This window comes from Canis lupus, chromosome 14 (assembly GCF_011100685.1).
Source record: "Canis lupus familiaris isolate Mischka breed German Shepherd chromosome 14, alternate assembly UU_Cfam_GSD_1.0, whole genome shotgun sequence".
Taxonomy (NCBI): domain Eukaryota; kingdom Metazoa; phylum Chordata; class Mammalia; order Carnivora; family Canidae; genus Canis; species Canis lupus.
The window spans coordinates 18,026,572-18,136,271 of NC_049235.1; the positions used below are offsets into that span (position 1 = coordinate 18,026,572).

Below are 109,700 nucleotides of genomic sequence, written 5' to 3' on the forward strand. Positions count from 1 at the left end.
GGTATTGGCCGGGTGAACACAGTCTTGTTGCTACACAGTGAAGGATGAGAGAAGTATGGATGGGACCTGGTGATAATACTGAGTATAGTAAGAGTTAATAGAAGATCTCTGTGATAATTGGAAGCCAGTGGCTCAGATGGGAAGGAAGGGTTAGATCATCCCTCCTTGAACAGGACTCCAATCCACTGCGGTGCTGGCTGAACTCAAACACAGCCTAACTAACAGGAGAGAGAAGTCAAAAATACCAGCCGCAGCCTCAGGATTAGCTGCAGAAAGGTTACTAGTTGCCGCCTGTACATTTTTCTTTGCTGTTTCATGAATTTATATACTTCACCTAAACTTTCTCCCTTTTCCTTGCCCCTTATTGCACTACTCCACTTGGTTTGTGTTGATGGTGGCTGACTTTACACTTAGTTCACAGACTAGAGAACATTAGATAACATTATGATGGAGCAGGGGAGGAATGGACATCATTCAAGATCCTGGCATTGGAGATGGATATAGAATATTAGAGGGATATGATCCTATTTCTGGTTGAGGCAATAATTACATTTATTTGAATTGTGTGTGAAGTCTACATGTTCTGCTAGAAGAATAGATCTTTCTAAATGGTCAAAGTTGCTAAACACAATATTTGTCAAATGCAAGGAGGATGCTGAATATGTGAGCTCTAAGAAATGTATTTTCTTCAGATGAGAAAAAAAATTAGTTACATCATTTGGTCAATATTATTTCACTAAGGATTTAATTTAGATTTATAGGAAATAAGATACAGAATCTGTTATAAATATCCCAATTCTACCATATGAATTTCAAGTAATCCTGATTATTACATAACCAGAGGTTTACCAATCTGTGATTTTCTTTTTAACAAATTAAGTTAATCTATAAATTTATAGACACCATTTTTACTGTTATATCATGGGAACAAGCCAGAAAAAAACAAAATCACAAGCCTATTTTATGCTAGAGTTACTTTCTGTCCAGGTCGAAACATTGTTCCACTTTGATTTTTTCTCTTCTTTGGATTTTGAAAGTTTTCATACCTTAAAAAAATGACAGATACTATTTAATACATGTAGGTGCTAAAATTACAAAAGACAGAATTGTTTGTAAATAATATATTTTAACTAGGAAAAAACTGTAACAGAAATTAGAGTTCTTTATTTTTGAGAGTTGAGCATTCCAATTCATAAGAGCAAAGGGGATAAAGCGACAAGTTAGAAAAGAGAAAATCCACATGGCAGTGATATTTTAAAAAATCTTTTTAAACAAGATTTTTTCCCAAGCACACTGGCCAAGTTTAGACCAAGTTTAGAGAGGGATGATTATGCCCAGTGTTTTTGAAGGTGGTAGCAAAATGGGCCTTCTCAATATACTGTTGTACAGTATTTCTGGAAGGCAATAAGCCTTGCCAGAATGTGAGTGTCCTGTGATGCCACAATTCCATCTCAGCCTCGGGCAGCTGAGGCTCTGTGCAAACATTCAGCTCCAAGGATGTTCATTAGCACATTGGTATAACACTAAACACCTGGAAGCAACTTAAAATGTCCAAATATTGGAAATTGTGGCATGGTCATACTATAAAATGACATTAAAAACAAAGTAACATTTAAAATGTGAAAATTCAAGATGTATAGGGGCTGTTATACAGCACTAGTGCAGAGTGGCTTATGGAAAAAAAAAGCATACCAATATATGCTTTGGGAAGGGTGAGAATAAGGGAAAATTGTTTTCAGATTTTTCCATAATAAGGACATAAACATATGTACTTATTGGGGAGCAAAATATGCCACGCCAAAATGTGCCACTCTGGCATGCAGACTATTTGGAGCTGAGGGGAATCAAGACCCAGCAGACTTGGGGAAAAGCCTTTTATCTCCCTTAACTACCCGAGACGAATTTAGGTGTCTCTCCTGGTACAGGTTCCCTATTAGCAGAGATGACTTTTTTTTTTCCTTTGGAGCAGGGCAGACATCTGCTCTCTTATCCTCCATGTGAGGCCCCAGGACCCTGTCCCTTTCCACAGCTCAGTATGGCATCGAAACCTTACCGCCTGACCAACTTAGCATTTCCTACTGCAGGGGAACCCCTGTATGCAGGACATTGCTTTTCTCCTGTTACTGTCTCTTGTCAATGAACTATTAGACCAGCCAAACAACACAGGAGGGAAGAAGGGAAAATTCTCCTGCCCTTACACTGTACATACACAGGCCCACCGTAAGTACTGTGAAATTAGACAAGAAAGAGTTGTGACTTCTAAAGCCCAGGAATAAACATTTCTTGCATTGAAGTAAGTTAAATCCTTGACCTAGAATAGTCTCCAATCTATGGGGTCTAGAGACAACTGCAAGAAGGCTCTAAATCCAATGTGGGTGAACCATGGTCCACCAGTGGATAAATCCAAATGTATTTAAAAGAAAGCAAAACAAGTATATTTTTCAGAACGGTTCTGGCAAACTACATTGGAATTATTTCGAGCTTTGAAGAAGCTTTTAAAGTTAAATCAGTTCATTATAAATAATTCAAATACAGTCAAGTGAACTGGCTAATGAAAACTCATTTTTTACTTCAACACTCTTGAAGTTTTGGGGTGTTTCCACGCACACCTATTGTTTTGAAGGGGCCTTTTGTATGTTCAAAATCGATAAATTTAAAAGTTTAAGTGAAGAACTGTTGCCTCTAACACCTATGCTTCTGAATTGGAATCCAGTACTTACAGTTCAGCAAAATTCTTCCAGTCATCTTCGCTAATGGATGGCCTTGTGTGACTCAGAGCAGCCATTAAATGAGACTGGCTAATAGCCAGACTGGCTTTGACTGGGCCTGGCTGGTGAAGGGAGTCCTCCTCCTTAAACAAAAAGGGAAACACAAAGTTAACCTAGGGCTGCCATGAGGAAAAGCAGCAGCCCATGTGTTGTTTCTAGCCATCACTTTTTTTCAGGAGGCCACACATTCCCTATCTCTAAGAGCACTAAAAATTGGTCCGAAGCACAATGCACATGACAATTTGATCCATGTGTTTCAGTCCCTTCTTTATAAACAGAGCTCATTTGCTAACCAAAAGACACCTCAAGAAAGGAGGAAGAAGTTTCACAGTCATTACAATGATCATGGGGGTGGGGAGAGGAAAGCCGTACTCCGCTCTGGCTCTGGTATCGGCCTTTGATGACACTGACGTCGGCCCGCAGCTGCTCTCTCTGTTCCTGGGTCAGTTCTTGGTAACCCTCCTGGGAAGCTGTTCTCAACACTGGAGGCCGGGAAGATGACTGCTCTTTCCCAGCAACTCCGGAAAAGTCCTGCGCTGTGGAGCTTGGTGCAGACAGGCACTGTGGGCTCTGCAGGGTCAAGTGTAGTAAGGAGAGCAGGGAGGAAGAGAGCGGGAGAGAAGTGTATGTTTATCAAGGATTAAAATAAAAATCTGAAGTAGTAAAAACCTTAACATCAACAAGTGTACATTTGAATTCATTGAAATGAAGCTATGTTCATCCTCTGTGTGCCCCAGTATGAAAACTGCCACAAGGTTTTTTCTTAATCCTTTTTATTAAATCTACCACACTAATGCCCTTGGGGTAGGTTCCAAATGTGCCTTATTCTTAGTTTTCTGCATAGTTATACCGTAAGGTTTTGGAACAGTTGCAGAGAAGTTAAGAAACAGACAAAGACTAGAACTAAAACAACAGCTTACTATTCCTGGGAATAAAAACAATTCACTTTTAGATTAAAAACCTGAATAAAGCAAATGTGCAAAAACCAAAAATATAACACACGTAAAAATGTTACACATACCGATAAAGTGAACCACTGTTAATTTTGGGAGGATAGGTGTTAAATGCTGTTCTAATTTAGAAAAGCAAGGATATTGGCCATATGAATCTCAACATATTCCTTGTTGCATTGGTGCAACAAGGTGATGGGGACATTACATCATGGTAATGGGGACATTACATCAACTTTCTCATTATCTTCAACTATCCTCATATCAGAGTTTAATATAAAATGGATCTGCTGCTAATGGTGTTTTAAAACCACTAAGGAAGGGCGAGAAACCCCCAAGATACCAAAGGTCCTCACCAGCCCCGCCTACCCTGGCTCCCTCGGGCTGCCAGCTCTATTCCCATTTCTTACCAAGGGATAAAATGACTAATCAGAGCAAGGAAAACCAAGACTACTTTCTGACGAACCAACCAGCCAGCGCACAGGTGGGGCTGGTTAGGAGAGAGATCACCATCCAGCTCCACACCAACCCACAGCTTTACTATCAGAACCGCACAATGGTGATCGCACAAGATACCAAGTCAGAAGAGGTTCCGTTTCCAAGTTCTGATTCATAAGAGCTTCCAAAGTAGAGCCGGTACATATTGAATTTCGATTCATCTGGAAGCATCTCGGACATCTCTAGAGAAACAAGGGACTGCTCCAAGCCACATTCCCCATCTCCCGCTGAATCGTCAGAGCCACTGCTGTGGTTAAGGAAAACCATTGAAGACAGACTCAGGTCACTATCAGAGCTAGAACTTCCATCCTAAAACACACAAAGGGACAGCAGCTGTAACGATCTAAATAATCTACGGCTCTGAAATGAACACCACAGAGAGCATTCTAACGGACCAGTCCAAGAGGCATTTTTCAAAAAAGCTCTTCTGTCATTTCTGAACAGGGTTCTTGTCCACCCTATGTCCTCTATGATCCCCTCAGATCCCCGCTGTCTGGGGCAGATGGCAAAGGTGTCACAGCTCTCCCACACACAGGAGACCAGCAGTTTTGTGAGCTAGCCACCACCTAAATGCTTTTTGTCCAAATGCTGTATGAGCCGCTGTTAATATGACTCTGTGACAAACTAAGTACGCTGCTATCATGTAACATGTCCAGAGAGAACCCTGGAAAGCCTCTCCAACAACACAGCATGGGAGCAAAGGGCCTGACACCAACCAGCATCCAGGAAACATGCACAGAGCCAAACTTTGGCTCTTGAGGCACATAATAAAATGTTGATTATTATCATCTCCCAAAAACTCTAACAAAGCTAGGATTCAAACCTCTGGATTTTATTTGTATGAATCTATCTTTCAACTATGAAATGATGAATCAGCCATGTGATGCTTTATCATCACACAGTATTTTATAAATAAATGTGTTTTCTGTTAGCGAAGAGGGTGGAGATTCAGTGGTTTGCCAAAAGAAATAGCAAAAACTCGACAGTATCTGATTTAGGAATGGCAGGCCCTGTGAGAATCTCCAACAAAATGGAGGGGAGAGGAGTACACAGGAAAACCTTTCCTAGAACACATAATGTCTTTAATGTAGCGGAAGTCAAATTATCTGCTGCAAAAATTAAAATACCATCTTGAGAGGGAAAGAGGAAAAAGGCTGATGTTAGGTGTGGGGCACAGAAAGTGTGAAATAAACTTAGGATACCCTGTACCTAGTTCTTTCAAGACGAAGCGACCAAAGAATGATGGGGACATATCAGAAGACACAGAAGCCATCCACAAGTGGCTCCTGGGGGCCAGTTCCGGAACAATTTGAGCTTCAAAATAAATACTTTGCTCGATTCCCTGACAGAACTTACTTGCAGCCCACAGGACAGCAGCCGCCCATGTACGGCCTCTAACTGGGCGTTGTAAAGTAAAGCTTTCAGATCAGCTCCCGTGAAGGAGTTGGTTACTGACGCCACATGCTGGAGGTCCACATCATCTGCCAGAGGTAGAGAGTCACTGAGAACGTTTAAAATTTCAAGACGGGACACCTGAAGGGAGAAAAACTAATTGACTTAACAAATAAAACAAAGTTAAATATTATTTCAAATTATATATTTAAATTTTTTTTTTTTTACAAATTAACTCTCTAATAAGCTTTATAACCTGAAAAACGTACCCCCATCTACTAACTACCCTCTGGAGCTTTTTCCCTAACAGAACGAAAATTAGGAAAGTGAATGAAAATTAACATTCCTAACCCTTCGGTGTAAATCCTTTCCTACTCAGACTGTGTTTATTTTCTAGATTTTGGCAAATGCGCCAAGGAAGTGTCTCAAAGAAAAAAAAATTAATAGCTATAAGTGACAAATTTATACCTTTGAGTATTCATTTGTCTATTTGTTCTTTCACTCATTTATTCATTAGTTTCTACATTTGGGGAAAAGAGCTGGGACAACACAGACTAGGAATGGTGAAAATCTTACCTTTAGGTAACCTGCTTAGATGCTCGCTAGTCATAAGCTTGACTCTTAGTCTTGCCACGATAAGGAGGTGTGTGATCTTTGGACACAGGGAATGTGGACATGTGATACTTTAAGTTTCCTTCCCTTTTTTGCAACTGGCCAACAGGGAAAGACTACAAAGTTTTCAGACTTGCAGGGAAATGGCTGGGCTTTACATCTAACCATGCCATGAGCTAACTGTGACGAAGGCCTTGCCTAAAGCTGGTTTTCTAAGGACAACTTTTATTACCAGGAAGAAGTAAAGTTCACAAGGAAAGAGTGTAGCATTTGTGGGGTTTTAAGAGATTCTAAGTATGAAATTATCACCTGATCAGGAGGAGGACAGTATACACATTTATCGAGTCGGCCAGGCCTAAGCAGGGCGGGGTCGATCAAGTCAGGGCGACTAGTAGCAGCCAACACATAAACACCTGTGGGGGGAAAAAATATTCTTTACTAAATTCTGGTGAAACCTGTTACGATAAGAGATTTCTGCATTTACAGTTATTACCCTGTAAGCCTTCCACCCCATCCAACTGAGTCAGCAACTGGTTAACCACACGATCTGTAACTCCTGTATTATCGTGGCCTCTTCGAGGAGCAATAGATTCAAATTCATCAAAGAAAAGAATGCAGGGCTTGGCCGCCTGAGCTCTGGGAAAAAACAAACAATATTTCATATTTGAATAGGGCTTCAGAGTTTGCAAAGAAATTATATGTATCTACATACATATGTATCTGTGCATACACATATATGTGTGTATTTATTTAAGTCTTCACAGCAAACCCTTAAGGAAGGCAAAGCATATGTAATTATCTTTGTTTTCAGTAAACTGGGTCTTAGACAAATCAAGATATTGGCCTAAGATTCATGCATTCCAGACAGGGACTAAAAAAAAACCAGAGTCTTATTCAATCAATGAAATGTTTCTTTGATTCTTATTGTAAGTAAACCTTTTTTATATGCTTATTAGCCACCTTTACTTCTTTTGTGAAATACTTACTCATGTCTGTTATCCATTTAAAATTTGGCAAGCTCATTTTTTTCATATATTATAAGGGATCTCCATAAAATATTTTAGTTCTGTATATTACCTTTCTCTAAACTTTTAATTTTTTTAATAATTGTTTTAATTAAAAACAAATTCCATCTCTGGTAACAGGATGGACCAGATGTCTGAAAAATCACCCTAACAGAAAATACCTGTCATACTGACTGAAAAAAACGCAACACATATCTTATGAAACACACTGCACAGAAGACAAATCCAGGGTCCACAAGGAACTGGAATTACCTGCTCCTTGAAAGTCTGGCAAAAGTCTCAAATAACCAGCTGGGTCTGATTGATTTTTGTGAAGATTTTTAACTAGTGATTCGAATTGTTTTCTAATTCTTTCTCAGATTGTTTCTTCTGTGCTTTATTTTAGTAGGTTATATTTTTGTCTATGTCACCTGTTTCAAGTGTATTCGCATGAAGTTTATATTATTTCATAATATATTCCCTTACCATTTTCTACATTTCTGGTATATCTTTAGTCATGTACCCCTTTTTATCTCTAATATTACTTAGTCATGCTTGCTTTCTCCTTGATCAATCTTGCTGGAGATCTAGTAGTTTTACCAGGCTTTCAAAAATTACTTGGGTTTGTGAACTTCTCTACTGAATTATTTTCTAGTTTATTAAATTTTGCCCTTTATTATTATTTTTTTTTTAGTTTAGAAATCCGTCTCATGAAATGAAGAAATATAATCTTTTTAAGGCTATCAATTTTCCTTGAAATAAATTTTGCAGCATCTCACAATTTTAGTAGCATTTTCTCTTTCTCTTTCTTTCATTCTCTTTCTTTCTTTCTTTTTCTTTCTTTCTTGATTTTATTTATTTATTCATGAGAGACAGAGAGAGAGAGAGAGAGAGGCAGAGACACAGGCAGAGGGAGGAGCAGGCTCCATGCAGGGAGCCCGACGTGGGACTTGACCCCGGGTTTCCAGGATCACGCCCCAGGCCAAAGGCGGCGCTAAACCACTAAGTCACCAGGGCTGCCCAGCATTTTCATTAATATTTAGTACTCAGGATTTTCCATTATGATCTCTTCCTGAACCCATGAATTATTTAGAAGTTTTATTTTTAAATATCTAAACATATGAGAGGGAATTATTTTTCTGTTATTTACTTTAACTTGTCAGGGAATAGTCTGTATAGATATTGTTTCTCTGAAAAAGTTACTGGTTCCTATGTATGGCACCTATGGCCAATTTGCAAAAATATCCAGGTGTGCTTAAAAAAAGACTATTTTCCAGTTGTTGGGTATGTGTTCTACATATGCTTAGATCAGTCTTGATGATGTTTAAATCTTCTACATTTTTACTGTTATTTTTTTTAACCTCAATATAATTACATACTGAGAACTATGTGAAAATCTTCTATGAAGGTAGATTTATCAATTTCTCCTTGCAGTTCTATCAATTTTTGCCTTCAATAAGATAGCTTCAAAATATTTAATACACACAATTTTAGAATTGTAATATCTTTGTGGTAATGTGTCATCATGTGGTGACTGCATTTATCGTAAGAATGCCTTCCTGAGAATGTTCTGTTTCTTAAACTGGGTGGTAGATATTCAAGAGTTCATTTTACTTAAAAAAAAATAAATAAATGCAGTTAAGAGAATGTCCATATATTGGGATTCCTGGGTGGCACAGCGGTTTGGCGCCTGCCTTTGGCCCAGGGCGTGATCCTGGAGACCCGGGATCAAATCCCACGTCGGGCTCCCAGTGCATGGAGCCTGCTTCTCCCTCTGCCTGTGTCTCTGCCCCTCTCTCTTGCTCTGTGTGACTATCATAAATAACTTTAAAAAAAAAAAAAAGATAGAAAAAAAATTTTAAAGAGAATGTCCATATATCTTATAATGAAATTTTAGAATGACACAAAGTAGTTTTTGAATTTAAAGATCTTTCATTCTTAACTATTAGCTTCTGTATTTGGCATATTTTGCATTTCTGTATAAATGCCATAATAAAGGAAAACTATTTCTCTCTTTTATAAATTAATACCGCATGTTGCTGACTTAATTAAACTGGATAATTATGTGTTTCATATTACTTTGAGATTCCTTTGAATAACCACTTAGGATTTACTTTCAGCATTTTGTGAATATTATAAATATTAAATTTTGGAAATATTTGGTGATATAATCCTCACTTATTAAAACATTAGTTCTCCAAAAAAACAACAGACCAAAAACCACTGTTAAATCATAGTGTTTGCCTAAAAAAAAAAAAAAAAAAAAAAAAAAAAAAATCATAGTGTTTGTTACTTAAAAAGAAGTCATAGGGAACCAACCTAATAAAAATATCCCGAACCGCTTGTTCACTTGCTCCAATGTATTTGCTGAGTAACTCTGGCCCCTATCAGGTAAAATAAAATTAAATTAGAATTGAGATAAAATTATTTAAAAACAAAATCCTGAGCCATGCAGTCACCATGAAACAGTTTGGTAGTTCCTCAAAAAGTCACACATAGAGTTATCATATGCCCCAGCAACTATACTGCTAGGTATATATTCAAGAGAAATGAAAACATGTCCAAACAGAAATGGGTACACAAATGTTTACAGCAACATTATGTATCAGAGCCAAAAGGTGGAAATGACCCAAATATCCACCAATGATGAGTGGCTAAAAACCTGACATACCCACACAATGAAATATCATTCAGCTTTACAAATAACTGAAGTACTGGGGCGCTTAGTGGCTTAGTTAGGCGTCCGACCCTTGATTTCAGCTCAGGGTCATGATCTCAAGATTGTGAGATCAAAATCGCCACTGGGTGCTGTGTTCAGTGTGGAGCATGCTTGAGATTTTCTCTCCCTCTGCTCCTCCCCCTTGTGTGCACGTGCATACTCTCTAAAAGAAAATCTTAAAAAAATACAAAAAATAAAAAGAACTTAAGTAGTGACACTTACTACTATCTGGACAAACTCTGAAAACGTATTAAGTAAAAGCAGCCAGTCACAGAGACATGACACACTACATGATTCCTTTTATGTGAAATGTCCAGAACAGGAAAATCCCGAGACAGAAAGCACATTAGTGGCTGTCAGGGGCTAGGGGGACAGGAAATAAGATGAAAACGTTTTATGTTTTGTTTTGTTTTTTAAGATTTTATTTATTCATGAGAGATACAGAGACAGGCAGAGGGAGAGGCAGACTCCCTGTGGGGAGCCCGATGCAGGACTTGATCCCCAGACCCCAGGATCATGACCTGAGCCAAAGGCAGATGCCCAACCCCTGAGCCACCCAGGTGCCCCGAAAAAGTTTTGAAATAAGAGAGAAGTAGTGGCTACATAGCATTGTGAATGCATTATGTGTCACTGATTTGTATACACTTTATGATGTAAATTTACCTCCATAAAAAAAGAGAAAAAAGATAAATGCAAGACATACCTTGACACTAATGAAATTCATTCCACTCTCTCGGGCAATTACTCCAGCTAGTAAGGTCTTCCCTGTTCCAGGAGGACCATACAACAGTACCCCCATTCTCTGTCGTATGGGCAAGTTTGCAAACAGTTCTGGGTACTGAAAAATACAAGTATGACAAAGAGCTCGAATCTAAAAAAATGACTATGCAGCAAAGTCACGGTACAGAAAGAAGAATTCAGACGGTAGAACTGCCACCTTTACTAACAGAGTAATGACAGAAAATAAAATTCCCACTCAATAAATGAGTTCAAAGAAACTATGGTTGACTTTTTACCAAATGAACCATACAATACATTCTTCATAAAGTGTCTATTAACTGCCTCTGAACTTCTGTTTTCCTGTTTTATTATTTTTTATTTTTTCCTGTTTTAAAAAATAATATAAAAATACATTAAGAAAATAAAAACCAATCTTTTAATAAGTATACTGCCTTCCCCTTGAATGCTTCACAGGGCAACATAGGATAGCTATGTATATTCAAATATACTCAAAAAAAGAAAAATAATAGAGAAGCATGTATAATGATAACAGCAAGCTCTCCCCAGAGCCTCTGTGCTGAGCAAGCAACTGACTGCTTCTAATTACTGGAGAGCAAGAGGACTTTGTGAACCAGTGAGCCAAACATCAGGCTAATGTCAGCAATATCCTGGTCTCTTCTGTAAGGTATGCCTACTCAGTTCCCCCTGCTGACAAAATTCTAACCCCATCTCTCTCTCTCCATTCTAATCTGGAGAGGCCCCAAAGTCAGCCATTCTGCAGAGAGCCTCGGTGCATCTGGATTCCAATGCCCAAACCCAGCATTTGGAGTCATGATCCTGCTGGCAAGTGCTTCCAATCCCTACATTCTCTCAGACAGGCTTTAACCTGCAGTCCCAGGCCCACTGGCCACGGTTTCTAGGACTTGCCATTTAGTCACATGTAACTGAGGTCCTTATTCACCCATATCTCAGCTCTTTGCATGGGTAGTTCATCTCATGCAATAATCCTTACCTCTCAGATTTGTGGTTCAAATGCACTACACCACCTAGATTGCACCTTCTGATCTTCTGAACAATCTACTGCTGCCCCCTGTATCCTGCCACCTGCCTGGTCTATGCTGCCTGCTAACTCCGTCTTTCTAGGATTGGGACCCAGAGTCTGGAATCTGACCTAATCCCTCAGTTCTGTGGACCTCGATGACTCCTCCAGCTTATTACTACCCATTTCTGTTCAAATCCCAGCAGTCAGTTCATTCTGCTTTAGTACAATCTGAATGATTCCAGCAAAACACAAGAATTATACAATCCACATCAAAACAGACATACTGTAAATATCACCCCAACTTTCTAAGTTATGTACAGGTAAGGAATCTATTAAATACTTTTAAAAAATCTGTTAGAATACCAAAAATAGTGCTGGTATTTATTTGGTAATTCAGTAGATATTTGAATCAAACTGAGATTAGGCAAGCCAACACACAAAGCTATTTCAGTGGTTCTTCTGGAAGCAGGTGCTTGATTTTTTTTTTTTTTTTTTTTTTTTAAGTACCTTGGCTGGTAACTGGATAGTATCCCAGAGTATCTGCCGAACTTCATGTAATCCACCAATCTTATCCCAGCCCAGGTCCCTTGGTTTATGCAAGTTGACATTTCGCAGAGAGGCAGGAATAAATCCTTGGAGAGCCTTTTGGAAGTCCAACGTTGTTAAAACTAATTCTGTTTAAAAATAAACACAACTTCTTTTGGTAGTCTTATCTATATATGCATCTTCAAAATATTCTATCATCTAAGCTAGAGATGATTTTCTCCTCACTTGCTAATCTGAATACTAAAATAGAACATTTTAAGTCTTACTACATTAACTTTCTCTGCAATGAAAAGATTTCAAACTTTAAATTTAATAAGAACACATACCTTCCCTGGTGGTTATCCTCTGATGAGAGAGATGAGAATGAATGGCTCGATCCACGAGCACTGTAAAATCTCTAGCCACAAACCCTTCAGTTTCTTTAGCTATACGTTTGAGGTCAAGGTTAGTGAACCTATTTATATCACAGTCCAGTTTATTTTTTATTACATTATGCAGAATTTCACATCTTTGCTCCTAAAAAAAAAATTCAATTTCTAATTTTACTCAAATGTAAACTTTATTAGTACATATATTTCCAGAAAAATCAGGTCGATATAATCTACAGTGACAGAAAGTACTGGTGGTTGTCGGCAGGCTGGAGTGGGGGTGGGAAAGATTGCAAAGGAGCACCAGGAAACTGAGGAGTGATGGAAATGTTTGCTACCTTACTTATCATAATGGTTTCATGGTATATATATATATTAAATGGTATATACAGTATATAATATATACATGTTAAAACTGATCAAATTGTATAAATACCAACTCTGTGGTCTTTGATCATGCCTCAAAAAAGCTGTAAAAAAAAATCACTTTGATAACTGATTGCTCTGTCCAGTAAAAGCCTTTTTAGTAACATCTGGTTCCTTTAAGAGTGGTTTTTGTTGTTGCTCTTATAAAACTTATTTCTAAAAAGATAATTGAGGGCACCTGGGTGGCTCAGTCAGTTGGACATTCAACTCTTGATTTCTGCTCAGGTCTTGATCTCAGGGTCATGAGTTCAAGACCTGTGCTGGACTCAGCATGGAACCTACTTGAAAAATAAATAGATAGATGGATATTCAATGACCAATACCACTACCATTCTGTTATACTTACAACCAGGTTTAATACTTTCATTCTTCAATAACAATTAATTTGCACAGGGTCTGAATATTTAGGGTAAGAATTTTAAAGGGGAGCCTGGGTGCTCAGTTAGTTAAGTGTTGCACTCTTGATTTTGGCTCAGGTTATGATCTAACAGTTGTGAGATATAGCCCCACGTCAGGCTCTGTGCTCAGCATGGAGTCGGCTTGAAATTCTCTCTCCCGGTCTTTCTGCCATTCCCCCAGCTTGTGCGTGCTCTTTCTCTCTCTCAAAATAAATAAACAAGATTAAAAAAAAAAAGAATTTTAAAAAAGATATTAAAATGTGTTGCCTATCCTGGAACATACTTCTTTGAGCTCACTGCCTCTAAAACCTTCATGAACATGAATCCCCATAGGGGGCAATAGGCTATCTGTGCTTGCGATATTGTAATTTATGATTAATAAATATATATATATATATGGTTTTCATCCCTGTTTCTGGCCCAGATCTCCTAAAACCATTAGAATTTCTTAAGTTATAAGAGTGATAAAGGTGTCTTGGTATTCACACCCTTTCCAACACAGTAGAGTTTATGTTAATGAGGTGACTAACAGAAAGTACCTAAGGATAGGGGCTGGCAGGGATCCCTGGGTGGCGCAGCGGTTTGGCGCCTGCCTTTGGCCCAGGGCGCGATCCTGGAGACCCGGGATCGAATCCCACATCGGGCTCCCAGTGCATGGAGCCTGCTTCTCCCTCTGCCTGAGTCTCTGCCCCTCTCTCTCTCTCTCTCTGTGTGACTATCATAAATAAATAAAAAAAAAATAAAAAAAGAAAAGGATGGGGGCTGGCTGCCAGGAAACCACCCATGAAGAAAGGGTTGAAACCTGCAGTCCCACACTTTGACTTCTGGGAAGGAGAAAGGGGCTGAAGGTTCAATCAATTGCAAAAGGCCAAAGATTTAATCTATCATGCCTATATAATGAAACCTCCACAAACACCTAAAAGGAGAGGATTCAAAGAGCCTCCAGGTTGGTGAACCAGAAAGCTTCTGTGTGCCATCGTGCTGGGCTGTAAACTTCACAAGCACAGAGGCTGCTTTTTAAGAACAGAACCTCACCTATGTATCTCTTCATCTGGCTGTTGATTTGTATCCTTCAATATCCTCTGTAATAAACTAGTAATCTACTGAGTAAACTAGCTTCCTTAGTTCTGTGAGCTACTCTAACAAATCAGTCAAAGCTAAGCAGGGGGTTGTGGAAACTCTGATTTACAGCTAGTGGATCAGAAGCACAGATAACAAGCTGGACTTGCAACTGGCAATTGACGTAGAAAGCAGTCTATAGGATTGAGCTCTTAACCTGTGGAATCTGATGCTGAGTAGACAGCAGAATTAAGTTGAATTCTAGCACACCCATCTGGTGTCTTGAGAATTGCTTGGCAGTGTGAAGGAAAACCCCACACATTAGAATTGTGTACTAAAATCGTAATGGAGGGATCCCTGGGTGGCGCAGCGGTTTGGCGCCTGCCTTTGGCCCAGGGCGCGATCCTGGAGACCCGGGATCGAATCCCACATCAGGCTCCCGGTGCATGGAGCCTGCTTCTCCCTCTGCCTGTGTCTCTGCCTCTCTCTCTCTCTCTGTGACTATCATAAATAAATAAAAAATAAAAAAAATAAATAAATAAAAAATAAAAATGGCAGTTTTTAAAAAATAAAAAAATAAAAAAAAATAAAATCGTAATGGGTAAAGAATACTGGTGCTGGTAAAGAAACAAATAGTCAAATTTTAAAAAAACATCTATTTGGATAAAAAAGGATAAAGACCATATGAGCATTTCAACAGATGCAGAAAAAGCATTTGACAAAGTACAGCATCCATTCATGATAAAAACTTTCTGCAAAGTACTTCTAAGAGGGAACATACTTCAACATAATAAAGGCCTTATATCAGTATTTGAAAAACCCATGGTGAACATCACACTCAATAGTGAAAGACTGAGAGCTTTTCCCCTAAGGCCAGGAACAAGATATGGATGTTCACCCTCACCACTTTAATTCAACATAGTACTAGAAGTTCCAGCCCAGCAATCAGACAATATCCAACAACATCCAAATTGGTAAAGAAGTAAAACTTTCACTATGTGCAGATGACAATGATACTATAAAGAAAACCCTAAAGACGCCATCAAAATTTACTAGAACTGATGAATGAATTCAATAAAGTCACAGTATACAAAACTAACATATAGAAATTTGCATTTGTATACAGTAATAATAAAGCAACAGAAAGTGAAATTAAGAAAATGATCCCATTCACAATTGCACCAAAACCAATAAAATATCTATGAATAAACCTAACCAAAGAGGTAAAAGACTGAAAACTATAAAATATTGATTAAAAAATTCAAGACAACGCAAAGAAATGGAAAGACATTCCATCCTCATGGGTTGGAATTACAAATATTGTTAAAATGTCTATACTACCCAAAGCAATCTACACATTTAACACAATCCCTATCAAAATATCAGCATTTTTCACAGAACTAGAATGATTCTAAAATTTATATGGAACCACAAAAGACCCTACATGGCCAAAGCAATGTTGAAAAAGAAAAGCAAAGCTGGAGGCATCACAATTCCAGATTTCAAGCAATATTACTAAGTGGTAGTAACTAAAACAGTATGGTCTGGCATAAAAATAGACACACAGATCAATGGAATAGAACAGAAAACCCATAAATAAACCCACAATTATATGGCCAATTAATCTTTGACAAAGGAGGAATGAATATCCAATGGAAAAAAGACAGTCTCCTTCAACAACTGATGTTGGGAAAACTGCACACCCACATGCAAAAGAATTAAACTGGACCACTTTCTTTCATCATATGCAAAAATAAACTCAAAATGGACTGAAAACCTAAATGTGATACCTAAAACCATAAAAATCCTTAAAGAAAAAAAATCCTTAGAGCAAAGGTAGTAATTTTGCTGATGTCGTTCTATGCAATATGCTTCTACGTGTATCTCCCTAGACAAGGGAAATAAAAGCAAAAATAAACTTTTGAGACTACATCAAAATAAAAAGCTTCTGCACAGTGAAGGAAACAATCAACAAAATTAAAAGGCAACCTACTGAATGGGAGAAGATATTTGCAAATAACACATCTGATAAAGAGTTAGTATCCAAAATATATAAAGGATAGAACTCAATACCCCAAAAACAAATAATTCAATTAAAAAATAGGCAGAGGGCAGCCCTGGTGGCACACCAGTTTAGCGCTGCCTGCAGCCCAGGGTGTGATCCTGGAGACCCTGGATCAAGTACTATGTCAGGCTCTCTGTATGATGCCTGCTTCTCCCTCTGCCTGTGTCTCTGTCTCTATGAATAAATAAATAAAATCTTAAAAAAAAAATGGGCAGAAGGGGCGCCTACATGGCCCAGTCCATTAAGCATCTGCTTTCAGCTCAGGTCATGATCCCAGGGTTCTGGGATCAAGCCCCACATTGGACTCCCTGCTCAGTGGGGAGTCTGCTTCTCTCCCTCCCTCTGCTGCTCCCCCTGCTTGTGCTCTTCTCGCTGTCAAATAATTAAAATATTTTTTTAAATGGGCAGAAGACATGAACACACATTTCTAAGACATACATGTGGCAAACAGACACATGAAAAGATGCCCAACATCACTCATCAAGGAAATGCAAATCAAAACTGCAATGAGGTCTCGCCTCACACCTGAGAAAAAGTATTGACAAGGATGTGAAGAAAAGGAACCCTCTTGCACTGTTGGTGGGAATGAAACTTGGTGCAACCACTGTGGAAAACTACCATTTTTTGGAAGTTCTTCAAAAAACTAAAAGTAGAACTACCCTATGATCCAGTGATCACACTACTGGGTATTTACCCCTCAAAAACAAAAACACTAGTTCAAAGGGATACATGCACCCCTATGTTTATGGCAGCATTATTTATAATAGTTGAATTATGGAAGCAGCCGAAGTGCCCATCAACAGATGAATGGATAAAGATGTGGTGTATACACACACACACACACACACACACACACACACAGAAACATAACTCAGCCATAAGAAAGAATGAAATTTTGCCATTTGCAACAATATGGATAGAGGTAGAGAGTATAATGCTAAGCAAAATACATCAGAGAAAGGCAAATATCATATGATTTCATTCATACGTGGAATTTAAGAAACAAAACAAATGAACAAAGGGAAAAAAAGAGACAAACCAAGAAACACTCTTAACTACAGAGAAAAAACTGAGGGTTACAAGAGGGAAGGTGGGGGGGGATGAGTGAAATACGTGACAGGTACACTTATGATGAAAAAATACATATATTCATAAATCTATTTGCATTTCTCACTAAATGCTCTTTCTTATTAAAAAGAAATGTTTAAAAAAGCTAACTATGTAATGGATGTGCTCAATTAACTTGATTGTGGTAAATACTTCACAATGTATATATAAATTATATTGTACACTTTAAATATACACAACTTTGTCAATCACACCGCAATAAACTGAAAAAAATCCTAATGTCCATGATGTATTTACAGATTTCACCAATGGGAAATGAAGCAGTTTAGAATTTGTTTTTGGTTTTTTTTTTCCTTTTGGATGGAATAACAAAATTTTAGTAATTAAAAAAGAAATGTTTTCCAAAAACCCTTGCAAAGAGCATAGTAACATTTCAGATTGTTATAAAGGGAAACTGTGCATCTAAGCACAAAATGCACCAAATGTCACCTTTTAAATATTTGTAAGTATAATTTTAAGGCCATAAATCATTAATAAAATTTAAAAACGAGGGGAGCCTGGGTGGCTCAGTCAGTTGGGTGTCCAACTCTTGATCTCAGCTCAGGTCTTGATCTCAGGGTCATGAGTTCAAGCCCTGCAGTGGCTCCACACCTACTATAAATAAATGTAATTTATTAAATACATAAATAAAATAAAATTGAAAAATTGTTTATATACAGAGGGACACATCTCAACAATCTTCACAAGTAGTATTACCTGATTAGGCGGTTGAATATGTTGGACACACTGAAATATGTGAATTCCTTGAGCGGAGACAAGCCAAGGATGCAGAGAATGTTGAGACTGGCTTGTGGCAATCACTGCAACCAAACTTCCCATGGAAATAAACTCTTTCATCATATCACTCAAAGCTAGAATTAAGCAATACAGCATAAAAGCTTAGTGACTAGAAACATATTTAAAAATTATATAGTCATTAAAAACAATGATAACCTAAAGTTGAGCTTTTAGGTGGAGTACAAAGTCCCACTCACTGCCACTGATTGATTGAGGACCTAATATCAGCCCCACTCTAACCAAGTACTGTCAACTAAGTCTATACACTCAAAACAATGCCTCAGTGGTTAGGGTTAGGACAAACAGGAGTCTCTGAAATAAACACAGGAGGGTGATAAAATTCCGTATCGTGCTCTGATTAGGCAAAACACAGTTCCTATTCCTATGAATTCCTGAACAATCTCCTTCCACCCTAGGTCTTGCCAGGTTTGGTTGTTAGGTCAGAACTGAAACGGGCATTAATAATGTATATCTGAGTCCCGACCTAGAAATTTGCAGCATTCCTTTAAACACTACACAATTTTGCAGATCCTACAGGATTCAAACTGTGAGACAAACATGAGTTTCTAATAATGCAAGGCACGGCAGTTGCATTTCCTATCTGTTCCAGCTCTCGAGAAGCTGCAGGCAGCTACCTGCTGTCATATCCTCCAGCACTCTACCCCAGCTCTCTCTGTGAATTCTAAACTCCAGTTGTGGGGTATTCACTAACATACCACCATTTCTCCTAGCTCTGTGCCTTTGCCTGGGGATCACACTTTCTTTGCTTCTTCATTAACATGAAGCCGCTTCATGCTAACTTCTACTCCTCCATCAAAATTCAGTGAATTTCAGTCATCAACTTCCCACCAAAAGCCTTCTCTGTTACTCCTTACCTGCCCCTCACAGGTCCCTGAGGGTGTGCTCCTATGGTGCCCTGTGTACACTTCTGGCAAAACATATCCCACCACCTCCTAGTTGTGCCACCTTGGTCAAATTACTTAATCTTTGAATTTCCATTTATTCATCCATAAAAACACAATATTTGCACATAGAGTACAAAAACATACCCTAGCCCAGGAAAGGCACTCAGCACATGGTTGCTACCATTATTACTCTCAGTATTGTCCTAAAACTGTCTACTTTTCTTTCCGGTCCTAGACTTTGAGGATACAGGCTGTGCATAAGCATTAGACAAATATTTGTCAAATGAACAAAGCCAGAGTAAATCTGCACAATGAAGCAATTTCTAATAAGCATATGAGAAGGAAAAGACTCCAAAAGACAAATCACGATGTTGCAGAATTTTCACACTGCTCCTATCTACCAATTTTACTAACACGGAAGCCTCAAAAGCAACACGTAACAGCATTTTCTGAAGAAGGTAGATTTATCATGAAGACTAAAATGGTCATCTAACTGAAGAAAAAAAGGTCCACAGCCTCAGGTGGACGTGTCACCATTACCATGTGCAAGCCGCTGGCTTTGCACAGCCTCAGGGCCATGCTCATGCTCTGGAGCAGCAGGCACACCCACAATGAGGTCGAGGTCATCCAGCAGAATCACAGAAGGCTGCCTCCATGTTGCCTCGGAGAAAGCCAGCTCCACAGTTTTCTGTATGTTTTCAAGCCTTTTTCCTTAATATGCAAGAAATAAAATGGGTTTTAATGTTAATTCAAGGTTGGTAAGTTCAGGCTGCCTTTTGAGAGCATTAGAAAAGCTCAATATTGATTTAACTATGAAACTTTGAGTCCTATTCTGTTAATATACCAATCACTAAAATTTATTAATCACTACCCTTGGTTACCATTTTTTAACCAAATAGAGGATAATATAAGCATTAAAGACCTAAAAAGTACCAAAGTGTATATGGTAAATTATACTTCTCTTCGCTGTCCATGGCCACCCTCTCCCTATCCCCCTGACCCCCAAGATTCTGCAGCAGTGCAAGGATCCTTTGTACCCATAGAATATACCTTAGATATGAACTTTCTCAGAATGGTCTAAGTTGGCATTTCCAGGAATAGAGTGTACAGAGTTTTGGCTAGGAAAAAAAAAGGAGGAGGCCTCCATCAAGTATGGAGAGTTTAAAAAGTTTTGCTAAAAATATTAGAAAGCCAAAGATTTATAATTTCAATAACAGAAAAATTAAAGAAAGATTAGGTATGTTAGATTAACAGCATTAAATAACATTTCTGTCTTTAAGCAAAAAAAAGGGGGGGGGTTATGTAGAGTATTATCATATTAATACCTCGTAAAGCTTTACAGCCAACCACCTCCACATGGGCATCCAATGTGTCAGATGCTTCTTTACAGATTGCCTTGGCTAAAGTTGATTTTCCACTGCCCTAAAAAACAATTGCTTCATAAGCAACATATCCAATCAAAGAAATAGCTTCTGTTACTATGGCAATCACCAAGACTCAGCCTCACCAATCAAGTATACACCCCACAGTGTCCTATGTCAGTTATATCTCAATAAAGCCAGGGGTAAAAGAAAACAACAACAAAAAACCACCTCACATCCCTGGAGCTCTAGGATCATTTATGGTGAGTAACATTTGGTATAAAGTAAAGTAATAGGAAGGAGTGAAAATCTGGACTCAGTAAGTTTTAAGAGCACTGCGGGATAAGTGGGAAGGAATTAGTTACTAAATACGTATTCAAGTCTATAAAAACAAAATGAAACAAAAATAAATTAAAAAATAAAATTTAAAAAACCAAAACTCATAATATTCTGCAAAGAAACCAGGAGGCTCCAGCTTCCTAGCCTGAATAGAAGGATTCTAATAGTATAGAAACACTGGCAAGGTTAACAGACAACCCAATCTCAGGAATATTAGCCCCCCAAAAAGGGGCATTTCCCACTCCAATTCCAATCTCAGTTGGCACTGATGCTAAAAATAATAAATTGCTTTGAGAAAGTAAAAAATGTACATACCAGTCTAGCTGCTATGTGAGAAATGCAGGTGTTACTAAAATGGCTTTTCTTTTAAGCTGTTAGAAGCTAGATGTATCTGATGTTTGTTATAGGGCATAGATAGAAAATAAACATCTCATTTATTTTTACAATTTGTTAAAAAAATCATTAATACTTAAATCTTTTACCCTTAAAACAGGCAATGTTCCGTTACTTACTAGAAGGGAATAATGTGAACATTAAATAAATTTTCTAGAGAAGTGAAACCTACTCCTATTTAATTTCAATTATTTTTAATGGAAAACATTTACTACTCACTTCCCTATTATCTTAAATTAGCTGTAATTTTAATTCAGTTTCTTGGTCATTTACAGTGTTACTGTGACCACCAATTAGTGAACCATGTAGCCCTCAGCGGCCCTTAAGGTGGATAGAACTGCTTATTTTTATATTAAGTGGCTCCAGACTATAGGGTTTGATCCAATGTGCATTTTTTTTTCTAGTAAAGCTTTATTTTTTCCTTGGTTTATAAAGTAATATGCAGAAAATACAAAATAAATACTTAGCAGAGAAAGGTAAAACATTTTGTCATGATAATAACCACAGTCAATTGTTTCGATGTATCATCCTTCCAGACACTCGAGGCACATTTTATGTAAACTTATGAAGATGTAATTATTTATGTGAGTTCATGACAAATCACTGTCCTCTTTTATCAACAAATATGGAGCCGCATCAACTGCCCAGCATGCTGCTGCTGTGGGATGTACTAGACTCTAACAGGTTCAATAACCCATCCAGATGTGTATTAGTGCTGTTTCCGATTTTAACTATTATAAGTAAAACTAAAATAAATATCCATATACTTGTTTACTTATTTGTCAGATTATACCTTCATAATAAATTTCTAGGAGCGGAATTACCATATAAATATCCATATACTTGTTTACTTATTTGTCAGATTATACCTTCATAATAAATTTCTAGGAGTGGAATTACCATATCAAAAGGTACACATTTAAAATTCTGCTGAACTTGGGATGCCTGGGTGGCTCAGCGGTTGAGTGCCTGCCTTCGGCCCAGGGCATGATCCTGGAGACCTGGGATCGAGTCCCACGTCGGGCTCTCTGCATGGAGCCTGCTTCTCCCTCTGCCTGTGTCTCTGCCTCTCTCATGATTAAAAAAATAAAAAATAAAATAAAATTCTGCTGAACCTGTTATAATGTCCCCTAGAGAGGTTGAACATAGGTAGGTTTTTAGTTTTAATTTTTAACGATATTTTAAAAATTATTTGCAATAGAGAGAGTGTGTAAGAGAGAAGCATGACCAGGAGAGGAGTAGAAAGAGAAGCAGACTCCCTGCTGATCAGGGAGCTGACGGGACTCGATCCCAGGACCCCAGGATCATGACCTGAGTTGAATGCAGACATTTAGCCGACTGAGCCACCCAGGGGACCTATAGTTCTTTTACTTTAAGTTTTCTCCCTCAGTGTACTATTATTTCTTACTGTTGTTGCTTTGTCTAGCTTTAAGAGCCCTACACCAGTTCCAATATTTTTTTTCAGCACCATGGGCTGGAAAAATAGCCAAGGTTGTTATACAAAGTCTGAAATTTGGCAGGTACTTAACAAATACTACCATCATTATAGCTTACAGAGTGTCATTTACATTTAAAGTCAATGGGCTCCAGGCGTCCCTGGCTGCCTCCGTCAATGGAGCATGCAACTCTTGATCTCAGGGTCATGACTTCAAGCCCCATGTTGGATGTAGAGATTACTTAAAAATAAAAATCTTTAGAAAAAAAAAATTTAAAAAACCCTGAAGTCCATGCACTCCAAAGAATAAAGAAATTAAGGCGCTGAGATAGAGATCCCCTGTCATAGTCATTTTGCCTACTTGAGGGCCTTTTCCTCACATAAAGTAATTCACATTTGCATAATAGCACTTTTCAGTTGACAAAGTGCTTTCACATATATTATTTTCCTTAAGTGAGGTTACTCCTATGGAGGTAGGTAAGACACCAAAAACCTGCCTGAGGTCATGGCCAGTAAGTACATGACAGAGGTGGGACTCAAATCCAGGTCTTCTCTGCTTGTTCTTCCTATTAACCAGGCCACCCGTAGGTGAGATGAGAAGTCTGGTTTCTGAGTCAATACTGCTTTTTCCAAAAAAAATACTCTACCATGATGATACAGTTTGAAATCTGACATAGCAAATCTAGAAACTACATACAATGTATATTAATTGTATATTTCACCAGCCTTCCATGCCTGTGATAAATGCCACTTGATCACTGTATATAATTCTTTATATACACTGGTTGATTTGATTTGCTAATATTCTGAAGATTTCTGCATCTATGTTCATGAGAGGTTGGTCTGTAGTATTCTTGTCTCATAATGCCTTTGTCTGGTTTTGGATTAGGGTGATGCTGGCCTCACAGGATGATTAGGAAGCATTCATTTTGCATCTATCTTCTGAAACAGGTTGTAGAAAACTGGTGTAATTTCTTTCTTATATATTTGATAGAATACACCAATGAACCTATCTGGGCCTAGTGCTTTGTTTTATGAGGCTATTAATTATTGATTCAATTTCTTTACTAGATAAAGATCTTTTTATATCATCTATTTCTTCTTGTGTGAGTTTTGAGAACTTGTGTCTTTCAAGGAATTGGTCCATTCATCTAAGATGGTTATCAAATTTGTGAACATAGAGTTGTCTATGACTATTACTACCTTATTATCCTTTTAATGTTTATGGGATCTATAGTGATGTCCTCTCTTTGATTTCTGATATTACTAATTTGTGTCTTTTTTTTTTTTTTTTCTTAGACTGGCTAGAGGCTTATCAATTTTATTGATCTTTTCAAAGCAGCAGCTTTTGATTTCACTTATTTTCTCATTTCACTGATTTCTGCTCTAATTCTTATTACTTCTTTCCTTCGGGTTACATTGGATTTCATTTGCTCTTCTTTTTCTAGTTTCCTATGGGGAAGCTTAGATTATTGGAGTAGTTGCCATATTTTAAGTAAGAATCAGACAGAAGAAAACAACTGGGCTCATTATTGGAAAAAAGAGTTATTTTCTAGAGTTGAAAGTGAATGGAATTGGAAAAGCCTTAAAGATTTTGAAATGAATACAAGAACAAGGACTCATAAAGACCACACAGTACCCCTGAAAACAATACTGCATTGGCAGAGAATAAAACCGTAAGCCCTTTAAGAGGGCAGGAAAACTCCAGCAAAACTGATGAAGATTAAAAAGAGAGAAGACACAAATCACCAAGATCAGGAAATGACACAACAGATTCCACAGCCATTCCAGGGATAATAAAAAGAATAGTAGGGATCCCTGGGTGGCGCAGCGGTTTGGCGCCTGCCTTTGGCCCAGGGCGCGATCTTGGAGACCCGGGATCGAATCCCACGTCGGGCTCTCAGTGCATAGAGCCTGCTTCTCCCTCTGCCTATGTCTCTGCCTCTCTCTCTCTCTCTGTGACTATCATAAATAAATAAAAATTAAAAAAAAAAAAAAAAGAATAGTATCAACAACTTTAGGCTCATAAATTTGACAACTTAGGAGAGGTAAACTGATTCCTTGAAATTACAAACTACTAAATATCTGCCAAGATGAAATACATAATTAAGGAAATTTAACTTTATAATTAAAAAGTTGAAGGTGAAGAAATCTCCATGCCCAGATAGTTTCACTGGAGATTTTACCAAACATTAAAGGAAGAATGAACATCAATTTTAGATAATCTCTTCCAGAAAACAGAACAGGAAGGAATACTTCTCAACTCATTTTATGAGGCCAGAATTACCCTGATAGCAAAACTAGACAAAGACAATACAAAATCAGAAAACTACAGGCTAATTTCGCTCATGAATTTAGATGTAAAAATCTTCAAAAGAATATTAGCAAACTGAATGAGTGAATGAATATTAGCAAACAATGGACTGCGTGTCTGGCTCAGTCAGAAAAGCCTGGAACTCTTGATCTCGGGATTGTGATTTCAAACACCATGTTGGTTGTACAGATTACATAAATGAATAAATGGATGAATGAATTAATTAATTTTAAAAACTGGGGCGTATGAGTGGCTCAGTGGGTTAAGCGTCTGACTCTTGGTTTTGGCTCAGGTCATGATCTCAGTGTTGTGACACTGATCCCCATGTTGGGCTCCCCACTATGTGGGAAGTCTCCTTCTCTCCTTCTGCCATGTCTCCCATTCATATTTCTCTCCCTCAAATAATCCTTAAAAAACCCCAAGACTTAAAAAAAAAAAGAGTATTAGCAAACAAACTCAGTAATGTATACAAAGAATAATACACCACAACCAAGTGGAATTTATTACAGATATGCAAGGCTGGTTCAACATTTGAAAAATCAATTAACCCTATCAATACCCTAAAACACAAAAATCATACAATTGTTATCAATTGGTACAGAAAAAAAAGGCAGGGAGCATGTCACCTTATTCATCGCCACTTTCTAAATTTCCAAAGCAAATAAAGCCTTCCTATACCTTGTATGAACAACCCTATATGACAGATGATCAAAACCCAAAGAGAGAAAAATAAAAGTGATTAGTGAAATGGGCTCATTTTAACCACATACCTTTCCTCCTGTGAATAAAAGGGCTCCATTTCTAAGTCCTGCCACTAGGGACATCAGCTGTCGAGACAAAGGGCGTCCCAGGAGGCTATGGGTGATGTGTTCCAGGGAGGATACACCTAAGGAATTCACTCCTCTGCAAAATATATACATGGTTGCAAGATAAAACACGAAGCAGGATAAAATCCAGTTGTAAAAAATTCTGAAACTTTCCTTCCCAGGCTAGTTAATGATTTTTAAAAAGAGTAAAATGTGGAAATTTTCCCTTACTTCAAAGTATACTGAATTAATGCCAAATCTGAGTTACAGCTTTTAAAATTAGTTTTACTAATTTCAAACCTGTTCCGTAACTAGAAGTTTTGTGTTAACAGGACATCTTAAGAAATTTGTCTTAACACACAAACATTCCTCTCAAGATGAATTTTGGTTTGTTAATCAACATAATCACAAATGAGTATGTCTGAAGTATTAGAATAATTGAAGACTTATTTCCTCTTAAAACTTTAACCTTTGAAATCCAGTTTCAATTTGTAGATTATACAGCACTAACATCAACCTACTTCCTGACTCTAGCACTTTATTTCTGATAATAAATATAAATTCCTAAAATCGGAGTCTGAAGAGATTTTACTTTCAACATGAATAGTATGCTGTATTTAAACACTGTTACTTTATGGTTTAATCTCTTTACTAGAACATTGATAGATTATATGATTACAGGAAATCCAATCACTATACTACAACTACTAAAAGCTTTGGTGAAGAATTCTAAGATGTAATGTTTATATGTGATTCTCATATTGCGTAAGAGATAAATTAAAAGAAGGTTCTTTTCAGATTTGTTTGGTTTTAAAGTTGCGGAAAACACAAATAATCCCAATTAGTACATTAATAAGATAGTTGAAGGAATAACTTAATTTGAAATATTTTTAAACACTCAAGTGTTTTTGGATTTAACTTTTAAAATAAATGTATTTAAAAAATAAAATAAAATAAATGTATTAACTCTAAGAATTACTGTTTTATTCAAGCACATATCATCCAAGTCCTATCCAGTTCTTCCTTCTCATAAATCAAATCTCAAAGCAAAATTTCTAATAAGCTTCAGACTTTTATGTAGTTATCTAAGAAGACAAGGCAAATTACTAAGTGGGGTGTGAAAATAAAAACAATCTTTGAAACAATATCTACTAATGATTAAGATTAGTCAATGGCATTAACACCTACTTTAATGTTTACACATAAAAATCCTGTCAGAGATCATGTCAAACATGACTGTAAACATACTTGTTTGGCTGTAACTTCTTACCCCAAGCAGTTCAGCTTTAAAAAAGGAAGAATAAAGTCAATTTCCTCACTGTTTTCTTCTTTTACCATAGGATCTAGAAGGACCTACAGTAGCAAGGAAAAATCAGTTTTACATTTCAAAGTTACATCTTTGGCCTGTTTTTCTCAGGTCCCAGGAAACTGAATTATAGATTCTGTTACACAGAGAGAAAAAACACATTGTACATGCAAGATCATTACTTAAAATAGCCTTGACAACAGTAATTTACTCAACCAAGGAACATAAATATTTATAATCAACAAAGAGTAAAGAATGTCATCTTTTCCATACAGTTTACAGATACACCTTTATTTGCAATTTTGATTTGTGTCCTATTTACGCTTCATGATTCTTACATTTCCATCTCCTCTGAATGGCATTCCTTCAATTTTATCTCAAAAGTAGAGAGGCCAAATGTCTAGTTCCCAACCATTCAAATTCTAAAACGACTAGAGTATCTTCAATTCTATAACAAGAAGAGGGAATATCCTAACTAAAACATAATATTCTAAGAAGAGTTATAAAATCCTTCTAGAAGAAAAATGATCTGATATTTGTGAAGAGTTGAGAATTCAAGAACTGCCAAAAAAAAAAAAAAAAAGAACTGCCAAAATAATATGGGTTATTGTTCTAATACTAAAATAATTTGAAATCATGATCCACTTGCCAATTAACACAATCAATTCTATTCTTGAAACTTAATTGTGCATTGATTTTAAGTTTAGGGTAGATCAATTTGTTTAGAGAAGTTAAAGAGACTATATAATAAAATATTTTAAATCAAGTTATTCCTTACTCTTATCAATCATGTTTCTAATACACTTTTAAGGTACAAAGTCTTACAGGTAAGCTCATACTTTATTATCAATTCAATGTGACAAATATTATCTCATTAAATATTCAATAGTATGTGATTACTTGTATTGTGGTCTTCCGCAGCAGATTGGTACTCAACAAAAAAATGTTTTCTTTGTCTTTTTCCCAAGAATGAACTACATTTAGAGAAAACTCCTTTAACCCTATCAAAAAGAAAAGTAATAAATGTAGAGTTAGCACTGAAACCGAGATGAAATAATTTAAGATTTAAATTTATTTAAGTTTAAATAAAGGCATTCTTCTATAGTAAAATCTACTGTTTACTTATCATTATGTTTCCTGTTCACACATATTACAGTTGGAAAAACAATGAAAAATTTTATGACTTCTTCAATAGGAAAAATATCAAGACAAAATTTACCCACCATCTTTCATTCTCAGCTTAATATGTTCTTCCTCTGATATTATCAAAGGAAGTGTGGTAGTAGTACACTGCTGTAGCCATGAAGAGAACGCAGTTTTTACTTCTTCTTCACTTACATCTTTAGGCTGCCAGAGAAAAGGGAAGAACAATAATGAATTATCCTACTACCTAACTGCATGTTAACATCCTTAGCTTAATATCTTATCTTGCTAATAATATATAAACCTGGATACAGCTGATGGACCTTAAACTAGCCTCTTAAACTCTGAGCCTTGCTCACCTCATGTGAGAACTGTAAGATGGTGTCATTAGTAGGAAACTAGTCAATTACGTAAATCACAGTATACCCAATCTGCACCAGTTTGGCACAAGTGATTACATATGCTAGTAGTTCAAGATGCAACCAGCCTAGCACGACCATTTATTATCTGTGTGACTGTGGGCAAATTAATAAAACTCTCTGAACCTCAGTTTTTATAACAAATAAACATTTATCAGAAGTGGTGAAGTTTTAAACCCTCCTTATCTCATGACCAGTGATACACATACAATAATTTGGCTCACTGGGTAACCATTCCAATCCATTCTCCCTTGCCTCCCTGCATTAGAGGTGGGGGAAAAAAAAGCTCAATTCCCAGCCTGGGAGAGGGAGGGAGAGGGGGAGAGAGAAGGGGAGAGGGGGAGGAGCAGGGAGAGGGAGAGAGAGAGAATGAGAATATGAATATGCATGTATGTGTGCCTGCAATCAGCAATCGTTGGGAAGGGCTTCTCTTCCTAATTAAAAGGTAGAGAAACCTTGCAAGAAGGCTTTTGCTTTGTGCCTTCTGCTGCCAAGAATGCATATGTGATGCCTATTAGTACAGCACATGCTTTGCATCTCAGAGGAAGAAAGTTACAGGCTAATGATGGCAGCTAGACCAAAGGAGCCTAGATCCTTGATTAACCACCTATGAGTGCCTCCAAACTTCTCTGTACATGAGAAAAATAAATTCTTTATAAGTTCATTTTCTTTTCTGTTAAGCAGGCCACAGTGCTGAGATACTAAGTACAATGTTAATAAACTGTTCCAAAGGTATGAAGAGATTCTAAGAAAAACACTATTAATTTTTAAAGTTTTTAAAATCAGAATTAAGTTTTTAAAACCCACTTGAAGCTAAAAACGGGATTAACCAAAAATTCATGTAGGGAAGATATTATCTGCCTAGGAAAGTAAAAACCTCTTCATTCCACCATTTCTCAACTGGTCCATTTCTGTTCTCTCTTCATCCAGAGTCAAGCTTAGTTCTGTTGATTTAGTTCAGTTTAGAACCTGATCACTAGAAAAAGCAGGCTAAACTAAGTACAGGCATTGCTCTTACATTCTTAAAGATGGCAAACAGTCTGTTACTTCTTTGGGTATTACTGGGCAATGGGATTAAAGACCTAAAGGAAGGGTGCCTGGCTCGCTCAGTCAGGAGAGCAAGTTACTCTTGGTCTCTGGGTCCTGAGTTGAGCCCCATGTGCAAGGTAGAGTTTACTTAAAAAAAAAAAAAAATCAAAATGTGAAGAATCAAACATTCTTATGTCCTAAGACATATAATCAGCCCAGGGAAACCTGCCAATGTCTTGAAGCTTCCATTAAAATATGCAACTTGGGGGCACCTGGGTGGCTCAGTGGTTGAGCATCTGCCTTTAGCTCGGGTTGTGATCCCAGGGTCCTGGGATCGAGACCCGCATTAGGCTCCTCATGGGAACCTGCTTCTCTCTCCACCTATGTCTCTGCCTCTTTCTCTGTGTCTCTCATGAATAAATAAATAAAAATCTTAAAAAAAAAAAAAAAGGCAATTCTGTAGTAATATCCTATTACTGAGACAAAAAAAATCTAACGACTAGGGGCCACATGTTTTTGTACATGAGACCTATTTTTTTCATGAGACCTAATTTTTGAAAAATACCAAGATTAACTCAAAAGTTGAAAGTAGAAATCACTGTGCACCATTCTGCCATGTGTTAAACGTTCAGTTACATACTGTTATGGAAATGGCATTTATTTGTTTTCCTCTTCTCTAGTACATAATATAAGCTATCTTATCTGGGGGTCTCATTAGCTAGAAAGTTCTGTTAAAATGGTTCTTCCATGATATTATAACCATTATGATCTGAAAGATTCAAAAATACCATCTGAATTATCAGAGAAGGATAAAATCATGTTTGAAACTTTTAAAACCTCTAACACAATAATTTCCTGTGTGGTAGTTCTCAGAGAACTGGTAAACTAAACTGGCACAGGTGACAATACCCTGTTAATGAGCAGTCTGGCATTTTCAGGCTGCAGTATGAAACAATATAGGGGAATTTTTTTAAATTACATAGATGTAGAAAAAAATATCTATCTTTTAAAAACCAAATTATCGGAGTGCCTGGCTGGCTCAGACAGTGGAGCATGAAACTCTTGATCTTGGGGTCATGAATTCAAGCCCCATGTTGGGCATAGAGCTTATTTAATTAAAAAAAAAAAGCCTAGGGATCCCTGGGTGGCGCAGCGGTTTAGCGCCTGCCTTTGGCCCAGGGCGCGATCCTGGAGACCCGGGATCGAGTCCCACGTCGGGCTCCTGGTGCATGGAGCCTGCTTCTCCCTCTGCCTGTGTCTCTGCCTCTCTCTCTCTCTCTGTGACTATCATAAATAAGTAAAGTTAAAAAAAAAAAAAAAGCCTAATTATCCATATTTGCATTGGCACAATATACATAATTTGTGTGTTGCTTACTAAAGACTTTTTGGTTTCTGAAAAAGTTAAATAGAATTACCTTAAGATCCAGCAACTCAGGATGCCTAAGTGGCTCTAGCGTCCAACTTTTGATGTGGGCTCAGGTCATGACCTCAGGGTCATGAGACTGCCTCAAGCTCCATGCTAGGCATGGAACCTGCTTAAGATTCTCTCTCCCTCTCCTCCACCCCCAAATCCCCTCCTTTCTCTTAAAAAAAAAAAAAAAAAAAGGCAACTCAACTCCTAGGTATATACGCAAAAGAACTGAAAGCAGGGATTCGACAGATACTTATACTAATGTCCATAAGAACATTATTCACAATAGCGAAAAAGGTGGAAACAACCTTAAAGGTCCATGAACAGATGAACGGACAAACAAAACATGGTATATGCATACAATGGAATATTATTTAGCCACAAATAGGAATGAATACATTTTACCACTTAGATGAGCCTATAAAAACAAATGAAATATACCAGATGCACAGGACAAAATATTACAGGATTCCACTTATATGAAATATCTAGAATAAACAAATTCAGAGACAGAATATAGATTACAGGTTACCAGGAGCTGGGAAAGAAGGGTATGGGACATTATTACTTAATGAGCAGTTTCTGTTTGGGGGCTGGAAAAGTTTTAGGAATAGTCAGTGGTTACTGCACATTATGAATGTAACTAATGCCGCTGAACTATACACTTAAAAATGGTTAAAACAGCATTTCGTTATATGCTTTTACCACAATAAAATAAAACAAAGACTTCTTTGCCCTCCTAGCCAAAAGGAATACAATATTCTTTATTACTTGGCTGAAGCAACTAGAAATTTTACAAGACATGTAAAATAGCTATGATATAACATAAATTTGAACTCACTAAGTTTTCTCTAGGTTGTAACTTTAGAGATCTTGGAATTTTAGGGGTAATTTCCACTGGAGTTATTCTGACTACTGCATGCATTTCTATATTTAGTCTCTTTCTCAGGTCATCTGGAATCTGAAATTTAAAAATAAATAAAAATATAAATATGTGCAAAACTTGATTTAAAATATCCCACAGCATGTTGTTATTAACTTCTACGAATTCAGGTAAATTAATTGAAGTTATCAGGATTCAGAGTAACCAGACAGATATTCAGGCACTGCCATATCACAAACATTTCAATTTTTTCCCTTCATTTCTTTCTTTTCACACCCTCTTCAGAATGCGATCCCTCGATTTTGATCTCTCAAGTGGAGCCTGCGTGAGTACTGGATGGCACCCGCATCCAGTACTGCCATTCCTCAGTGCCCACGGCTGCCTATCTTTAAAATGGACTGAGAAGTGTGGACCCCTTGCTCTCTTAATATGCTCTCTATGCCTTTACCTGGTACTTCTTCACCCTGTCTTCACCCCATGGTTTCAAGGAAAAAGATGGTATTCCCACCAAATGGCAGAACCATTAATAGAAAAGAGAAGTCCTATCGAGTTCGGGGTTAGACATTTTTATTCTGAAGATGGAGCAGGATCTCCAAAAACTAAGGAGTCTAGAACTAACGGAAAATAATGAGTTGATGGGCCAGAATGTTAGAAAATGACATAAGCCAGAGAGATTAAAAATTTCTAAGCTGCCAGCACAGAGCTCATAGGTGAAACCATCAATAATAGGAATCTACAAAGGAGAACCCCTTCCTTTCCTATTTTTCCTCCCTGTCCTAATAATTTCCTCCGTTTATCACCATGAAGCCTCACTTCACAACGGCTCAAATTAAGTTCAAATAAAACGGACTGGTGACCACATAAAGTGCGCAGGAGTATCTGAGGCCAGGCTGGGGCAGCGGAACACTTGCTGTGTTTCCCCCCCAGGCCCACGGTTACAGAGGCAGTGCAGCAGGCTACGCTGCTTCTGGGTACACTCCAATCCGGGGCCCACCTCACACTGTGGTCTCTCTCTATCCAGGCATTGCCCCCCCTCCCCCCTCCGCAGCGAGACCTTCCTCTGCTTTCAGGAACTGGGAAGCAAACCTCCTGCAGGTACTAAAGACGCCAGGCTTCGTAAGGCACCCACGCTAAGCACCAACTTGAGTAGGCCCGCCCGGCTGTGAATCCCAGCTGTACTTCTTATGAAACCTCAGACAAGTAAAATAACAAAAAAACAAAATAACTCAGGCAAGTAACCGTGAGCACCCTGGGCCTATTCCTAAGTTTATAGCTGTCCAAGTTTACTCAACCAGAAAACATGCAATCTTTACCCACACAAGGACTTTACCTTGCAATCAGGAATGTGTCCCTGCATGGACTTTAGATACTCTTTCTTAATATACTGACTTTCAAATTGTATATAAAATGTTATTCTAATTCATAATTTGGAGAATTTCAAGGATAATGAAATTACTTTCTCCCTAATAATCAATTTTATACTAACCCAGACTTTCCCAAGATGAAGAGCTTCTACAGTTTTGGTGTATTTTATGGCATTCTTCAATTCCTCAAGTCCATTCCAGATGACTTGTAGCACACAGGCCTTAGCTTCTTGACTGTAGCCTGAGGTGCCTGGTTCTTGATCTAGTGGTTCTGGCATTGACTTCTCTTTTTCAGGTGACAGGACATTTTGCTTTGTTTTACTTTGCTGTTGCTTTGGAGAAAGTAGCTTAATTAGCTTTCCATAGGTCACAGTAAAGCTGGGCACCACATCAAAATATTCCTGGTCCCATGGAAATATGTGAACAGCATAGTGTTTGTGAAACTCTGAAGTCGCCGTTACATTATGCACACTGGGAGGCTGCGATTTGCACACTCTGAAAATATTGTCTAGAGGAACAACTTTGGACTGCATGTTTTTGAATGCATTCATTTCAGTTAAACCCCAGGACATCTCCAGTTTCTTCTCAGACCCAAAAGAAAAAATGCTTCCTATCAGAGTCCATAAGCTTGGCATGGATGGTGAGTCAGCTGTAACCTCTGAATCTGTCTCATTAGACCCAGTAACTGTCAATCCTTTTTGGTCTTCTCCAAAATTATTAAATTTCCCATGTGCATCATCTGCTTTGGAAAATGTATTCTCCTTGGCTTGGCGGGTCTTTGGCAGAATAAGGAGTTTAGTGTCAGTTTCCAGCCTTCCATAGGCAGCAGTTGGCATTAGTGCAACTGGGTGGAAAACAAAGTTCATTAGTACATGCTCACCTCTGCTGTGGATTCAAGGCCATGGTGTAAAACACAATGGAAAATATAACAGCACCTACCAATTTGGATAAATATGTAAGTTTGTTGATCAACCCAAACAGGAAAAATGGCTTTTGGAAAAACTATTCGAATTTGATCCAGAAGATGCTGTTCAAGGGAAGCGGCATGCAGCTCCTATAACCAACAAACAAAAAGATCTATTCACTTTACCTTTTGTCATTTCGTGTCTGGTAAGGAAATCACAATTCATTCTTATAACTTGAACCAACTCAGAATATAGAATTTAGCTCAGACAAGAGAAATCTAAAGACACTGATATTTTGGTTCCCAGTTATGGGATGAGGAAGTCACAGGGATAAAAGGTACAGCATAGGAAATGTAGTCAAAGGTATTGTGAGTGTTGTCTGGTGACAGTTGGCAGCTACACTTGTGGTGAGCACAGCATAAGGTATGGAGACAATTGAGTCACTATATTGTACAACCTGAAACTAATGTTACATTGTATATCAGCTATACTTCAACATAAACAACTGCACAGTAATAGTTTAACCTTAAATTGGGCTAGTTCTCATTGTGTTTTCTTTACCAGTATCTCCCAGTCATCTGCTGAGAGGGGTTCCACCTCAACCTGTTGACAGGATACCACATGGGAGCACAGCTTAAGAAACACCTAGAAAAAATAGAAAATATAAAACTACTTTTAAAATACTTTTTTGTATCCCTAGGAAATAAGTTCTCTCTTTAGGTAAGCAGTTAAGTGTGAACAAGAAAGTATGTGTGCCTGCATGCATCGTGTAGATCTTCGTCGGACAAATATTAAGCACTTATTCTTAGCTAGGCCTTGATATACTCAATATTTTAGAAAAAACCGTCTCACAACTAATTATAGAAAGAGGGAAAATATCCTAGCACAACATGTTTTTTAAAAAATAAAGATAAGGGGGATCCCTGGGTGGCTCAGCGGTTTAGCACCGCCTTCAGCACAGGGCATGATCCTGGAGTCCCAGGATCGAGTCCCACGTTGGGCTCCCAGCATGGAGTCTGCCTCTCTCTCTCTGTGTGTGTCTCTCATGAATAAATAAATTAAAAATCTTAAAAAAAAAAAATAAAGATAAGGAGTACCTGGGTGGCTCAGTCAGTTAAGTGCCCAACTCTTGATCTCAGTTCAGGTCTTTTAATTTTTATTTTTTTAAGATTTTATTTATTCATGAGAGATACAGAGAGAGGGGCAGACATAGGTAGAGAGAGAAGTAGGCTCCTTGCAGGGAGCTCAATGCAGGACTCGATCCTGAACCTCAGGATCAAACCCTGATGCTCAACCAGTGAGCCACCCAGGCATCCTGTCAGTTCAGGTCTTGATCTCAGGGTCGTGAGTTTGGCTTGAATGGGGCTCCCTGCTGGGTGTGGAGACTCCTTTAAATAATAAATAAATAAATAAATAAATAAATAAATAAATAAAACCATTAACAAAAGAAATGTAGTTTAAACATGTTAGAAGAAACAAGGTCATCAAATCATGGCTTGGATCTAGTATATACACACTCTACTATTTCTAGAGGTTTTACTACTGTTAGTTTTATAACAAACCTCAAGCCATGGTGCTTCTAGAAAAGAAAAAAAATGCAGAGACAGAGATCAGAGCCAGTTATTTAGGAGTATAAACACTCACAACTGAAAGTAAGGTAAAACAGATGTGCCCTCACTCCAGCCTGTCGATGTATGTGAAATTCTAGTGTGTGTCAGAAGCTGGAATCTACCACCTTACTTTCTTCTGCTTTTCTTTTGGCATTTCTGGGGATTGAGGATTAAAACCCATAGCTACTGAGTATTAAATGCTCCGTGAACTAGCCCTTCCCTCTCTGCTTTTGCGGACTGGAGCAGAATTTCCCCAAATGCCTCACCCTCAGTGAATCTCCCCTCGGCATCTCCCATGTGCCCCACGTGGGGAGCACAAAGCAGCTCCAGCCCACCAAGCAGCTCTAGCCCCAGGTGAGCTGGACCACTCTGTTCCTGGTCTTTGGGAAATAGTACCTTCGTGGTATTACTACAATGTACAGAGGATCTGCAGACACTCAGGTAAAAGTTCTCTCTGAAGCAAACAGGCATTAAAAACACACAAGACTATTCAGAGGCTGATGACGACAGCAAGGTCGGCAACAGGAAGAGGGTGTTTCCCATGAGGAAACAGAGACAACAGAGCTTTAACTAGCTATGCAATCCTGGGCGAAATGTTGTGTGTCCCCAGGTTTGGACAGCAAGGCACAAAAGTTAGTGATGTCCAGGGTCGCTGTGGGACTGAAGTTTTAAGATTCTACCAGAGAGGGATCCCTGGGTGGCTCAGTGGTTGAGCATCTGCCTGCGGCTCAGGGCATGATCCCAGAGTCCCGGGATTGAGTCCCACGTCGGGCTCCCTACGGGGAACCTGCTTCTCCCTCTGCCTGTGTCTCTGCCTCTCTCTCTCTGTGTCTCTCAGGAATAAATAAAATCTTCAAAAAAATAATAAATAAATAAATAATAAAGATTCTACCAGAGATTTAGGGTAAGCAAAGGACTAATACTAGGCGTACGGATGTCTCATTAGTGGCCTATACTCATTATCAAAAACATGCATGAATAAAATTAGTCTGTGTTCAAAACAGTTAAAAAGATGAGGCACTTTTTGCATACTGTTGTGGGAAACTGGTAATAGAACGCATCTATCAAAATTTTAAATGCAGAGTCCCCTAGACTCTGCAATTCAATTTGTATTATTTCATTCCATGTATATGTAGAGATGTTCAATCCGTATTGTTTGTGATACATGGAAATGTGTCTCTGATATATCTTGTGGAGAAAAATGGCAGAAAATGTGTATGATCCCATTCTTTAAATCCTAAAAGTATACTGAGATCCCAACATACAAGACACGCTCGTTCTGAGGCTGGGGTTAGAGAAAGAGAAAAACATCTTTTTACTTTCAATTGTAAAATATTTGTAATAAATATGTATTACTTTTGTAATTAAAAATATTTAGAAGGGAATAAATTGGTAAATATAATAAAATGAAAACATAAATCTAAGTCCTTGGGGACACATGGGTGGCTCAGTTGGTTAAATGTCTGACTTCAGCTCTTGTGATCCCAGGTCCTGGGATCAAGCCCTGCATTGGGCTCTCTGCTCTGCAAGGGGCCTGCTTCTCCCTCTCCCTCTGCCTGCTGCTCCCCCTGCCTGTTCTCTGTCAAATGAATAAATTTTAAAAATATTAAAAAATAATAAAGTATAAGTCTTCTAGCTTTGGGGATTTACAATCTAAGCATATTAAATTGATAGGCAAGACTAAAATAGAAAAATATTAACTCCTTTGTTGGATAGTTTTGTTTTTTTTTTTTAATTTTTATTTATTTATGATAGTCACACAGAGAGAGAGAGAGGCAGAGACATAGGCAGAGGGAGAAGCAGGCTCCATGCACCAGGAGCCCAACGTGGGATTCGATCCCAGGTCTCCAGGATCGCGCCCTGGGCCAAAGGCAGGCGCTAAACCGCTGCGCCACCCAGGGTTCCCTGGATAGTTTTTTAAAAATCAAGTATGACCTTGGAAGACTAGAAGGTTTTGCAGAAACAAATGAAGTTCAATAACAGTAAGTAAAACTCAATAATTCATAAAGCAAAAATAATCGCATACAAACAGAATTAGGGAACCTGGAAAGTAAGTAAAATAGAACACAAAGTCAAATAGGGAGCAGACTACAAGATAATAACTGAACAATAGCATATAGTTAACTTGAATATCCTGGACTGGTTATAGCAGCACAAAGTTAGGTGTCCTTTCATCTCCCTAAAAAAATTAATCTGAACTTTTTCTTTCCATTGCTGTGTTGTGTGACATTAGGAGAAAGTCACAGTCATCACATTTTGTACTCACCTGGTCCCCATTTGAGAGTCCAAGTTTCTGACCAACGTGTCTATTAATTTCAGCCACATTTTCGCCTTGATCACTAAAATGCCTGCCTTCCACCCAGCTCAGGAATGCAGGTTGGTGACCCCAGGCTACTTCTATAGCTTGATTCTATTTATTCAAGAAATAAGAAAGGAGGAGGGGAGAAGAAATTAGAAAGGAGGGATGAGAGTTTTTATCTTTTATGTGAATCCAGTAACGCATATAAACTATTACTGCAACACACACATACAAAGAGAGTTCTATGGACAGGTGATAGCTCTCTGTTGTGCACATTAGAGCATTTAAAAAGCTATAATCATTTTCAATACCCAAAGCTGGTGATGCTGTGGGTGGAATCCGTGTCCTTGTATTCTTATGATGGCATTACAAATTCATTCAACCATTCCAAAATTCAAAATGGCAATAGGTAGCCAAAGAATTTACTTACACTTTGAGCTATATATATGTGTGTATATATACATACATATATATATATATTTGAGTATTCTGAATTAATGATTCAAAGAAGAAAACTGCACCAGAACATACCTCTGCAGTATTTTCTATAACAGTGAAAACAAAGGTCTATTAATGGGGAAATTATTAAATAAGCTACAAATTTACTATTTCAGTAAAGCTATTTATCATTTAGAAATATACCATGATTAAAAATGTAACAGTATTTATTAGAGAATGTACACGGTAAAGCACAAAAATTATAAAAGCATAAAACAATTCCTGTTCCCAGAGTACTTACTGTTAATAGTTTATGTACACTTCCAGAAATTTTATATTAGACAGCTTCTTAAATAATTTTGAAAGTTTTACAACTATGGAATTAGAATACAAAAATCAAAATATAAAATGTATTCTCATTAAGATCAATTATATAAAATATGTTAAGTTTGTGGCTAAGGACTAAAAAAACAAGATTTTCTATGATCAAAGAGTTACTAACTCATTATTGAAACCTTAAAAAATATGTAAACTTGGAAAGAAAAGAGGAATTACTGATATTTCCTCCACAATAAGACAAGTACATGAACAATCTTGTCTATTTCTAGCCAATCCTGTTTTTGAGGCAAATTCTTTACATAGTTGTATTATAGTCATGATTTAATATTTTTCCAATTAATATTGTCTCATAAGCATTCACACACATATATCATTTTTTTCAATAAAAAGTAAGGACACTTCATTAATAGCCATCAAAACTTACCATCTCAGGAAGTTTTTGTATTAAAATCATTTATATCAAAATAAATTTGTCAAATTATTAAATATTAAATTCACTCATTTGCATCAAATTTTACTATCTCAAACTAGTTATAGGCCACTTACTGTTTCTTTAAATAGGAAAAAAAATCTCAAAATATGTTTGAGCAACTTCTGAGGCAATATAATGTACTTTAAATTAGACCTGTTAATTAAAATGTTAAAACTTCGTATTGAAGAAACTCATCATGTATCACTTAGGTGTGTAATTTTTCTCACAATTCACAGGGTAGTCCAACTGCTCAAACTGACAAAACCTTTCCCCCAAGCAAAGTGTGATCAAGTATACAGAGCCCAGGATTTGGAGTCAAATTCCAAATTACTATGTCAGCTGTGTGCGAACTGAGGTTATAAGGGTGAAGGTGACCAACCCACCAGGTGTTTTCCACAGTTTCATCAGAGTCAGTGGCATATAATCCAGATCATCTATTTCATAAGAAGAAACTTTCAAAACTAGAGATGTTAAATAGGGAAATACAAAATGCGTCCTGAAGTATCAAAGAGGAGAACTCTACCAACTCACTGGAAAAAGGAAAATCAACTTTATTAAACAGGAAAAATACCTTAATTTTTCATTTGGTCAAAATGTCGTAACCAGCTCTACAGTCAGTCGTAATATATGTTTAGTTGGAGTTAGTACACTTTGCAGAGTATTGTGAGTCCACATTCATGTAAACTTTTTCCACCTGAACCACAGAACCTCGGGTAAAGAGAAGCAGCCAATAGACTGGAGAGAACGGTGCTCCTTTCCCAGGAGGCCAATCAACAAATGACTGACCACCTGCTTTTGCCCATACCTGCAGTATCTGTATCACCTGGAGGGCACTTTCCAGTGAAATCACAGGCTTTCAGGCCCTTAGACCAGCCAGATCCAAGGCCTGGGTTCTCCCTTGCTAACACAAAAGAAATGCTAAGTTTGTACCCAGCCATTTCTGGATGGAGATTTAGATTTGTCTGCATTCAGTGTGGCTGTGAACCCTCTCCCCATTTCAGCAATCACAGGAAGCACGGAGCCCAGCATACAGACAAAATAACGGAGTTAGAGCAATGGTTCTCAACTGGCGGTGATTTTTGTTCCCAGGAGACATCTGGCAACATGTGGAAACTTTTATTTTTTGGCTGTCACTACTGGAGGAGGTGTACTACTGGCATCTAGTGGAAAGAGGTCAAAGATATTGTTAAATATCTTAAAATACTCACAGTCTCCCACAACAAAAAATTACCCAGCCTCAAGTGCCAAGATTAAAAAATCCTGGGTTAAAGCATCTACTGCGTATCCAGCCCCAAAATAAGTACTTGGATAAGCAAAAGATGATACTTGAAACATAGAGTACAAGAGGGATGTGTCACATAAACAGTGAAGTTTTGAAAAGGAGACAAATGTGATCAACTGAGAATTTGAAAGCCAGATGGAGGAGGTATAAGATTATGTTCAGCTTCTGAAGGCATAAAATGAAGAAAAGCGTTTTGGGGAGAAAGAATAGCATGAGTAAGAGTACAGAAGTAGGGAGGAGCTGGGTTATGAAAGAAACAGTGAGAAGGCCAGTCTGGATGCTGCAGAGTGAGAGACAAGAGGACAAATTAACTAGAAATGGTACCCTCCCTAGGACTGCTAGTTTCCTAACATGTGAAAGTACAGAAATGACCTAGAAACCCCAGGTCCCTATCACCATTAACATTCTATGATTCTATAACAGCGAGTCTCAGTTCCTTTGCATCCACTAGCCCAAAGGTATTTTTATAATTACAGATGCCTGAAGCTCACTCACCAAGATTCTGATTCAACAGGTCTGAGAAAGGACCAGAACATTCCCATTTTTAAAAGCTTCAAGGTAAGCCTGACACAGGCCAGAAAACCACTCTTCTGACCCTCTTCCCCTTTACAGCATTACAGTATTATGTACTCCACACTTCAGCCCAGATAAAATAATTCAACACATTAGCTCCCAATTCATGACTTCCTGCTTTAATAATTCACCTATGCCTTCTAGTCCAATAATTCTAGGGGGGGGGGGAATAATCTAGAAAAAAACAGTTCCAGAGAAGTAAGATGGAAAGGTCGGGTACTTAAAACTATTGGAAACTCTTAAATATCCCCCTCATGATGAGCCAGTTGTGGGTACCATGCATTCAGGATTTCTGAGGATTTCAAAGATCCCATCCCTTTGCCTGCATAAACACAGACTCACAGACTACAGGTCTCTATCTCTAGCTATGAAAATGCGGATGCTGTATTTCTGCCAGTAATTAATAAAAAAAGGACGACTGACGGCAGAGGCTCAAGTAATCCTACCTATGTACCTCCAGGTATGCAGAGTTCTACTGCACATCCCCGGCACACCCCGGACTGGGGGGAGCCTCTGGTTAGTGACCTACTCCGCATGGGGGCCGCGGTGCTCCGCTGTTAATCTACAGGGGCTCTGCAAACCCAACCCGCCCCTCCTTCTGGAGTCCAGGACGGCAGTCGTGCAGGGATCTGGAAATCACTGCCAAGAAAAACATTTTTCAAGATAAAAATAAAAATTAGCGACTTCCCAGGAGCTTTTCCAAACCGGAGTGAGGAATATTTCTGAATGCAGACGTAGACTTAGGATGTTTGTAAGCCCAGTCTCATGGAGTGAAAACACCTGGAACAGGGCAAGTTAAAGGCCCAGGGCTGCACGACCTGCCCCCGGCGGCCGTGCCCTCGAGGGGCCCTCAGTCCGGCCTCTGAACCGCTCGGCGGCGACGGCGGAAAGGCAGCCCTCGCCACGCCGCTCGGGGCGGGGGGCCTGAGGGTCGCCGCGTGCCTCCAAGGCCTCAGCCCCGTCCGCCCCCAGGCTGCTCCCAGGTGTCCCGAGTCTGGGCGGGGAGCCCCGTCCGCGGGCGGCGCGGTACCTGCAGCAGGTGCAGCTGGGCCACGAGGCGCCGCGGCAAGCGGAGGAAGCAGTCGCGAGCGTTGGTGAAGACGACAGTCGCCGCCACCCCACCCCCGTCTGCACCCGCCAGGCGGTCGCCGCCCCACATCGTCCGGCGCCGAAGACGCCCCCGCCGCGGCAGCCCGCTCCAGCCGACGCCCGCCGCGGGGCAGGCCGAGGCCGTCGGAGCCGGAGAAGATCGATCGGCCCCGCCCCCTGCGGCCCCGCCCCCTCGCCGCGCGCCCGTCCGAGGAGGGAGGGGCAAGCAAGCTTCCCCAGCAGTCCCGGGCCTCTCCGCCGCGCCGCCGGAGGGCGGCACCTCGCTCACCCAAGTCTCACTCGCCGGAAACGATGCGGGCCGCCGTCGGCTCTCCAGCCAATCCAGGCACGCCGTGGCCCATTCCCCTCCGTCATTGGGTGGGCGGGAGGGCGGCCCGGCGGATGTTGTCGTTTTGGCCGGAGCCAAGTAGGCAAGATGGCGTCGAGCGGCGGGGAGCTCGGGGGCGTATTCGATCACCACGTCCAGAGGGCCGTGTGCGACACGCGGGCCAAGTATCGGGAGGGGCGGCGGCCTCGCGCTGTCAAGGTAAAGTGACTTGGGTTTTCACTCGCTATCCTCGATAGCGTTATCATGCCCGGCTTGATAGATGAAGGCTTGAGGGGCTGCGGGCCTGCCCACCAGGCATCGGCGGTGGGACGAGAGGCCGGCGCTCAGTTACCAGACGTTCTCACGAACTCCTCGGCTACCTGCTAGAACGTCAGCTCCGCGGGGACGGGGCTCCGCTTTAGTCTTTGTATCTTCCGTGCTTACGTGGTAAGCGCTCAGTGAATCGTTCTCGCTCTCTCTCCAGTTAACTTCTCCTGAGCCAACTTCCGGAAAATATGTCCATTGAAGATACTCTGTGTTTTAATTAGAGGCCCTGACACGGAGGGGTGAATTTATTCTTTATTTTTTCTGCAGACCGGCTGAACAGAATGTTTCTTCTTTTCAGGGCTTTAAGTTTTTTGTTTTTTTTTTTAATTTTAATTCTAGTATAGTTAACCTACAGCGTTATATTAGTTTCAGGTGTACTATATGATAATTCAGCACCTCTGTACGTTATTTAGTGCTCATCATTGTAAATGTACTCTTTAATCCCCAGAGCTTTTTCTTCTTTTTTTTTAAATAGAAGATGTGTCTTAGGCTTATTTGGAAAATACATTTTTTAATTTAAATTCAGTTAGCCAACGTATAGTACACAGTGTCAGATGCAGATGTTCAATAGTTTATCAGTTAGGTACACCACCGAGTGCTCATAACATCATGTGCCCTCCTTAGTACCCATCACGGAATTACCCCATCCCCGCCCACCTCCTCTCCAGCAACCCTCAGTTTGTTTCCTAGAGTTAAGAGTCTCTCTTGGTGTTTCTCCCTCTCTGATGACTTCCCGTTCAGTTTTCCCTCCCTTAACTACGATCCTCTGCGCTCTTTCTTATATTCCATGTATTAGTGAACTGGAGAGTATTATGTTATTTGGTGAAATAAGTCAATCAGAGAAAGGCAGGTATCACATGGGTTCACTAATATGTGGAAAATACATTTTTATGTGTCTGCATTTCTTTTAGGTATATACAATCAATTTGGAATCTCGGTACTTGTTAATTCAAGGAGTTCCTGCGGTGGGAGCAATGAAGGAATTAGTTGAGCGATTTGCTCTATATGGTGCAATTGAACAGTATAACGCTTTAGATGAATACCCAGCAGAAGACTTTACGGAAGTTTATCTTATTAAATTTATGAATTTACAAAGTGCAAGGTAATGTGCAAGTTAAGCTTAAGTTTCATTTCCGCCATTCCCATTGCTAGCACATTGGTCCCAGTTGTCCCTCGTTCATACCTGAATTACTGAGTAACGCTGTATTATTTTAATCTTACTCCAGTCTTTTTTTTTTTTTTCTTTTTAAGATTTTACCCATTTATTCACGAGAGACACAGAGAGAGAGGTAGAGACACAGGCAGAGGGAGAAGCAGGCTCCCTGCAGGGAGCCGGACGTGGGACTTGATCCCAGGTCTCCAGGATCACGCCCTGGGCTGAAGGCAGGTGCTAAACCGCTGAGCCACCCAGGCTGCCCTATCTTAACTCCAGTCTTAAATGTCATTACCTTGCTTAACAATCTTCAGTCATATATTGTGGTAGATTACAAAATGGGTTTGGATAAGTTTTCGAACTTCACAGCTTACTAACATCGTGACTTTGGACAAGTCATTTAACCTCAACAAGCCTGTTTTTTCTAGTCTCTGAAATCTGTACAGTAAAAGGACCTACTTTGAGGGTTGTGTGAGGATGGTATGAAATAATCCATGTAAAGGGCTGAAACATAGTGCCTCCTGTTGAGAATGCAGTAAACATTAGCTATTGAAGTTCTTTTTTTTTTTTTTTTTTCTTTAAACTTGCTGGGATTTTTTTTTTTTTTAAAGATTTTATTTATTTATTCATGAGAGACACACAGAGAGAGAGAGAGGCAGAGACACAGGCAGAGGGAGAAGCAGGCTCCATGCAGGGAGCCCGACATGGGACTCAATCCTGGTCTCCAGCCGCTGAGCCACCTGGGCTGTCCGCTATTGAAGTTCTTAATGTTATGCACCTATGTGAATTGACTCAGTCTTTTCCTGCCTTCTGCATAAATTCTGTGCTTCAATAAGGGTGAAATGCCTCATCTAGTTTTATGTTTACCCCATTCTTGTCACTAATTTGCTCCAATATCCATCCTTTGGCTATTACCATTCATACTTCCTTTTTCTCTTTAAAAAAAAAAAAAAAAAAAAGATTTTAATTACTGTATCCCCAACATGCTCAAACTTACAGCACCAAGATCAAGCATCACATGGTCTACCGACTTAGTCAGTCAGGTGCCCCACCATTCACATTGTCTTTCCGTACTCCAAATAGCACTTGCAGTCTGCCACAAAAGCACTTGATTTTTATAGGGTTATGTATTGTTCTCAGTTTGCTCCCTTATGTGATCTCACTTCCCCTAACCAACTTCCCCTCATAGTTAGCGAAGCATATTTTCTAGAGTTTTTGCATCTCCCACAGCACATAATATGGTAGGTTGTGGAGTTCAGCATCTCAATTTGAATCATAACTCCACAAACTAGTGTGAGCATGGCTAAATTATAAATCTCCTGAGGCCTCCTTAGGTCCTCATAGGGTTTTATGAAATCTTAATTCAGGTGAAGTACTTAGGGCACTGCCTGGTGTGTGATAAAATCTCAATAAGTATTTCTATCATTATCCCTAGACACGCAAGTACTTAAATATTTATTGTAGTATAATGCTTAGCCAGTTACATATGTTTGATAAGTATTTGTTGAATATCATCATGTAACTTTCTCGTTGCTTATATATTCAATATTTACTCAATTATTGAAGATTTTACTATTACAATATTTTTATTTGTGAATCCATTGTGCTGAAAAGGCTAAATTGGGTATGAGCTGACTCTTAAGGGACATTTAACACAGAGAAATCTCTATTTCATGACCACAGATTGTGTACCTCAAGTTAACTATTGGCTCCTAAGTTGGTTAAAGGGAGTCTGGTTATGTGTGGATGACTTAGCTCAAAATCTGTTAGTAGTATAGAGCGAGGGGATGAAAGGCTTGAAGAGTATGCACTAGATCAGTAGAGTTAATACCATACACAAGTAGAACATCTTAACTCCCAAACCATAGGATGTATGTACACCTAGCAAAACCTGGACTTTTGGATCAATGCATTGTATACTATTTCAGCTTTCATCCTAAGTAGGTCAAGATTAATAAAACATGCTATCACATATTTCTGTTTAGGACAGCCAAGAGAAAAATGGATGAACAGAGTTTCTTTGGTGGATTGCTTCATGTATGCTATGCTCCAGAATTTGAAACAGTTGAAGAAACTAGAAAAAAATTACAGGAGAGGAAGGCTTATATAGCAAGAACTACTAAAAATAAAGGTTTGTAAAGCCAGGTACTAAACATCTTTTGTGTGTCAGGCAGTCTGCGAGGTGTATCATCATAGAGCCTCCCAGTCTAGTGGGAAGAGAGATAAATAATCACAATATTCATTAACTATAAACTGCAGGATTCTGTGCAGCACTCTCAAGTAATCTGGGCTGGAAAGGGAAAGATGTTAGTTTGTGACAAGAGTCCTACAGGATGAAAGAGATGGCTGAGTTTTGAAGGACAAGTAGACATTACTCAGAAGGGGAGATGGAAAGGTAAGCCAGGTAGCATGTTTAAAGAGCAGAGGAATAAGTAGACATCATGTGTATGAAGGAACTACAAGTAGTACAGGGCAACCACAACATGGGCTGCTCCTAGAAATAAGATTAGAAAAGAGGACAGGAACTGAATCATGAAGTGCCTCGTGTCTGTCCCATGCTGAGGAATTAAGGCTTGACATAAAGGCAGTGAGAAACAATTATGATTTGCAGACTAGTTACCTACTGCCAATCTAAAACTATTAAATGTGAAAAAGTCCCACTTTTGACCAGTAGCTGGCCAGAGACGCCATATGCCCCACTGAGTTTCACTAGACATAAATTCCAGGTGCCTGGAATAGGGTCTCATGGGATTTGGTACAAGGATTGTAGGAACAGAGCACTCAGAATTGGACTAAAATAATGTGTGTGGTCTGAAATCTGAATAGTCCTGGAGGCTCAGATGACCAGTTTTCCACCCTTTAGTTGAAAGACCAAGTCAGTATCCACACAGTTATTGAATATGAGGAGTTTATGACTGGGGAAGTGGCCTGTGGCAGAGGTGAAGAGAAGTAAGGAGGGAAGACTCTTGGAAGACTTATTTGAAAATTTGGCAAGAGAACTGTTGAGAGCCCATGGTCATTAGTAGACCCTGAACTTTAACCCATGGGATATGTGAATAGTTCTAGGAAAACTTTATGGTTGTGTGGCAAATAAAATTACAAAATATGGGTCCAGCATACTGCCTCTTTTAAAAATTAAACACAAACTAAGCAGCATGATACATTCATACAGTAGACTCCTCTGAAGCTGTGAAGAAAGAAGCATTCTATGTAATGACCAAGAAAAAATCTCTAAGATCTCTAAGATCTACAGTTAGGTGGAAAATGCAAAGGAACAAAGAAATGGATATTATGGAAAAAGAGGAGTTGGTGGGAGAAGGAAAAGTAAGACCTAGCTGGACAGATAAATAAGAAAGAATTGGGATTACTTATGGAGAAGTAGAAACGAGGAAGATGGGGAGCAAAGAAAGAATGACACTTGACACTAATATATTCTTTATCCTTTTTAGCTTTTAAATACAAGGTATTGCCTGCTTAAGAAATAAATTATTCAGGGTACCATTGTTAACATTTAAAGTAATGTTTGTTTTTAAAATTATAGTTTTCTGAATGATGAAAACAATAAAACATTTCTTTTTCCTCTTATCTCACCTTTTAAATTGTAATGTGAAGATCATTACATAACAAAGAAGAAACGGGTTACAGAGCTTAAAGACACAAAAGATTTCAGACAGAACTTCCATTCAGGGACATCTGGATTTCGTGCAGTCACTGTGAATACTTCTGCTGGCAACTCAGACCCTTGTCTTCCTTATTCTTGTGAATTGCCTTTATGTTATTTTTCCTCAAAATGTACATGTTCGTCAGGGGAACATATGGGTAAAGCATCCAACTTCTCTCAGGACAGTAGAAACCATGCTAAAACAATGGAGCATTGTATGCACAATGACTCTTTGCAGAAGATACAAATGAAACCTTTAAAAAATTCATTGGCCTTCCCTGGTGCACAAAAGGCTATTACTTCTTCAGAGGCAGTTGAGAGATTTATGCCTAGGACAACACAACTGCAGGAGCGGAAAAGAAGAAGAGAAGATGATCGTAAAATTGGAACTTTTCTTGAAACAAGCACAAGTAGTAATGAGGTTATGATTGGGCCTCTGTTACCAGACATACCTAAAGTGGACATGCATGACGACTCATTGAATACCACAGCAAATTTAATTCGGAATAAACTTCAAGAGGTAAGATCATTTTTAAAAAACTATTTTAAGAGACCATCTGGTCATAGGACTAACAGCTAAATCGAGATTTGTGGCAGCTAAAGTATTGTCATTAATTTTTTTCATTTTCAGTTTTTTTTTTATGTGTTTTTCTACAGTTCTGTTGAATTAACTGAATTTGACTTAACAGAAATGTATGTGCTTTGATGTCATTAATCCTTGCTTTAAACAATGTATTTCATATCATTCTAGCTCTAAACTATAAAAGCAGTGGTTTCAGTCAGTGAGGTTGGTCTGTGAGAATTGAGCCCAGGCCCTCCCTTTTTAAAGCTCCCTGGTTGGTTCTATTATGAGCCAAAGTACAGAACTGTTGTGTTGAAGGAAAATTACTACAACTTATTTCTTTAAAGTTATTACAAAATTACATTAAATTAAAATGCTTTTTTCTTCTTTGATAAAGATAGCCATAGAAAAAGATGAGATTTCTAAAGACTAGCCACTACGGTCTGCATTTCAAAATGTCAGCTCCTTAAATAGAATACAGCTCGATTGTACTACTTAAGTAGTAATTTCTTTACATATTATTTATGTAATCATTTTACATTTTCCAAGCACCAATAAAAGAAAGCTAACATTTGAATTAGCTTTTGAAAGATACCTTTTTTATGGGGCAAACCTCGTAGAAATCAAGCTGAGGAAGAAAGACCATTCTCTTAAACTTTAATCTGAGGTTCAGAGAGTGCTTTTTGTGTAATTGTATGTATATTTTACAGAGTGATTAAGGGAGTCTGAGGTGGCTTAGTTTATGTGTATTTTTTTTTTTACCTGAAAATTACTATCTCATTAAGGATGAGCTCCTATTTTATAATAACAAAAATCTATAAACGCAGTTTCCATGCTTAAGCCTCTTTTTAAAATTTTTAGTTTGTGCTGGCCCCCTTCCTTCAAATACAGCTGAGCTGAGGCATAGATAGAGATGCATAGCGCTCTCAGCCAGAGCAGACTGTATTTTCAAGAAAAAAAGTTGTTAGGTTCAATTCCTAAAAAGGAAACAGCAGAACAACAAAAATGAGAAATGCTTAAACACAACTTACTACAGATGCTAATAATAAAGGATTATTATAGAAGAGTACATATTTATTTTTCTCCCTTCAAATTTTTTTTCTTGTTAAATGGCTTTAGAAATTTTACTCCCATCAGTGTTTGGACAGAAAACTTTGCTCTGTAGGCTATACCCTGAAATTGGACTCACTCTGCCTCCAATGTGATGGCAAGATTTGAACTACTAGATGTAGATCCTACCTCTTCTATTAGTTTATTTATTCCTGTGCTATAAGGAATAAATGTTGGTGGTTCTCTTTTTTTAAACTAGGTAATTTCATCTGTGCCAAAACCTCCAGAAGACAAGCTGGAAGATGTGCATTCAAGTCGTCCATTAAAACAAAGAAGAAGAATATAGATTGCCAGCAGCAAATTATGTTTCCTGAGGGACTATTTATTATTTTTAGCCTGTCATTTTAATTCTTGAAGAGGTTGTACTGCAGGAATTTTCTAATGCATTCCTCTTTGTAATATCATTCAACCTACTTATTTAATAAAATTTCATCTTTTAAAATTAGTTTATCATGGACAAAATACATGCCAGCCAAATATATTCCTTAATAAAAGAAAACAACTTTTCCAGTGATTCTGGTTACATCTTACTAGCTAGAACTGGGCTCATGGCTGTTCCTAACTGGGGAGGTCTGGCATGGTAAATAAATGTTTAGGTTTTCTTTTTTCTTTTTTCTTTTTTCTTTTTTTTTTAAGGTTTTCAACTTCTGTGGTTGAGGAAGCAAGAGAAAAGGGGGTTATGAAAGGCTTATTCACAGGATTTGCCTTAAGATCTAAGCCTTGTTGGCTAACTTAAAAAGTAAAATTAGTTTATCATTACTTATAGGTGTTATTTTGATCATACTTAATATTACAGAAACTGTTCTTATTCTCACATTGCAGTAATTATAGGTAAATGAAGTGAAGCAAAGATAAAAACTTTAGAATGCAAGTAAAGATAGGCAGTCAGGATCTGCTTCTGATTTTAATACAAGTATTGAGTAATTCACATTCAAAAACTAGAAGTCAGGATGTGTCTGAATGCCAGGGCTTCAAAATCAATACAATTCTGTAAAGTAAAAAAAGGTAAACTATTAGAACAAACTATTAGAAAATGCTAACCACTACCCTTAGCATACCCACATTGTTTTTCCTGTCAGGGAACCACATAATTGGAATTTGGAATAATTATGTTCACTCTTTCCCTTTTTTTTTTTTTTTTTAAGTGATAAAAATAACTTGAGAGAGCCCATATCAAATGGTGGTCTGTTCTTTTTTCTCTATACCTTGCCTAATGAATTGATTTTGAATATACCAGTTAAGAAAGTTCATCAGTTATGACCTACTGATTGAAACTTGCTGGGATGGCTCCAAGTGGTAGATGGTATTTAAAGAAGTTTTAGGCAAGGGGTTTGGCCTTACTTCCTTGTAAGGTAATTAGAGATTTTTCTTTGCTGAATTCCCAGGTAAAAGACACATTAGAGACCCAAGCATAGAATTGGAAAGAGCAAGTTACTGTCTAGAACACACTTCTCAGATGTTAAGATATTATGAATCTTCACCTCAGGGTCTTATTAAAATGAAAATTATGATGATAGTGGCCAGGAACTTGTGGGTTATAGGAATGCAGAATTGTTCACAGGTATGGAGTTTCAGTTTTACAAGATAAAAACAAGAGTTCTGGAGATTGTACAACATAGTATACCTAACATTACTGAATTGTATGTTTATAATTGGTTAAAAGGGTAGTTTGTATTAGATCTATTTTATCACAATTAAAAATTCTAAGGGAGAATTTAAATTCTTTTTTTAAAAATTTAATTTATTTATTCATGAGAGACAGAGGCAGAGACACAGGCAGAGGGAGAAGCTGGCTCCATGCAGGGAGCCCCATGTGGGACTCGATCCCAGGTCTCCAGGATCACGCCCTGGACTGCAGGTGGCGCTAAACCGCCGAGCCACCCAGGCTGCCCTCAAGAATTTAAATTCTTAAAGGGAGGAGCTACTCAGTTCTGTATTATTGAATGGATTTCTGTTTTTTTCAGGATCTTTTCAGGGACTGGAGGCTAGCTCTCATGCCTCCCCATCCCCACCAACATGCACTATATTTGACCACAATGAGAGAAAGAAAGAAGAACCTTTGCTGTGTCAAGCATCAGAAGAAAGAGAGAAAAGATTGAGTCATTTGGTTTGGAGTGTGCCCTGAGATTCTCCATTTCTCACAAGTTACTAGGTAGCACCATTGCTGCTTGTGCACAGCAAGACCCTTGATAGCTGGGCTACTGAATTCTGGGAGCAACTGAAGAACTGTTGGTGTTCCAACAGAACCCCCATTCTTCCTTTCATACATTGCATTTTACTAAAAATTTACAGGCAGAATCAGAATGTGGGAATAAGCTACACTCAGACAAGTTAGAGAAACAAGCTGAGATAACTCAGGAGAGCTTAACATGCAAGTTCATGCACAAAATCACCATCCAAACTACAGAGAATAAAAAGTTTCTGTAGGTTCGCAAAGCAGTTGATCAGTGGAAGAATTAAAATATTAATGTGTCAAATCAATTACTAGGCTGGCTCTTCTGGCTCAGAAAACTTTGGTCAAATCCATAAATGAAAACACATAAACATAGATACTATAAAGTACTTCAAATGTGTCCAAGGTTTTTGAAAATTATTCTCATTGTTTGACAACATTTGGGTTGAAAGAGAACAAGTTTTGTCCTAGCATTTTATGGTTGGTACCTGCTGAGTATACTGTTCAGTGTTCTATTCCTTAAGCAAGCCAATATGTCCTAGTTTTCCTTGGGAAAATAACATTAACATGCAATAAATCAGGAATTGTGTATGGCTAAAGAAGTTACAAGCTCAAAAAGTCCATTGAATATAATAAACAGTCACTATTGTTGGGCCCCAAAACATGAGGATGAAGCCGAGACCCTTGTGGTTGTCTGAATGTCAGCATTGGGCCAAAGCCCCTACAGAGGTGAGTTGTCCAGCAAGTATTACTTACTGTTTCCTTAAAATGTTCCCTTAACCAATTTGAGCTGTTGGCACTCTACCTTTGCTTCTGGTAAACATGGTCCAAACACTTCCAACAAAAGTTTATCTTCTTTTACTGCTTTCTCAAAGTCTGCAAAAGATATCTTGCCATCATTGTCATAATCCTAGAGAGGAAGATGATATCTTGATAAATGATAGGTTTTAATTTTGCCTGGAAAACTTTGCCAAGTACACTTCAGTGGGCCCTATTTCATAAATCAAAAGGTACTTGTTTATCAGGGCTACTTGATACCTGTAATTCTATTTGGAATACCTGGTATTATGGGCTGAATGTGTCCCTCCTGCCATCAAATTCACATCTTAAAGCCCCCAGTATGATGATTTTGGAAGTGGGGTCTTTGGGAGGCAATTAGATTTAGCTGTCTTTAGCTGTCTTGTGGAGCCCCTGTGACGTAACTGTCCTTATACGTGGAGCAAGACCAGAGTCCTTTCTGCCATGTGAGGACACATTGAAGTGGTGGCTGTCTGCAAGCCAAGAAGAGAACCCTCACCATGGAAGAGAATTGACGGGCACCTTGGACATTCCAGTTGCAGGATTTTTTTTTTTTTTTTAAAGCAATCTCTAGGGATGCCAGGGTGGCTAAGCGGTTTAGCACCTGCCTTCGGCCCAGGGTATGATGAAATAAAATATTTAAAACAATCTCAGGATCCCTGGGTGGCGCAGCAGTTTAGCGCCTGCCTTTGGCCCAGGGCGCGATCCTGGAGACCCGGGATCTAATCCCACGTCAGGCTCCTGGTGCATGGAGCCTGCTTCTCCCTCTGCCTGTGTCTCTGCCTCTCTCTCTCTCTCTCTGTGACTATCATAAATAAATAAAAATTAAAAAAAAATAAAACAATCTCTACACCCAATGTGGAGCTTGAGCTTAAAACTTTGAGATCAAGATTTGCACGTTCTACCAACTGAGCTAGCCAGATAGATGCCCCCCCCCCTCCCAGTCTCAGGAATTTGAGAGATAAATTCCTGTTTTAAGTCACCCAGTCTGGTATTTTCTTATAGCCGTCCAAGCAAACTAAGACACCTCAGTCCATAATATTTCCTTTCCAAAAAGAAGGGAGTGGGTTTAGTCCTGGGAAATACTATCTCTCAAGAAGTTGACCTTCAGCCCTAAGCAGCAGCTAGTGAGTATTTTTTTAAATAGGTTTTTTTTTTTTTTGAAGATTTTATTTATTTATGAGAGACACACAAAAACAGAGACATACCAAGAGGGAGGAGAAGCAGACTCCATGCAAAGAGCCCGGTGCGGGACTCGATCCCTGGACTCCGATCACACCCTGAGCCAAAGGCGGACGCTCAACTGCTGAGCCACTCAGGTGTCCCTAGTGAGTATTTTTAATAGAAGAAGATACCCTGGAGTTTGTGTTAGCTAAATGTGAGACTCAGCAGCCCCCATCACCTATTTCCTTCCTGATCTGCAGAGTAATGGAGGTAAGCAGAGTCCAGGCTGCCTTAGAGTCATAAATTTTCACTGATATCCAGGATAGGGTCATAGCAAGAAAAGGAAAATCCTTATGTCCATTAGAAAGTGGTACTATTGGTTTCATTGAAAGAATTCTGCACCCCATTTTCTAGTGTGCCTTGGGTAAAACTACTTAGCTTTCTCATCTAGAAAATAAAGATAGTAATTTCTACAACATGGGGTTGTTGTGAGATTAAAATGAGTTCATATATTAATGTTCTGTGAAGGGCCTGGCATATAGTAAGTACTCTATAAGGGACAACTATTTTAATTATTGTTATTTTGTTATAATGGTGTTTAGATGGGTTGGAGGGGTAGGGTCATGAAGACAGATTAGCATCCAATTTTAGAAGCATTTGCTGCACTGCCACCCACACATTAATGAGGTTTTACTGATAGTAAAATAATTTAAACTAGTTAACATTCATTTTGTGCAGTCATTCATTTAATCACCCAGTCATATCATAAGTATTCATTGAGCATCCACTATCAGCTAGGTACTGTTCTAGGCAATGAATAGAGCAGAGAACAAAAAATTTCCTGCCCTCATAAAGATAACTATAATTATAGAGGGCAGCCCAGGTGGCTCAGTGGTTTAGCGCCTCCTTCGGCCCAGGGCGTGATCCTGGAGTCCCAGGATCGAGTCCCATGTCGGGCTCCCTGCATGGAGCCTGCTTCTCCCTCTGCCTGTGTCTCTGCCTCTCTCTTCCTCTTTCTCTCTCTCTCTCTGTCTCTCATGAATAAATAAAATCTTTAAAAAAATTATAGAGTGAAATAAATCATTTATTGTCCTTAGCTTTCTCCAACATCTGCTTGATTGGATAATAAGTTCTAGGTTTTCATTTGTACCATTTTCTTCAGTGTTATATCTACCAACTCTCTTATTCCTTCATCAGTCTCTTCCTCAGATGACTGTTGGTGCAGACTGTTCTTCAACATGTCAAATATCTCTTCTTGAGAAATGTAACCATCACCGTTCAAATAGTAAACTTCAAAACAGACTGTCCAAAGCACAAGAAATTTAAAGACTTGGGTAAGAACAGTTAAAATATCACTAGTCTTTTCCTTAATCATATCAATACCTAGTTTTTAAAAAGATAAAAACAACTTCTACAACCTACAATTATTGGTCCATATGATAGGTTTTATTTATTTATTTATTTATATATTTTTAAAAGATTTTATTTTTATTTATTCATAGAGATGCAGAGAGAGAGAGGGAGGCAGAGACACAGGCAGAGGGAGAAACAGGCTCCACACAGCCTGACGCGGGACTCGATCTAGGGTCTCCAGGATCACACCCTTGGCTGCAGGCGGCGCTAAACCGCTGCACCACCAGGGCTGCCCATATGATAGATTTTAAAATAAAGTACTCTTTATTATACTTCCTTCCACAAGATTAAATATCCCTTGGGATGTGGATTTTGAAATTGAGAGTTTAAAAATATTATGAAACTTGAAACCATGAAAATCCCAAAAAAGGATATAGGAACAAGGCTCCTTGACATGGGTCTTGGTAATGATTTCATGGCTCTAACACCAAAAGCACAAGCAAAAAAAGTAAAAAACAAGCGGGACTAAAAAAAAAAAAAAAAAAGACACACACAAAAAAACCAAATGGGAATACATCAAACTAGAAAGTTTATGTACAGAAAAGGAAACCATCAACAACTGAAAAGACAGCCTATGGAATGGGAAAAAATACTTGCAAATCAGATAAGGTGTTAATATCCAAAAGATATAAAGAACTCCTACAACTCAATAGCAAAACAAACAAAACCAACCCACTTTAAAAATAGGCAAAGGACTGGAAATAAATACATTATCTTAGTTGGTGACTTCTTATTTCTGGAATACTTTGAAATCAAGGAGTTTAATTTAGGTACTTGAAACTATAAACAATACCTTCTGTATTCAAAGAGATACCATCAATTCCAACTTGTAAATATTAATAGTCTTTTTCCTCTTCTCTGTCCCCACTGTTATTTCCTAGATAACTTCAACAATCTCCTAAGAAACTCCCCTGCCTCTATCTAATTTTTCGTTATTTATTATAGTTGATTCACAACTATCCTCTAGAGAGTGTTGGGGAGAGGAAACTGATGTCTTTTCCTTAGTAAGATTCAACCTTAATGATATATACATTCAACTTACCTTATTAGCCTCATGTCTCGACATCAATTTTTCCCAGCTCAACCTACTCAGTTAGACATCCATGCCTTTATTCATACCGTTCCTAATACCTAGCATGGTCTTCTTTCTAGTTTCTTTCTGCTCAAGATTTACCAAGAAACAACTGAAAGGCTAGTTATTCTTTGAAAATGTCTTCTGATCCACCAGATCCCACTGGAAAGAACTTTCTCAACACTCCCATGTAGTATTTTGAAAATACATAGATTTCTAAGTAATCATATTATATTGTGGTTATTAGTTTATATGTATTATGTGACCCAGAACTGAGCATCTCCTGTTGTAGAATGACTTCTTGGATCACAAATAAAAGAAGACTTTTATAAACTTCAAAAAAGTGTGATGAAACTACAATAAAGGAGATATATAAAAATATTTTTTTAAGTAAACTCTACATCTGATGTGGGATTCAAACTCACAACCCAAAGATCGAGTTGCATGCTTTACTGACTAAGCCAGCCAGGCACCTCTGAAGATAAATATTTAAACTTATGGTCATTCAATACATATATACACGTGTACACATACATGCATGTGTGTGTGTGTACCTCAATATTATGATTCTCTTCTTACATACAGTACAAAAACTAAGTATAAACTTCATCACATCACTGACAACATTTTTCAATATACTTGGGTAGTGAGTTTGTCATTCCCTGAGAGCCTGCCTATCTGCACTATCCAAAATGATCTCTCTCTCCCTGGAGAGTGTCTTCCATGACTTCCATCCATTCATTCATGCCACAGATGACCCTACTCAGGTACCAAAAATACAGTAGAGCAGGAGCTCTTCCAAACTTTGTATTCTAGTTAAATTGCAAGAGTAGAACCAAGTATAAAATTCCAGATAATCAGATCAGCTGTGTCTTTTTGTTGAGTCTCTTCAATCCAGAGCATACATAAAGCACAACCTTGAGAAGTAGTATTTTTCCCAAGTTAACATATCCTGAAATGTCTATGAGACCTTTTTAGAAAGAGGGATTAGAGAAGGAAAATTCTTTGATAGTGTGATGCTATTTAATCATGTATTGCCACAACGATTTACATCCACCAAAAACTTAGCAATTTATGCAAATTCCAACACTAGCGTATTGGTGTCTGATGGTTAATGTGTGTTTCATCTTGTTTTGCGTCAATCACTCCCAGTTATTTTCTTTGATTAAGAGACAGGAATGGCCTCACTGTGACTTATGCACTGGCCTGTATCAAGGCCCATTTTCAGCGGAGCCCAGAGACAGCCACAAAATCATGGCCTTGCTGGCTGATTGCAGTTGGGCTCAAGCCCTGACCTTAACTTGCTGGTCTTCACCTGGGCCTTAAGCCAAAGAATGGCATGGTGACATTTAGGCATTGCAGAACCAGTGAAGAAAATGTTTGAGGACCCTGGGTCTAGGGACTCTCCCATAAAACAGGCCACCCATTTCATGTTTTGATGTTTTTATAAAACTGTCATGAACTATTTTTGAAAGGTTGCTGTAGAGAACATGGATTTTATATTTTTTAAAATGTTTAAGCATTCACTAAATACAAAATTGACAATGCATATTACTGTCAGTAATAACATGTAGAAGAAATCTTACACTTAAGCTTTTCTTCAAAAGTCCCTCGAAGAAACACCGATAATCCTTTAACCCACTCTTTGGCATTTATGCAGTTATCATTGTCTTTGTCAAATGCAAAAAATACTGAAAGAAAAATATCATAGAAGCATATTGTAATTTACAACTATTTTATTTTATTTTAATATTTTATTTATTTATTTATTTAAAGAGAGAGAGAGCATGCATGCATGAGTGGGTTGGGGGAGAGGCAGAGGGAGAAGCTGATTCTCCGTTGAGCAGGGAGCCTGATGCGGGGCCCCATCAGGAGACCCTGAGAGATCATGAGCTCAGCCGAAGGCAGATGCTTAACTGACTGAGCCACCCAGGCACCACACAGTTATTTTATAATTCAGAAGTATGTATATATCAAAAGATTTTTAAAACCTTCCTCAAAACAACAACAAAAACACACTGAAAACCTTTCCTCCCAAATTGAGGGGAAAAAAGGGTTTTGGCACAGTCTTTCTTACAAGAGTCAAAATTACTAGAAATATGTTTCCCACAGATTTTTATAGAAAAAAAGGAATAATTCTCCTCCAGGATCAATGATGAACTTCACTTGTGATATTTTGTACAGTTACCATGAGCCAAGAAGAGCAACATGGAGCTAATCAAGTGATGGTAATTTATACTAAAAAAAGTGGCAGGGGTTCCTGGGTGGCTCAGTCTGTTGAGTAGCCGACTCTTAATTTTGGCTCAAGTCATGGTCTCAGGTCCTGGGATCCAGCCCTGCATTGGATCTCTGCTCAGTGGGGAGTTTGCTTGAGATTCTCTCTCCCTCTCCTGCTGTCCCTCCCCCTACTCACACTCTGTCTCTAAAATAAACAAATCGTTTAAATAAATAAAAATAAAAGAGTGGCAAAGGGGGCACCTGGCTAGCTCAGTTGGTAGAGCATGTGGCTTTTGATCTTGAGGGGGTCATGAGTTCAAACTTCATGTTAAATGTAGAGATGACTTTAAGAAATAGTAATAATAGTGATGCCTGGGTGAGCATCTGCCTTCGGCTCAGGGCGTGATCCTGGGATTCGGGATTGAGTCCCACTTTGGGCTCCTTGCAGGGAGCCCGCTTCTCCCTCTGCCTGTGTCTCTGCCTTTCTCTGTGTCTCTCATGAATAAATAGAATCTTTGAAATAAGTTTATTAAATTAAATTTAAACAATAAAATAGTAATAATATAAATAAAATGCATTTGAAAAGAGTGGCAAAATTCTGTTCTAAACAGTATGTATAGGGCAGCCCCCGGTGGTGCAGCAGTTTGGCGCCACCTGCAGCCTGGGCTGTGATCCTGGAGACCCGGGATCAAGTCCCACATTGGGCTCCCTGCATAGAGCCTGCTTCTCCCTCTGTCTGTGTCTCTGCCCCTCTCTCTCTGTGCCTATGAATAAATAAATAAAAAATCTTTAAAAAAAAAAGTATGTATAATACCTAAAGATAATTTACTAAAATAACATATTATTTTTTAAATTACCAATGAAATCTTAGTATTATTATATAGAAGATAAAATGTTACTGACTCTTTTAGGGGTAATGTTAATTATTTTTATTATGATTATGGTTTCAAGGTATATACCTATGTCAAAACATCAAATTGAACACTAAAAATTTGTTAGTGAAACTGGATCACATTAGATAATTTCCTATTTTATTTTTTTAAAGATTTTATTTATTTATTCATGAGAGACACACAGAGAGAGGCAGAGACACAGGCAGAGGGAGAAGCAGGCTCCTCTCAGGGAGCCCAAGCAGGACTCAATCCCAGGACCCTGGGACCACGACCCAAGCCAAAGGCAGACGCCCCACCACTGAGCCATCCAGGTGGCCCTAGTTTCCTATTTTAAATATAAGATCCTCTACTTTTTTCAGTTTAATGAGTAATTATCATTTTTGGTACTAATACAGTATTTTTATGAGGAAAGAGAAGTCATTTAGTAGTTTACATGTCTACAGCATATGAATCCAAAGACTTCATGAGTAAAAAGTCATATGCTTAACTTAAAAAAAAAAAAACCAATACTGGCAACTTACTGGTTATTTCTCAAAATGGTACAGCTATGAGATAAAACATTCTGAGTGAGTTTTGATTAAAAACCATCCTCACGGGATGCCTGGGTGGCTCAGCATCCCTCACGGGATGTTGGGTGTCTGCCTTTGACTCGGGGGATGATCCTGGGGTCCGAGATTGGGTCCCACAATGGGCTCCTGTGGGAAGCCTGCTTCTCCCTTTGCCTGTGTCTCTGCCTCTCTCTCTCTCTCTCTCTCTCTCTCTCTCATAAATAGATAAATAAAATCTCTTTTAAAAATCCTCACAATCAGATCAACTTTTATTTTATATTGGCAGCCTTATCAGAATTAAGTCCATCTAGTTTGGCATGGAAAAACTCAAGGGGGATCCCTGGGTGGCTCAGCGGTTTGGCGCCTGCCTTCGGCTCAGGGCGTGATCCTGGAGTTCCGCATTGGGCTCCTTGCATGGAGCCTGCTTCTCTCTCTGCCATTCTCTCTCTCTCTCTCTCTCTCTCTATCATGAATAAATGAATAAAATCTTTAAAAAAAAAGAGAGAGAGAGAAAAACTCAAGGGGCACCTAGGTGGCTTAGTTGGTTGAACATCTAACTCGACTTTTGGCTCAGGACATGATCTGGGGGGTGTGGGATCAGCTCCCCAGCCCCCAGAGGAATTCTGTGCTCAGGAATGGGTTCCTGCTCAGCTCAGAGTCCACTTGTCCCCCTCCCTGCCCTCTGCCCCTCCCTCAACTTGCACCAAATAAATAAACTTTAAAAAAATTCAAAGTCTTTGATGACAATTGAACACACATACATATATAAAAATTTGCCATATATAATTTTGTCATTACAAATAGATATTTGCCACATATTAATATGTACACCATATATATATTTGCCATCTCAGCTTGGTCCATTTCAATTTCTTAAGACTCTTACCCCTATTCATAAGCATATCATCAGTCATTCCAAATACGCTGTGCAGGATCGCTCGAAATGCATTACGATCTAGTCCGAAGTTATTAAGTCTTACATTAGCTCTTTCCACCAAGCTGTGAAAAAGTCTTATGAGACACTCTACTTCACTTTTTTTGACTGTAAAATAAAAATACAAATATATACAGCTTAGACTTAGTGAGTACTCCAATCTAATAAAAAATATTTTACTAAAAAAAAAAATATTTTACTAAGCAGCTATTTTGTTCTTATGGTGCTAGATGCCCTAGCAATGAAAAAGTATGACATGACTTGTTACTTAATGGCTTACACAATTAAAACAGGCATCACCTAGAAGTCTCATAAGATAGCATGTAAATGGAAAATCATGTAACATAACAGTCACCACTATAGACATGTAAAGAAAGAGAAATCAGTGTGGGAAAGAGGAGTTGGGTCACTATCATGGGAGCAGACTTTTAACAGAGATTTGAAGGATGCATATTATTTATGCAGGAAGAAATGTGTTGGAGGTAGTAAAATAGAGAATTCCAGGGAGAGAAATGGGTTGGGTTTGGACATGCTCTATTGGGAGCACAACAACTGGAGAAATGAAACAAGATTGAAGAGAATGGGCTAATGGCAGAGAAAATTATCATTTATAGTTGACTTTAACCACATAGAATTGAACTGCAGATCCACTTAAAGATGATTTAAAAAAAACATAGTGCAGGACTGTAAATGTATTTTCTCTTATGATTTTCTTTATTTTGGGGAAAGGGGGGAGTGAGGAGGGGGAGAGGGAGAGAATCTTTAACAGGCTTCACCCCCAGAGCAGTGCAGGATATCACAACCTGGGCTAAAAGCAAGAGTTGGGGGCTGAACCGACTGAGCCACCCAAGTGCCCCATTCTCTTATGATTTTCTTCTTAATAATAGTAATTTTTAAATTTTATTAATTTATTCATGAGACACAGAGAGAGAGGCAGGGGGAGAAGTAGGCTCCCCATGAAGCAGAGAGCCTAATGTGGGATTCGATCCCAGGAACCCAGGAATACGACCTGAGCTGAAGGCAGATGCTTAATGAACTGAGCCACGCAGGCATCCCTCTCTTATGATTTCCTTAATAATATTTTCTTTTCTTTAACTTACTTTAAGATTACAGTATATAATACATAAAATGTATGAAATATGTTAATTGATTTTATAATTAAGGTCAGTAGTAGGCTATTGGCAGTAAAGGTTTTAAAAGCTCAAACATGGATTTTCAATTGTGTGAGGGTTGGTGCTTGTATCCTACAGGTCGTTCAAGGGTCAGCTGCATTTTACTGAAGCAGTGTTTCTCATGGACCACTTCTGGACCATCTGTATGAGAGAATCAATCCCCTCTTCATTGTTTAATCCAGATTCCCATGTCTTGCCCCAGACCTACCAAGTCAAAATTGCTAACATCAGGCTCAGGAATTAGCTTTTAAACAAGAGCTCTGTTGATTCTTCTAGGCCCTACGGATTGAGAAGTGGTTAGGAAAATTCATCTGGCAAAATTACATTGAAGGGGAAAACTGGAAGCATAGAAGCCAGGCTTGGAGTGATAGGGCTTTGGTTAGGGAGGTGGAGATGAGGTCAGAAAGTGGAAAGGGACTTGGGATGTTAGAGAAAATCAGGACTTGGAGACTAATTTTCTAACAAATTTCCAATATTCTTACACCCGAATTTCACTCTAGATTTAGGAAAAGGGTATTTTGAAAGAAGTGAATGGGTGATTCTAATGCATTATCAGGACCGAGAATTAAGGGATTAGATTTAGGGGGCTGAGGTACTGAAGTGCCAGATTCCACTTCTGTTTCTAAATTAGAACAGCAGACTTAGATGAGTCATAAAGCTTCCTTATGGCTCAGAGTCCTCACCTATGAAAACTGGGTATTGTCCTAGATGATCTTTGAGATTTCTTCAGTTTCTAAAAGCCCATTTCTAATGAATCATAGATTATTTGAAAGAACCAGAAGAGTTAGGAAGGAAACCTGGTTACTATTTTTTTCTCTTCCACCCCTTCCCCCGTTTTTTCTTTTTATAAGGAAAGTAGGGAGAAATATTTTAGATGCTATCTTTAAATTGATTTTAACTCACCCAATTGAAATCAATGATAACACATAGCACATACACAGTTTACATTAGGGTTTCTACAATGGTCAGAATGATTTGGTTCTTAGGGGAATGGTTGATAAATCTGAAGAATAAGCAATTACAAAGGTACCTACTAATACTGTTTTATGAACTAAATTAGATTTCCAGGCTCCACAATATAACTAACTATAAGCCCTGAAATACAACATAAAGATCATTTTTATCCATCCACAAAGCATTTATTAAGAGCCTCCTGTGAACCAGGCAATGAATACACCATGCTTCCTGCCCACAAAGTTGTTATACTTCGGCTAAGATATTAAAAAATAAAAAATAAAAGGGATGCCTGGGTGGCTCAGAGTTTAGCCTGATCCTGGAGTCCTGAGATCGGGTCCCACATCGGACTCCCTGCATGGAGCCTGCTTCTCTCTCTGCCTGTGTCTCTGCCTCTCTTTCTTTATCTCTCATGAATAAATAAATAAAATCTTAAAAAAAAAAAGTGCCACAAGGTATTACAAGCACTATGATTGATGGTGTTTGGCCATGACCCAAAGAAAGGAATAATCAACTGGGGAGGGAGTAGGAAATTAAGAAAGGTCCCGAGGTGTCACTTGAGCTAAGACCTGCCAAAGGTAAGTGCCTGTTTCTCTGCCTCTCTCTCTCTGAGTATCTCATGAATAAACAAAATCTTAAAAAAAAAAAAAAACTACCTTGTGAATGGGTGAGTCCAGATATGACAACACTGTCTTCCCAATCCATCCCCTATGCTCTTTGTACAATGACTTTGATATTCCTTTTTTTTTAAAAGACTTTATTTATTTATTCATGAAAGATGCAGAGAGAGAGAGGCAGAGTCACAGGCAGAGGGAGAAGCAGGCTCCATGCAGGGAGCCCGGCATGAGACTCGATCCCGGTCTTCAGGATCATGCCCAGGGGCTGAAGGCAGGTGCTAAACCACTGAACCACCCAGGGATTCCTGACTTTGATATTCCTGAGAGATGGGGGTCTCTCCTTTACTTGAAACTAGGAGGGGGCAGGGTGTGTGTGTGTGTGTGTGTGTGTGTGTGTGTGTGTGTATGACTGTTTCAACCAGTAGAGCTCAGTGGAAATGAAGCAATATGACTTCAAGGCTAGATCACATAAGGGGATGCAGCAGCTCCGAGGACAAAAACTTGTAGTGTTCTCCTTCTTTTCTTTGGAATACGAAGAACAAAGCAGCTCAGGTGTGGATGCAATATAAGGAGTGCAGAGTATGTTAATGATCGCCTGAAAGCACTCCTGCTCAATTCTGAGGGAGAGAATTATCATCGGAGTGGAAATGTTAGCACCAACAATGTGAAAATGGATCCCTGAAGGAAAGGGATGTTTTAAGAGTCAGGAGCTAAAAAAAAAAAAAAAAAGAGTCAGGAGCTGCTCTGAGTCAAATATTAACAAGTCATTCAAGACAGCTAGTAAGGATTTTAGGCACAATCTTCAGCAGGTAATAACTTTTCCTGAGTTTTATCCATGTAAGCTCACATTTCATTATATCTAAAGACCTCACTCATGAGGTCAAGGAACCATTGTTAATGATATTTGGGAGATCATAGGTAATGAGAATGGTGAGGTACTAGAGATTGGCCCGTGTTACTTATTTTGGAATAATTTTAGATTTACATAAGAGCAGCAAAGATGAGAGTTTGCATAAAATCTTCACTGTCTTTCCTTGTTAACACCTTACGGAACGATGGTACATTTGTCAAAACAAATACACTAACATTGGCACATTATTATTAAACTATAGATTTTACCACTTTTCCCACAAATGTCCTTTATTGGCGGGTTCCAGAATCCAAGCCGCTATATGCTTGATTGTCATGTCTCTTACAATTTGTGAGTTTTCAGTCTTTCGTGACCTTGAGTTTTTATTTTGCATAATGTTCCTCAGTTGTTTGCCTAAGTTTTTCTCACGATTAGACTGTAGTTAGGGGTTTTGGGGAAGGATACTAGAGATAGGTTGCTGTTCTTCTCACATGTCAGGGGGATACATATTAACAAGGTTAACTGTTGATAACTTTGATCACTTGGTTAAGCTAGTCTACAGGATTCTCCACTCTAGTTACCATTTTCCCTTTCCACAATCTATTCTTTAGAAGCCAGCTGCTCAAGTGAAATGAATTCCACTTCTTGGGAAGGAGTATCTATATTATTATTTGGAGTTCCTTCTCCTGAAAGGAAGAGGTCTTTCTTCATTTACTTACTCAATTATTTATGTCAGTATGGGGTGTGTGTGTGTCACATATACTCATTTTATAATAATTGTTAATTTTCTTGCTCAAATTGTTCATTTTGGACACTGGGAACTTTTTTTTTTTTTAATTTTTTATTTATTTATGATAGTCACAGAGAGAGAAAGAGAGAGGCAGAGACACAGGCAGAGGGAGAAGCAGGCTCCATGCACCGGGAGCCTGATGTGGGATTCGATCCTGGGTCTCCAGGATCGCGCCCTGGGCCAAAGGCAGGCGCCAAACCGCTGCGCCACCCAGGGATCCCGACACTGGGAACTTTTGAATGGTTTCTTGTATGTTTCACATAGCATAATCCATTGGCTTTTTCATCTCTTTGGTGAAATTAGTTGGACCTCCAATTTATAGTCACTCAGAAATGAAGGTAACAACTTAGACTTGTGATGGGCATCTGAAGTAGGAGAGTCTTGTGGAACTGAACCTATGGGATCTGATGCCATCTCAGGGAGTGTCAGGATTAAGAAATTGCTGGAATGTCACAGAAAATTGCTTGCTGGGGGAAAAACCATACGGTTGGGAGACCAGAAGTGTAGGTGTGGTAGTAATGTCAGAGTAAAAGAGAAAAAGAGGTGTAGTGTAGGTTTTCCTTTACACTCTGTGCAGCTATTTCTTCAAGGAATCCTCATTCTTTTTAGTGGAGATTGATATTTAGACACCAAGGTCTAGGCACTGGGTGTGCTTGTTATTACTGGGGTATTAATATTTCTAAGCCCAATATATAATGAAGGGGGCAGAATATTTCTAAGCCCTTTCAGCAAACATTGCTAGAAAATATGTCTGTATACTAACCTACGTATGCATACATACTGGCACATGTTATGTCTCACAAATAAAGTGCAAGGCAAATACTGGACTACTGGATTTATAGGTGGTCCTGGGCTAAGTCCCAGAAGAGATAATCAATTGTATTAGAAATTCATGAACACTCAGGGGCTCATGAATTCATAAGGATAAATCATACTAGATTTAACTTATTTCCTCCTTTTGGTAGGACCATTCCTACTGAATCAGAGAAATGCAGATTACAAAGTATTTGGATTTTAGCAAGGCATACGACAAAAATTTCTTATTCTTACATGAATTATCTACTCAGTATCCAGTAGTGCCAAGCACAAGAGTAGGCTTTCAAATGAATGTTTGCTAAATAAATGATGGCCCCTTATAAATAGCAGAGGTAAAGGAATATACTGGATGAGTCAGAATCCAAAGTAACATCTTGATGCCAAAATAATCACTTGAATCAAACAATATGAAATTATTGGGAAGCTTTAAAATTCTTCACTTAGCTTTAAAAAACTTTTATTCTACGTTAAGTGTAAAAAAATGTGGCTAAACAACATATGTGTGAAGACTGGGTCAATTCCTAACTCGCCATCAGTCAAGCTGGGATTGCTATTAGGCTTACAGAACTGAAGTTTCATGAAACTAAGAATGTAATATGTGTTAGCTAATTGAATTTTAAATTAAAAAAATAAATTCTAAGGGAAGACATCACCGTGTAGTTAGCAATAGTATTCAAGATCCTAAAGAAAAAAGTACAATTTCCCTGGGCTTAAAAGCACTAGGAAAGGCAGTAGGCAGTTGAAACTCCTGTATATTGTTTCTGAATGAGTTTTGAAGGCTCAAGAGAAAAAAACCACCAATGTGAGAAATAAAACCAAGACAATAAATTAGCTAGGTTTCAAATTCCAGAGACCCAAGAAAGCAAAGATTTAATTAAATACAAATACACACAAAACCAGATTGCCAAGGATGTGTGAATATGCAACTTAATGTATAAATTTAGAAAAATAGAAGATTGAACCCATAAGTATAAAAACAAAAAGAAATGAAGTTTCACTTGGAAAAGACAATTTTGATTAGGAATTCTTAAACTTAAAAAAAACTAAAATAAAAAGGAATTCTTAAACTTCAGTGTGTCTTAAGAATACATGGAGTGAATGATCGGATGCTTGGCCCCACTTGCTGATTTTTTAAATGTACTTAGGGTGGTACCCAGGAATCTACATTTTCAATATGAATCTTTGGGTGATTCTAATGGTGGAGATACTCCCACCATACTATGAGTAAGAGGTACAGAGCCAAGATCAACTACAGAATTTGTGGGCCCAAAGCAAAGAAAACATGGGTCCTTCACTCACATTGTCAGTGACACAGCATTAAACTAAGCATGGGGCCCTGTGACAATCTATAGGTTGCAACCCATGATTAATTATGCCCTGAGGTAATGATCCTCCACCTCCACTAGATTAAACGTTTTAAAAATTCTAGTTAATTTTAATTTACATTTATTTATTTAAAAAGATTTGAGAGAGAGAGAGAGCAAGAGAGAGCATGAGCAGGGGGCAGAGAGGGAGAAGCAGGCTCCCTGGGAGCAGGGAGCCCAATGTGGGTCTCAATTAGATCCCAGAACCCGGAGATCATGACCAGAACCACAGGCAGGCACTTAACCGAGCCACCCAGGTGCCCCCTTCTTTTAAAATAATTTTAATTTACATTTAAATAGGGATCCCTGGGTGGCACAGGGGTCTGGCGCCTGCCTTTGGCCCAGGGCGCCATCCTGGAGACCCGGGGTCGAATCCCACATCGGGCTCCCGGTGCATGGAGCCTGCTTCTCCCTCTGCCTATGTCTCTGCCTCTCTCTCTCTCTGTGACTATCATAAAAAAAAAAAAAAAAAAAAAAAAAAAAAATTACTTTTAAATAGCCACACACATACTTTAAAAAATGGGGCGCCTGGCTGGTTGGTTAGAGCAATGACTCTTCATGTCAGGGCCATGAGTTCAAGCCCCATCTTGGGTGTAGAAATTACCTAAATAAAAAAAAAAAAAAAAAAAAAAGGCACACATAGCTAGTGGTTACTATACTGGGCAATGCAGCTCTAGCTCCATATTTTATTCCAGCCAGCTGCCTCAAGACAGTCCCTTCCTGAGAAAAGGAGGCCAACACAGCACTCATTGTTAACCCTCCTCATGCCTATGAAGAACCAAATTCCAGGACTTGGCTGGCTCAGCTTGGTAAAGCATTTGACTCTTGATCTCGGTCGGGGTTGTGAATTCAAGCCCCATGTTAGGTGTAGAAATTACTTAAAAATCTTAAAACAACAAAAAAAGAACAACAACAAAAAAAGTCATGAGAGGCCAATGTCTACCCTTGTCTCTTACTGAAGGACCCAAGAACTGAGCCAAATTCAACTTTTTTTTTTTTTAAGATTTTATTTATTTATTCATGAGAGACACACAGAGAGGGAAAGGCAGAGACACAGGCAGAGGGAGAAGCAGGCTCCATTCAAGGAGCCCGACGTGGGACTCGATCCCGGGTCTCCAGGATCACACCCTGGGCTGCAGGTGGCACTAAACCACTGCACCACCAGGGCTGCCCCAAATTCAACTTTCATTCTGTACTTACTATGGCACAGTTGTATACATACATACATAAAAGTTGTATACATACAAAATGACCATAAGACTCTATAATTTGAGAAATAAAGATTGAGTGCAGGCTCTGGCATCACCTGTTCTAGTCCTGCCCCCACCAGAAAAGTCCACTGAAATTTTAGACAATCTATAAGACTTGGGTTTCCTCATTTGAAAACATGGAAAATATCACCTACCTCACTGGGCTTGTTCTGAGAATTGAAGATGAACACAAACCATTTAGCACAGCAACTTCCCAATGAAGAGCCCAATAAACATGAGTTGTTAGTAATCGGCGTGTAAAATAGTAATCTGGTTACACTGGTGAATAGCTATAGCCTGAACTTTTGTTTCTAACTTAGCATCAAAGCTTTGGAAAGGAATGCAACTCATTCCTCTTTTCAAATAATTGTTAAGTATCTTCTTTGTAGGAGACTATATGGAATACGGATCAGTCTAGTATTACGTGTTCAAAACCGAGAGACTTTCAGAAAATTGCTTTCAAATAACATGTTATGGTATTGAATACACATTTAGATAGCAGACATTAATGAAAAGTTTCTCCAGAATGGGGAGAGGAGTTAGATTTTTAAAGTCTGCAAAATTTCCTTTTGAATGTCATAAAACTCAAGATACTGTTAAGAAAACAGCAAGTAACGGAAGATATTACATCCAACATTGGTTACACCTGCCAGATGAATTTTAAGGGTTGTCTAACAGCAGGATTAGAAAAACAGACCTTAGAAGGGCCTGAGGAACTCATTGCTTAAACTACAACTGGAGTAAGAAAAAATAGATCACAAGTGAACTTACACGAGCCCTACACTTAAAATATTTTAATCAAGTGTCCCAAAATATATTTGTGTATGTGGAGTCATATAAGGACTTCTATGACAGCGTAAGTGCTAAAGGATTATCTGTCAACCAAGTACTGATTCTGATACAGTCTGAAATATGATGAGACTCAAACTTTAAAGGTTTACTCTGACCAGTTCCCTGAGTTTTCTGGCACAAAAACTCCCCATAGAGGCAGGGGATTGACAGCTACAGAAGATCTTTTAGATGTTGAAGAAATAGCACATTGCAAGTGCTATTAAATTCAATATAACAGATTTGGGGGGGAGGGGGTTCCTTGCCCTGACCTTAAAAAGGAATTGCTTTGTCTCTCGGGTATGACAACAAGCAATCCTGACTGAGAATCCTGAGACTGTCCTTAGACTTTGAGAAAATTACTTTTATTTTTTTAAATGGCGAGAATATTAGAAATGAGAGGAACTCTATTTTGGGAGTTACAAAGAACTTGTTAATGTCCAACAGGTCTGTCAATGTTTCTATTTTATGGAATAAAGGTATTCAGGCAGTGTTGGATGTCTAGTTAGTACTTACAGTTCTTGACAGTATTACTGATGGATTCCACCAGTTTCTTCATAGTCTTCTGGTCCATGCTAAGTGAGGCTTCAACACACTGCAGAATTCTAACACCCTAGTTCCACCCTGCATGTCCTGGGTTGCCACTGATTCCACAGTTCACTACTCTATGCCCAAAGAATGTGACCATGGCAACATTCCAGCAACCAAACACAGAAGTTTCTCAAGTGATTGGAAAAATATGCAGCAAGGTTGTTACCACCCAATATAAATGCAGTAATTTCATTAATGTTATTGGGATTTGAAATATCTACAGCAATTCCAACATTTATGGTTTTTGTCGGGCTAACCACCACTTTAGATGGTACTTCATTTATTTTTCCTTAGCACAAACTGTATGGTTGAAAATGTTTCCTTCCTACCTGAATACCTAATTGAGAATTAAGTAAGATTATCAAGGCTTTATTTTAACACCGAAATAAAATATTTTTTCCAGGCTATAAATAGCTCCTTCAAAGGTTATAACCTCCTTTAAAAACTCTAACTAATGGGTACCTGAGTGGCTCAGTCAGTTGGGTGTCCAGCTATTGGTTTCACCTCAGGTCATGATCTTGGGGTTGTGGGATCGAGCGCTGCGATGGGTTCCATACTTGGTGGGAAGTCTACTTCAGATTCTTTCCCTTTGTCCCTCCCCTTGCTCATGCATGCTCTCTACGCCTAATAAATTCTTTTTAAAAAGTTAAAAAATAAAAACTCTAAGTACTCTCATGATCACCAAAGAGAGACTTCAGTCTGGGAGGTCCTAGAGAAATGTAAAGCCACACTTGTACCCCTCACTGACTGGTAAGAAAGCATGCTGAGGCCATGCAAAAAGTGGCCAAAACAAAAACTGTTCTAACTCTTGTTTACTGCCCAATCCTAATACAGAGAACAAACATCTCCTAGTCTACGTTTGCTAACTTTCACTATGGTAAGGCAAGAAAATGTACTAAACTGATTTTTAGAGTTTAGGACACTATATTCATACAAATTTTAAATAAGAGTTTTAAAATAAAGCAAATACAACTGGGACAAAAAAGCTTTTCTGAACTTTTCTTTAGGAAATACCAGATGAATGTTCATTGAATTTTAGTTGAATACCAGCAATGTTTTAAAAGAGTGAAACCTGTCACTTTAAGTTTGAAGAGTAACGGTCTCAATTTCTCTGAGGCTAGTCTACTGTTCTTCATCAAATGAAAGAATATTAGACAGCAGGCTTTTAGCACACCTTGACTGAAGCAATACATCTACCCTTTGGATAAACTAAATTCAGGACACTCTTATGGTATTTAAAACACTTAACTAGGGATGCCTGGGTGGCTCAGCAGTTGGGCGTCTGCCTTCGGCTCAGTGTGTGATCCCCGGATCCGGGATGGAGTCCTGCATCGGGCTCCCTGCATGGAGCCTACTTCTCCCTCTGCCTGTGTCTCTGCCTCTCTCTCTCTCTGTCTCTTATGAATAAATAAAATCTTAAAAAAATAATAATTAAAAAAAAAACACCTAACTATACTAAAGGGCAACTACATGAATTCAAAACAACCAGATAAAGAAAGTACTGGTATAAATTCAATATTTTGATTCAGACACTCATCAATTTTGTTGCAGTTACCTTGGCATTATCTAAATAACATGCCCTGTGTTTATAAAATTGGTGTAAAATTAATCAGGAAAAAGGGTGGTTTGGTGGGAGGAGGAAGCATGAGATTTGCACATAATATCACTTAATTAAATTTTCTTCCCATACCTTATTAAAAAGAAGACTGTTAAGGCTACCATCAGAGGAAGAAAGGGGAACCCTCTTACACTGCTGGTGGGAATACAAGCTGGTGCAACCACTTTGGAAAACATTATGGAGGTTTCTCAAAATATTAAAAATAGAGCTACCCTACAACCCAGCAACTACACTACTGGGTATTTACCCAAAACATACAGAGGTAGTGAAATGAAGGGGCACCTGCACCCCAATGTTCATAGCAACAATGTCCACAAAAGCCAAACTATGGAAAGAGCCCAGATTTCCATCGACAGATGAATGGATAAAGAAGCTGTGGTAAATATATACAATGGAATATTAACTCAGCCATCAAAAAAAAAAAAAAAAAAAAAAACTTTCCATCTGCTACAACGTGGATGGAACTAGATAGAGAGCATTACGCTAAGTGAAATAAAGTCAATCAGAGAAAGATAATTATCATATGATCTCACTCATATGTGGAATTTAAGAAACAAAACAGAGGAGCATAGGGGAAGGAAGGGAAAAAATAAAACAAGATGAAATCAGAGAGGAAGATAAACCCTAAGAGACTCTTAATTATAGGAAACTGGGGTTGCTGGAGGGGAAGGGGTAACCGGATGAGGGCATTAAGGAGGGCACTTGATGTAATGAGCACTAGTGTTATATACAACTGATGAATCACAGAACTCTACCTCTGAAACTAATAATACGTTATATGTTAACTGAACTAAAAAAAAAAAAAAAAAAAAAAAAGGCTACTAACAGAGGAACGATGAGAAAAATGTTTTCCAGACAGTTAACATAGTCTGGAAAGAATACAATTTTTCTGTCAGGTCACCTTCTTCCTCAGTTTAGTAACAGTTGCTTCTAATGGGACATAATCATCATGTACTGGGCCAGTTTACAAAGGAACACTTCTAAGTTTATACCAAAACTCATCACCAAATAACCTGATAAACTTGTCTTTTAGCACTTTTGTGAACAATCTTAAGAAACTTCCTTTTGGATAAAAAATGTCCCTCAAACTTGCTGTGTACTCAAGAGTATATAGATATCTTTTATTAGGAAAAAGAGTATGAAGCTTTAAGCATAAAATTTAAGGAAGCTTACCGGGAAATATATTTTTACAGCTAAAAACTTGGGGACATGTCTTATCCACTTACCACCTAGCAGTGTTTCTTGATCTTTAGAACTTTACTTGGGACTTAAAGGAAGCTGATAAGAACACAGCTATTTTTAAGTAAAATAGCTATTTATTCAGCCTCTTGTCATGCCAAAATGTTTTGTGCATATATCACTATAATTAGCACACCCTCTGTAACAGGCAAAATTGTACATCAAATTATATTTCATGTTACCTGATTATATAAAAATGTAAAGTGAAAATGATTTATCAATTCCTTTTAACATTACTAGTAAACAATTCAGCAGTAGATATGAGGCACAAAATCTTAGTAAAATATGACACAGGAAGAGCAATAATGTAATTCTCACTTAACTTGTCATCATTTGTTATGAATATACAAAGACAAATTTCTAAAATGTTATATTTACTAAGATTCTGGCAATAGCTTTATGTAACAAGACACAGCATACCAGGCCTGCCACTCAATTGTTTATGGTTAAGTCTCAGCTTCAATATGAAGCTGTTAAAAAAAAAAAAAAAATCAAAAGCTTGCTTTGTTTACATGCTAAGTATCTTGGCAAGTATGCCATTAAACACAGTAAGGAATTTAAGATAGCAAGAATAAAGAATTAATAAAAGCTAAACATTGCAGCCTAAACAAAATTCTTACAAAAATAAAATAACTATCACTGGTTACATAAAATTTTCCTGACTGGTTAAAACTTAACAGTATAAAACATGCATTTTAAATCTTTAGCTATCAAGTTCAAAAAGTACCAGTGTCTATTTTAAATGATTCTTCTCCAAAGCCAAAGTTGTAGTCAAAATTAATTCAAATGTTATAACACATTCTAATGCTAAAAAACATTCAGTATTATTGAAGTGGAGGTAAATCCCAGAGCTTCTGGAGCTCTGTCATGCTGCAAAGGGCTGTTTCTCTGGTTCACTCAAAGCAGCAAACGACAAAGTCCAAAGATGTCTAGGGGCAAGATGGCTATACCCAGCTCTGACCTCCCCATGAAGCATGGCTACTATGTCCACAAAAATAGGATGTGTGAGGATAAAAGGCACACTATTCTGCTAGCTAAAGAGATAGCAAACCACCCCCCAACCCTAAAAGCTCCTTCCCCAGGTAAATAAAAGTATATAAGGGGAAAAAATTAAAATACATTTATCTACAGAATAAGGATTTTGAAGTATCAATGTGATCCCTATTTCAAAAATGTTAACTAGAATTATCTGGTCATTGCTAATTACATCTTAGTGATGTATCCAGATTCGATTTCTGTTGATTTATCAATAGATACTTCTAGTCAAAAATATTAACTTTATCCCCAAATATCTTAACCACTAGCACAACTGCAATGTATTATCTCCCCGAGTTGTTAAGCACTGGAAGAGAAAAAAATAGATGTTCAAGCAGCAGGCAACAATTATGGCCCTTTCACACAGCGGCACCCGAGTGGCTACTGAATAGTCCAGGAATAATTCTAAAAACAAGAAAATTCATGCATTTTAGTAATTATGTCATAATTTTCACAGTTGAAATTTCCTTAGACATTGCACTTTCTTTATAAGGGAATCCTGATTTTTCTTAATGTTACGGTGAGTCAGGACTTGAACTAGCAGCCTTCTTTTTCTTCTTCTTACTGTGTTTCTTATGCTTCTTTTTCTTTTTTGTTTTTTCCTGTAAAGATAGTTCCCGGTTAGACATTTCTGCAGGAAAGTACGCAAATTAAAAACAACTTTATCACGGTCCTTTTAAACTACTATATAATTATTTCAAACTATCTAGACAACAAGGGAACTACTCAGCACATTTTTAAAAAGTCTCAATAATCAATAATATGAGGACTTAAGAGTCCTTGATTTTCAAAAAGATAAAAACTAAGTTGTTAGTACAAAAATGTAGCTTTTAAACAAAATTTCCTGTAGAAAATAAATTCTATGAATAATAATATCAACTGCTGTATTATATATTATATAATTTCTTATATAATTTCTAAAGGTGAAGTAATTGTAGTTACTACAAAGAAATCCTCACATCACAGCAAAATACAATTGTTTTTTTATATGACAGTTTTTTGGCAAACAGGTATGTTATACCTGGCATTTTTTAAATAAACAGAAACACAAATTATGTCCTGCCTAAACTGAGCACTACTGTAATTATTAAATTAACAATTAAAATAAACCAACCAAACAACTAACTGGTAACAAAATATTGATGTGCAGCTGAAAAGTCTACTTAGCTTTTAGGTAAAATAAATGCTTTTTCTTTTTAAAAAACTTTTATGTAAGCCCTAAGCCCAATGTGGGGCTTGAACTCACAAACCCAAGATCAAGAGTTTCATACTCTACTGACTGAACCAGCCAGGCACTCAGATGCTTAATTTTTAGAAGCCTAGAAAAAGTAGTCAAATTGTGACTGGATAAAGAGAGCTACAATTTTGCTGAACTCTGACTCTTGTGTTACTTTTTCATAAGAGGATAGTTGACTACACTCTTTTAAAACTACTTTTCTTCTTGGCTTCCACGACACCTCTGTCTGTTGTTTTCTTCCACTGCAAAGACCCCTTCAACTCCTGTGCTGGTTCTTTTTTCTCTGCTTGACCTTTCAGGGCTTCCTTCCTTCCCTTTCCACATGCTCTCTCAGACCCCATGCTTTAAATACCACTTACATACCAAATCTTCATATCTAGTCCTGTGCTCTGAACTCAAGACTGAGAGGTCTACCTGGTTACCTAGCAGGTCTATCTAAAATTACCATAAACAATGCTCAAATCCCCTTAGTAAACGGCACCTCTAATTCATCCTTTTACTTTAGGCAAAGAATCTAAGCTATGTTTGACTCCGCTTTCTGCTTTAACTTCACTCTTTACATCCAAAGCAGCAAGCAAGCAAGCTCTACCGTCTAAGCCCACAACATATTTCAAATCCATCAGACTAGTCCATCTCCATTACTATCACTGTATACAAACAACACCATTCCTCACCTATGTCCACTCAACCTCCTCTGCCAAAGCATTCTAAAAATGTAAAGTTAAGACAGGTCACTTCTTTGTTTAAAATACTCATAATATCTTCCCAGAACATTCTGATGAAAACCCAAACACCTTGCTTGTGATACGGCCTCTGCTTATATCTCAACCTCACTGTACGTTATTCCTTTTTTTATTTTCATTTTAAAAAATATTTTATTTACTTATTTATGAGAGACACACAGAGAGAGAGGGGCAGAGACACAGGCAGAGGGAGAAGCAGGCCCCATGCAGGTAGCCCAATGCGGGACTCGATCCTGGGACTCCAGGATCATGCCCTGGGCTGAAGGCAGGTGCTAAACTATTGAGCCACCCAGAGATCTCCGTTATTCCTCTTTTTTAAAAAAAAAATATATTTATTTATTTATTCATGAGAGACACGGGGGAGGGGGGGTAGGTAGAGACATAGGCAGAGGGAGAAGCAGGCTCCATGCAGAAAGCCAGATGTGGGACTCAATCCTGGAACTCCAGGATCATGCTCTGAGCTAAAGGCAGAAGCTTAACTGTTAAGTCACCAGGTGTCCCTGTTATTCCTCTTTACCTACTAGGTATAAGCTACACTTACCCTTTCAGTTCCTCAAACAAATCAAGCTCATTCCTACCAGAGGTCCTTAGCTCTTTTCTCTGCCTAGGATATTCTTCCTTTGATCTTCACATGATTGGTTCTTTCTGATAAATCCTATTTCAGCTTAATTTTACTTCCCCAGAGAAGCTTTCCCTCTCTAAAGTCACTCTCACATGTCAACCTTTTACCTATCCTATTCCATTGTAATAGCACTACCAACACCAACAGTGCCTGCACAGAGATGCTTAATAAACACATGCTGGCTGAATGCATGAAACAGTGTAGTATGTAAGTATAAATTAGAATTATCCAAAATTAATTAGTATTATGTCTTAATCTGAATCATCTAAAGACCAAAGCAGTCTTCACCCAAATTATTTTTCCATTCAGGAAAGTCTCTTAAATGTTGCCTTCATCTTAAAGTACCTAAAATGTTACTTCTGAGTCATACATTACCAGGTGAATCTATCAGAGAAGGACCCTCATTTTAAGAGCAAGAGAAATTCTGAAAAGGGGAAGTTACCCTCAAATCTACAAAAGATGCCATTCTCATTTTTCTTTTACCCGTTCCTAAGAAAATGCCTTCAAAGGCCATCACCCACACTTAGTTCTCCTAAATTGCTTTAACGATATGGTCTGCAATTACTCTGATATCCATTATCCACATTCCCTAGGTTGGTCTGCTGAAAAGATATCACTTCCATTTTCTTTCCTCTTCCTTCTTTCTCCTTTCATACCTCTCCATCTGCATAAGAGCAGAGCTGGCTTTAGAAATGGTCAAAAGAATCATCTTTATTATTGAAACATTTATATTGTCGCATTCTTGCTTATTTCTCATTGCAGCCTGTGCTAAGAGAGGCTGCTTCTGCTAATGTTACCAGGTTTGTCCAACCTGAAAGTAATTACTATTGAGGATGGAGGGCATCACCATACCTAATATTTCATATTATGGCTTAAAATAGCCAAACAAAAGTTCAAGTTTACTGAATATGGAGTAAAATAAAATGAAATACTGAATAAAATACTGAAATGGGAAACAGATGTTTCCTACCAGATCATTCTTCCTTTCTCCTGAGCCAATTTAATTTGCTCAAGCCCATTAGGTAAAGTAGAATACCATACTTTTTCCCGATGAATATTTATTTGGCCTCAGTATATCAAGTTGTGCTTTACCATGATTCACCTTATATCAAACAGAAGAGCTACACTATTGTCATGTAAAAAATATAAGTGATACTTGCTATTACTTTTTCTCGTTCTTCACTGCTTTTCTTCTTTTTTGCTCGTACCTAAAAAGTTTGAATTTTTGTTGAGAAGACAAATATGTAACTTGTACTCAAGACATTTTTTAAATTCCCTACCGTACACCTTACATCTTTAAAATTTATGTGTAAAAAACATTTTGATGATCAAATGCTATTTTAAATACCTTGTTATACTTCAAACTCCTGTTTATATAATGACAAGTCAATGAGAAACATAAAGGAAAGAAAATTAAGATTTTTTAAATTTCTAGAGGGCTTCTCTTAGGTTCCCTTTCAGCACAAAAAAAAAAAAAAAATAAATAAATAAATAAATAAATAAATAAATAAATAATAAAAAAAAAAGGGCAGTTAGGAACAGTGGGTAAAAAGCATGAGCTCTGAAATAAAACAGACCAAGCTCTGAATCCTACCTCTGCTATGTATTACCCTCAGTTTCATCATCTGTAAAATCGAGATAATATCCATCCTCCAGGGGAAGTGCATGGAATAAAGTTAAGTATTTCTCTTACTCTTTGGTGTTTAAATGGTAGCTATATGCACGGCGTACTCAGTATTAACCAATGGATTAAAATCCTTTTAAGTAACATTTATTACCCCATTACTGGGCAGCCTGGGTGGCTCAGCGGTTTGGCGCCGCCTGCAGCCCAGAACATGATCCTGGAAACTCAGGATCGAGTTCCGCGTTGGGCTCCCTGCATGGGGCCTGCTTCTCCCTCTGCCTGTGTCTCTGCCTCTCTCTCTCTCTCTCTGTCTCTCATGAATAAATAAATAAAATCTTAAAAAAAAAAAAGTTTTATTACCCCATTATTATTTTATATTAATCTTTTGAAGTGTACATTGGATTTAAGACTAAACTGAAAGTTCCTAAAGCTTATGCATATTTAATGTTAAGTCCAAGTGTAATATATATTAAGATTAGTGCTCTAGAGGAACTTAAGAAATTACTGTTTTTTGTTGTTATTCTTGTAACAATGACTGGGGATGGTAGTAGTTATGACTGCAACCAATATAGCCAGCTTGACAGGGGATGCTGTCATGTGACATCCAAGACCACCTTGACATGACTTTTAGACAGCCTGCCAGACATTCCATGTAATAAATCCATTTATAGTACAGAGGCTAATTTTTAAAAAAGATTTTATTTATTTATTCATGAGAGACACATAGAGAGAGAGAGGTATAGACAAAGGCAGAGGAAGAAGCAGGCTCCATGCAGGTAGCCTGATGCAGGACTCGATCCCAGGACTCTGGGATCATGCCCTGAGCCAAAGGCAGATGCTCAACCATTGAACCACCCAGGTGTCCCTACAAAGCTAAATTTATTGTGATATGAACACAAAGTATTTTGTACAGGGTTTTAAGATACAATGAGTGTCCCAGAAATGCAAAATCATAGAAATATAGGGAAGACTGTATTTTGTTTCATTCATTCAGAGGTTCACTAAGAATTGTTCATCATTTTGGAAAATGTCATTGATGACAATACCACTGTACAGTTTTTGAAAGGCATATGTAATGTACCGCTACAGCTTGAATTTTGTTGCCTTAAGGTTTTGTCTTCCAGTTATCACACTCAAGCATTTAAGCACTGAAATACAATTCAGTAAAATCATATACTAATATTTTCTTATATTTCTTTTTAAATTTTTAAGGGGATATTAGTATAAAATGTGTAGATTATGTACATTACATACACTCCAGTTTCAATTCAATTCACTTCCAATTCAATTTCATTTCAGGGGGCATTATAAAATACTGCTACAAAAGAGGGGGGCAATAGGTCCTATTTTACAAATGAGGAAACCAAGTCCGAGAGAAATACTTTAAAGATGATAACTTACAGACCTAAAATTAACTAAGAATGGACTCTTATTCTAATAGAGTTCAAAAAAATCTAAGATAGGAACATCAGAGCTGAAAAGGACTATAGAGACTACCTAATTCTACTTCCTAACTTTATAGATAGGAAAAGAACCACACCAACATTTCTGATTTACTTCATTGCCATTCTACTCCCTTACTAGTAGTAGTCCCAAACAGAAACAAGGGACTGCTGGGTTTCAATACACTACATATCAAAAAGCATGTCATGTAATCAAAATACCAGTATACTAAAAAGTAAATATTAGAAGAATAAAAATAATATAGCTCAGAGTAGAGATTTGTAAATATGGATAATTATTATACTAGTTATATAATCATCCTCTAGAAAATGAAAAACCCATTCTGAAATGGAACAACTTCCATTTCTATTTCACTGTACACATAAAAGAGGAGTAAATTGAATATTCATGAAGTATTTCTTTCTACTGACTTGTATTTATTAAAAACAAATAATTAAACATTTTAAAGTGAAGAAAATGGATTCGATCATATACTTACCTCCTCAATATAATCTGATTCTGATAAGGACTCAGATGATAATGGTTTATCTTCAGGATACATCTTTCTTTTTTTGCTGAGTCCTTTAATGTCCTAAGAAAAATAAATACACGTGTAGGCAAACTGGATTTAAACAATAAAAAAGAACAAAATAAACACACATATCTTGATCAAATAGATGTAAGACCACGTCACACAAATTTTATTAATAACTTTTCAATTATCACAAAAATTATCTCATTTTCATCTTAGATATGTCTAAAATTGATGCCATTTACCATCTTTAATTCCAATAAAATAACGCTTTTATTAGATAACCTGAAAGGAAATAACTACATGTCCACTGAGATGTAATATCTTCCTTATTTTCTTTCTTTTTAAAAACAGTATTTATTTAAGTAACATGTACACCCAACCTGAAAGCTCAAACTCACGACCATGAAATCAAGTCACATGCTCTTCCTATTGAGCCAGCCAGGAACTACCTTATTTTCTTGTTTGCTTTTAATTTTAATTTTTATTTGTTAAAGATTTTATTTATAGGGGATCCCTGGGTGGCTCAGTGGTCTAGCGCTTTGGCCCAGGGCGCGATCCTGGAGTCCCGGGATCGAGTCCCGCGTCAGGCTCCTGGCATGGAGCCTGCTTCTCCCTCCTCCTGTGTCTCTGGCCTCTCTCTCTCTCTCTCTCTCTCTATGTCTATCATAAATAATAAATTAAAAAAATATTAAAAAAAGATTTTATTTATTTATTCATGAGAGCCACAGAAAGAGAGGTAGAGACATAGGCAGAGAGGAGAGAAGCAGGCACCATGCAAGGAGCCCGACGTGGGACTCAATCCTTTGGCCCTGAGCCAAAGGCAGACGCTCAACCGCTGAGCCACCCAGGCGTCCCTTATTTGTTTTTAAATATTTTATTTAGGGCAGTATGAGTGGCTCAGTGGATTAGCGCTGCCTTCAGCCCAGGGTGTGATCCTGGAGTCCTGGGATTGAGTCCCACATCGGGCTTCCTGCGTGGAACCTGCTTCTCTCTCTGCCTGTGTCTCTGCCTTTCTTTCTCTCTCTCTCATGAATAAATAAAGTCTTTTTTTAAAAAAATACTTTACTTATTTATTTGACAGAAAGAACCAGAGAGCACAATGATGGGAATAGCAGAGGGAGCAAGAGAAGTAGGCTCCCCACTGAGCAGGGACCCTGATGTGGGGCTCAAGCCCAGGACCCTGGGATCATGACCTGAGCTGAAGGCAGATGCTTAACCAACTGAGCCACTCAGGCACCCTCCTTTTCTTTAATTATACATTATAGAACTGTAAAGAGTCATAAGAAACCATACAGATAGTGAGTCATAAGAAACCAAACAGTAAAGAGTCAGAAGAAACCACAGATAGTGTAGGGATGCACCTGGGTGGCTCAGTGGTTGAGCTCCCTCTGTGGAGAGCCTGCTTCTCCCTCTGCTTATGTCTCTCTCATAAATAAAATCTTTAAAAAATAAATAAAATAAAATAAAATCTCTGTAGGAATAGTTTTCTGATCTTTTAACCTTTGACAATGAATTTAAAAATTCCCTTAAATCAACACAAAATGCTGTAAGCAAAGGAAACAAATTTCTCAAGTTAAAAGGAAGAACACATTATTGTTAACTTCGAGAAGCAAATGAAATACTGTATGACAGACTAAAGGTTAATATAAAATTATAATTACCTTTTCTTTCTCATTTGCATCCTTTGACTTCTTTTTCTTTTTTAAACTATCCTATACAAACACATATATACATATCAATTTTAAATGTAAAAGAGCATAAGGACAAAAACAGCAAAAAAGTGATTTGCGCTATGACTAAAAAAAAGTTATTTCAATACCAGAATTTTATTCTGAAAATAAAGGAGAAATGTATGTTGCATATAATATGTGCTTGTAAGGAAATGAGGCTTCGTCCTTTATCTGCCTGTATTATCAAATCTCTATATACCTAAAATGACAATATCTGTAATAACCACATGGTTTCTTTTAAAATAAGACCTAATGCCATTTACCTATTTTTGCCTGTCGTGGTCATATGCACTGAGGTTCTAATTCACACTGTCCTCAGACATCCACTAATCTGATTTTACTGATTCTACTCTCCCTATAAGGAGGAGAGGTAAGAATTTCTGCTTTTGATTCTTTCGGTCCTAGCCATTAACCACCTGAGCCTACTGTATCCATAAAGTGGATGAGGGTTGTTGAGAGGATTGATTTAATATGTCAAGTGCTTAGAACTGTGCCTAACACAGTAGGCATTTGATAAAGCTTATCTATCAGTATCATTAGATTGGATCTTAAAAGACAAAGAGAAAACCAACATTTACTGAATACTTTCTAGATGCTGGGCGTTTTGTCAGAAGAAATCATACTAGAACAAGTAGAGATTTGCTCCCAAACCAGACAGCTATTTTGTTCTCCTGGGAACCTATGATAGTGTTTATCAAACTGAGGTCCAAGGACACCCCTATATCAGAATCATAGAGGACATCTGTTAAAAATGTAGAATTCTGAGCCTAAGCAGACTTACTAAATCAGACTCTCAAGATGAGGCCCAGGAATCTACAATTTTATTTCAACCTGCATGTATTTCTTATTACCTCGGACATTTGAGAGCCAATTATGTTTCACAAATCTGGACAGCACAGAGCAGATTTATGTGTAACGGAAAGAACACTGGGCCAGATAATGGAGTATGTGTTTTTCTCTGAATTCTCACTTCTTTATGAAAGTGGGAAAAATAATATCTGCCATGCTTATTATAAAGCTGCCATGGAAATGCTGAGACATGGAGGCATATGTGGAGGTATGAGAACAATACAATGCCATATGTAAGATATTATTAATATATCAATTACGTGGTACAGTGTATCAAAGTACAAAAAATAGCATCTAATTTCTAAACTGAGAGTAATTTAAGACAGGATGACTTAAAAGAAAAACTTAAATAAATATGTTTGCTATACAGAATGTTGCTAATTTGAGTAATTTTACCTTACTGTCCGATTCAGTTTCTGACATGGAGCTTTCAGAAGACTTATGTGAACGGTTCTTCTTTTTCTTTTTCCTTTTCCCTTGTTTTTTATCCTATATAAAACATTTTTAAAAACATTTGCTTTTGGTTTTAAAAATATAATTGATGCATTTTATTAATATCATACCTTTATCAATGAACACATCTTAAATGAAAGAATCAGCTTGTAAATTCATATTTTACTTAATAATTTTTTTAAGGTAAACTTTATACCCAATGTGGGGGTTCGAGCTCACGATCCCAAAATCAAGAGTCACACGCTCTGAGTGAGCTAGATACTCTTTTTAATAAGTACTGGTTAAGGGATCCCTGGGTGGCGCAGTGGTTTAGCGCCTGCCTTTGGCCCAGGGCGTGATCCTGGAGACCCGGGATCGAATCCCATGTCAGGCTCCCGGTGCATGGAGCCTGCTTCTCCCTCTGCCTGTGTCTCTGCCTCTCTCTCTCTCTCTGTGACTATCATAAATAAATAAAAATTAAAAAAAAAAATTTAAAAAATAAGTACTGGTTAAAATGTAATTTATACTAACCTTCCTGTTTTATAAAAAAAGAAAAGTCCAGTAATATGAGTCACATGTAACCTGTAGCATTTAGTCAAACAGTATTTTAGCTTTTTAACTCCATTTCACAGAATTTCATAGAAGATATTTTTAAGAGATTAAAGACAAATGTAGGAACCTAAATATATATATATACATATATATTAATATTTAAATATCTAGTTATTTATTCATGTCAGTGCTCTCAGTTATGGATAATTAACCAAAACATGGAAGTCAACATTTCTAACAGATATTCCATAATGGATTTCCACTTACCTCATCGTCAGAATCCGAAGAACTGCTGGAAGAATCAGAGCTTGATGAAGAAGAAGATGAATACTTGACCAAGCACAAAACAATTAAAGCTTGTGAGATGCAGGAATTTTTTTCTTATCACTAAGTCTTTCAAATACTCAACAAAAGCAATCTAGCGTCTGAGAGATATCATATTTGAGACTTAAATATCAAAATGTTTTATGTCACAGTCTCTTAAACACAGGAAAAAGGCTAAACAAGGTAACAACAGATATACCAATGGTAGTCAATTCCCCCCCCCCGCCCCTCTCTCTCCCTGACAGCAATAGAGGAGTTACTAGGTTATTAGGAGTTTGGTACTTTTCTTTATACTGCTAATTGAACAAAACCCACTCGTAACTATCAAAGGACTTCAAGGCTCCTTGAATCATTTACAGTTACCATACAGATCATATAAATCATTCTTACTTTTCTTGTAGGCTCTTAATTGTAACATTTAGAAGAATGGAAAACTTTTGCTCACCCTACCAGATTTCTTCTTTTCTTTTTTCTTTCTCTAAAAGTAAACAAATAAAGTACAAATCTAAATAAGTTGGTGTGAGTTTTTAAAATTATCTACTGATAGTAGTACACAGATTATGAAAACACAAATGTGACATTAAGAACAGCATTAAGCTCAAAAAAGTATTACCTGTCTTTTTTTGGATGAGCTCTCACTTCCACTTAATAATTTCTCCCTGTGTTTTTCTAGTTCTTTCTTCCAGTTCTGCAAAAAGGTTATAAACAACATCAGAAGCTATCTATCCCCTCTAATACACCTGATATAGACAGCCACTAACTTCCCTCTCTTCTCTACCTCTCACCATCTCAGCCTCTTAGCACAAGGAAAAGGTACTCCAGGTGCCAGAACCCTGTCACCAAAGGACCCTTTACTAGCTCTTTTCTTTCGTTCTCTCTTGAAATAGAGAGAGAGAGAGCGCGAGAGAGCGCGCGCTTATGTAAGCAAGCAAGCAAGCAGGGAGGGATTGGGGGGGAGGGGAGGACAGGAACAATGATAATCCTAGCTGAGCCTGGAGCCTGACATGGGGCTCCATCCCATGATACTGAGATCATGACTTGAGCTGAAATCAAGAATTGGCTGCTTAACTGACTGAGCCATCGAGGCACCACCCACAAGCTCTTTTCAAAGAGGATAGTAAAGAGTGGGAATTCTCCACTGTATATTGAGAGGACTAGGTATTATCACTGAGGCTGAGAACTTTTTTTTTTTTTAACAAAGATGATTAGATTCTCTTTCCAGGGATCCCTGGGTGGCGCAGTGGTTTAGCGCCTGCCTTTGGCCCAGGGCGCGATCCTGGAGACCCGGGATCGAATCCCACGTCGGGCTCCCGGTGCATGGAGCCTGCTTCTCCCTCTGCCTGTGTCTCTGCCTTTCTCTCTCTCTCTCTGTGACTATCATAAATAAATAAAAATTTAAAAAAAAAAAAAAAAAAGATTCTCTTTCCAGATAGTATCTATCTATCCATATATTTTTTAAAAGTTTTAAGTAATCTCTCTACCCAACATGGGGCTCAAACTCATAACCCTGAGTCCAAAAGTTGCTTGCTCTACCAGCTAAACCAGCAAGACAACCCTGAATTAATCTATATTGTAGCTGAAATACTACATACATGTTTATAATCAAAACAGGCAAACATCATGGTATTCCCAGGGAAATATGGGGGCATGGGAAGACAAAGAGAAGAACCTAATACTTAGAAAACCTAAGATGACATACATTACTATGATACAGTTTTCCTTTTTATTTTAAAGAAATCATACATTTGGGGTGCCTATTTTTTTCAAACAGGTATTATTTACAAACCTCATTCATTTTTTCTTCAAATTCAGCCAATGCCTTGGAGCCTTTCTTCTTCTTTTCTAGTTGTTCTTTCACTTCTTCCCTTAAAAAATAGAATATACAAATAAGTTTTCAAGCAGTTCAAATGAGAGATGGATGCTTATAAACAAAACAAAACTCTCCTAAATAAAATTTTCTTAATATCCTAATAAACCTCCATTTCAGTGTTGATACATTAAAAATTTTTTCACATCCTTGTAAATCAATTATCATTAATACAGTCTGTCAGATACCACTGAGATATCATTTCTTTTCTAAGCATGGATTATAAAAGCTAACACACCAAACATCTGAGCACTTAATGTAAGTGGCACTGTTTTTAATACATTTTCCTTTAATCCTCATAATAATCCTGTGAGAAAACACAGTATTATTACCCCAATTTTCCAGATAAAAAAGAGAAGCTTGAGGAAGGTAAAAAATCTGCCTAGGGTCCCAAAGCTAGCAGTTTTAGTGTTAGGGTGAGCTAATGTCTATTTAAACTATTCTATTTTATTACTAAAATTCTATTTATAATGTATCTCACATACTATACAGAAAAGGGGTGACATAGCATGCCTGACTATTTATTCTCAGAAAGGCCTGCTTAAGTTTGGCTCTGGCTGGCATCTGGGAACTTGGATTTTGGAAAGGTCCTTACCATTTCCTCCTAAGAGTGGCTCACTGTGCCAGTCTGCACAAATACTACCGTTGAGGCTGAGCACCTGCATTCTTTCTGGGAGTCTGGAATTTTGGCACTTGACAGGCAGAGGCTGACAGGTCCCAGTAAAAACCCCGGGCACAGGAGACTCTAATGAACTCCCCTGGTTGGCAACATCTCATATGTGTTAAGACAACTCATGGTGAGGGGATTAAGTGTGTCCTATGTGACTCCATAGGAGAAGAAACCCTGGATATCTAAGCCTACTCTCCTCCAGACTTCACCTCATGCATCCTTTCCCTTTGCTGATTGTGGCTGGTACCCTTTGTAATAAATCTTACCTAAGAGTACATCTGTCTGGGAGCCCTTCTAGCAAATTGCCTAAGAGTTGTCTTAGGGGAACTCTGACACACATAATATACTTGCTTGAGCATTTTCTTAAAGTTCATTTCTTCTCTCCAATTTTAAAGGTAAAACATATTTTGTTTTGGGATAATCTTCTGGTATGTGGCAATAGTCAACAATAGCACTCATGAATACTCTAAGAGGTAGATAGGGCTTACTATCTATTTAACCCAAAGGAAAGATTCCCTGTTATATGTAAGCACAACTTTCAACTATAGTTGCCCAGCTTTTAGGGGCACTTAGAACGATTATGAAGCTAACAACTGTGAAGTTTGTCATAAGTTATCTTAGGAGCTACTCAAGAGAGCAAATAAAAACCCAAAAAACAATTTAAAACAGAAATTTTACTATGGGAAATTCTAACTTATTGAAAAGCCACCAGATAAGAATAGAAACATGACCTAACATTATCCTTCCTAACATCTAGTTACATCTCAATGAAAGGCAAAATTAGTCAAACCTACCATTTTAAATAGCTTAAAACACTGCAAGGTTAAGGTCTCTTTAGGGGATAGAGAAGATACCAATATGAAAAAGATAACTGGTAGCTCTTTAACTACACAGGATGTGGGTTCTCAAACATTTGCTTTACACTGATGATGCATGTGTTTCATACATTGAAAAGAAAGCACCTATGAATATCACTTCAAAAAATTACATATGTGACAATTGCTTTGCAAGGACTAAAAGTTGTAACAGTAACCTTTAAAAAGTTTATGAAAATAAATGTTTAAATTGTTTCACTAATACCAGGTAGGCCTTGGTCGATTTAGATAATCTTGGATTGTTGGCCCCGAAGACTGGATTGGACCCCTTGATCTGGCCATTGCTATTGGGTTCATATAGGCCTTGAGGAAAGAACAAAAATTAACACAATTAAAAAAAATCAAAAATGCAAATGCTCATTTACTCACCAAGCATTCCTTATTTTAAATGCATAGTATACCTAACTAAGCATGAACACTTTGACTAGCCAAATTTTCATTACAAAAAATAAATTTAATGCTCTACTAAGTCTCACAAGTTTGGGAGATGAGTAATACCGCTATTTCATAGAAAAAAAAATTCTTTTTTACCAGAGATTTAATGAAAATAATAATGATACTTCTTTCTTACTGTAAGATGACTTTATAATGTTTTCTCCTAAAGCTCAATAACCCCGTAAGGCTGATAACATTATGCTCATTAGCAGATGAAGAAACTCAGTTGCAAAGAAGTTAAAGCTCTAATTTTAAACTCATTGTTTATTCTACTATATCTTTAATCTCAGGAAATAGTATGCCATACTGATGGCAATTTTACTTGCCAATTGTTAATACCAAAAATCAAATTATGCACAGACAGCAAAAGAAAAAACAAATAAATAGGACTTTATCAAAATTAAAACATTTGTGTATCAAAGAACACTACCAAAAGAGCAAAAAGACAATCCACAGAATGGGGAAAATATTTGCAACTCATCCATCTGATATGAAATTAATATCCAGAATGCATAAAGAAATCCTACAACTCAAGAGCAAACACCCAATTAAAAAAGGTTCAATGGACTTGAATAAACAACTCTCCAAAAAAGATATTCAAATGTCCAATAGCACATAAACAGATTTTTTTTTTAATTTAAATTCAATTGAGATGTTCAACTCACTAGTGATTGGGGAGATGCAAATCAAACTACAATGAGATGCCACCTTGCATCCATTAAGAGGACTATTATCAAAAACAGAAAATAAAAAGTGCTGTCAAAAATATGGAGAAATTAGAGCCTTTACACATTGCAGGTGAGAATAGAAAACTTGTTTTTCTCATAAAGTTCAATACAGAATGACCATATACAACCCAGCAATTCCACCTCTAAGTGGAATTGAAAAATAATTGAAAACAGGGACTCAAACAGATACTTGTACACTCATGTTCATAGCAGCATTATTCACAATAGCCAAAAGGTGGAAACAGTCCAAATATCCATCTACTGATGAATGGATAAACAAGATGTGGCATATACATACAATGGAATACTATTCAGCCTCAGAAAGAAATGGAATTCGGGCGCCTGGATGGCTAAGTTAGTTAAGCATGCAATTCTTGATACCAGCTCAGGTCGTGATCTCAAGGTCATGAGACCCAGCCCCACGTTCAGTTTCACGCTAGACATGAAGCCTGCTTAAGATTCTCTCTCCTCTCCCTCTGCCCCTCCACTTAAAAAAGAAAAAAAGAAAAAAGAAATGAAAATCTTAAATATCTTAAATAGGCTACAATGTAGGTGAACCTTGGAACATGCTAAGTGAAACAATCTAGACACAAAAGCCAAATATTATATGATTCAATTTCTATGAGGTACTTAGAATAAGCCAATTCATACAAAGATTTTATTTATTTGAGAAAGAGAGAGAAAGAGCGAGAGAGCACGAGCTGCGTGGGAGAAAAGGGAGAAGCAGACTCCCTGCTGAGCAAGACCTTGGGATCATGACCTGAGTTGAAGGTAGATGCTTAACTGACTGAGCCACCCAGGACCACTCTTCCACTTTTTAAATAAAAAAGAATTCTGGTTGAAGATGTCTACTATCCAGGTTGATTTTAAGGCCTTAAATCTAATACTTAATGTTCGCAAAGAATTGAAAGGATATTAATGTATTTGTTGCATTTAACAAAACCTGCGAAAATGAACAGTATTTCCCAAATAACAAATGAGTTCTAGATTTCCAGATTTCTCCAGCAGAGCAAACAATATAAACTATTATAAACAACACATACTGAGAACTACTTCCATTCAACTGGACACTGCTGAGTTAATTACTTGGGAAGAAAAAAAATCCATTAACATTATCTTCTTACAGGCAGGAATTAATGCTAGACCTCTTAATGTCAGGGATTTTTACAGAACCAGGACTAGATGTGAGTATCAAATGCAACTCTCTTTAGAGAGAGGCATATAGTGCCATTTTTTACATCAACTGTTATGTTCTCAAATATTTCATTCAACTGTCTCTGCCAAGAATTTCACTCAGTTCATGCGGAAATATGACAACCAATGAAGGCTGCAATACAGGGGTTGTTGGTTCAACTAATGACACTGACAATCATATTAACCAAAAGCAAGTACAATGTGCAAAGCCAAGTTCATCATTTTTATTTTTTAAATTTTTATTATTTTTAAAGGTTTTATTTATTCATGAGAGACACACAGAGGTAGAGACATAGGCAGAGGGTGAGGCAGGGTTCCTGCGGGGAGCCTGATGTGGGACTTGATCCCAGGGCCTCGGGATCACAACCTGAGCCAAAGGCAGATGCTCAACCACTGAGCCACCCAGGTGCCCCAAGTTCTTGATTTTTAAAACAGGAAATACCTATCATCTTTTCATTTCTCTGATACCATGTCATAATTCTAGCAGCAGTTAAGTATAAATCATCGTAAGTTTAAAACTGTAAAAACTATTTATTTCCAAAGAATGCAAATATATACAAGGATATTCAAAACTAAATTACTAAAATAGGGAAAACTGGAAACCCCCAAGGAGCCATCAAACTGAGATAAAGTATACCCTCAAAATGAAATACTATGCAGCCACTAAAATGAGAAAGATCTACAGTTACTGATACGGAAAGATGTCCAAGATTTCTCAAATGAAAAGCAAAAGCAAGTTTTCAAAATATAAGATACCATTTTAATAAACAGCTATAAATTTCTTAAAAATCCAGATGTACCAAAATGTATAGGCAGATGTTCTCTTCTATCATTTCATACACTTGAGAGATTAAAAAAAAAACTCATTACCTTTATAAAGAAAAAGAAAAAAAATTACAAACATTATCATAATATTAAATGAAATAAAAATTTAACCATAATACTGCCACTCCAATTCAGAGAGCTGAACTGTCTTCAAGAAAAATTCACCAACAGGGCAGCCCAGGTGGCTCAGTGGTTTAGCACCACCTTCAGCCCAGGGTGTGATCCTAGAGACTGGGGATCGAGTCCCACGTTGGCTGGCTGCATGGAGTCTGCTTCTCCCTCTGCCTATGTCTCTGCCTTTCTCTATGTCTCCCATGAATAAATAAATAAAATATTTAAAAAAATTCACAAAGTACAGTGGTAACTTTTCACTCTAATTAAAAAAAAAAAATCTGGGGTGCCTGGCTGGCTTAATCAATAGAGCATGCTACTCTTGATCCTGGGGTCATGAGTTTAAGCCTCATGTTGGGTGAAGAGCCTACTTAAAAAAAAAAAAAAATCCTAACACATTTACCATGTTTTACAGTCTTCAAATATTCTAGCATGTATTTTAAAGGTACATCAACATTTTTATGTGCTTTAATGTCTACTGTGAAACTGCTTCCCCAAAGCACATAATCAGTCTGTCTTACAATTCACTTCAGAAGAAAATTAAATAGTAAAGTAGTATATTCACATACTAAAGCTATTAATTATAGACAACTTTTTAAAAGATTTTATTTATCTACTTAATGTATTTATTAAAGATCTTATTTATTTATTCAAGAGAGACAGAGAGAGAGAGAGAGAGAGAGAGAGGCAGAGACACAGGCAGAGGGAGAAGCAGGCCCCATGCAGGGAGCCCGATGTGGGACTCGATCCTAGGACCCCAGGATCACCGCCTGAGCCAAAGGCAGATGCTCAACCACTGTGCCACCCAGGCATCCCTTCATTTATTTATTTGACAGAGAGAGAGAGAGAGAGCGAGAGAGCGGGCACACAAGCAGGGCAGCGGGAGAGGGAGGAGCAGGCTTGATTCGAGGATCCTAGAACCAGGACTCAAGCTGAAGGCAGATGCTTACTCTAACCAACTAAGCCACCGAGGGACCCCAGCTACAGACAACTTATGGTACAATCACATGAACCACTTAATGCATTGTCTATGCATTAAGGTTTAACTTTCAGGCTTTTGGCTGAAACATTATCCTTAGTCTGCTTAAGCATATTCCAAATATCTCAATTATTTCCATTGTAATAGCAATATGTAAGTGTATCTTATGCTCATTATCATTAAGCAAAAATGCTTTTTACTGTGCACAATAGAAAGGTTTTTTTTTTTAAAAGGATTTATTTTCTTATAAAGATAAGACCTTTTCACTTATTATGTATCAGTATGAAAAGCAAATGTTCTTCACATTAAGGGGTACGTGGTTAGGCATCAGTTAAAATACAGAAACTGTGCAATTTCTTGAACTCTCTATGACTTAAATCACTTTAAATACTGTGATCTTATAAATCAAACACTCTGTATTCATATGTAGTGAGAAATGTCTGGCTGCAAACTGCTGCATGAGTTTGAGTAACAGAAAACAATCTTTTTTGAAACTCAGGATACTGGGGCACCCAGCTGGTTGTCAGTGGAGCATGCAACTCTTGATCTTGGGGTTTCCAGTTCAAACTCCACGTTGGGTGTAGAGAGTACTTAAAAATAAAATCTTAAAGGGACACCTGGGTGGCTCAGCGGTTGGGCACCTGCCTTTGGCTCAGGGCGTGATCCCAGATTCCAGGGTTCGAGTCCCATATTGGGCTCCTTGCATGGAGCCTGCTTCTCTCTCTGCCTATGTCTCTGCCTCTCTCTCTTTGAGTCTCTCATGAATAAATAAATAAAATCTTAAAATAAAATAAAATCTTAGAAAAGGCAACTTAGGATAGCAAATTGGGCTCAAGGGAATATGTAAGTGGGCAGTACTGAAAAGAGTGATGCAAGAACAAAGTATGCAGAACTTCATTTGTTACTTTGATTACCTATTTTTATCTAGAGGATACATCTGTTTTAGAGGGCACAAAGTGAACAATAAAGAACATGAAGGAACTTCTGGAAAACAATGGGGACAAAGGGTGGCTATCATGAATTTAAGAGCCTTTTACAAATCTTGAGAACTAAAATGTTCAGGTAAAAAAAAAACTGTTCAAGAATATAATATATATATATATATATATATATATATATATATATATATAAAGACTATACAATATACAATACCCTGATGTAAAGAATGGACTTCAGGTGAAAATGATGCTTCAAGTTAGGTTCATCAACTGTAACACTACAAAAAAAAATTGTAACAACAAACCACTCTAGAGCAGCTTTGAAAGTAGGGGAGGCTGGGCATGACTGCTAACATGGAATATATGGGAACCTTCTGTACTCACTGCTCCATTTTGCTGTGAATCCAAAATTGCTCTAAAAAGCCAAGTCTATTTAAAAAAAAATTTTTTTTTTTTTAAAAGTAATCTCTATACCCAACCTGCGGCTTGAATTTAAACCCCTGAGCTCAAGAGTAGCTTGCTCTGCTGACTGCGCCAGCCAGGCACCACAAAGTCAAGTCTTTAAATAAAACAAACAAACAACAAAGCTTTCAACGTGGACTTTGAGTTTTTTAGAAAGCAATTCTCTCATCTTTAGAACTATGCTTTTACCATCAATGGAAGAAGGAAAAAAATGCCATTATTTTCAGAGGCAAATAATTTTATTTAAAACTAAGAGTTATGATGTACTGAACTAAGTATCAGCTGACCCAAGTTTTGGTCCCAGTTTAAGCAGTTCCATCTCCTCCTCTATGAAATGAGGAGAGTAAATGTGACAATCTGTCTTCTAACTCTTGATTTCATGTTTTCATTCCCACAACCTTTCAAATGCAAGCAAAAAATGTTACCAGAACACTGTGCGATGACAACATACTGGGTAATAAGTAGAGCCCAGAGTTATTATCAAAATGTTCTTGTAAATGAAGCTAATTTGAAAAGTTTCGAATGCTTTAAAGGGACGTGGATACCAACACTTCTCCCCAGTAAAAAAACAAACCTCTTAGGCCTCTGCATGAAACTGTATCCAAGGTCTGATGATTTCTAAACATTCAAATCCTCAGTCATTAAAGAATCAAAACACTCAACACCTCAAACCTAAGGATGCTGGGGCACAACACCCTTTCAACTCTATGAAGAATCAGGATACCACGAGGTCTGACCTACAATCAGGGAAGCAGGAGAAAAGAATATTCCTTAACATTGTAATCGAGGTGGGATTCCCGGGGGGCTCAGCGGTTTAGCGCCGCCTTCAGCCCAGGGCCTGATCCTGGAGTCCCGGGGTCGAGTCCCACGTCGGGCTCCCTGCATGGAGCCCGCTTCTCCCTCTGCCTGTGTCTGTGTCTCTGCCCCTCTCTTTCTCTCTCTCTCTCTCTCTCTCTGTGTGTCTCTCATGAATAAGTAAATAAAATCTTTAAAAAAAGGAAAAAAAAGATCAACCCAGGAACTGTAAAGCGGCAACCTAAGCTTACTGCTAATCCCCTAACGCTTCCCGCCGATCCAGTCGTTGATTCATAACGTGGACTTCCCAGACCGACCTAGCAGCCGTCCCGAACGCCTTCCTCCCATCTCCTCCTGCCCAGAGCACCTTCCCTTGAACGCCTTGAGAACCGCGGCTCTCCACCGTACGGCATTCCTTATTCCTCCTGCCATGACTTATTCCTGGGTCTCTTTCATCTCCTTCACTAGAACAACACCTCTCAGGCCAAGCACTCCCTGGCCATTTGCCTTTTGCGGCTCCAACTAATCTGCAAAGTTGTGGATTAACAGTGACGCCCCGTTACAGAGGGAGATGCTGAGGCTCAGAGAAGAAAAAGCAACTTGTCCCGGGCACCCGACTCCCGAGGGCTCAAAACTGACCTTCCAGTCTCTGCCCGCCTCCCAAGCCCGCGGTCTGCGCCCTTCATTCCGACACAGGGCCTACTAGGTGCCAGGCAGTGCCGGGAGTGAGGATCCGACTCCGAGCGCCAGGATGCAGGGTCCTGGTCCTCACACCGGCGTCTGCGGGCCGCTAACCCTGGGCGCGCTGCGGGCGGCGGGGGGGGGCGCCCGGGCCTCCGCCTCCAGCCCCTGCGCGCGCACCACGGGGCGCGGGGCCGGGGTGGCGACCCCGAGGAGAGGGCGCGTCGCGGCTCTCCGGGGGCCTCACACCTGGGCACGCTAGCCCGGGTGCGGGAGGGAAGGGAGCCGGGGGCACTGCCGGGGGAGCGGCGCGGTTGACCAAAGCAGGGGCGCTGGAGGCAGGGGGGAGGGAGGAGAGCGCGGGGGCCCCACGGCGCCAACTGCGCGCAGGGCGCACGCGCGTCTCGGGCCGGCGGGGACGGGGGGCGCTGGGCGGCCCGGCTCGGGGTCCGTGCGCCGCGGCGGACCCCCAGGCCCCGTGGGGAGGAGCAAGGGGCGCCGCTCTCCTCCCCGGGTCCGCGTCGCGCCGCCGTTTTGCCCGCCGGGTACTCACCACCCGATTGTCCCGCTTCCCCATGGTGCAGGGCCGACCGCGCAGCCGGACGCCGACGGAGAGCGGGCCACAGAGCGGCCGGGGAGGGCCCGCCGCAGGTCCCGCGGCCGACTCCGCGCCCGGCCCGCAGAGAGGCGCCGCGCAGGCCGGGCGGCCGCGGCCGGCCACAGCGCCACCTGCCGCTGCGGAGGAGAGGCGGGCGCCGGCCCGGCCCGGCCCGGCCCGCGCTTCCCGGGGCCTCCCGGCGGGCTCCCTCCCGGCGCCCCAGCCCGCCGCCGTGTCGCCCGGGCGGCGCTCTCCGTCGGGCCCGCGCCGGCCGGCGCCCTTCCACGCCCGGGTGCCCGGGGGCTGCGGCCACCGCGCCGACGCTTCCTTGCGCTCCGCCTAGCGCGCGTGCTGGCGGCAACCGGACGACCCGGACCGACGCGTTCCCTCCGCGGAGCCCCGCAGGTGCTGGGGACGAGATAGAGCCCTGGTGGATGCTGCCAAAGAAGTGGCTCCTTACGGTCCGTGCCATCCACTCACCACCGGTGCGTTTATTTCACACTGATTGTTGAACATGCACTTTGTGCAATTCACTGACGAGGGCCTGGAAGCTGGATATGGTTCAGGACACAAAGATGGTTAAGACCAGCCCTGTTGGGACGCCCGCGTGGCTCAGGGGTTGAGCGTGTCGCTTTGGCTCAGGGAGTGATCCCCGGGGTCGTGGGATCGAGTCCAGCGTTGGGCTCCCCGCGGGGAGCCTGCTTCTCCCTCTGCCTGTGTCTCTGCCTCTCTCTCTGTCTCTCGTGAATGAATGGATGAATGAATGAATGATCTGAAGAAGAAGAAGAAGAAGAAGAAAGAAGAAGAAGAAGAAGAAGAAGAAGAAGAAGAAGAAGAAGAAGACGACACCAGCCCTGCCTTCAAAGGGGCTGTCTATCTAGGACCCCTGGGAGGCTCAGCGGTTTAGCCTTCAGCCTGCCTTCAGCCCAGGGCGTGATCCTGGAGACCCGAGGATCGAGCCCCACGTGGGGCTCCCTGCATGGAGCCTGCTTCTCCCTCTGCCTGTGTCTCTGCCTCTCTTTCTCTCTCTCTATCTCATAAATAAATAAATAAAAATCTTTTTAAAAAATGTACGATGCTTAGGCATTAAAAAAAAAAAGATTATTTGTTTGAGAGAGAGAGAGGGTAGAGGAGGGGCAGAGGGAGAGAATCTTCAAGTAGACTCCTTGGCTGAGAATGGAGCCTGAGGTGGGGCTCGATCTCCCGACCCATGAGATCATGACCAGAGCTGAAGCCAAGTCAGACTCTTAACCGACTAAACCACCCAGGCGCCCCTGCAGGCAAAGTTTTTGAACAAAGTAATAATAACATGAGCATTGATAAAAGGTAGACCTTTAAATAATGATGGTCTAATTATAACAATGGTAATAATAATTATTATTCTGATGTAGGGATTTTCAACTTGAAAATCCCTTTTAACTCAGAGGGCATATTTAAGTACATTTGGACCAACTTGGACCTGTATCCAAATTTAATAATATAGTTAAATATTATATATGTTTCATTGTTATTGTGTGGGTATATAAGAATTTCAACAATAGTGACAGAGAAACCCAATTCACAAACCCAATGGTTTGTTGTTTGAGTGGGCATATCGCTAGACTGCAAATGGAAGCAAGGAGCTTCCATGTTTGAACACATAGCCGTTGTGATTATTCGACTAAGTTAACCAAGAAAGCAAAAGATGGGAAATAGGGTAAATATCCATTACAAGGGAAATGGTTAAATAAAGTATGGTACATCCATGCAGTGGCAAAATACCCAGGTATTTAGAAAGCGATATCCAGCTATATGTGTTGATAAGAAGAATGGCCACTATACAAAATTAAGAGAATTTTAGAAGAATATATAGACTACGAGAGCACGTGTGTTAACAAGAAGATATATTGGTTGAACCACATGAAATTGTTGATATTCAGCAATTTCTAATCTATAAGAATGGCAATTTCATAAAAGAATGGCAATTTCATATGGTTTAACTTATTACATATGTATACTTGGATATGTTTAGGAAAACTTTCAAAAAGTTTACACACTAAACTCTTCCTGGTGGTTACTTTATAATAATAGTATTAGTGAGCTGAAGGGGGAGCATATTCATTTTTATTTTTCACCACATATCTTTCTTTTTGGGTTTATTTTATTACAAAACTGCTCAACTATTCAATTCTCCTTTTGCTGAGTCCATGCTCACCATGTCAGTTATGAATGGAATTTTACCTCCACAGAGAGAAAACAGTGACCAGTAAACACGATTATCTTGTGCTCTACACAGGTATATTTCTCACTGTAAAAAAATATAAAGAGGATATACTTTTATATATTTTTTACATTTATCATGCCATGAATTCATAGGGAATGGGTTCCAGTAGCTCAGGCTCCTTTCCATTGATTCTCACAAAGTGTGTATCTCTGAGTGGAACAGGCTGGCACTTCAGTTGAACCCAAGTACCTTTCTCTTTGTCTTCCTTCTTTTCCTGATCATTTTCCTTCACATGCTTCAGGAAGCTATCTTGGCTCTTTGCGTGCTCGTTATGCTCAACATGTACATTAATTCTGTTGGCAAGAGTCTTGCCCTTAACTTGTTTGTTTACAACAACGTCAACAGCATGCTGGGTGACATTGTAGACTCTTCCAATTTTGCCATGGTCACATTCATGGGGCATTCCTTTTTGAACAATGCCATTTTCCTAATGTCTGTAATATCACCTTTCTTATGGATTGGCGTGTATGTGGCTGAAAGAACCACTCTGTGTTTTCTAAAAAGGCCTAGAGAACATACAGTGGGTGCCTCTCCTCTTTCACTTTGTATTGGTCATTTTGGCAAACGACAGGAAGATGGCAGTTCCGGCTGAAAGGGAGCCATTCCCTTTAATTACATTTCCTTTTGTAAACCTGTGTTTCAGGGCTATGACTGAGCAGAGGCAGTAGAAATTACCAAGCACAGTGAGTCAGTAAGGAAAATTCCTGATGTTCATTAGAGCTTCCACAACTCAATGCATTATAGTTTCGCCGTAATTCTCCTCTTGTTCCGTCTCTATTCAGGTGACTCTCAAGCTATAAAAGTTCTCCAATCATTTTAGGTTGGCTTTTGTTAGCAATGAAAGAGAACACCTTTAATTAAAACAAACTTGATTGAGGTATAGCTTACATATAATAAAACTCGCCAGTTTAAAATGTACAGTTTGTTGAGTTTTGATAAATGCAGTCATGTAAGTACCACTACAGTCAAAATACAGGACATTTTAATTTCTCTAAGAAGTTCCTTTGTGACTTCTTGTAATTAATCCCCTTCCCTATCTCCCAGCCTGGGAGACCGATTTATTTTCTGTCACTGTAGCTTTGCCTTTTCTAGAATTTCATATAAATGCCATTAACTAAGAGGTGTAATTTTGTGTCTAATTTCTTCCACTTATCTGGATACTTTTGAGATTCGCCTATGTTGTGTGTGGCAACAGCTGTTCCTTTTCTTTTTAAAAAAATAATTTTTATTCATTTATTCATGAGAGACACAGAGACAGAAGCAGAGACATAGGCAGAGGGAGAAGCAAGCTCTCTGTGGGGAGCCCAATGAGGGACTGATTCCCAGGACCCTGGGATCACGACCTGAGCTGAAAGCAGATGCTCCACCACCCAGGGGTCCCAACAACTATTCCTTTTTGTTGCTGAGTAGCATCCCACTTTATTTATAAATCACAATTTGCTTCTTCATTGACATTGTGATGGACATTTGGATTGGTTCCAGTTTTTGCCTATTATGAATAAGATGCTATGAACATTCATATGTAAGTATGTGCACATATATTTTCATTTTCTTTGAGTAAATACCTATCGGTGGGGTTGCTGGATTGAATTATAAGTGTATATTTAACTCCCAACTCTTTCCAAAACGGTATCCTGTATTGTTTTTTCATTAATGAGATCAATGGTGAAAGTTTCAGTTGTTCATGGCCTCACAAATACTTGGTGTTGTTAAATTTAAGCATTTTAGCCATTCTAGTGATATCTCATTAGAGTTTTAATTTGCAATTCCCTAATGACTAATGCAGTTGTTCATCTTTCCAGGTGCTTATTTTATTTATCTTCTTTGGTGAAGATTGATTGATTGATTGATTGATTGATTGATTTTTATGTATATATATATTTTTTTAAACTTAAATTTTTTTTTTATTTATTTATGATAGTCACACACAGAGAGAGAGAGAGGGGCAGAGACACAGGCAGAGGGAGAAGCAGGCTCCATGCACCGGGAGCCCGACGTGGGACTCGATCCCCGGTCCCCAGGATCGCACCCTGGGCCAAAGGCAGGCGCTAAACCGCTGCACCACCCAGGGATCCCAATTTATGTATATTTTTTAATTGGAGTTCAATTTGCCAACATATAGCATAACACCCAGTGCTCATCCCGTCAAGTGTCCCCCTCAGTACTGGCCCGTCACCCAGTCACCCCAATCCCCTGCCCACCCTTTCTTTGGAAGTTTTATTTCAAATCTTTTGCTCACATTGGGCTCCCTGCATGGAGCCTGCTTCTCTCTCTGCTTGTGTCTCTGCCTCTCTCTTTCTCTGGGTCTTTCATGAATAAATAAGTAAAATCTTAAAAAATTTACTTTTTTTTTTTTTTTTGAGAGAGAGAGAGAGAGAGAATGAACTGGAGGGAGGAGTAGAGGGAAAGAGAGAAGCAGACTCCCCACTGAGCAGGGAGCAGGATGTGAGGCTCAATCCCAGGATTCTGGGATCATGACCTGAGCCGAAGGCACATACTTAACCAACTGAGCCATTCAGGCACCCCCAGAAGTTTTAAATTTTGATGAAGTACCATTATCAGTATTTCTATTTGTATCCTAAGAAATTATTGCTTAACCCAAAGTCACAAAGATTTTCTCCTATCTTTTCTTCTGCAAGTTTTTTTGGTGTAGCTTTTATGTTTAGACCCATGATCCATTTTGAATTAATTATTTTTCATAGTGGGAATAAGGGTCAGGATTCATTTTTGTATCCATATGGATAACTAATTTCTTCGGAACTGTTTGTTGAAAAGATTGTACTTTCCCCCATTGAATTCCTCTATTAGTTTGCTAGGGCCACCAAAACAAAGTATCACCCATAGGTGGCTTAAGCAACAGAAATTTATTTTCTTACAGTTCTAGAGGCTAGAAGTCTGGAATCAAAGTGTCAGTAGGGCCATGATCCCTGTGACGGCTCTAGGGAAGAATCCCTCCTTACTCCTTTTAGCTTCTGGTGGCCCCAAGCATTCCTTGACTTGGGACAGCTTAATTCCAATCTCTGCCTCTGTCTTCATATGGCCATCTTTTCTATATCTCTGTGAGCCCCCTCTTCTTTTAAGTATGATTAATTCATTGGATTTAGGGCCCACCCTAATCCAGTATGACTTCACTCATTTTCTGATGCTACTGTAATTGGTATTTTTAAATTCTGGTTTACAATTTTCATTTTAAAGTAGAAATAGGGACACCTGGGTGGCTCAGCAGTTGAGCATCTGACTTCAGCTCAGGGTGTGATCCTGGAGTCCTGGGATCGAGTCCCCCATTGGGCTCCCTGCGAGGAGCCTGCTTCTCCCTCTGTCTGTGTCTCTGCCACTCTCTGTGTCTCTCATGAATAAAAAAATAAAATCTTAAAAAAAAAGATAGAAATATAATTTTAAAAGAAATATTGCCCTTATAATCTTCTGGCCTTGTTAAATTAATTTGCTCTAGTAATTTTAAAAAAGATTTATTTATTTATTTATTATTTATTTTAGAGAGAGACAGCATGTAAGAGAGAGCAGGGGGAGGGGCAGAAAGAGAGGGATAGAGAGAATCCCAAGCCGACTCCCCACTGAGTGTGGAGCTGCTCTTCGGCTTCATGGCTAAGCTTCTTGAACAAGTTGTCTGCATTCTCTCTCTACTCCCTAGTTGTATTTTTTAAAGTTATTTTATGGTCAACATGTTAGCATTTCATTTCACCAGTTACATATAAATTTGTCTGGTCACTGAAAACTCATTCACTTATTTATTCAACACTATTGAACTTCTGCTCAGTTTCAGGTGCCTCTAGACCCTAGAGCATATAATCATCTTTCTTTCTTTCTTTCTTTCTTTCTTTCTTTCTTTCTTTCTTTCTTTCTTTCTTTCTTTCTTTCTTTCTTTCTTTCCTTCTTTCTTTCTTTCTTTTCTTTCTTTCTTTCTTTCTTTCTTTCTTTCTTCTTTCTTTCTTTCCTTTCTTTCCTTTCTTTTTAAAGATTTATTTATTTATTTATTCATGAGGGACACAGAGAGAGAGAGGGAAGCAGAGACACAGGCAGGGGGAGAAGCAGGCTCCATGCAGGGAGCCCGACATGGGACTCAATCCTGGGTCTCCAGGATCACACCCTGGACTGAGGGTGGTGCTAAATCGCTGAGCCACCCGGGCTACCCTTCTTTCTTTTTTTTAAAGATTTATTTATTTATTTTAGAGAGAGAGAGCAAGAGCTTGAGCAGGGGGAGGGGCAGAGGGAGAGGGAGAGGGAGAGCCTCTTAAGCAGATTCCCCACTGGGCACACAGCTCCACATCAACCCCCCCCCCCCCCCCCCCGCTCAAATCTTATGATCCTGAGAGCATGTGAGCCGAAACCAAGAGTTGGCTGCTCAACTGACAGCCATCCAGGCACCCCAATCACATTCCTTTCCTATGTGTTGTATGCAACCTTATTTTAGGAGTGTTTGCAGCTGACACCACCATCTACTTCTGACTTGGAGAGAATGAACTGAGGAAATAAGGTATTTTGTATTTGTAGGGCATGTCAGAATATCTGGCACTTGGGGGATGGCTCTTTGAACGTTAATTGCCTCCCTTCTCCTCTTGAGAGTGCCATTTTTGCTGGACCTACAGCTTAATAACACTGTATCACAGTGAAATCCAACAGGCAGGAGGGAGGGTCTGTTATCACAAACCATCACTCTTGACCCTTCTGCCTCTTTGCGTCAGATACTGTTTGAAAGCTGAGGCTGGTAGATGTTGAGTGAATATGAGTAAACTTGACTCTAGCAGCTTTCTGAATACACTGTCATTTTCCACTGAGGAATCTTGCAGATTGCAGGAAGTACAGGATTTAGAATAATGGATCCCATTCTAAGAGCTCATGTCTCCTCTATGCTGATATCGTACTTCTCGAAAATGCTCTGCAGGAGAGTGAATTGTAATTGTCCTGTGCAGTTACTGAAGTCATAAAATGCCTTTGAAGTCATCTATGTTGTTTAAAAAATTAAAATTTTGCCTTCTATTCCATAATGTCTTAAAAAAAATTTTTTTTTTTAAGTGTCTTTCTGGGCAGCCTGGGTGGTTCAGGGGTTTAGCGCCGCCTTCGGCCCGGGGCGTGATCCTGGAGACCAGGGATCGAGTCCCACGTCGGGTTCCCTGCATGGAGCCTGCTTCTCCCTCTGCCTGTGACTCTGCCTCTCTCCGCCCCCCCCGCCCCCGGGTCTCATGAATAAATAAAATCTAAAAAAATAAAAAGTGTCTTTCTTTAATGAAAAACATTTTTCTTTTTTATTTTAAGCAAAATTGAGGCTTGAGGAAAGTAGATCTTTTTATCTGTAGCTTTGTACTCTCCCCTGTATATTCCAGGTTTCTGAGAATCCCCATTGGCAAGGTGCAGGCTCCACTGTCAGTTTGTATCCACACTTCAATAAGGACACCTCTCTTGCATTTAGCTTTTCAAAGCCTTGAAATTACAGTGCAGGGCAGTGGCCTCAAGCTATAGTACTGAGAGAGGAGACAGGGAGCTATACTAGGACTTCCGCTACAATCGATAGAAATTTACCTGAGCTACCCAAGTTAAATGGAGGAAAAAAAAATAAAGCTAGAGACAGACTTCATTATATGGGGAGTTTCTGAGCCTGGGGAAGAGGAGTCAGAAGGTTGTCTGGATTCAGTCTCTGCACATTACCGTCTCTTTCCATGGGTCAGCACCCCATGATCCTCTGTGCACACAGGGAGAAATACAGCTCTCCACACTCTGGATTTACAGGTAGCGCTCGCAGACACGTAAGAGATGGATGCAGTCTCTGCATCCCACATTCCACATGTCCCACATTCCACGGGGTACTATGGTTGCATCATCTGTCAAAACCAGAAAAGGGGACTTTGGAAAACAAATATGACCTCCTAGAGCCCAGCCCTTTCGAGAGTTGTTCCCTAGGGAGCAGGTAAACTGGGCTGACACTTAAAAGGGCAAAAGGCCTTCGGGCTTTTAATGGAATGAAGTTCTAAGTGAGTATAAGCAGAGATAACTAGAGATTAATTGAAGGATCTTTCTGCACGCTGAAGTAAACGATCCAGTCAAACCTGATTGTAGATGCCCATGGTTTGTGGAAATATGTGTAGTTACGAGGGACTTCTTAAGCTATAAACTGTTAATTTCTTAAACAATTTTTTTTGAAGTTTTATTAATCCACTTGCTCTTTTGTCTGAGCCAGCCAGGTGCGCCTACAAACTTTAAATTTCTTGGTAAAGATCATATTCTTGACTTTTTGTATTATCCCTCCTGAATATTTCATGCAAATTTTTAAAATTTAGATGCAATTTAGGGCCTGTTAAACAAAATTAAGGCGAATCCTAATGAGTTCCCAGGGAATTCTGGAGGACTTACTTTATTAAAAAATATCTGATATCAGAGCGCCTGGGTGGCTCAGTAGGTGAAATGACCAACTCTTTTTTTTTTTTTTTAAGATTTTATTTATTTATGAGAGACAGAGAGAGAGAGAGAGAGAGAGAGAGAGGCAGAGACACAGGTAGAGGGAGAAGCAGGCTCCATGCAGGGAGCCTGATGTGGACTTGACCCCGGTCTCCAGCATCAGGCCCTGGACTGAAGGCAGCGCTAAACCGCTGAGCCACTGGGCTGCCCCAAAATGACCAACTCTTGATTTCAGCCCAGGTCATGAACTCAGGGTCCTAGGATCAAGCCCTGTGTGTTGGGCTGTGCGCTCAATGGGGAATCTGCTGGAGATTCTCTCTCCCTCTGTCCCTCTCTGCCACCTTGCACGTGCTCTCTCTCTCTCTAAAATAAATAAATCTTATAAAAAGTACCTAATATCATACACAAAGAAGGGAATGTTCAGACAGCAACACTTTTGATGTGTTGTGTAGTATCTCAGTAGCTGCTTCATCTAGCTCTTTGGATCAGTATGAAAGCGGTTAGACAAGAGCACACATTAATAGAAACTGTCTTCCTTGTTAACACCCTTCAGTAGTCCAAATTCTTTTATATTTTATTATATAAAATATTAAACCCTTCTCAACATTATCTCCAGACTCCTTCACATACCCACCCCCCCTTACTAATTCTCTTCTAACATTAAATCACGGTCTATTAGTGAGAGGGGTTGTGAAATCAGTTTAGTGGGTTGCCACCAGTATTTTCAAAGAGTGTAGGAGATGTGGGGCATTCAGTATCATTTTGTGCAATTTCAGTTCTCGGCACATACATGTGTGCATCAGGGTGTGCGTGTGCACGTGTGCAGCAGATCATTCGGTAAGGCTGGATTTCTTTCTGTAGGGTATGATCCGGATGTTAATAGCCACTGCCCCAGGGGTGGCTTCACCAATTGTACTGCTTGCTCTTACATAACTGCATGCCTTTGCACGTGCAAAGTATTTCTGCTTGTATGCCTGGGAGACACTGATTTTTGGTTTTGAGTCCACTCAAGCCTCCCTTCCAGTGTGAATCCTTTGCTCATCACTAGGTTATCCGCAGTTGGTTACACAAACCTTTTCACGGGTCCCCATCTGCAAGCTTTGGAAAGGACTGCCATGCCTTACTTGGTTTTGGGTTGTCAGAGTTTAGCATAGTCAACGATTTCAAGCTTTAACATTTGTTACTGGAGCTTTAAGCTCAATGAACTGCTATTTAGTTTTTAAAAGCATTTGAAACCTGAAAAGTAAAAGTTTAAAACGTATTCTGCTAAAACTCGCTATTTATTTCTAAGTTACTTTATTCACCATAATTATATTCATTTTACATTAGGTAAAAAGAAAAACAGCTGTGATAGCGATAGTGATTCATTTCCAAGAAAGCAGTCCAAGATTGGTGTTTTTATTATTTTTATTTGCTACCAATATTTTTATTGTAAGAAATACAAAAGGTATGACAAATATACAAACCATTGTCATGTTGCTTCAATTTAGCTTGTGCATAAGTGAAAACAATGAACTGGACAGTGACATTTCAACACTAAATCTTAAAAAACAATAAATTCCATTATCCAACAATAAATACCTAAATTTGCATTCTAGCACCCAGTAAGACATCCAGTTTCCAAAGGATTTGTGATCTGCAACCCTCTGAATCGTCTGACATGCTATCTTTGCCACTGCAACAAAGTCAACATTGGTAGTTGTCGCTCTCCCAAGGAGTCCCAGAGCGAGCGTGCTAGAACGGCTGCCCCTGACCTCGGGCAGTTCAGGTCAGAGCATCTTTAACTTGAGCTACTTTTTAAAACAGATTGCTACTGATGGGGGATTTAATGTAAATTTTGGTAGTCCTTGGATTACATATTTTACAAGATACAAATAACCTACTTTTCTAATTTCCTCTTCCGGTGGGAAGAGTCTAGATAAACTGACCTGTATTTTCATCTACCTAAAGGGAAAGAAGCAAGATCATTTAGCTCAGGGTGCTATGAAGGGGGTAACTTTGCAGTTAAGCTTTTTTTTTTTTATTCTTTTTCTTCCCCCCGTACAGAGCTTTCTGTACAGCGTGGAGGGATGGTCACTAGAGTGAGAGAGCCCTTCCCATTCTGCTCCTGTCTACACCCACGGCCATTTTTCTTTGGGGGCTAAATGATCTGGCACTTAGGAAGGCCTCTGCTTTCAGAGAGCTGCACTGCACCCCCATTTTTTTGGCGGGGGGCACAGGGTTTGGCACTCTGTGAGAAAGGATACTCAGATGAACCTGACAGGCCAGGGTGGTAATCTCAAGCTGTGTATGGAGAAAAGAGCAGAAGCAACATCTACTACCAAGCCATCTGCCAACGTTCTTGTAAGACTGTGTTCCAGGCAGTGATTTTCCACACTGCTTCTTTGACCTGCTCAACCCAAAGCACCAAAAGAGCATTCTGTAGCAATTCGAGCAAACGGAATGAGAGTAATTTTGCACCTTTAAGGAACATGCACCCTTATATGTCTGTACCCTGATATTAAAATAGCAGAATGAGTTTCAAGTATGAAGAAATACAGTAAAACTATGGCCTGTGGATGGATAGAAAACAGCAGCCTGGAATGTGGATTTTAGGCTTGTTTAGTTTTTCTCTTTGTACCACAGCCGAAAATTGAATGCTCCGTAGAAAGACTTGGTTTTAAAATCAAGATGCACACGAACAGGCTAGAGGGCATTTGTGATTGGTGTTGCGGGCACACTCTGTGCCCAGCCAAAGGTCAAGTAGAAGTGGCGGCCAAGCCTGAGCAGGCACACCTGTGATGCCTACAGCATCTCTCTCACCTGGCCCCAACGGCCAAAGGGCGGCCAGGAGGATAAAGAGCACCACGCAGACGGGCCTGAATGGAGACAGGATACAGAGGATGGGAGGACATTGGTGATCTCGGCTGGTTCACACAGCCTAGATTAGTATCTGACATGCACACGCACAGTCTCTACATCTCCAGAACCGTGATTTCAAACACAGAAACCAACAAGTCAAATGTCCAAGTTACGATTTTTTTTCTACGTTTAACACATTTTCTATTATAAGAGTAAGTCCCCAAAACAAACGAACGAAAAAGCTTACTGGGTATGACAGCCTTGCTGAAAACCTAGAATAAAGTTTTAACTAAGCCCTATGGGAATGCAGAAACACTACACTAATACATTCTACAGTGAGAACATGCATTTACACATCTCTGACATGAAAATCTCATAAAACCCTCTAGTTCTAATTTGCACTCTATGGGAACCAATATTGTGCTTTTCTTAACACATACTGTTCTTCTATACCAAACACTTGCCAATTAGCCTTCATATCAAAACCTAAAATACCAGAAATGCAACAAGCTTCTGAGGTGTTGGGAACTGTTGGTTGTTAAAAGCCATTGTTGAGTACTGTACATGCAATCTTTGTTTTTATTACCAGATTGAATTGCTTCTGTACAAAACTCAGTTGCTTGAAGCACAGAAACTTGAATTTCTCCATCTCACACATTCTGGAAGCCCCAAGGCACAAGCTGACAGTTTGCTTCTACAGAAAACTCTCACCCTGTTCTTGCAACAGTACGACCTGTTCCCACTACTGCACATGACACCTATGAAGGCACAAGATCGCAGGAAGGAAGCTTCTTCTCAAGGCCAGATAAGAGGAGGCGCCACCCAGGCACCTGTCTCTGCCTGGCATCTACTCTGGCGGCCGTCTGGCGGAGTTCCTAAATTAAGGCAGATTCTGATGCTTTTCTATCTGGTTTTAATTTTTGCTGTATTTTCACACTATACTATATGCATACTTGACAAAAGAACTACATAGTCCTTTGCTTTAATTCCTTTAGGTAATGATAAAACACCTAGACACAAAAATACTACACCTACAGACTTAAATTCTACCCATCATGTTAAAATGCATGCAGCTTATCTGGGGGCTTAGTCTAATTTTAATTTACTTAGCTCCATCAAGACCATGATAATAAACACTAAATGCAAACCCTAATGCCATCTCCTTTCAGTTGTACTTTCACAGGACTAGTGTGATTCAGAAATAAATAACATACATGAATAACAATAGAAATAATTTATGCAAGTGTAGAACAACTTGAAATAGAAATTCCCCAACTTGTTAAGTGCTGACTCTAGGGGTAGTTGCTATTCATTCCATGTACTAACTAATATATTTATTACTGGTCATAGTAAAACACATGAATACAAAAGTAAGTGAGGCATTGTAATATTCACGTGTAGCTGTTGCAAACACAGGACCAAAATGAGAAGCTATGTAATGTAGTTGGGGGGCAGTTCAAGAAATGTATTACTGCTGGGATCTATTTTCATTATTCAGAGACTTCGAGGTTAAATTAGGAGTTGCTGGTGATCACAGAAAATATTGCTAGCTAATACATATTATTGCATTTCAAAAAACCTAAGATTAGAATCTTTCAAGTTAAGGGTACCACGGGTATCTTCAGGACTGTAACCTAAGCATGCCAATGGAATTTGGCCAGAAACCACAGAGCTTTAGAAATTAAATAACTGTGTGTGGCTCTATGCTTGCTCATTAGTGCTACAGTCATAGTTCTTTATAGCAATATGTACAGTTATGTGCCCCCTTAATTAAGGAAACCTATACTTGACAATCCAAACTCCTAAAGTAGAGAAAGGGTTATTTGCTTGATGAAACAATTCACACAAGAGATCCTCTAAACAGGAAAATCTCCTACTCTGGGAGATAATTTGCTTGCATACCTTTAACTATTTGACAAAGGAAAAAAAAAAAAAAAAGAAAAGAAAAGGAAGAAATTAGAAACTAAAGAGGAGCTTTCGCCGAAGCAGAAAATAAATTTCAAAATTTTCAAAACAAAACTTTTCCACACGTATCTTCTGCCATCATATATGTAGAATGATAGAAAATAAAAAAATAAAAAATCTTTCCTGTAATTATACATCTTCTCTTTAAAAAAAAAAAAAAAAGCTGAGCTTAGAGCTTGAGAGATGCCTGGTAGACGCTTCATACAGAGCAGCATCTCTTTATACCCGAACTTTCAAAGAATTGTGTTGTACTTATTTATGCACAGAAGACACCCGTTTGCTTCTAGGGACGTTTGGCTTCCTAAGATCGCAGAACAGATGCCTCTGAGACAGCAGCAGGGCACGGGGACCTCGGACAGGTGAGCGGCGGGCGGGCCCCAGGCGGCCCCACCCCAGGTTTTCAGACCGGCCCAACGGGCATCCAACGCGAGGTCCGAATTCGGCCTTCCATTTAGGGGCTTAGCTGGAACCTCCGACAACCTCCTACGGTGGGGTTTTTGGCCGAGGGACGAGGCCGGGCTCCCCGGGAGCCCCCGCCGCCCCTGGAGCGCGCGGTACCTGCAGCAGCAGGACGTGGGGAGACTTGCCTGCCGGCTACTCTGCGGGAAGTTAAGCGGGCGCCGTTGGCTTCTGCCACTCAGGAGGGGTAAGCTGCCTTCCGTGGTGCCGAGCTAACGGAACGGAAAAGTACTACGAGGGCCTTCCTCCTCAATTTCTCTAACACTTAGCAAAGGGACTTCTGAAATTAACTAAAATCATCTCGGGGTGGGGGTGGGGGTGGGGGTGGGGGGGACAGTGAGTCTCTGAGCAGACCTGCGAACTAAAACACAGGAGTGTATGGAGATATAGAGAGCTGCCAAAGAACGTCCCAAGTGGAGAAATTAAAGATTTATGCAAATATGCTCCTCCT

General features: G+C 38.9%; 3 protein-coding genes and 1 pseudogene across 15 annotated transcripts; 1 reads left to right on the top strand and 3 right to left on the bottom strand.

The window, feature by feature from the left end:
• Positions 1 to 717: 717 nt before the first annotated feature.
• PEX1 (peroxisomal biogenesis factor 1) lies at positions 718 to 71,504 on the bottom strand. Of its 9 annotated transcripts, none has more exons than XM_038556810.1 (28): positions 70,098 to 71,493; positions 60,893 to 61,048; positions 57,935 to 58,039; positions 55,038 to 55,165; positions 52,707 to 52,811; positions 38,362 to 38,505; positions 35,047 to 35,130; positions 34,520 to 34,634; positions 33,703 to 34,424; positions 32,175 to 32,294; positions 28,555 to 28,678; positions 28,232 to 28,332; positions 27,296 to 27,378; positions 25,990 to 26,122; positions 20,703 to 20,799; positions 19,918 to 20,088; positions 18,392 to 18,546; positions 12,578 to 12,767; positions 12,213 to 12,379; positions 10,647 to 10,781; positions 9,544 to 9,608; positions 6,714 to 6,856; positions 6,530 to 6,633; positions 5,573 to 5,749; positions 4,295 to 4,525; positions 3,141 to 3,338; positions 2,721 to 2,851; positions 718 to 1,046 (listed from the first exon to the last, which is right to left on the bottom strand). In XM_038556810.1, exons 1-28 carry the CDS (start codon positions 70,153 to 70,155, stop codon positions 962 to 964), a joined length of 4,227 nt encoding a protein of 1,408 aa, XP_038412738.1. In that variant the 5' UTR covers positions 70,156 to 71,493; the 3' UTR covers positions 718 to 961. The 9 variants fall into 9 exon arrangements, 7 of the variants coding, with proteins under 7 accessions (XP_038412738.1, XP_038412737.1, XP_038412739.1 ...); XM_038556809.1 differs by having other exon boundaries at positions 55,014 to 55,165; positions 70,098 to 71,491; XM_038556811.1 differs by lacking the exon at positions 60,893 to 61,048 and having other exon boundaries at positions 55,014 to 55,165; positions 70,098 to 71,496.
• On the top strand, positions 42,975 to 50,242 carry RBM48 (RNA binding motif protein 48). 4 transcript variants are annotated; one of them, XM_038556816.1, is made up of 5 exons: positions 42,979 to 43,134; positions 44,154 to 44,344; positions 46,381 to 46,526; positions 48,008 to 48,576; positions 49,928 to 50,242. In XM_038556816.1, the coding sequence occupies exons 1-5, from the start codon at positions 43,024 to 43,026 to the stop codon at positions 50,012 to 50,014; spliced, it is 1,104 nt and encodes a 367-aa protein (XP_038412744.1). In that variant the 5' UTR covers positions 42,979 to 43,023; the 3' UTR covers positions 50,015 to 50,242. The 4 variants fall into 4 exon arrangements, with proteins under 4 accessions (XP_038412746.1, XP_038412744.1, XP_038412747.1 ...); XM_038556817.1 differs by lacking the exon at positions 42,979 to 43,134 and adding an exon at positions 43,207 to 43,362; XM_038556819.1 differs by lacking the exon at positions 44,154 to 44,344 and having other exon boundaries at positions 43,006 to 43,134.
• A 1,383-nt stretch (positions 71,505 to 72,887) lies between the features above and the next one.
• Positions 72,888 to 95,399, bottom strand: LOC609902 (family with sequence similarity 133 member B). Of its 2 annotated transcripts, none has more exons than XM_038556820.1 (11): positions 95,269 to 95,399; positions 87,773 to 87,870; positions 85,942 to 86,020; positions 84,769 to 84,843; positions 84,601 to 84,633; positions 84,099 to 84,161; positions 83,244 to 83,336; positions 81,930 to 81,980; positions 80,233 to 80,325; positions 77,827 to 77,874; positions 72,888 to 74,666 (listed from the first exon to the last, which is right to left on the bottom strand). In XM_038556820.1, the coding sequence occupies exons 1-11, from the start codon at positions 95,290 to 95,292 to the stop codon at positions 74,580 to 74,582; spliced, it is 744 nt and encodes a 247-aa protein (XP_038412748.1). In that variant the 5' UTR covers positions 95,293 to 95,399; the 3' UTR covers positions 72,888 to 74,579. The 2 variants fall into 2 exon arrangements, with proteins under 2 accessions (XP_038412748.1, XP_038412749.1); XM_038556821.1 differs by lacking the exon at positions 95,269 to 95,399 and adding an exon at positions 94,674 to 94,842.
• Positions 95,400 to 97,649: 2,250 nt separating this feature from the next.
• On the bottom strand, positions 97,650 to 98,132 carry LOC100687068 (annotated as a pseudogene).
• Positions 98,133 to 109,700: the final 11,568 nt, after the last annotated feature.

What these genes read in the sequence shown, in the direction of transcription:
- LOC609902 (XM_038556820.1), bottom strand. Translation starts at nt 95,292, where the DNA reads ATGGGGAAGCGGGACAATCGGGTG. An exon ending in GCTCATCCAAAAAAAGACAG is followed by an intron (nt 84,634 to 84,768) that starts GTAATACTTTTT and finishes GTTTACTTTTAG; the next exon opens with AGAAAGAAAAAAGAAAAGAA. An exon ending in AAAAGAAGAAATCTGGTAGG is followed by an intron (nt 84,162 to 84,600) that starts GTGAGCAAAAGT and finishes TGCTTGGTCAAG; the next exon opens with TATTCATCTTCTTCTTCATC.
- PEX1 (XM_038556809.1), bottom strand. Translation starts at nt 70,155, where the DNA reads ATGGACCAGAAGACTATGAAGAAACTGGTGGAATCCATCAGTAATACT. An exon ending in TTCATCTTGGGAAAGTCTGG is followed by an intron (nt 32,295 to 33,702) that starts GTTAGTATAAAA and finishes TTTAAATTTCAG; the next exon opens with ATTCCAGATGACCTGAGAAA. An exon ending in TACAACCTAGAGAAAACTTA is followed by an intron (nt 28,679 to 32,174) that starts GTGAGTTCAAAT and finishes TTTCTCTGGCAG; the next exon opens with CCTAAAGATGTAAGTGAAGA.
- RBM48 (XM_038556816.1), top strand. Translation starts at nt 43,024, where the DNA reads ATGGCGTCGAGCGGCGGGGAGCTCGGGGGCGTATTCGATCACCACGTC. An exon ending in GGCGGCCTCGCGCTGTCAAG is followed by an intron (nt 43,135 to 44,153) that starts GTAAAGTGACTT and finishes CATTTCTTTTAG; the next exon opens with GTATATACAATCAATTTGGA. An exon ending in TTCGGAATAAACTTCAAGAG is followed by an intron (nt 48,577 to 49,927) that starts GTAAGATCATTT and finishes TTTTTAAACTAG; the next exon opens with GTAATTTCATCTGTGCCAAA.